This window comes from Anomalospiza imberbis, chromosome 1 (assembly GCF_031753505.1).
Source record: "Anomalospiza imberbis isolate Cuckoo-Finch-1a 21T00152 chromosome 1, ASM3175350v1, whole genome shotgun sequence".
Lineage (NCBI taxonomy): Eukaryota > Metazoa > Chordata > Aves > Passeriformes > Viduidae > Anomalospiza > Anomalospiza imberbis.
Genome location: NC_089681.1, coordinates 74,598,244 through 74,730,863, shown reverse-complemented (window position 1 = coordinate 74,730,863; position 132,620 = coordinate 74,598,244). Strand labels below are relative to the sequence as shown.

At 40.7% G+C, this 132,620-nt stretch overlaps 1 protein-coding gene and 2 long non-coding RNA genes across 3 annotated transcripts; 2 read left to right on the top strand and 1 right to left on the bottom strand.

The window, feature by feature from the left end:
* Window positions 1-24,546: 24,546 nt before the first annotated feature.
* Window positions 24,547-124,225, top strand: ANKH (ANKH inorganic pyrophosphate transport regulator). Its single transcript, XM_068197007.1, has 13 exons — window positions 24,547-25,083; window positions 80,165-80,381; window positions 88,750-88,868; window positions 89,971-90,054; window positions 92,478-92,648; window positions 93,242-93,376; window positions 96,365-96,457; window positions 99,959-100,054; window positions 117,565-117,694; window positions 118,336-118,459; window positions 119,049-119,148; window positions 121,429-123,047; window positions 123,095-124,225. Exons 1-12 carry the CDS (start codon window positions 24,988-24,990, stop codon window positions 121,543-121,545), a joined length of 1,482 nt encoding a protein of 493 aa, XP_068053108.1. The 5' UTR covers window positions 24,547-24,987; the 3' UTR covers window positions 121,546-123,047; window positions 123,095-124,225.
* LOC137477756 (uncharacterized) lies at window positions 38,668-46,109 on the bottom strand. Its single transcript, XR_011001175.1, has 2 exons — window positions 44,796-46,109; window positions 38,668-38,731 (listed from the first exon to the last, which is right to left on the bottom strand). It is a non-coding gene; the product is annotated as an uncharacterized lncRNA (long non-coding RNA).
* Window positions 124,226-126,462: 2,237 nt separating the features above from the next.
* LOC137477812 (uncharacterized) lies at window positions 126,463-131,124 on the top strand. Its single transcript, XR_011001192.1, has 2 exons — window positions 126,463-126,601; window positions 126,666-131,124. It is a non-coding gene; the product is annotated as an uncharacterized lncRNA (long non-coding RNA).
* Window positions 131,125-132,620: the final 1,496 nt, after the last annotated feature.

Here is a 132,620-nt window from a genome sequence, read left to right as displayed (position 1 = left end):
GAGTGCACTAACACACCATAAATAGCTGTGACCAGCCCCAGCTGAGGCCACTCCACACCCTTGAACCCAGGAGGTCTATTCACACTCAGCCCTGGGCCTTCCCTCCTTGCCTGGACCACGATAGAGGAGTGCTGCTCTCCACGGCCATGGCTGGCCACTGAAGATCCTTAATTTAGGCTCTGCCCCACAGACTGTTTTCCTGGCTCAACCTAAGCCTAGTCTTATTGCTGCATTCCTGCTGGGTGATCACTGGACCTAATCCTAACCCTGACCTATGGATTGACTTCCAGGCTTGACCTCCCACCTTCCTATGGCCGTGATACTGTATGATGATCCGAACTCTTGGTATTACTTGGTCACCACCTCCAGATCCATCCTGCTTGGCTCTTGTGGGTACTGGAGAGTGGGCTGGGACTAGTGAGGCCCTTGTCCTGCTACTCCAGGGATCACCCTTGACTTCCATCTCCCCATCCCTTAGGGAACAGCCCTGATCTCAACACAGTTTGTATGCACAACCCAGTTCGATTAGTAAGTGCAAAGCTTACTTTCAGAAAGACAATCAAAAGATGATTTGCTGCCAGAATACTCTCTTTTGGGAGAGCAAAATACAGGGGCTGAGAGTCCTTTGCCTGCCCTGTTTCTTTAAGTTCAGCATTTCCTTGGTTCATCACATATCTAATCTTTGTGTGTATTAGACATGCTTGGCTTAATTATTTGAAGACAACAACCATCAGAAATACAAAGTAAAATGAACTTCAGAAGCTCATGACACCAAAAGTCACACTCATTCATGTGGAGTTCAGTGCCCAACCTCTGGTTTAGTCACAGACAGTATTACCTATAGTGCAATAAAGGCAACTTACTGTAGCTTACCCGGTGCACCTTTGGCTGACCCATTCCTGGATTAAAACCTTTCTGTCCTGCACCAGGATTAAAACAAATTCTTGCTAACCACTCCATTGGGAAAGAAAGTCAATGGATGAGAATTACCTAGAATTTAACTTTATTTGGAGAAGCTGAAGAAAAGTAATAGGTATTCAGTTGTTTTTAGATGAAATTGTGGCACTGGCTGCTTTTCACTTCTGTTGTCGTAAAAGTGCATAACAAATTAGGGAGAGACATCTCCCCCACAAGGGAAGAGGACAGCAGCACCAAAATGGAAATAAATAAAATTCATATGCAATTAATAGTTTTTATCACTTTAAAGTAGATATAATCAACAATTTATTTCAAAACACCAAAGGGAGACTTTTACAGAGTTCAGGGATCATTTGTTACAACCAGAAATAAGATTTTCATATGTCAGATCATCAGTCACTGTCCTACTAGTACAACCACCAGGAGAGCTTGACTTGTACAAATGACCATATGCGAGATTTATATAGGGAACATTTATCTGCCAACTATAATATTTTGCTAAAATAAGGAAAATTTATTTGTACATTTAGAGCTATAATAGATTCCTGAAAAAGAAAAGAATTTTAATTTTTTGGAAGTATGTTTCAGGCTGCATTTAAGAAGCAGGCTGATTTGAGGTGCAGTGACATTAGGGGAACTCAAAATAATTTTTTTAATTGTTCCTAAGATCAGACTGTTGGACTTTATAGTGGGCCTTGGTAAACAATTTAAGAAAGTGTTGGCCACTGCTTGCATGAGAGTTGGATAAATGATTTATTGTTCACTACAATACAAAGGTCCTCCTTTTATGGGAAACAAACAAACAAAAAACCCCAACCAACCCGAAAACATCTACCCAGATGAAGTATGCAAACATAGCTCTTTTTCATTACATACTCTAAACTATTCCACAAGATTACAAGGATTCATTTGAAAAAAAAAAGCTATATGCAGCAAATCTACATACCAAACTAACTAATTATTAATTTTTGGATAAAGATACTTCATTTTAAAATAATGCAGATTGCTTTGCAAATTTTTTAGATCTGTAATTTCTATTTCCTTTTCTCTCAGATTATGAAGTTTATTACAGAAATAAAAAATATTGGTTTTATTATAATATCTTCCTGCACTAGTTTAAACTTCATTACACAATATGATGAAGTCACAGTCCTGTTTTCCAAAAGAAGGCAGGAAAGACCTGACCACAGCAGAAAGAATTTTGGGATGTAGGGGGCACAGAGGAAACATTATAAATCCCTTAAATACTGCAAGAAAAACAGGGGTAGTGAAGTACATGTTGAGTGAAAGAAACGAGGCTTCTGTTTACTGATGAAGGAGAGAGTAATCTTCTTTTTTTCATGTAATCTGTCAAGTAAGAAATGTTTGATTTGGGCAAAAGCCCGCAGTAGAAGAAAAAAGAGTGCTACTGATCAGTATCAAATCACATTACATGTAGACCTAGACTAAACTTAGAATGAGACTTCTTGTACAAAAATACATGAAAAAAAGGGACTATATGTATCTAAACATTAAAACATTGATGTTTTGTTCATCACACTACCAAAAGAACTTAAAGTGATTAAACTGCAAGAAGCACATCTTTGGGACACACTTCTTAATCCACCTTATCTCTACAATAAACCTGGAGCTCTTGTTCAGACTCTGTTTGGATGCCTGTAAGTTTTCTGTCTCCTTCTGTTCTGCTATCACTTAATTCTATTTTTTTCATACTGCTGCAATATGAGAAATTCTTGACTTGACTACAGCATTTTATAGATTCTAAACAGGGACAAATTTCATGTGATACTGCAAGGCAAACAGCTGTGCTGTGTAGCTAGTAATTTAGCCAGCATGTCTCTATAACCAGCCTCTTTCCTCAGTTATCAAAAGACAAGCTACATCTTCATTATTGAGTTCTTCCTTGACCTGCATATTTTTGCAGTTTAGATTGTCTCAAAATCAATTCTATAATTCCTAACAAGTGGGAGGAACCTTTCTTCCCAATTTATCAAGAAAAAAAAAAACCTCTCCTTTTTAAAAATCATACCCAGTTCTTTCCAGGAAGATATGAGGTCTGCTGCGATGGGATTACAGTCACAGGGGTCAAAAGAATGCACAATCACTGAGAAATCCAGGCAGAATACAAGCCTTTGTACTAGCCATAATGTATGCATTCAGAGCAGACCACTTAACTGTAAAGCTCGTATCTTCCCAAAGATTTTATCTGTACTATGTACAGTGAACCTTTCACAGACACACCCAGTGATTCTACTTGTTCCCTGGAATAAGAATGATGAGGAGTCAGAAGATGCAGCTGCAGGGAAAATCACGCTGAGGTTGAGTGATCTTCCTTTGGGCAACTGGATATTGGTGCTGAAAAAGAAAATTATATGTCCATCTCTGACACAGCCCCCATGGGATGTGGGACATTCATGCAAGACAGAAATTTCAAGAGTGCTAATTCCAGACACTCACAGGACACCCATGAATCTGGCTTAAAAACTCTCAACATACAGAGCTGTAAATGAAGCTGTGGAGAGGGAGGCATGCTTTGAACGTGTCATATAGTATACATGGGCTTTTGACACTCAGATTTTAAAGGCTTTTCAGATCAGATATTTCAAGTTACCAAAGAGCTTTGACTTTAATTTCTCTGTGTTTTGATTATCACCTCTAAAGTCAAGGCAATGCCCTTTACACAATTAATGGAAGTATCTATGAGAGTTAATTTTCATGGAACACTCTACAAAGTACACAAAAGAAATGTTCACAAAAATCCTGCCAGCAGTTGTGGCACACTCTGTTTTGAATGGGGTCTAGCATTATGGTAAGAGAATTTCTGGCAGCTTTGCAACAGCTTCCCGTGAGTCCTGAGTCACCCAGACACACCTCAACATCTCAACCCTTCTATCTGCTCATGGCCACTGGGGGACACAGCTGTCTCTCTCTCCTTGCCCCACCATGCCAGCTCCTCACTCAGGCCCCATTAGGAGGGAGGAGAAGAGCTTGCAAAGTCTTTCAGGACACTCAGATACCTTACAGGGTTATTATTTCACCTGTTACAAGGTTATTTTAATTTGTCTGGCTATTGAAGAACTTCTTGCTTCAATGAGGAAATTTATATTTTTTGAGGGGACTTACTGCCATCTTTCTGTGTAAAAAGTGATTTACTGTGGACATTATTCATCAATGTATATGAAACAAGTACTGATTTGGTTGATAATACAGGATAAATATATCCTCTTTTCATGGCTGCATCAGACACAGCAGTATTAAGCCACTCTGGGATCACAGCAGTCTTGGGAGGGCTGATTCTCAGTTTTGCCTCAGAATGAAAAATAGGATATGATGATCTAAATAAAGATTGCATCAATGCCCACAATCAAGGAACCAAACGAAGATTGTTGACAGGATGGAAAAAGACTGTCTGAACAATCCCCACACCTCTATTCCTGCCCCAATGACCTCACTTACTGTAACGTTTCAAAAAGTTTAACTGCCACAGGCTTTCACACACACACACCCCAAAAAATAATCACAGGAGTCAGAGGAAGCAAAAGTTACAAATAATGGATTATACTGGATGTCTTCACTTGTTCATCAGAGGCTCAAGACTATGAAGCTTCTTTTACTGATAAATTCCTCTTTTGATACATGGTACACAGTTTGTTTAAATATAAAGCACTACATTTTCAATAGGACTTAAAGTCATGCTAGGCTGTCACAGATTTCCCTGCCAGTGCTTTCCCCAGATGGGAGCTCTCAAAGAAGCAGAAGTCTCATTTCTCTTTTTCAGAGCTTGTGTGCCATTAGACCAACCAGAGAGCCACTCCTCAGTGTCAGGCCTATGGCCAGGATACATCACAGAAAGAACTCAGTCACTGCAAACATGCTCTGGGTGAATATCTTCCCACAGAATAAAAGTCTGGCCCATAAATATAGTAGAAGAATTTATGTAGCAAAGCTCCAGATTCAATCATCTCAGTCTCCCCTACAAGTAAGAAGCCCACTCCCTTTTGACAGATATCGCCAGCTTTGAGGACTCTCATTGAGTTAAAAACCAAAAACTAACCCCATCCAAGTAGAATCACAGGTAAAAACTTTCTCTAGAGAGTAGTGCCTTTTTAGATAGAGTTATTATAAAATTTTAAGTGCAGTTGCAAATGCAACACACCAAAATTCTCAAAGCAAAAAAACAACATTAAAAAAAGAATTGTTGCATATTTCTAGAGTACAAAGAGCCCAGTGTATTATGTTTTCACAGACTTTATGTGTATTAGTGTTAAAATTTTCCCTTCATACAGGAGATTCCAGTCCCACAGTCTTACCACTGCTGTTTGAACGGAAGCCCCAGTCTTACTCAGCATGAGCTGTTTGGTTTTGTTCAGAGGAATAAACCTAATAGGATAACATGCTCCTTGTAGACACTGGTGACACTACTGAATGTAAACATCTGGATTTATTTTATATTTTCAATAAAATTGCATGCTTTCTTTCTGATTCATTAGACAGTAAAATTAAAAAAAAAAAACCAGAGTTCCAAATTTAAGCAGCTTTTTCTGTATTTTTAGAAGTATTTTATTATGAAATATATATACTTTGTCTCTCTTCCCTCCCTACCAACTATTTTCTTGTATTTATAATTTCTACAACGAGCACAGCCAAAATCAAATAACTTTTTTATAATTTTAAAGGAATATTGCACTGACAGGTTTTAAGCCTGAATGTCGTTGTTTTTAAAGCCACTGGAAGGGTTCTGTTCATTAAGATGTGTGAGTCACATGCTGCAAATCAGCGGGGGTGGGGGGATGTCTGTAAGTCTCTTTCTTCCCCTTATACAAATAGGGTTTCAGTGCAGGCTAATGTAAAGCAGAGAGAATAAGCTGTTAAAGGCTTAAGTCACTCTATACCATATAACTTGGGGTCAGATACGGACGAGCCAGACAACAATATGCAAGAAAGAAATTATAGAACTATAGAATTAATTGTGGACTGGTTGTGGAAGCAAACTCTAAATGGTGGTACTTTCTGCCATGCCAGGTGACATGTTAGGTTTATATTTAAGGTACTTATCCACCTGCAAGACGACCAAGAACAGCAGCCTAAAAGCCAGCCTAGAATCAATCCTATTTCTAGCATTACTTGCAAAAGCAGCTATTTTGCAAAATTCAGCACCCACAGGTACTCTGCTGTCCAGAAATCTCCACAAGGCCTAAGGGCAATGTTTCTGGAGAATGTTTGCAGAGCACTCAAGCACACTGTTCCCTATGTCTTGGGTAACATGAGCCTTTTGATTTGATCGAGTTACTTCTCTTACAGATGGAGACATTTATAATTTGTTATTGTTATTGTTAAAACAACTGAGGTTTTGAAGGCAGGAAAAACCCTTATGGAATGAGGTTTCTGAAACATGACCAAGCCAAAGCCACCAAAAATAAGTCCGGCCTGACTGCAAAACAAAACTCTTAGTCTGTCTCAGTCCATTCCCTGTGCTGCAGTTACGCTTCCGGCAATATGAACTCACCTTGTCACTTAAATCACAAGAGGGAAAACAATCTAGACACCCCCAGGTCAGTAGTTGAACCCCAAGTAATTTGCTGAACAGTCTGGAAAACATTAGGAGAATAAGGTTTTATTCTCATTGTATTCCTATTAAAAACAAATATACAGAGAAGGTAGCATTTGGGAAAATAATCTAAACAGCACAGACTACACAAACATGCAGTGACTTCAGCCACAGGACTCAAGGTTTATGCCAGCAGAGGTGGGGGACAACATGAGACCAGCTGACACTCTCCAAACATTTTCAGGGAGCCAGAATGTGAGAGATATTGCTGAGATGGCCATGCAAAACTTAGTGAAGGTTCAGATTATTGTGGTTTCCTTCAAAGAGTTAACAGCAAACTTTCCTAAGTAACTAATGGTTTGAAGTTCATCAACAACTAATCAAACGGTGTAGTACAAAAATAATCACACAGCAGACTTCATAGTGGCACCTGAAAGGCACGCCAGAGACTGTCTCAAAACACTGTCCCCTTTTTCCCTTACATCAAAACCACACAAAACAGCAATTATAAGGAAACTATGATAAAGAGAAAAGGAAGAGATCTTTGAGTCTTTCTCTGAAGGATCCCACACAGGATATTTACTTGGCCAGATGATGACTATGGAGAGAGAATTCCAGATGTGTGGGTCTCAGCTAGGAAAACCTTCCTCTTGCCTACACACCCACACATATCCACTTTATGTGACTCTTAAGCAAGCTTTGGAATGAAAAAATAAGAATTATGGGTGAAATATTTGACATGAACATACACTCTTGGCTTACACAAGCCTCTTGATGGATTCTCAAGAGTAAATATGTACCATGCAATTTTCCTTGAATAGAAGGAAATGCCAGACACTTACACAGTGATCAAGCTACCACTGAACCTCTCTGCCTCGACTAAAGAGAGCTGGATATTTGAGACTTGTAGAAGAGGTTTGGTTGTCAGGTTTCGAGCTGTGTGCTAGTAACCATTAAGAACTCCACATTTATCTTGCAGATCTTAGCTGATATAATGTCTTTTTTTCTCATTCCAAACATTGGGAACAACTGAAGGAGTCTTATATGAGGACTTCTTGATGGCTGTTTCATACTGGGTATACCAGTGTTGACTGTGACTCTCTCATACCATGCATGAATACCAAACCATCATTTCAGGCTTCCTCCATTATTCTTCAAGTTAGGAACTTTGTTTGAACCTAAGAAATTAACCAGAAGATAAGTAGGACTAAGGAATTACAATTTCTATACTAATAAGAGAAAAATAAATATCGTCATGCCTCTCAGAGCTGAAAAAATCTATTTGTGTTCAAAGTATTACCAGACCATGTGAGGCATACAGTTATGGAAGAGACATGACACGACTGCAGCGGTTTTTACTCTGTATTGAGCTTAAATATCCTGTGAACCTAGTGGCCTTTCAGTTGAAAACACTCTGTTTATTCTTTTTGGTCTGAGAAGCCAGCATTCACAGCAGTTCACAGCAAGTCATACGACCTTCAGGAGAATGAAGAGCTGATATTTGCACTTCATCATCATAAGTCAGGAAGGATGACTCCACTTCCCGATTGCCAAATTTACCCAAAAACTGACTGTGAAAAACAGAATTTCCAGGAGCTCAGGTCTTCCCGAAAATTTATCACAATGGAAAAACAAAGTAGTTTACCCTTTTCCACACCCACACTCCAAAGGCAAATAATATTCTACATACTGATCACAGAGCTCTGCCAGCTGGTCAAGCCATTCTATTGTTCTACTCTGGATTGCTTTCCTTGCTGGGTTTTAGTCTTGGAGAAAATTCATCACTGAAAAAAAAACATGAAAAAAATTTTCTTTCACTTATGTTCAGAGAACATATATGCATAGGCCAATAGGAAATTTAGACCCATGATGATAGTTTAACACAACACCTTCTCAGACGGCAAGCTTAGAAAAGATGAGTCCATGTTCCACGGTCCCCTCATTAGTCCCCTTATATAATATTCCCTTCATCGCTATAGTAAATTATGGAGCAATTTGGTATAGAGCATGCATCTATAGGCATTGGAGTATCTAAGTATCACATAGACTTGATAGGATGCATGGCATTCCTAAATACTTTTAATTGAATGCACAAAAAGAAAAAAAAATCACTTCCTCTGGTAGAAAATAATCAATTTAAAACATATTCTTTGATTTTTCAGCTTGAATCCTCCAATATGTGAAGGTTGGTGTCTTTGGGAGTTCCTGTTTCTGGCCACTATGGGACAGAAAGTGAAGCATGCATGTTTCGTGCTTGCATGTTTAATCCACAATAAGATTTCTACAAATAAGATTTCTACAAATGTATGCATCTTGTAATAGCCACATATCAATCCAGATTCTGTCCCTAGTTACAAGGCTGAAGCTTCCTGAAGCTTGACTAAGCCATCCCTCAATTCCAACTAAATAAACAGCTAATTAAAGCCATATGTTGATGAGTGACAGATCTGTAAAGGAAGACTTTCGAAAAAAAATAAAATTAGTGGATAAATAAATGCTCAATTTCACTGAGAAAGCATTCACTAATTGCAAGCTGTTGACTCAGTATTTTAGTACTGCAGAGCAATGGCATGTGGAGATAACAATCATAACCAAGGAAATTGACCTAAGATGCTTTTTTTTTTTTTTTCTCTTAAATACTGAAACTACAAAACAAAATTTGCAGCTTGTTTTGGTAAAGCCCCATTACTTTTTACTGATTGATGATCTTCATGACAGTTACCTCACTGTCCTGGAAAGACAGGAGCACACCATCTTAAAGTGTTCTGAAATTTACTGGTATAGAAGCAAAGCTTGTCAAGATGGTACCATCAGTCACCTAGATTTTAACCCCTGCCTGTTTGTTTCCTTTCTAAAGAATGCAGTTAGGCAACTACGCAAGGACTTCCTGTTTTCAAATTACTATTTGCACAGTCTGATGGAAATGTAATGATGGGTCTGTGCTTCTGGTAATCGTGGTTTACCCTGTCACAGTAGTTTTGCAAGGGATGAAGGTGGTGGGGGGTAAGTGGGGAGGATGTGGCCACTCCATTAAAAAACAAAGCAGTGCAAAGCTGCCCACCTTACTGATGATGCTTCTCAGAATAAGTGACAAGCTGCTGAGATTCACCATAGAGCCCAGTTTATTTCTCTTATGGAACTGGTAGATATTCAGTGCCATCTTCACCCTCTCCCCAGCCAATAATTCCCCCATGTACAGTAAGATTTGCTCATCAAGAACAGAAATAAAAATAAAGTCCAGATTTTGAATGTAAGTGTAATGCCCCACTGCAAACAGAAAGGTGTGACTGCATCCTTGATGATTAACGTGGCTGGATTCCCTTATCTTTAGATAATCATCAGGGTGAAGCACGAACTCCAAAAAGGTGACTCAGCCACATTTTGGAACTGCCTGCCTATCTCCTTCCACCATTTTAGGAGGGGGGTAGAACAATTTTCATCTGAAGACGTGTCTCTCATTTTGGAGGGCAGAAACTGATCTACCACACTGACGCCACAGCCAGGCCGTGTCTAGGTTCTCGTCCCAATTATCGCTTTTGAATGAGAATGCCAGTGACACATGAGATACTTTGGCATAGATGCCTTCCAGAACAGTACTGTCTAAAAAAGCCTCACCTCAATAATGTTGAAGTCTTCTGCCCAGAACATTTGAGTAATCCTGAGAGAGCTCAGGACTCAACTTTCAACGAGTCCTCTTATTCTGTTAGTAAGGCATTTATTAGTGTAGCTGTTTCCTGCCTCCGGAACAAAGGGACAAAAAGTAAAGCATACAAGAAACCCTAAAATCTATTAGCATTTGACATTAACTGCATCAAAATTATGCTATTTTGTCAAGGAATAACCTCTCAGCCTTGCAGCATCAGAGCCTTTTTTGGCAGCACACATAAAATTCAGGTTTCACAATGGTAAAATGGCACATCTGATTTTAGCTGCAGATAAAAGCATAATACAATTCTTCAACAATTCAGCTGCTGCTGATTATTAGTATAAGCTTTTATTATTAGTATAAGCTTTCAGACTGCTAAAGAAAATGAACCTGTTATCCTGTCTCTGTAGATTTGTACTATCTCCTCCATCTAAAAAGATATTTCTAAATATACTAAAAAAATATATATAGTTGCTGAGAGACAAACAACATACAGTGCAATCTTACAATGCTACAATTGTGTTTATAATTACTGCCATATATTTTCATTGTTGTTAAGTGTTTCAATGAATGTTTGGGGCAGAAAGTAAAAAATCACCCTGTTTCATTGGTGAGGATTTTTGTATAGATAGACATTATCTATCTGTCTCATTCCCTGAGCTGATAGGGTCCCCATCTCTAGAAAGATGGTCTAAAGTGTCGTGAATATGCAGATGTTTCTGCTGAAATCCTTGCCAAGCATTTTGGCAGCTATGAAATAAATGCTCAGTGTGTAATTTTTGATGGAAACCATATCTGACAGATGATGACCATCTTAACTTCATTCTCTGACACTGCTTTAGCCCAAATGTTTTTATATAATTTCTCAGAATAAGAGATAAACACTCTGAAGAACAGAACATCACAAGCAATACATGAAACAATGGTCATTCTTCTAATGACTACAGTTCAGAGGTTTCCATGCATTCATGTCTTCACTACAAGAGCAGGAGACATTACTAAGTGAAGACAGCAGACATACTCCTAAAATTTGCCAGCTTGGTCAAAATATCCAGAAGCTTTAAATAGCATTTATATTGTCAACACCAACCAATAAAGTAAAATCAAATATTTAGTCTTCATATTTGCTTTCCAAGAGCTCATTTTCACATTTTCATAAAATCCATTAGCTACAGTACAAACGATCATTTTTGGAGCACTTTTCAGTACCAGCAGGATGTCATCATAGAGGTAAATTGCAAAATAAAAATGTAACTAATTAACTTTGACAGTGCATTTATTTGATGAAGTATCATCTTGCACACCATAGAATCAGTTACAAGCACCTGCTGCCAGACTGAAGAAATCACTGTTAATCTGCTTAACTGTGAGGTTCCTTTAGCTTCCAGACTCCTTCTGATGCAGACTCATGGGATCCCAGCAGTGGTATACCCATGCCTAAAGCATGCAGGCAGCAAAACCTTACTTCTTTCCATGGTAAAACAGCAAATGGATGTATTGATTAAGAAGAACTGTTCCTGCTTAGAACGTGGAAGTGTAAACAAGATGGATTAATAGTGATTTGCAAAGGATTAAAAATGGGAATCACATTTAGATCTCTATTCAGTTAATATTTACAAAGCATGTTCAGTAGTAACTAGCAAATCTTGGATATTTACCTTTGATAAAGCAGTATCAAGGGGAGAGCCCAGTGCTGGGGCCCCTTCTGAACGTTTGGCTCCCTGAGGCTTAGGGCCAATGTGGGCTGTCCATCACTAATGAATGCATTTACATTTAACACTGCACCTGGAAGAATTAATATTTTTGCTTATCTCAAGATGGGAAATAAATTAATTACTCTCAGCAGATGCTGCCTGGCAACAAGGGATCTGCCAAACTAGAATCAGGTGCTCAAAGAAGGCACAGGCAAACTAACATCCTCCCAAGTCAAATAAGAAACCTAAAATGCTGCTGCTGCAAAAAATGCTGCTGTTGTTTGTCCACAAAGTGCAGCCAGTGGACAAACACTATGACTGAGTGGCTGAAGCTCCATGCATGCAGGATGGCCTCGGGCTGAAGTAAAACCGTAAATTCTGTGTGTGCAGCTGCACTTATCCACCCACACCGAATTTAGCTGCTTCCATCCCTTTGCTGTGTATCTGAGGTTGCAGTGCTCCTATCTGCATGAAGCCCTAGATGGGTATTGTACCCTCTTTCCCAAATCACGTATCTGTTTGCTTTGGAAAGACAAGCCTGTCCTGGGCAATGGTGGGCAACCGAACCAATGGACCCTCTTTGTACAGGACAAAACATTTATAGACCTCACTTGGAACAAGTTTCCAGTGACTCATAAATTTCGGGGGCCACTTTTGTGACTGTGAAGAACTTCCATTATCAGAAACTAGAGAGAACACCCTCCCCTTGGTGGAGCATCTCTGTGTCCTATCCCCTGGACTCCACTATCTTTAAACAAAAGGTTTTGCTGGCTTTACTGCAAAAGTGCCCAAAAATGCAGTGCTTTCTGACATTTTGCTGGCAACAACTAGATGGAAGAAAAATTTGGAACAGCTTCAGCACTTGAAGGACAACTCCAGGTCAAATGACCCCATGGCAGTTTTAACAGCCCATGGTGTTTTCTGCATGAATGAACAGTTCGTGGACTACAAATGACCACACTTCCCATGTTCACCCATGTCCTGGCAAGATTACCATCTCTGCTCCAGACAGCCACAGGAGGTCAAGCTTCCAGTCATAGCCAGGGATGCAACCAAAATTGGAAGATTACCACCAAGAACAGCTATCACAGAATTTCCCATATGCTGTGTTTGCAAACTGAACTAAAAATGTGTTTCTTCTTGAACAAAGGAAGCTTGTCGTAGACATGAGACAAACTTGATAATTAAAACAGAAGTTAATTTTAAGATATTTTGTTCCTGGTTATGCAGTAAAAACATTGACAAAACAATCAAGGTAACAGCTGATCAGGGCAGAACAAAATCTTAATGTTAACAAAGCAAAAGCATCCCTCGGGGGAAATTAGCAAACATATTCATTTATATTTTTTTTATTAAACAACCAAACAGAAAAACAGTTTAACGTGGTTTATCTGTACTATTGCTTATATACCAGATGTACACAAAGACATTTATTTCAATACATAAGTAAAAATAAAACCAAAATATTCTGGGTTTTGTTTGTTCATGCCTTCGTTCCAGAGGTGCCCAGATGTTTATGAGGAATAATGAAATGCTAGGAAGAAGTATCAAGCTTTGTTCAGTAAATTTTGATAGGACTGGAAGCATCAGACCTATTGAAAAATACAAAATTCATACAGAGCATTAATAAATACTTTAATGAAATCTGGCACTCCTGAATGACCTAACCAGTTCTGTATTCACATCTGGAAAAAGTAGAAATCTAATGGAAGAGTTTGATATATATTAGTAAATATTTCTATACTCAAAATAAAACCAAGAATTTGCAGTCATTTAATAGAGAACTGGTTATCAGCTTCAGTTTGCTCTTGAAAAGGAAATAAGGAAATGTTAAAACACTTTTTTTTTTTTATGCTAAAGTACTGCTTAATAGAGTAGCAAAAGAGAGATCAATCTCAGAAGAATGATCTGATTGGTGTGATAAGCAGGATTATAAGAGGCAAAATACTGGGAAATAAAATCTCAACCCCATCTCCTCAGGGCAGCTGTACACCTGTATCTCCAGTTACCCCAGTGATAACATGCTGTGTACATAGAGGCCTCAGGGTCAATCATTTAAAAAGCAAATAAAATAATAAAAGTAAATGTCAAGCTCTTTTATCAAGCAGCAAGTCTGCTTGAGGATCACATATACACACACAAATACCAAAGTTTCATAATTATGGATTTCCCTCTCTATAGCTAATCTAGCCTATACAGATCATCAGCCAAGATCTGAAAGCACATTTTGGGAATCCGATCACTATGAGCAAGTGATCAGCTCCAAATTTAATGTTACACATAACTACTTCTCCTCAACCTCGAAGTTCAGCACAAAGCTTCCAGAGGGATTTTTCTGTCACCTTCTCAAACATAGTAAGGAACTGCCTGTTTCACAGTGCTGAACTCACTTGCCCAGTTTAGTCCATATTTACATGCCAACGAGGAAGACGCAAAACCCAGCAAAAGTATGCAAAAAAGCACCAGAAGGAACACTTGCTCAGCTAATCCTTCCACAGAAGCCACCAGCAGTGGAACATGAACACTCAGTGACGGAGAAATCCCACAGCACTGCATTTCTTTCCTCTCCCCTTGCGAATTCTCACACAGAGAGACAACTGTAGCATGGTAACTATTAAGTGAGCACCTGAAATGTCACATGCATTGCACCATAAAATAAGATTAAAAGAGTTATTTTTCTATACTAAAACTTGTAAGTATAAAAACGGAGGTACCCCCCAGCGGGAGCAAGCAGCAATTGCTGGCTTACTGGTGACAGGTCTTAGTTTGTCACAGAGACTTGCAGGCAGCACAGTGATGTGTTTGCTCTCACGCTACAAAAGCAATTATTTTTGCAAAAACTAATCACTTTACATTCTGGAGCTATATAAATAATTAAGAGTCAACTAAATTTGCCAAAATATATAAGCACAACGCTCTACAAAATTAAAGACTCTGCACTCTGCAAGAAGTTTCAGCTCAGAGCACATACTGAAACCTCATCATTTTGTCCAAAGGATTTCTGAACCCTGAGGAGCTCAACTCAGAGCTGGAAGATCAAATGGCAGGAACCTGGGGTTGGAAAATTACTTCATGGTACTTGTAACACCTTCCACTATCAAAGCTCTGAGTTAAAAGAAATTGTTTAGGCAGTTGACATGCAGTGAATCAAAGAATGCTTAAATTTTACAGGGAGATTCATCCTCAGGCAAATAGCATTGATTCTGACTTTGTATTCCCAGGGCTTCGTGTCAGTCAAACAATGTTCATGGGTTTGTTTTCTTCTATATGCCTTTTATCTGCACTAAAAGCTCATAGGAATCCATTACACCTTTATGAAAACATAATTTGAATTTTTCCAAGGCTTTTGCATAAGTTAGTAAGCAGGCACAAAATATCTAATAAAAATGGGAGGAAAAAAGACACTTTAAATTTTTTTTCAGTTTATTGAACAACAAAATTTTTCAGGCTCATTTGTTACAGGTCATATTTAGCTGATTAAGTGTTTCGTGAGCACAGGAGGCAGTCTGATACTCTGCTGTTTGCCAGTTCATCCATTTGTCCTTGCCTGACATTCTTTAAGGTATCTGACCACCTTCAACTATTTTTTGCTAGAGGAGAAAAAGCCTTGGAAAATTTTCTGAGTTCTTCAGGGATTAGCAGTTAGGCATTTGGGAGTTGTAAGAGCACACAATAAACCAAATTTTATTTTCTGGGCATTCAAAAATGACAGCTTCCTGCTTGAAAGAAAACCAGACTTTACTGGTAAAACACAAACTTGGAAAAACCTGAAAAAATAGCAGCAGAAGAGACTGACATCCTTCAGAATATACTGCTAAAAGTCCTGATCCAGTCTGCTACTGTCTACAGTGAGTAGATACAAAAGGATTCCTTCTTCATCCTGGGGAAGACCAGACTCAGTGGATATCAGGTGAGTGGGAAGTAAATATGTTGCCTTTGATGGATATTTGCTTTTGAGGGTTGCACTTTCTAATCCATCTGGGAAGAGAGACCTTCATACGATTCAGGCACTAGACCATGGTGCCTGTGACATCTGCTACCTGCATGGATCAACATCTGTCCTTGCTAACCACATTCACTACTGGCTGCTTGTTGCAGCTACGGCTTCAGTGCCAAACAGGTCTCTCACTGAGAGATTGAGGACAGATACCATCCTCACAGAATCTGTGTGCCTCTTTCTATCTTTAGCAAACAAGGAAAAAACCATCACACCACCAACAAATATAACATTCTAAACTGCAGACTACAGCGAGTGCCACAGCATCCTTCAGCAAACTTAAATCTGTTCTTCTCAGCAGGGCTGATCTTAAACAGCAAGGTACCAAGGCACTGCCCACCATCAGTGCAATCCTGACCCACTGCAGATGCTTTCACATATTCTTGGACTGATGCCCACAAATTACTGTTTTCCCCTACGTCCCCATGAGATGCTGCTGCTTCCCCACTCTACCAGGTTTCAGGCCTTTAACCTCATCACCTACTCAGGTGCAGCTCCCAGACCCTGAGAGGCAATGCCGTTACATCCAGCAAAGGCAAGATCCTTTGGGGAAAATAAATTCTTTACCCTGGTGTCATGCCATAAATTCACAGCAGAAGAAACAAAGCACTGCATCACTGGTTTTACCATTGACCTCCACCCGTACAAGTAGGAGACGAGGTTATTGTTGTCATTGTCACTGACCAAACAAGCCCTGCTCCAATTGTGAGGCTCGTTTTGATGTCCCCACTCTCCCTCACCACCACTTCCAGCAGATCCTCATTCCCTTGCACCCAGCGCACAGCGATGGCTTTCTGTGCAGCTCTCTGGTGTCGCTGAGATGTCTGTGCTGTTGGGATGCATCTGGGCAGCTTGATCCAGCAACCAAGCTTCAAGGGAGGAGCATTCCCAGCTTCTTTCCATAACAACAAAGGTTTCCCAAACACACCAAGCCCACCCTGTCACAGGTGGTTTCTTTACTACCTCCTTTCACATGCTCTTCCCTCCAGTCCACAGCATGGCTGCTGCATGGAGGATGGAGAAGGCATTTTTGCTAGAAAGGAAAACATCATGATCAACTGCGGAATACATTGGTGGGTCTGGAACTTGTCTACACCAAATTCCTTGTGGTTCATGAAAACTGAGACAACACACTTGTTACTTTTAGCAAGAAATCCATTCAGCATACAATTTTACTTTCAGTAGTAAATGAGAAAATAAATTCTGTTTTACTCCATTGAATATGACACATCTTTTTTGCAATTTAGGGTAATAACATGTTAATCTGAATTTTCATAGGCAGAAAAGACTCTGCTACAGTGTCTTTTCTAAGTGTGCTAAGATAAGCCTCTATTTTTAGGCTTATCTTAGCACAATGGGGTTCAGCTAATAGAGAGTCTCATTCCACCCACATGAAAGAAACAGTTCTTTGACTTTATCCAGATACAAATACACCTGGTTTAGATGGTAAGTTGGAGTCTGAAGGGCTTAACAAACTCATTTCACTGCACCCAAAAAAACAGGCAAACAATTGAAAAGTTTGATAAACTAACTCAAAATATTTAGTTTTCATTGTCCTAGGAAGAATGTGAATCTTATTAATGAATTATCCAGAATGGAAGGTAGAGCGATTTTGAGAGAATCCTGCCTAAGATATTTCACGTCCACATGCAAATTGCAGCCAGTGCTGTGCCTAGGTTATTTTGTCTCTTCATAATACTGTTTTGAAACTACAGAAAAAATTGACAGCTTATTGTTAGAATAAGGGAAAATGCCAATAGCTATGTCATTCATCATCCTTCATGAAATAAAAGATTTCTACACTCCTTTAACATGTTTTCAGGTGCTCTCATAGCAGACTTGAAAGGAAGTGCAAAAAAGTACTTGAACATTATATAAATCTCAAACTCATTTTTATATCATAGATTCAAAGAATCACAGAATAGTTTGAGTTGGAAGAGACCTTTAAAGGTCACCTAGTCTAGCCCCCCTGCAATAAGCAGGGACATCTCCAACACGAAATGCTAAGAGCGCCATCAGGCCTAACCATGACTATAGGGAAAGGGTGATATCCACCACCTCTCTGGGCAATCTGCTCCAGTGTTTCATCACCCTCATTGTAAAAACAATTTATTCCTTATTTCTAATCTAAATTGACCTTTTGTAGTTTAAAACTATTACCCCTTGTCCTATCGCATTTGATAAAGACAAAATATATCACTGGAGAACTTCTGCTGAAAGGTATACTCAGGAGATACTGGCTTTAGGCATGCATATACAATAGCATTTTCAGCCTTTCAAGCGCTAATAAATAATGCTTATGCATTTGCATATTACTGAATTCTCACAAATACATTGCTAACTCATTACTTTACTACAGGCTCTGTATAGGCTATTTCATGGTTTTCTGTGGTAACACAGAAGTCATGTTTGGCAAGACACATATTCAAGATGGACTGAGGCCCTTCTAAATAAAACTGGAGAGGGGGAAATATTGCAAGCTTATAAGTGCATATTTCTGAAACATTTAAACATATTCTCAACCATTAATCTAACAACTGAGCTCTACACAAAAGGACATTGAATACAAGAGTTTACAATGCAAAATCACCATCTCCTCCCACAAGTTTTAGTTAAATGGCATTCAATTGCATCAATAATCTCTAAACAGCTCAAGTCCAGTATTGATTACTGTTTTCATAAAACACAAAGCCATAAAGGTTGACCTTTGCAACAGGATGCTGTTGGTGGCATTGTGTGTTATTAAATTTCATATACAACATAGCAAGTGAAACTACACATAGACGTTTTAGTGAGAATCAAATAGGCTGCAAAAAGTACATCCTAATGCTCAAAGCAAAGATGCCAAATCTAAATTTAAAAATGGATTCTGAATTCCAGGCAAATCCACATAAATACATTTTAATTTATTAACTAGAAATAAGTTCTAGAAAATATTTTAAATTATTACTTGCATTTTTTTCAAAATGTTTGAATGCCCAAGTTATAACCATTAAATAAACTGTAATTTAGAAATTAGGCAAGGTAAAAACCTACACAAAACACACTAAAGATTTAAGATAAAGTATTTAATTTCTTCCATGCTGAGAAAATGCAGCATTTGTACACATTTGCTTTGACAAGGAGAAAGTTTCTCTCCCTCTGATCATGAAGCAATGCTGCAGCCTCAGCCTGATGTGAGGGATGCAATTCCCTCTGTAGAATGCAAAGTTTATAAGCATTCCAGTCCCTCAGGATCCCAGATACCATGCTACAAGCCCTTGAGAGACAGAAATCTTTAACTCAGGCAACACCTGGTCCAGTTAGCCTTCTGCAAGGCCATATTTACATTAATACCACTCCCACACTGCGGAATGAGCTGTTTGGATCAGTCAGCTAAGAAACGGCACAGCATTGTTTCCTTAATGAGCAGGGCTGCAGCTGGGCATCCCTGCGCATCCCCACGGGCAGCTCCAGCCCAGCTGCTCCCACCAGCTCTGGTGTGTCAGAGCTGCTGCAGATCACGTGCCCCAGGTTGCATCAGAAAAAGATACAGTTTTGGACTCAGAACACAAGCCCAAAGAACAAAGAACACTAATAAGGCCAGTGCCACAAGTGATGCATACAGCTGGGATTACCCCGGGCTGTGAGCCTGAGTGAGGCATGGAACAGACGCCGTTGCAAAGATGGGGGATACAGAGCCAACACTCACCAGAGCCCGGTGGCAGAAGGCATGTCCTGGACGAGTCCCCCTCTGCAGGCGACCAGAGGCAGCACTTTGAGTCTCATCCAAAAAATAAGTCAGGCACTACTGAGAAAGCCAGGTCTTCTTGTGCCATTGAAACCCAACAGCATTTTTATCTTGGTCTACATAGAACTAATAGGAAGCTTCTTCTGCTTCATCAGCTGGGAAACAATTTTGCCTGAAGCTGCCGCCAGGGCGCTTGTGCCAGCCAAAAAAGAAAGACATGGGTTTCCTGCAGGGGCACTGTCCTTATCATCTAACTTGACAAGCCAGCTGCGTCCAGAGCAGACTGGTCTCAGGGAAGTGGCATAGATTAGTTGTAAAGACCATTTTTATTCTTCACACAGAAATGCAGCTAAATCAGAACTGTATTAGTCAGACACTTGTCTGACTGACAACCCAATTCCTTTGGCTGTTTTCTGATCTTTCAGTTCAACCATACCAATTCACAGAATGAAATCTACATAAATATTCTTTTCCTGCAGCATTTCTGCAGTCTTTCCAGTCGTGAACTGCAACAGCCTAGAAGCCATGGCCAAGCACACAACCCAAGAACCTAGTGCCCCTTGATCCTAAGGCTGATGCACAAGGAGTGAGACAAGGAGAGTTCCACTAACCCTGTGAGGTAAAGGCCTTCTGCACAGTGATTGTAGTGATTCAGGTTTCACTGAGACCTGGTAAGAGAAAGTGTTGTGCCTCTAGCTCTCCTTTGTCCTGTCCTTTGCAGGAAATGAGACACTAGAAACAGGCTTTCTGCAGAACTCAGGTCCAGGGAAAGAAGGGGATCTTCAGTTGGGTCCTGAAGATACCTTACAACTGTGTGTCTGGTCAGAACTCCAGAAAAATTAGTGTGCAGAATAATTTCTTTGGTTTTATTCCTCAGCACTAAACGGGAAAGAGTATTTCTCCATTTCATGCACAAGACTCGCATTCTGAGCATTCCTTCGATAACATTCAGTCATAGTTTGACAACATTTTAAAATGACATAAAATTTAAATTTTAAATATATTATTGTTTTAACTACTGTGGTGTAAAGAGCTGAAAATATGCATCAGACTCAGTTCCAACTTAAAAGTTAAATTTGCAAGAGGCAGCTGTTGCTGGGGGAGGAATAACTCAGGACAGAAGCAGAATATGACTGCGGAGATGTCCTTTCACTTTATCTGACAACAGATAGGAAAAGATGGTCATCATTTGCTCTCTCCGAGCCCAAGGCCATTCAGGGACCAGAATCACTGGCCATTCTTTAGGCTGGGAAATCCAGCTTATCTCTCCTCTTATGGGATGACTGGCTGACAAATTTTATTATTTGCTGGTTTGAGTTTCTTACACAATGAGTGATTTTAAATCACCAGATCATAATAAAAAAATCCTATGTAGAAGAAAAGGTTTGAAAGAAACCCAGTAGCTCCAAAAAGCAGGGGTGACAGCTAAACAGCCAACTAGAGATAGAAAGCCCAAGCATAGTGATTTAAAAAAGACCTGTTTTCTCTAGCAGGTAGCCTCAACAAGGAAAAAAGAGGCATGGTTCTGAAGCAAGGCAATACTACAGCAGGGTCCTTTCAAGACTCCCACCATGTATTTGTGGTAAGGGGCCTCCTTTAAGCTCAGGACAGCACTGGGACTCTAACACATTAAAGCCCAAGTGCTGATCTGCATGTTGGATTTCTGACTATGTGAGTTAATGTAATGTGCACTGTCCTGATTAATTCTGCTACTGGGGACACCTTCAGGCTTTGCCCCCATTGCTTAAGCAGCAATTACATTTCACTATCAGGACAAGGGAGTTTTGTGATACCTTTCATCATTTATACACTGTAATACATTGCAGCACTGTACTCATATGGACTTCTCCAGTGAGATGGCTCCATTTGAGATATTCCCAGACCAGATGATTTTTCTGTAAAAAGCAGTGAGATTATGGCTAATTATTTCCTGCTGTCCTCTCTGTCTTTTTTATTCCATTAAACAAACAGACAGTGTTTGGTATATGAGTAAGAAATGTAGTGTAACAGAAAATATGTTAGAAAGGAAATGATTACTAATCACTGCATTTTGCCCAATACAGCTAAAACGACCTATTTCCTCAGCTCATCAGCTGAGCAAACTACTGACTTCAAGATGTGAGAAACCATCCTTGTTCTTTGGTTGCAAACACAATTTCGTTTCTGTAATGAATTCAAGGAGCAATATGACCTGGGCTGAAAGAGAAGCACACAAAAACTACAGTCAGCCCAGAAAAAGAAGACATGAATAGGAAGCAGAAAGACAAACCTAAAACACTGTCTAACAATTTATTAAATAGGTTTAATGATTTTAAAATGTGGAACTCAAGAAAGCATCACTTAGGTTAACACTTGCCCAGGACATTCCAGTACATGTGAGGAGGTAAAATGTAAAACTGCTCTTAAAATAAAACTGTACTGCTTCAAGCAGCAGGAAGATAAAAAGTTAACCACAGCCCTCAAGTGACCGATCAGATGGAAATGAATTAAAGATGTAAGGGACATGATTCAATATCAGGTGGAATTAAAAAGTATCAACTACCTTATGAACACATAAAAAAACCCCAAACGGATATACTTCTCTTATACTACATTAAACCACTTGGGTTTCTCAGTATTTCCAGGACTGAACATGACTTTGGGACAAATAATCACTATGTATTCTTTATAGTTTGCACTGTAAGACACACAGTGTCCAAATATTTTGATTCAAAAAGCTTTAATTTTGGGGTGGCTTGTTTTTGCCAGGAATTAGAGGAGGTAGTACTCAAACATCAGCTCATCTGGAATTTTCAAATGGCAAGTTAAAATCATATATTTACAAGTGGCTTTGGGGATTCCCTTTTACTTTTCTCTGACTCAAAAACAGCACTAAAGGTTTCTTTCCCTTAAATAAAGAATCTCTCTAAACAGAAACAAAAGGCACACTTTGCAAAGAAAGCATTTTAAAATATCGAGTTAAAAAATATTCTTCCATAATATCATCTACAAGTTGTTCTCAGACCCATGGCAGGGAGGAATGAGCTCAATGACAATAATATCAAGTCCTGACAGGAAGAAATTAGTTACTGGCAATACAGTTATCTAAAACCATAACATTCTCAGGAAGAAAGAATTTAATATTCAATTAATGCTTCAATATATATGGAGCCTTGAGTTCAAAAGGCACAAGGCTTGCTTCAAAGAAAAGGACCTGCAACTTACACCTAAGTGTACATAAAGGCTATGCCTAAATTGGCAGGGAATTCAGCTCAGTGTAAGCAAACAAGTAAAACAAGGCAGCTGGTGTTTCCTGCAGGGGAATGCCTCTTAGAGATGTCTCTGCATCTCTAAGGCTTTCTCCTTCAAGTCCAGCTTTAGTCGAGTTAGCTGGAGGACGAATGTTCCCTCTCACTGGACACGGTTCAAAGACATCCAATGGATGAACCACTGGTCCATCTGGAGATGATTAGCTCTCCCTTAGGATGAGGAAGAGTTGGTGCTGTTAATCCAAAGGCACTCTTAGGCAAACAACTTCTGCTTCCCTCCTGTCAGTTCATGGTCCTCTCCTGTTTTTCTCTGCTTCACTCCAGGACACCATGCCTGTGGCATTGTAAGTGATCTACAGGATGAAGGCAGGTTTGCTCTCTTATAAGCCTTTGAGTTTGCTCCTCTGTGCTCACAACGATGGCTGCTCCAGCTCAAGGGTTGCTAGGTGAGACAAACTCCAGCTGTAGGAGGGAAAAATGTGCAGCACAACTGGGGCTGACTTTGCCAAAACACTTTAGGAGTCAGAGGCTCCTTTTCTCCAGCCCCACCCCACAGCCTGTCATCTGCCTACCAGGGATTTTCAGAGCTCCCCTCCTGTTGACTCTCCAAATATGTGGAATGGTGCTTGGCCACGGGAACATTTTAATAGAGTTGTCTTTGGGAGAGGGAGGCTTTGCAGCACTCCTCTGCTGGCCACTGGTCCTCTGAGGATCAAATACAGGTATCTGACTCCTCATAGGGTTCCCACCTTCCCAAAATATTTGCTAACTCTCCTTGATGGGGGCAAGGGGAAGATAACACCATAAAAATAAATGACCCAGTGAAACTCAATTACAACGAAACCTTGAAACCATCTTGCATATTTGAAAATGCTGAGAAACTTCTGCCAGTTGTTCAGAAGGGGTTTGCCTTCTCATCTTTCTCCCACCCTTAGACTGGCAAAACCTCATGGTTTGCCACGGCTTCGGCTCAGAAGGCAGCCGGTGCCCCTAGCCAGCGAGGGCCCCCCGGCAAGCTCCCTTGGGCCACAAGCACATTCCCTTGCCCAGAGCCCAGGCAGAGATCTTGAAAGATGAAGCACTCCCAAACGTTCAAGATTTATTAATTTATTTCAGGTTTTTGACCAGAAGAGCTGTAGATCAGACACCCTGGCTGACACCTCGTTCAGGACCCCCACCTTTCCTGCAGCTGCAGGAGTGCCCCTGCCCGAGGCCCGAAGCCCACGGCCAGGGAACGCCTCCTTTGCCCCCGGCTGCATGAGAAGGGCGGCGGGCGTGCGGATGGGGGGAAGCCCAGGGCGCCCATCGGGACCCGGCGGGGTGAAGGGGTGCGGACAGGTGCCGAGCCCGGCCCGGCTCCGCCACGGCCGCGGGCGGGGGGCGCAGCGCGGCCGCTTCGGCGTCGGGAGGAGCCGCTCGGTGCCGCTCTTTTCCCCGCCGCCGCCGCCGCCCGTCTGCGAGCGTGTGTCAAACCCACGTGCTCCGCCAGCCCGCGCAGCCCGGAGCGGCGTCCCGCGGCCGGGCCCCGCCGCCGACCCCGCACCGCCGCCGGCCCCGCACGGCCCCGCGCCCCTCCGCACGGCACCGCCGCCGGCGGCCGCGACGCAACGCGGCCTGCGCCGTCCCCGCAGCGGCGGCGGGGAGGAGGAGGAGAAGGAGGAGGAGGAGAAGGAGGGCGGTGTTTTCCTGCGCGGCGCCGCGGCCGTCGCCCCGCCGCCGGCGAGCGTCAGGCGAGGGGGGGCCCGGCCCGGCCCTTCCCGTGGCCCCCGCGCCCCGAGGATGGCAGCGCTGCCCGCACGAGTGGCTGGCGGCGGTGTCCCTCCTCTTTTTTTTTCCGGCAGCGGCGGCGGCGGCGGCAGCGGCGGCGGATCATTATTGTGTGGGAGGAGGGCGGCGGGGATGGACTTGATCTCTCGGGTCTCCTGCTAAGGCGGCAGCACAGCGCGCCCCGCCGCCCAGCCAGCGCCGCGCCGGGCAGGGAGGGACCGGACCAGCCCCCCGCCCGCTCCCCGGCTCTTTATTTTTAGGGGGCTCTGCTGCTTCTCTCCCTCTCCCTTATCTCCCCCCCACCCCCTCCCCGCCCGCACACACGCACAGGGACACGCACGCACCCTCCTCCGGTGCCCTTTCATCCTTCCCCCCGCCGTCCTCCCGCACTGTCTCCTGCCGCGGCAGATGCGCCGCGGGTCACCGCGCAGCTGGGACTATGGTGAAATTTCCAGCGCTCACTAACTACTGGCCCCTGATCCGGTTCCTGGTCCCTCTCGGCATCACCAACATCGCCATCGACTTCGGGGAGCAGGTAAGGCAGCGCCTCTCCGGGACCCTCTTCCTCCCGCCCGCCCTCTCGCAGCGCCGGGCTGGCGCGGTCGGTGCCTCTGCCGGGAAGGGACGGAGAGCCGAGCCGAGCCGAGCCGAGCGGGGACTGCGGCCCCTGCGCCGGCGGGGGCAGCAGACGGCCGGTGCCAGCTTGCCTGCCCCTGCGGCCGCCCGAGACCACGGGCTGCCCCGCACCCCCAGGAGATGCCCGGGGAAGGATGGCAGGGTTTGGATTGCTTTGGGGAATTTTTCCCCCTCGCGTTTCAGGATTATATAATCTGAAATTACATAATGCATTGGCCGGGGGCTGGCAGTGGTTTATCCCCGCGCTGACACGGCCGCTCAGGTGCAGCAGCCCCTAGCGCAGTGCAGCGCGGCTCGGCGGCGGCTGGAGCGGGGCTCGGGGCGGGCGGCCCGGCTGCCGCCACCCGCTGCCGAAGGGGAGCCGCGGCCCCCCTGCCCCGCGGCGCCGCCGCTGCCGCAGCGGTTCGGCCCCCGCCGCCGAGAGCCCCCGCCGCGGCATCGCGGGAGGAGCGCGGCATCCCGCGGGGAGCCGCTCCGCACCCGTCCGGGCAGGTGAACCTCCGGCTGCACCCCTGCCCCCGCCGGTGTTCTGTGCGCCTCGGCACTGCTGCAGTTCTGTAGCGGTCTTGGTGTCCTAAGGCTGTCCCCTGGCATGGGCACCGAAAAAATAGCCCGGTGTATCCGAACTCGCTGTCATCCTATCTCCCTGACATGCCGCCACCCCATTTCGTCCTCCCAATCCCCGCTTGCTGCGTTTGCACTGAGAACCTGTTCAGGGCTTGACGTACCCGCTCCCCTGCCCGAGCTAGTGCTCGTTTGCCACTGCACTGAGGCGTGGGAGAACCTCTGCTCTCACGTTTTAGTATTTATGACAATCCAGGCCCAGTCTTGTGTTAGGCTGAACTGTATGGGACCTGTCATTACATTTTTAGTAGAATGATATACACTACTACTTACTTGCAAGTGTTAAGCTGAGCAGCCACACCTGAGTATTGCACCCCAAATAGATTTATTCTTGTCCTAAGTCGCTCAGTTTGGCTAAGAAGAATAGACACTTGCTCCTGTGCTTCTTGAACAAAGATACCAGAAAATTAGTAAGTACTTTCAAGCATTTGTAAAGAAGAAAGTGAAAGGAAAAATACTACAGTGGGGAAAAAATAGCTAACATTAATCACATGTTTGTCATGGCTGTGTCAATTGCATTTTGATTCCTAGTCCTTTAAATAAACCATGATAATAAAAAATACAATTCCATCCTTATCTAACAACTATGTGCTTTGTTACTAAACCACTCTTCTTTAAAACATACCGGGGGGGAGAGAGGGAAGGGAAATCTAAATATAGAAATGACAAAGGAAAAGGAGATTTAAATGCTAATAACTATGCCATGTTAATAACATACAGTAGAAGTTAAATTGAAAGCAGTGCACTCAGCAAACTGAGTATGACAGGTGCATTCATACAGTTTGCTACGTACAAGGTCAGCTCAATTTAAGGTAAATGTCAGCCTATAAAAAAAAAAACATCCCCATGGCTTCAGTGTGCTCTGAAGCAGGATTTCAAAAATTTGCAAGTGATTTTATAAGTGAGGGTCCTTTTGTCTGGCTGTGTACCAGTGACACAGGAGGGATGTTAATCTGTGAATGATACATGTAAACACTTTAACAACTTTGACAGTGTTAGGGACAAAAATATCTTAGAAAATGTGTTTTGTTTGATAGCCAAGACATAGGATTGGCTTTTCAGGAGTGTTGGGTTTATCCCTTGTCTCAGATGGCTGGCTGGGGAGACATTTAATTGAAAGGGGAGAAATCCAGCCTGCTAGAACTCTAGCTTCTTTCAGGAGCAGAAACTGGAAAGATAGTTTTTTTACCAGCCTTACCTACAAGGAAATCAGGAAGCTGAAGCAGGGACAAAGCTATTCCACATCTGAAAGGTTTCTCTTACAGACAAAAGGACAGTGATTTTACTTTCATCTATGTAATACATGAAGTTACTTTTTGCACTTGTATGACGTTACTGTTGGACTTGGGAGACTGAAAGTACATTGACTTGCTGAGCCAGTCACCTTTCTGTTTTACATTTAAAAAAAATGCAATAATTTTAACGTGAGGGATGAATGGAAGTAACATAGAAAAATGGGTGTGCCAACAGATAGCTCTGCAAAGGCTGCAGTACCACCTCCTTTGAATGTATACTGCAGATAACACAGATTTCTAAGAATGATAAGGGAAGGAAAATTTGCATGAAGGAATATTACTTGTTCTGTACAATACTGTAAAAGAGACAGGAGAACTGCAGATCAGAAGTAAGACATGACTGTAAAAAAATTAGGGAGAGAATGGAGCTTGCCTGACCAGGGAAGAAGAGATGTGTAAGAAATGCTGTAAGTCATAAACTCTTTTGATGTATGGTATTCATACATTGCTCCCTCAAGTGGGGAGAGTATTTGGAAGAAGAGCATTCAAAGCACAGCCTTCTTAACAAAACCTTATGCTATTAGATACCTCAGATTGAAAAGTGAGAAACAAATAGAATCACCTCTTTTTTTTTCCTATTACCTTGAGAGGCTTTTCTGGGTGTTGAGTAGTTGTAGTCAATAGCAAACATTACTAGAAAATTACCAGATCCCTGGTATGCAGCTGCCTCTAGGTTTCTTGCTGGGTTAAGGGAAATTTACAGTAAGGCTAAAGATTGTTTGCAGAACATAGGTTAAGGCTGTCACCATTGCCCCATATAAGATGCTTGGTATGGCAAGTCTGTTTAGTTTAGAGGAAGTAAAAAGTGCTGGCGCAGTGCTTAAGAACTAATAAGCTCATCTCCTGAAGTCACTTCCAGAACCGCTACAGCCAGTGAAGAGCCTCCTGTTGACCCTGGACTCTAATCCAACAATGCCTTAGGACAAGACTATATTGTAGTTACTCCAATCTAGTGAGCTGACCTTATTTCTTCACCTCAAAAGTCTCTCACACAAATACCTAACTTTTTTTCCTCTACTTAAAAAGATAGTCCTGATGCATGACCAGGTAAATTACCAGAATATTAGAGAGATAAACCATTTCTAACTTACTTTCTTGATTTCCTTCTGCAACCCATTTCCAGTTTATTTACAGTGCTACTTGGCTTTTATGAAATTAAATACTACATACCTTTATTCTTAAAAGTATGACCTTCAGGAAAAGACTTCCAAATATTTTGGCTAAATATTCCTTCTCCACTCAAATCTGTGTCTCTGTGTGTTCATGTGCACGCATCTATATATATTGTTTTCTCCAGGTATAAGCATGCCCACACAAATATGTACAACCGAGCATTTTCATCCCAAGAGTTTAACACCACCAGAAGAGAGATAGTCTCTTTTATTCTGCCATTGAAAGGAGTTTTCAACTCTCAACATCTTACCCCGCAATTCACAATGATTACTATTGTTGTATGTAGAGCTCCGTCATCGGAAAGCAAAGTTTGCATTAAAAGTTCTGGCTCCCTTGAAAAATGTTGTATGTACTTGCTTAGAAATAAATAAATAAATGCCTTCAATGTGATGGAGAGCAACACAACCTCAAACAACTCAACCAGCAAATAACAGCATTGCTACTCCGTGGGCTCAAAAATCCATCACCACCCACATCAGTTTTCCTTTTAACACAGTTCCAGAGCTGCTGACATATATTCTGGTGGCCTGACTTGTAACATAAATGTGCATTTGCATCAGCATTTTTACAAAGGGGGAAAGCTGAGGTGTGCATGAATTCACTAACTTTGTCAGAAGCGTGGATTCAACCCTAGGCAGCACTAAATACAGTTTGCAAGCGTGGCTGGTAACTCTCTGATGCTCATGGGGTGGCAAAGGCCAGGCAGAGAGCAGTATTTCAATCTCAAGGCATGTTTGCAGTAGTCTCTTAATTATCAATGGGAACACTAGGAGAGTTTTTTTGTTTGGAGGTTTTTTTTTTAACTTTGTAGCTATCATGTAGCCAGCCCCTGCATCATTAGTTTGTCCCTGTCAGTAGCTGTTGGCCGGGCAGTTTAGGTGCCAACATAACTTATGTATGCATCCACAGTGTTCAGTGGCTTGTGGGTCCTTGGAAATTAAAACCAAGCAAGCACAGCCCTGCTGCCTCTTTCTCCAAAGGGCACTCAAGTGCTCTGGTCCCTGCAGAGAACTTACCATACATTGCCCATGTGGTAGTGTTTGAGATCCAACAGACGAGCCATAAAGGAAATGCTAAGTGTTTTGGATTCCAAATTATTTTGCAGTAATTGCTCATTTCTTCTTGTATTTGATTGTGTTTTTTGGATTTTTTTTTTTACTTAAAAAGAGAAAGTAGCCAGAAAAGGAGAACAAGTCATGAATAATGTATCAAAAAGAATTAGTGAGCTTATTGTCTGCCCACGCCATTTGCAAACTTGGTAGGGGGTTAAACATTTTGATTAATGCCTTATGAAGCTTGGTTTTGGGGTAAGCATTATTGTCTGGACATTCAAAACAAGTAATGGGCGAGTTCACATTCCCAGCTGTTCATCAGGAATTTGTGCCAAGTTGTGTAACCTTTCCATGGCACAGTTTCCCTGCCTTTGAAGTGTGCCTAGACACCTATCTGTATGTAGATGTAATGAAAATTCATGTGTCAGAAGCACTCTGAGATGAAAGGTGCTGTATGAGTGCAAAGTACTCCTGTTATTGATGTTCTAAGAGGTCAGGGACTTGTTTAAATTGTGTAGGACTTTAATACCATATAAACAAGAAAGTTAACAGTGTCCTATAATTGGTGTACAACATGACTGTATGTTATTACCACAACCACATTACTAATAGGGTAGGCTGACGGAAATGTCCTATTTATTTTAAATGAATGTGAACTACACAGCTTTTTAAATTAAATTTAGATTAAATTATGTTGAAGAAGGCAACATATACAGAGTATACTATCAACAGAAATTTTTTGTTGTTATTATTTTCCATGGCATTATTTTGAAGTAGTTTCTCTTGCAGAATTCACAAGCCAAATGGTCAGGGAAATAGCTAGGAATGACCACTGAAGTATATCTAACTTTCCTGTTTACAGTGAGTAAACCTAAGTGAGACCGTCTATGAAGGATTAAAAAACAAACCACTCTCACCTGAAACAGTAACTTTCAGGATCTCTGCCTCAGTGCTGTCTCTAGAGACTTTTTTGTAAGCAGTGCAGCTTTGCTTCCCTATGCATGCCAGCCTGAGCCCTCCAACCCTGGCTCCTAAATGGTCATCTGCCAAACTCTGGGGGTTTTCACACTAGTGCTAGATGGGTTCTAGACCATGTGGACAGCTCTTGAGAGTGCCCAAGAGATTAATTAGGCTTATGTGTCAGTGTTAGTGCAGCGGGCATTACGCACCAGGCATTGCATTCACCACTCACGCAGAGCACTTGCTGGTATTTCGCAGCAAGCAGTGCATGCTGAGATCTGGGAAGAAGTCAAAGATCTCATAAAACATTTGCAGATAAAAGCCAAATCTCAACAAAGCGCTAATGTTCTTAAAGGTGACAAAGGCTTAACTTCTGGCAGGTAAACCAATATCTATTTGCATTTTATAGCGCACAAGGTACAAAATAAACAGGTTATGAAGAGCACTGGGGCTATCACCACTGGAGATTTCACATGGTACTAGAAATTATGAGAATGAACCTGCACTACTAATGAGGTGTCCATTCCCTGCAGTGCTCTATGTTGTCATACTGTAAATACATAATCTTGAGCTAGGACCTATTTTGCTTAATTTGTCAGTACCTTCCCCTTTTTTATCCTGCTCTCTCTTTCCTTCACAAAACCATCCAGTTCCCTGCCTCCCACCTCCCATGGCTGTGTCAGCTTGGCTCTAACGACTTCTCTGGACTTTCTTATGCTTCACTGTTAAGAACAGGCAGGTTTTGTCGTTGATGATAACCATTAAGCATGTCTGAAGGCATTTGCTATCTACAGAGCTGTAGATAGAGCTTATTTCCAGGACAGGTTGGAAGGGGGTGCTGCGGGGGTGGGGAACAACAACTCCATGCAGCACCAACCAGCTACTTTTTAGTGAAGTAATTTAATTAATCTCAAAACTGTAAGTTCAGATGATATTTGCCCACCAGGTTGCTGGAAAATAAAACTTTGAGGTCTATGAGGTGGAAGTTATTCTCCCTACCAGACGTCTAACTCATACAGTGGGACACAAGGAACATTTACAACTTTGCCAGGCAGTCCCATTTCCCAGTCTCTAAGCTGGATGGCCCTCACTGGAGATACTCCACTCATAATATCATTTGATATCCACCAATAAAGGTGCATGGGGTAACCAAATACTTCTCATGCTTATTTCAGAGATAGGGAAATTGGCTTCTCCTCCCTATGCCAGTGAAAATCTAGAAGACTAAGACAGCATCAGGAATTGAAATCAGGAGTTGAAAATAACCCACGTCTAATTTTAAAACATGGGCTCAAAACTGAAATTTTGAAAGGGGTTTGAACCACTGTATTCTACATCGTGTTGAGAAATCCCTGAAGTAAAACTTTTGGATGTGAAGTGGACTGACCATTTGCTTTGTTTTGGGGCTTTTCTTGTTTATTTCTTTTCGCTGCCTTTTTCCAAAACCAAGAAAGCTGATTTCTATTCACATTTGCTTTGGTCTGAACTGATTTTTTTTTAATCATTGCTCATTTTGCTGCTGCCTGAAGAAGTTGGTTGTGTACAAAGGCTTATATGATATGGCCAATCTTATGACTAAAGATAAAGTGTCTTTTTATATTGAAAGAAGGCATACACTCAAGGCTCTAGCTCTGAAAGTGCAGATTCTATCTGTTCCTATCTTGATCCTAGACATTTCTCCTTGTGAGTTTCGTCAGTTCTAAAATTGTGATGTATTTCACAAGGCTGTTACAAAGTATATTCCTTCATATTTGTAAAACATGGATGTAAGTTGTTGTATAAATAGAAAATTTAAATATATCTGCCAGCTCATGCAGAAAACTCCATGCATAAAACTGAGCAATTTCAAACAGATTTTGCTTTTCAGCTACTTTGAGAAATCTGTGATGTTTTTAAATAACAGATATTACTGCTGAGCTCAATTCCAGTTTAAATTACATATCAGAACATGCGTTTCTTTAAAAAAATATGGGTAATTTTTAACTATCTTATATTTTAACAAGCTAATTCAATCAGCCATTGCTACCTCATGCTCTTTGTACTTGGAAACCTATGGATTTTGGGGTGAGGGAAACAGGAATGTTAATAAGCAATTAGATCATCAGATTGCCCTTCTTTCTGCTTGTTTGATTTTCTACTGATATGATATTGCTCTAGCTATGGCTTTAGACACTACCACTCTCTTTTCAGATAACCATTAGATAGAGAATTAAAAAAGAACCACCATAAGAGATGTAAATGGCCTGTGCACTTTGGTGTCCAAAACAGCAAAGCTCTGCAGTTTTCCCATGTTCTGCCTCCTTTATGGTATCACCTCTCTTTCAGATTTTCCACAGGATGTCACTACCTTGCTGTAGAGTTTTTCTACATGTGTACTTTTTCTTGATGAGTTCCCTCTCAATGTAATGCAAAATAAAAGAGCCTGTGTAAAACATTAACTAAGAATAATTCCAGGTGTAAATATGCATTTTGTTCCAAAGAGGGCTGAAGTAGAGCACTGTTACTTGCAATAGCACAATTGATTTCCACAGGCTTTGCAAGAGCATTCTAAAAAAAGACAAAGGAAAAATACTGGAGAGTAAGGAGCAGTTTGTTGAAAAATAAGTGCCACAAGGGAGTGAAATCTCAAGTGCCATTTTAATTATTTTCCCAAAGATGATGCAAAAAATTCACTGTTCCTGTTTTGGCTGGAGTGTTACTGTTGGGGAAAGGGTGGTCACTATTGCCCAACACATCCAGTTTGCTTTACTGATGTAGTGGTTCAGCAAGACTTCAGCTTTTAGTGTGGAAAGTGAATAAACTGCAAGACACTACTTATTATCAAATGTTTTGCTTCACATAGTATTTCTGCATTGTTAAGGCAGTTTTTTTCAACCCTTTTCAATTTTTACAGCCCAGAAAATTTTCAGTGGAGTGCAGAGAAAATTCACATGCATAGGAGCTGGAGAGCATACATGGTTTTATATTTCTTCATTACCTGTTTCCAACTCTTTGTAAACATTCCCTAAGGTACAGGGTTTTGTGAGGCTGAAAGCTCACTGAACCAAAACATATGCCAGTCTGTTTGCTGACAAATACTTTTGAAAGGCTTTTGGCTGGGAGATGGTCTGTCTTCTGGCCTTCTTAACTGTGTTTTGCACTTAAATTAGTGAATGAAGTCAGATGCAGAGTGAACCTGAACTTTAATGTGCTGGCATGATTATCGCCTGTACTGGCTGAAGAATGCAGTGGTATGTGTCAGCCAGGACTGATTTTTTTCCGTCATCAAGTCAGATGTGCAGCTTGTGTAGTTATAAGGGGTGCAACCACATCACCCAATGTTCTTCCCTTGTTTTTTTAAAGATGAGGTTTGACATCTACTTTCCTCAAAATGCAGGGTTTATGTCTAGATTTTATTGGGCTCTTTTTCCTGTTCACTTCCTAGTTACCCCTCCTTCCTTCTGCTGCATACCAGTGACCAATATCTTATTTTTGTAACCTCTGTGTTAGTATACAGTAACTGCTGTTTCTGTAGCTGTGGATAGTTAAGGTGAGGTAGCTTCTGATCCACCCCTGGCATCTTCACTCCTCAAGACAAAGGCTTTCCTTGTCACGACATACCAATATGCTTCTAGAATTTGGCAGCCTTTGATCTCAAATCTGCTGTCCTGCAGATGGAAGACAGACACTTGAACAAGTCCATCATTGCCATTTCCTCTGTCAGCATCTTACCAATTAAAAAACCTTTAGGCCATTTGAAAAGAAAATGAATTGGTGGCAGCATCTTGGAGTGGGAAGACACTTCACATTTTTGGTTCTGTTGAGAGGGGAAAAAATGTCAGTTACACAAGAGGAAAGATTATAGAAGTGAAGCATTTATAGCTTGGACGGAAGAGGGAGTTTGATAACCATCTGCAGTTGTATGAACTGTGGTGTGGTCATGAAGGAGAGGAAAGGGGAAATGAGGTTGGCTAGGTCACTGCTGTGGAGAAGAATGTGGGTAGGAGTGGTGAGAAAGACTGGGGTGGTAAACACAGTTTAAATGGAAAAGATTTTCAGATGATTTTCCAATTAAAAAGCAGAAGATTTTCCCTCTCACACTTTACTTCCTTCTAAAATGTGGCACAAAGAGTCCTGACCTTCGGACAGAATTAGGTGGTGGTGGTAGTGGTGTTTTACATAGGCTCAAATCCAGTGAGTTGCCAAAAAAAAGTGTTGTGATCATGGTAAAGTGATCACATGATGGATCAAACCTGAAGACCACATTTTCAGAGCTGGAGAACCACATCCTCCTCAAAGGCATTCAGTGCACTCTAGAAGGACACTGTAATTATGAGCTCTTACTAAGGTGAAGTGTAAAAAACCTGCAACTCAGAGGTGAGGAATTTCCTTTATTAATAATCAGTGGTCATGATACAGTTTTCTCACAGCACCCTGTTTTTCACATGCTGCCTCCCAGATTCAATACTCAGAGAGCACTTGCTGGGGGGAGAAGCCAGAGCTACCTAGCTAGTGGAAGTATTGACTGTGAATCCTTGTCTTGTTCCTTTTAGAAGCATTCACTGGAGGCAGCATGCCCTTTGCTACCCGAGTGAGCAATACACTGTGTTACGGTCTCCCTGGCAGAGCTGAGGGGAAAAAATACAAACAAAATGAGCTTACCAAAATGCAGGAACCTTTCCAGTGTGAGAGAAGTAGAGTGTTGAGATGTCCTCAGTGTGGAAGTAAGGGAGATCTTAACTCTGCTTTTTAGCTGGAGGCTTGCTGAGTTTTTTTAAAGGCATAAGCTGTTGTGAGACAAGTCTTTGCAAGCACAGGGGAGATTTCAGTCCTGTGGTCCCATATGGTGTATGCCCACAGTCCTGTGCCCTTTCTTGACATTTCTCACTTACCCTTTCTTACTGCCTTTCCAATTCAGTTCTTTGGGTCCTTTGCTTGGTTGTCCCATGGGTGCTGGAATGTATTAGTCACACAGAGATCTCTGTGGCTTTGTTACCAGACTGGAGCTGCAGTGCAGCACCTCTTCCTGATTGCTACCAGGGAGCCCATTCATTTTGCCCTCACCCTGCTACTGGCTTGGGTAATTTATTCTGTCAGTCCATTCCCCTTCCTCCTCCACTGTGGCATTTTGGAGATGACTTTGAACATTAGAATTATTTGCAACCCACTCAGCCCAAGAGGCCAGCTAAGAAGATGAGTTCAAACCAGCCACCAACTCTCCCCAACAGAAGTGAAAATGCCAGGTGATGTACTTGACATCTCTGGTCATTCTTCTCTGCACTTCACATAACAAGTAGTAATGTGGGCCTCCAAATTTAGTGTGACAGCACTGTCAGCTTCCCCTGTAGTTATGTTGGGTCATAACGATTTTGGAATCTTAAGCATTCACTTTAAAAGAGAAGGAAAATCCAAACCACACAACATTTTTCAGCACATCAAAACACCAAAGGCACTCATCCACTGAAAGCTTTTTTTTGACACAGGTAAACACATTTTTTCACATGCTTCTTTAAGACACACATTCATATGTATGTGGTGTGTTGTGAGCAGGAGACTGCCTTTTTAGGAGAATTAGACACCTAGTGGTGCTGAAGTACTGTCTTGATTACTACTGATTTATATGCAAGACTAAATAAATGGTCAAGGAAATAAGGAGATGGGCTATAACTGCTCATGTACCTCTTTTGTTGCTTATAGTTGGAGCCATCTCTGGTTACATGTTGCATGTGCAAATGCTGTTTTGTTTTTGAATCCATGCTTTTGTACATGGATTTTATCTTTTCAAAATGTGATCTTGAGAGCAGTCCTGACCACTGCACCACTGTTCTTTATATACTTATGGGCAGTTGTTTTGCTTCAGAGTGTTTTATTTCAAAGCATGAAAGCATGACGACCTTTTGGCATTCAGAGTCTTGTTCTTATATGAGCTTTCTGAGATTCAGTCAACGGTCTACTGGTTAGGACATGCTCCAGTATTGTAACAGTCTTGAGAAGAGCTTTCATCAGCAGTGCCTTCTGGATTTAATATATAAGTAGTGTGGGTTTTCTCTGTTAATACTGTGCAGAGGCCAATGTTTCTCTCTTTAAGCAAATTCACGATAAATCACAGCAGGTATCTTGCTTGACATTTTCTTATCCTAGGCTTGACCTGTTGGTGAGCTTTGAGTTGCTGTCCAGAAAAGGCCAGTGTCATTGTGGGCTAGCTTTTCCAAATCACAGCATGCCGTTCTTGTCAGCTGCAAGCTCCTACCACTTTGTGGGTGGTTGCATCACTGAGGAGAAAATAGCTAACGAAGGCACAATCATTGCCTCGGGACTTTGCCAGGGAAACCTCATGTGAAGTTACATATTTGTGACTTTGGGCTCCAAGGGTTTGGTCATGCTTGCAGTAATCTGTAGATGTGGGGTCTGTTGTATTCTGTGTGCATCCATAGATTTAAAAGGGGAAATGAGTGGTAAGAAAGAGGGGTTCAGATCAAGTTGTCTGAAAGGAAAAGGCCTGACATCCTTGGCTTTAGAAATACCACCACATCCCAGAAGTCCTGGGTCACGAAAGCTTTTCACTGCACTAGAAGGGCTGAAGTGCTCCAGTCAAAGCGACTGCAGGGCCATAATTTCATCACTAATAATCTTGCTGAATAACAAAGTAGAAACTTTTTCCTCTGTCATTCTGCTGAAAGTTCAAAGTAGACAAAGGAGGCATGCCAGTGCAAGTTTAGCTTAATGACAAGGCCGTCAGGTTCTGTACTGAGACCAGTATTGAGAAGAATGTTAAATCAATACTTGTCCTGCTGGTGATAAAGGATAACCTGTGCTTAACTGTAGAAAAAAATAGAGGAAAAAATATGGCTCACTAATATCCTTGACCTTTTTTCAAGAACAGAGAACAGTAGCAGCTCATTAAACCATTAGATATGAATACAGTCTCTTGAGAACTCTGAGTATGGAGTGCTATGACAAGAAATAAGCAAATTGGCTGGACAGGGAAGTGTTTCTGTCTGTAGCCAGAAGAACAAAGAATACTTGAGTTTGTTGTTTTGGGTTTTTCACTCTTAACACACTTATAGCATTAGGGAACCTTAAGCACTGTTCTGCTTTTCTGTTGACACAGCATAGGGTGAGGGATGCACAGAGAAGTTGGAACAATTACAAGAAAGGATTAGTAGCTTATTTGCAAGAGGTTAGTATTGCAACTTTTGGGAGTTGGTTTCAAAAGCAACTGCAAGCATGAGTGTCTCTTGTTTGCTTTCCTTGAAGAATAGTGCCTCTATAGTCTCTTGACATTTAGAATGAAATACCTCTACGTTTTCCTTCTTTCTGTTTCGGCCAGATAAGATTCTGTAACCTCAAATCTTCTGTGTATATCCCTTTGTTTTGCAATTCCTTTGTGAAAGAAAGAAAACAACTACTGAGAAAGAGAGAAACAGGATATAAAAATAGGGAGCTGCCCTCAATTCAATTCTTTTTTTGTCTTCCATGAATCCCTGTGTGGCAGTGCAGTGATGCAGCACCATAACCAACAGTCTGGCATCTGCAGCCTGCCAAGCTGAACCCTGAAGGATTAAGCATCATCAAACTCATCTTTTACTGTCTGGTTTTGGCGCTTTGTTTATACATATTTATTTAAGACAGGGGAAGTTTTGGTTTCAGCTATTGGCTGGGGCCTCCTGTGCGCTGCTCTAGTTGGTGGCCCTGGACAGCTCCTGTCCCTTCACCTTGTCATCCTGCCTCCTATTTACTACCCTTTTTTTAGTCCACAGTAGTCTGTAAGCTTCAAATACCTGCTTCTCTTCTGTCTCCTCTGCTTTTCCTTTCCTGTGCCTGTCCACAGGCTGCCTCCAAGGCACATCCCATTGCTGTGTGCAGACAAGCAGCCCACGGTAAACACAGCAGCAAGGTGCCCACTGCCTGCCCCCAACAGATTCCTTCCTTGCAAACAAGATGCCTGGTTCACCAAAAGAAATGCTTAATTAGAAATCTTTGTGTTTTTGGCCTTTAAATGTAGTCCTCACTTCAGCTGATGTACAGGTATTTATCTCATATGAGACAGCCAGAATTTAAATGAAGAATGTAAGCTTCGCAAAGCTGCAAGACTTTTACCTAGCAAAGGGTCCGTGCTTGCTTCTTCTTCCTTCAGTTGTGCACTTCTGGTACCAGGCATGCTACCCAGCTGTATGTGTTCCTCCTTTCACATCCCACCATGTCAGAGCCAGCTCCAGGTCAGTCTGGTTCAGATACTTTTTCTCTAGGACTGGCATGGCACAGTGCTGGCGAGGCATGGCTGTGACTACTTCACCACTTGTCCTATGGCTCCGTCTCGTCCTCACCCAGGTGGCCTGTTTTGAATTCCTGCTCAGCATGATGCCATGTCGGAGAAGCAGTGAAATTTTTGTCCCTGCATGCTGATGTCTGATGGCACATGATAAATGCCTGGTGTCCTCATTGGTGGCTTTTTTCAAAGAACCTACAAACCAAGGTCAGAGAGATTATTCTCACTAAGTCTTAAAGCAAATTTCTGGATCAGACAAGAATAACATTGCCTGCATTCCCCACATGCCTGTTCATCTGCTGTTAGGTCTCATGGCTGTGGTTAGGTCTCATTGCTCCTGAAAAGAGGAATGTTTTCTTACCTGCATAGCCAGAGATAAAGCTCTTGGAGTGCTGAGACAATCTAATCTCAACTAATCTCTAATCCCCTTTTGGATCAGAGAGCACTTCTGCTCTTTGGTGTATTCTTTCAAAGACAGTCCTTTGAGGAAACCTGGGAGAAGCATGTCAAGCTCAGTCAGTTATACATGGGCATGAATAAAAGGTGCAGAGAGATTCAGGTGTTGTGAAGGTGATTGCTGTAGTCTTCAGAGAGAAACGTCCCCATTATGAACCTGTGCATCCCTTGAGGTACTTTGATGTTCATGACCATTTTTAACATTATAAATATTTTTAAATGCTATATATAATTTGTCTTCAGACATTTTCAGGTCATAACTAAGCTACTAGGCTTGTTCCAAATTAGGGATGGATGGCATGAATAGCACAGTGTGAGTCAGACCCATCACATGTTCCAAATAAAACTTGTGCTGAGCCAACATTGATCTTAAGACTCTTTTTGAAAATATCCCTACCTTACGGGATATTGCTGATAGTGTTTCTACAGAGGTTAATAATGAAGAAAAATATAAAGCAGAAGCATGGAGGACAACTGTATGATGGGAGGACTCAAAACATGCAACTAGGAGAAAGTATTCTGAATAAAAAGGTTAGTGAAATAACAGCTTCAGCAGCATATAGGTTTTGGCTTGCCTAGCACTCTTAAAAGTTTCAATTGCAAACCTCTAATGTTAATGAAGCAGAGTTGTCTCCTAATGAATACAGATGGATGTTTCCCTACCTAGGCATTGCAAACTGCCTGAAGTATAACCACAAAGGGCTCCTGTTTTTGGGGGAGGGAAAGAGGAGTTATGAGGGTAACATAAAGATCAGAAGATAGAAGGTCTTGGAGGATTTATCTGATGACCTGTCCCCCAGTACAGGTAATGCATGCTCTAAGTGAGATTTCACCTGGGATACTTTGCACAGTTATGGCCATACATACTTAAGGCAGGTCAGTTCAAACTTGTTCAAAAGATTAGGCAAAAGAAACCCCAGCTATTAATTTCTCCTTTTTTTTTTCATCATCTTATCTGTGAAGGTGAAATGGAAAGGTTTTGGTTTCTGTAACCCAGCAAAGAAAGGTAGAGCATTATTAAGGTGTCTGTGAGGGAGATGGGATCATGTTTTCTGATGGGAAGATGGTAGCCTACCTCAAACAAGAGGAAATTGAGTAGCTACATATGACCGTGAACAGACAATGAGTGCTTTTAAACTGGAAATGAGGAAGGCTCCCAGATACCAGAAGAATGAGACTCTGGAAAGAGCAGGGTCAGGAAAGCTGACCAGCTTGTATTTAAGATTGAATTAATGAAAGTCATGCTATTGCAGGTGTGCCTGGAGCACCACAAAGGATTGACCACACCCCTGCAAGTAGTTTCCATTCCCTTTGTGAAGGGAAGGTAGTAAAAACTTCTTAATCTGAATATGCTGTGGTGCTGTGGTTCTAAAATACTTCTTTTTCAATATTTCTACCTTCTTTAAAACAGGTCATTGCTCACTTGAGACCTTCACAAACCCTGTTCTCTCATAGGAATGATTCCCAAAAATGGAAGGTGTCCCCTCATCCAGAGCCACAGAGGCAGGGGGGCTGCTTCTGTGGGGCTGACATTGCTGCTGCTCTGCTGCTGCTGCTGGCAAACAAGCAGAGCTCTGTTCATTTTCTGCTCCAGCAGAACGAGCAGAGGGCGGGGAATGGGACAGAAGAAGGATGAGCTCAGGGATGGAGGTTGCTCAACAGAATGAGAAAAACAATGAGAGAAGACAATGTATATTCCGTTTCATAACGAAATTAATTCAATTATACATGTTAAACAAAATTTGGAAGGGTTTGCTAATGCCCTTTTATTGTTCTTCACGGGGACAGCTTATCTGCATGCATTTTTTCTGTTTTGCATGCTAATGATAAATCAAAGCTGATCATCTTGTCATTGCCATTGACTGTGACTTAGGAAAATCTAAAAATATAAAATACCTTCAGTTCTTCTCATTGTTTATGTCTTTTCCCAGCATTCCAAATAGCAAACTGCTGTTGTGATATGAAAATCATTTTAAAGACTGAAGGCTGTACTGAGAGCACTGCAAGAGACATGCTTGTCTTCTGTTGGCCACTTTGGAAGTCTCAGTCTGTATATTTCTATCCATTTAAACTTATGTTGTTTTGATCCTTCTGAAAGCAAAGCAACCATTATTGCAGTAATGAAAAAAAAATGTATTACAAGTTTTACAAGACACAGTACTTTTAAAAATGTGGCATTTTGGAAGTGTGGGCATTAAATTTGTTGGCCTCTGCATGATTGGTCTACCAAGAAGATGTATTGGTGTTGCTCTAGTAAGTTAAAAATGTGATTTTAAAATGTTTTTGTACTGTCACTAGAACAATGCATGATATAAGAAGAGCAAATGCTGAAACACGAGAGTCTTAATTCTGTGTCTGAGAGATTCTGCATTTCTATTTGGGTGAGTTGAGGCTGAGGGAAGAGGGACTTTCATTTTGCTTGGGGGCTTTAGGATTCTTTTTGGTTTCACTACATACATGCGAGTGTTTGAACACTGATAAAGCACAGTCCAGTTACTCTGCTGACAGCAAATGGAAGCAAAAGGCCCAGCCATGAGGTGTGTCCTGCCTGCTCTTACCTGTGGCCATCATCTGGCCTTAGTCCTTCTTCAGCCTTGCTGAGGAGGGATAGCCAGGGAGAGGGGTAAGCAAAAGGTTTATCTCACTCTTTCACTGCTGTATGTGCAAAGAGGTGAATCCTCCCACCTTTATAAAAGCTGTTGACTTTTTTTTTTTTTAATCAGGGCAATGTTCATTTTTCCACAAATAAAGTGGCAGATCTGTTTACTTTATACTTACATTCTAGGCTCAGGAAGGTTGAAATCTCACTGCAGCATAGCTGTTCCCTTTTCATCTCTATGATCACTTCTCATTGCTAGACTAATGCATGGGAAAAGGGATGCAGATTTGGTATTTCCCTAAATATCTTCACTCCTTGAAAAATCATGATGATCCCTGCAAACATAGAAGGTAGCAATGCCCTTAGAAAGTAAAAAAAACCTAATTTTCTTTCTTCCCCAGTCTTTTTAAAAGACTGGTCTTTTTCATTCACTCTTGGTAGTGAATTAGGAATTTGCTGTATCATTGTTAACTAAGAGGAATAAAGTCTGGAAATAGAAATGGCTGCAGCCTGTGCAGATAGATGTCAGCTGTTGCTCAATGTCATTATGAAACTGTGAAGTCATCAGAAATAGTCCCCACAGGGAATATGAATATTGGGCACAATGCTGGGTTTCCAAACTGAAAATAGAGAGAGAAAAACCTGGGTTAAAAAAAAAAAAAAAAGAAGTATCGCATGACATAAAAGCAGCTCCAGTTCTTTTTGGCTCACTGGAAGTTTTTGCTGTCTGTAACGTATGATACTCACAGAAAAGATACATGAAGATCCATGACCAATAAATGCACTCTTAATCCAAGATGGCCTGTAGAGTTTCCCTATGCTTAGTGGGAACTTTGTCCACATTAACTTTGAAGCCATGCAAAAACATGTCCCTTGAAAGTGAACAGGAGGAGGAGATTTAGGAAAGGATAACTTATCTTGTTAATGACACCAAGGAATAAGCCACTCAAGAGAAATCAAATAGCTTCAGCAGTAAAGGTCCCGTAAGCACTGTCAAGGATGAAAAGGAAAGCCTTTAAGAAAAAGAGGCAATAAATTTGCTTTCCAACTCCTTTATCACACATTATATAAAAAAGCCTGAGGGAACAAGATCTTAAAATTGGAAAGAGTCTTAATGGCCCAAAACTCAGCCCAGACATTGGAACAAAAGCTATAGTCATCACATTTCTTTGCTTTCTGGACAAAGATCTTATTATGTAAAAAGCAGAATAAAAGTCAAGAGCCTGGGATATGCCAGTAAGCAAACCTCCCTTTAATCAGACAGTAAAAAAACAGCCTGTTAACCCATCAGAACAATGTGGGTTTGAGATGAAGATCCACCAGTTTTTCACCTACAGGAAATGACACCATCTGTGCCCTTTGGAGTTTCTTTTGCAACATCAAACCCAAAGATTCCACAACTTCCATCAGAAGTTATTGCTGTTGTAAAAGTGAGGTGTATCTGCTTATTCATATAACATGATTCAGCTTCTTTTGCTTCCAGTAATGTTGAAATCAGTGCTGAGTGCTTGTTCTATAGTAGTAGTGATGTTTCAGAAGAAAAAGAAAACAACAGTGAAGTTAGTAGTTTAAATACTTGTTACTGTATTACTGCCTCAACAATATTTCTGTATCACTTGTTTGCCATGGACAGAGAAGTCAGCAATGCAGGAGAAGGCAGCTGGCACTCATCATTGACACAAGAGGAGACAGTGTGTGAAAAAAGTATTTTTACTTACAAACTCATATCAGATAATCCTAATGTAAAGCTGTAGGATGTCAGTTGTAGAAAGCAGCAGCCAAATCTCACAGATTGTCATGAAACTTAACAAAATAAGGCAAGGAATAATCTTTTCTTGTAATGGTCCAATAGCTGGTCTTTTTTTTAACTGAAGGGTACTTCTGTGAAGAAATCATTGGTGTTGTTATAGCAAGATGCAGAGCTCCCAGGAGAGATGAGGAAACCACTGCATTTGCCTTCACTGGATACCCAAGGAGTGCTGTCTTTGATGCATCCATTGGACGTAACTTTTGCCCACTGGCAGAAGTCTACTGCTGGGAAGAACAAACTGAGACCTGAACAAGCAAAAAGACAATTTTCACTATATGGAAGTGTGAGATGTTTTCTGTGAATAAAGCTCAGATCAAGCTGATCCCTCATAACATTAATCCTATGAAAATAAAATTTAAGGTAGTGTTTCAGGCAAGCTTCTGTTTGAAACTAAATTGAGAACTACTGTCCGTGAATAGTTCTATTTTCTACAATTTTCTCTGGTGACAAATGTTTATGTTACCTGCAGAAGAATAACAATACATATAGCTGACTATATCCATTCTTAAAATTAAAGGAGGAGGACTAGTTAAGGCCATGAAACAGGCTGCTCTGAAGCTACAGCTACATTTTATCTTCCTGTTTTAAAAATACATAAAGAACCAATGTTTCAATATTGTATTGTTTCAATTGTATTTATTAAACTAATAGCAGGAACAGAAAAAAAAAAAAAAAACATTAGTCTAGCCAAATCCATTAACAGGTAATGAGCAAGCCTCAAACAGCTCAAAATTGTGGAGGCTATACAAGAGCTATAGGGAGCAAGCAGCATCATTTGTAGTAGTATGTTTTGGAAAATATTAGAGAAAAGAAGTTACAGGTTATAAGATTATATTATCTCCAACTAAAAAAAAAACACAAAAAAAACAAAAACCCACAAATGGTTTACTTTATTTATCTACATTTCAATAGGTTTTTACTTCAGCCTTTTACTATAGAATTTCAGTATCTCATAAGTAGCATACATGCAGACTCAGGGTTACCAGAGCAAAGCTTAAGATATAAATATAAGTGTGCTTATCCAGTGAAATGGAATTTTTCATTGTAATATCTATAATATCTTGCTGCCTTTTCATTATAATATCTTACTTACTACCTGACCAGAGAATTTAGACTTGAAGAAAGGACAGTTTCTGTGTTTCAAACAAGCAAATAACAAAGAAGTTCAGTTACAGCATTCTGTGTTTTAACACCATGTTTCATTCTAGATCACCTACACTGTAGTTACTTAGTATTCTGAACACACAGCATATTCTCTTTAAAATGAACCACAGAAAGTACTGTTTTCTTCTAATGTTCTTTCTAGTTTTCATGACACTGCCACTGTAATTCCATATTTGCAGTTACAGCAATAGTCAAAAAAGATTGTTTCCTCCAGAAACCCAAAGACCCACCTTTTCAATGGAGCTCATTGCTTCTAAAGTGTGTGCTTTGCCTGCTAGCAAACATCCGCCTCCAATTTCTATGCAGATGCTCTTGATCACATGTATCTGAGTCATGTTTCTTCTGGAAACTTAGGCAATGAATTCTCCAAATGTCGAGCCGACCTGATGTACTGAATGGCCACTTATTTGCTGCTTCCTGTGCTGGGGTACAGCTAATGGCAGCAATGCCGCTGTGTTCTCAGCTTAGTTGTCAGCAGTGGGGTTGTTCATAGCACGATGGGCAATAGCATTTAAGATGAAAAGTGATAAAAATATGTTTTTCAGAAAACCTCGCAATCTTAAAGAAATTCTTTTTCTTCCACCAAAACACCTCCCCATCCCTTTTCCAGGTCTCAACCCTTCTTACTCAATCAGCACCCAGTTTATTCCCTTCCGCAGCCAGGATCCACTGGGGATTATTTACAGTGCTGACACTTTTGCTCTCACGTGGGTCCTGAAGCTATCTCTGGCAACTTCAGCACAAGAGTGCAGCTAAGCTTGGCAGAACTGCACTGCTGAACTGGGGAGCAGTGACAAACGAGAGGACTTAGTGACACCACAGTCCCCTGCAGCTACTTCCTTTTAGAAAAAAGCTCACTAGTGTTAAAGCCAATTTTTTCTTAAGTAATTGATTTACTTCTGAAGTCATCAGCTGAAGAAGTAAAAGTTAGGGATAGAAGTCCTGTAAACAAATAATATGATAATTATAATCCACTGCTGAATGTTTGTCCCAGTTAAGAACTCTGTGTTCAGATTTTTCTTCACTGTTTGTAAATGTACACATTTCACCTGCCCTATCTAATAGGTGCAGTTCTGTGATGCAAGTCACTTGCTCAGTTATTTCCTCCCTGTTCAATGAATAGTTATCCAATCTAATAATAAATGTGCATTAGTCTGTAAATACTATGTTTGGGCTGCAGGCCCATGTTAGGTAGAAGCAAATTCAGCCAACCATTGTGTATGTGTGATAAAATGAAATCTGTGCATTGATTTTTCCCCTGCTTTGAACTCTAGGCCGTCTTGTATTTCTGGCTGCTGCTAGAACAATGAGGCTGTATGAGGCTGTATCTGACAACAGAAGTGGACTTTAAAAGGCAAAATATAAATATTTGGAATGTGCCCAGGGAGATGAGTCCCACATCTTGCTTTTTGCAACAACAGTCAGTCCTGCTTTTCACTGAAAATTTGCCAAAATTCAAGGTAGTGTTTTTGAACTGAAGAAACAAAGCAAATGAGAAAATGTGCCACCTTAAAAACAGATCTCCTATTGTGAATGCAGCAGTTCAGCAGCAGGGACTTGATCCTGGGTGTTCTGTGGTGTCAGAGGTAGTGGAGGCTCCTGCACGACTGAGCTCTGGAGATCCCTGCAGATGTGTTGCACCAGACCTGGTACAGTGAGGTAGCTCACTCTGAAGCTGTCATCCTGCACCTGCTCATACTTTTGAAGGGCTCATTCAGATAAAAAAGAAAAACTCAAAGTAACACATGAAGTTAAAATCCCTCCTTTTCCCCGCACACCAAAAGGAAAGCAGGGTTTGCCCAGCCTGAGGCCAACTGTGGCTGGTGTTGCGCCATTGCTGGTTCTGTGCTTTCCTCACGGCGAGTGTGGGTGCCAGCTGCTGTGGTCTCACCTGCTGCTGGCTGGGGACAGCGCAACTTGTGAGCTGCACCGAGGAGCAGTGTAAGCTCTGTGTAAGCACCTTTAATGTCCACCAGTCTCCCATTTTGTTTGTAAGCCCAGTCTCTCCTTCTGCTATCTAAATTGCCTCCACATTCCACATTTGGCTGCAGTTGCAAGCAGTGATGTTGCAAGGGTGTCCATAGAAGATTACTAAACCTTAATGACCCTTGGTTATCTGGAAGAACTTATCTTGCCAGCTGTTTTCAAGAGAAGAAGAGATGCAGAAGGCAAAGCTAGGTCAGTGAAGGTCCCTGAATACTTTAAAGGCCCCCAAATTCCTTGGCAAACAGTGATCAAAAGGCAAAATTTCCAAAGCTGGGAAAGGCAAACAGTATTTTTTGTTTTGCCTAATTCTGTTCATTTCTTGTGCAACTGTAACAGAAACTTCTGCAAAATCTCTGCACTGTATCTCAGTCATATCTGCTCCTGCGTTTACACACCACCAAATGCACACAAAATGGAAAGTGTAGTGCTCGAACAAATGAGGATGGTTGTCTGTGTGTAGGTAAAGGCAGGCATGTAGGATTGGACAGGGATAGCAATTGCTCTGACTAGACACTTGGACCACAAGATTCTGCTTCCTTATATATATTAACAGACTGAATTTTTGTGGGCAAGAAATACATCTTGGGGCTGCTGGAGGGAAGGAAAAAGGCCCATCCCTAAACCTACCTCAGGCCAAGGGAAAATAAAGAACTACAGGTCCATATACAAACTCAGTTTTCTGGCAGGCATAAAACTTTGAAAACTTCGCAAGTCTATATCATCATCTAATAGAAAAATGATACACAAAAGTTCACTGGGCACACAGGAACTCTAGGGTAGCAGCAAGCAGATCCAAATTTGAAAGCCTGTTTATTCATTTTTTCTCTTTCACATGTTGGTGTTATCAGTGATGACTGCAGAGTCAGATTTTAGGTTGGTATTTATTAATATGTAAACCTACATGTTCAAATAAGTCATTCTCAACAGTTAAGTAATCACTAGCATGGCATGATTTGTGCAATGTTAACATCACTTAAGGATGATGTGCTGTACTCCCTCTTGTGAAGCTTTGTTTCAGGAGGTAGAGACATTGAGTATTTCTTTCATTTTACCTAAGTTCTTATTCCATCTTGGCTTAACCTGATTTACATAAGACCCTGGTTTGTGTTTGTCTGTTTGGACAACCTACAGCTAAATTAGTGTCTGTCAGGCAAGGTTATGTGATGTTACATATTGCCTTAGGGCTCAGAAGGCTCCATAACTCCATAGCATAAACTGAAGAGTTGTGGCTCCAAGAATCTGGAGGCTTTCTCACTTGATTGATAAGTGTTTTGATTCTCTCCTCAGAGCCACCAGCATGTTTGATACCACTAGGTATCTCCATTCAAGTGAAGAAAAACACTTGAAATCTTAGAAATATAATAATATTAAGCTACAACCTTTGCCAATGAAGTCTAATCAAATAAATTATGTGAAATTTCTACCTTTAACTCCCAAGTATCATAAATACTTCTAACAGGATAACAAAATCCATCAAGTCCATGACTTTTTCCACACCATGCAAGAACCATAAACTTCAGAAATAGTTTAGGTTTATCTTCTATTAATTTAAAAATAGAAAGCAAAAAGGCTTTCTATGTGCTTGAGTGGTGTCTTACTAGTAGTCTGCAAAGTAATCATGGTCAGTGTCAGTGACCATGGTCCTGGTACGATGCATATGAGCAGATCCTTGTAGTGCTCTACTGACTTCAAAGCAGCTTTGTGTATGCCTCAGGAAATTATTTCACGGTCAGACTTGAAAAACTTGGTAGCAATCAAGTGTTGAATGTGGCTCAGAGGTAAAATAGTAAAAAGCACTGAGCATAGTGTAGGGATCCAGTCTCAGGTGAGCACTTTGTTGTGTCACAGCCTGGAAAGCCAAAATGCATACTTTTTCCAGCGTGATCTGGCATGAGTTTTATTGAAATAATCTTTCTTCCTTTTCTGTGCAGTCCTTTCCACAATACTTCCTACTCATATGTGCTTCTCTGCTCTTTCCTTCAGTACCTTCACCTGACTCTCTCCCATTTTCCTGATGACCACTGTATATCAACTATTTAACAAGCTGCTGGCCTGACAGTGCTCTGAACTGCTCATTTGCAAGAGCTGATTTGTCTAATGTCTTCAATTCATTAATAATCTCTCCACTGACATCAGTTTCCTTTCAGTGCAATTAATTTCATCTACAGTGAATACTGCCTGGCAAAGCTTGAAGTCTTAACTCTTCTCTTGCATTCTTTTTTCCTTGAGTCTGTATTGCACTTCACTGCTCTTTACTGCATACCCTATCTCTTGATAGTCTCCTTCACAACTTTTGTTTATTCATTTTCTGCTTTATCATAACCATCTGTTATCTTGGACTCCTCTTTTAACATCTTCCTTTGTAATCATACCTGTTGCACAGGCTTTCTTATTCATACTGCCTGATGACTGTGCTTCTGATCTCTCAGCCTGCTACAGAAGAAACCCAGCATCTGCTCATGCAAATCTGTGCCAATGCTGTGTTCATTATTCCCTCCAAACCACAAAATTTTTCCTCGAAACAAATATTGTCAAAAGAGAAATGAGACCAAGTGGGACAGTTGGTAGAAACGCATCCAAATGAACATACATTATTTTGCAGTGTATCCCATATCTCATTCAAATACCTCTTGGCATATGCAAAAGCTGCCCAGGACACGTGGCTCTGCTACCTTGCCTTCTGCCAGCTGCCTGCCTCTGAAGCCCGCTGGCTGCTCTCCTGGCCCTAGCAACAGTATTTGTGTTGACATTGCAGTGGCAGTGCCTGGTAACAGGATCCGCTATTTACACGGACTGCAGGACATGACTCCTGCCCTGGCCCTGCTCTCCGACTAGGGTCTTTTGCTCCATACACTGAACCTCTGCAATTGTTTAGATGAAGCATACAAAGAGTTGAAACCTTGATGAAAACAGAGTGGGCGGCTGTTGATTCGTAATTTTTAAAATTAATACTATTCCCAAGTTTCTTTTTGTCAGTTAAAAAAAACATTCTCTCTGCTGGATCTGGATAGAATTCATGGGAATAATCAGCAATTAAAAGCAGATTACAATTACTAATTCACTGCAGCATTCCTGGAACATACTGTTTCCATTCCTGGATTGTTCCATTGGCATTTAAATTATTAAAGCTGCGTGTTAACAAGTCATACATTCTCCCTGGAGGACCTGAAACATTCTGACATTTCTATTAATGAAAATGTGTCAAAAAGTATTTTTTAAAAAAGTTTTCATGAAGTGCCATAGGAACATGCAACCGTGTTAATAGGCAGCCACACGTCCACTCAATTCAAGAAAAGATTAGCAACCTTAAAATAAAGCTTATTGGTGTGCTTCTGAGAGCATTTTTTATTTCTTCATTCAGAGATATATGTGTTTATGCAGGCTTCTCAGGTCAAAATAAGTTCTCTTGAGTTACTATTTTTAAGGAGTTCTTAAGATTAGTGCTTGATTTAGTACGAATTCTTTATAGCATTGCTCTGCAATGTGTTTTTCCCATCTTGCTCTTTAACCCCCATATCAGTGACTTGGTTTGGATGAAAACTGATTACAATGTCCATTTTTCTGGTGTTCTGTCTCAGCCTGCTTCCTTCCCTCCTCCGCACAGGCGGGGTTGTTGTGCTTGGCCACCTCTTGCAGGGGCTTGAGAGGCACAGAGGGCCAGGATCTCCCCCCAGTTCCATGCCTGTGGTGCTGGGGAAGGCAGCTCCCTGTAGCCACAGTATCATGGAGGCATGAGTGCCGTGCATGCTGCTTCTTACTTTTTCCACCTGAATTTAGGTTTATGGGGATTACTTTTTCTGCAAATGTGGAAGCCACTCCAGAAGAAACCAAACAAGTTCACTCAGTGATAGAGGACCTGGTGCAGTGTCAATTGGAGCCAAATAAATGTTTCCATTGACCTAAGAGGAGGCTGGATGTGGGGATGAGGAGGAGGAGGTGTGCCAGAGAGGCTGATAGGCAGCTGCTGTGCCTGCGGCCAGCGAGGCCAGCCTTCTGCTGGGCAGCTTCCAGCATCTCCACCACCAGTGCTGGGGTTGTCAATCTACATTTTTAAGGAAAGAGCAATGATTGCAATGTTGCAATTTGCAAAAACAAAACTATTGTGCAAGACATGATATTTATTTTACTGTGAGATTTCTTGTCACACTCTGTTTTAATAGGGTGCACATCAAAACATAATCCATTGGTAAAGGCCTCTCTTTTGGGACAGAGACTTTGTGTGATGTCTCTTCTTCCCTCAGGACCTGGGTTGTTTTTAAGCTTACTCCTATCAGGTAGTTCCTTGCCCCGAACTTTCTGGACTATTTGTCCATGCAGCATTTTTAGTATGTGTGCCTGTTGTTCTTCCTATGGGAAATTGCTCAAGGTTTTATCCTGTGAGCTGAGGGGAGAGATGAGCAGAAGTAGTGATGAACAGTTTGGTGGGATGGTTTCTCCTGTTGAATGACAAAACACTTTGAGGTGAGAAGCCAACTCTGTAGGAGAAACCAAAACAAGCTTGGTGCTCCTGCTTGCTGATGGAGAACAACCCACCATGCCTGGGTTCAGCAGTGCAAGGAGAAGGAGGAGTTTGGGAAAGTAATAAATACCCTGACCTGGCATCATCTGAGGCTGTCTGCTGCTGCTGCTGCTGAGAGTCCATAGCAGCTGGGTGCTTCATCCTTGGGAGAGTTTTTGGGAAAAAATTTCTCTCCTAGTTGCACTGAGGAAAACCAGTAACTGGAGTGTCAGCCTGACTATACACTACAAAACCAGATCAATTAGTTTGATTTGTTTAATGTCAATTTATTAATTTCTATATGCATTTTATTATTTGGTAGAAATTCTTTTATTTGCCCACTCAAAAGGTATCTGAAAGCTTAGAGATATAAGAGTGTGACTCGATGGCATTTTTAGCAAAGCAAATTAACCCTGCAGATGCTGAATGATACGGGCTTGTTATTTTTCTTGTCAGCATTGTTTTCAAACAGATAATAGTTCCAGATATAGTTTTCTTCTTTTAAATACCTTGACAGAAAACAGATTACTTCCCATAAATTTAACTGCATGTTTTGTGTATAGGACTCTTATCTCAAAGCACTCTAACTATTCTCTAACTATTTTCGGAGGTATAGTAGTATTTCAAATGGTCAGAATAAGGAGTAAATTTGTGTTACCAACACCAGATCATCCAGTGTCTTGCTAGTTGTCCATCAGTGTCCACTTGGATGTCTATCTAGTCTAGCAACTCCTTTGGATAGCTGTTGCTGACAGACTTTTGTGGAATGACTTGTCCACTATGGAGGTATTGTCTGTCTTCAGCAGTGAAACTGCAGTGGACCTGGCAGATCACATGCTCCCATATTGACCAGGAGGATCATCCTATTTGTTTAAAAGCTCTTATACTGCTTAGTAAAAGTTTCCTTTTATTCAGTAAAATAATTTAAAAATTCAATATTTAGATTTGATCAACTACAGTTTTGCTAAACCTGTGTTATGCAGAGGTGTGCACAGATCTCCTTTTTTTTGTTGACTGCACTCAATTCCTCCTGTCTTTCCTCATGATGGTGCCATATTCCTCCAGCCAGGGTGAAAAGCCTCCAGTCATTCTCTGAAAATATATATAGCAATTGGGTATCTAAATCCACACAGTGAAGGTCAGCATGGGGCGTTCTTTATTTCTATGCTACTACTGCATTTCCCGTGATGTGGCTTCTACATACTTAAATTCTCACATTGCAAAGACGCCGGTACAATGGAGGTCACTTAAGTCCACAGCCAGACAAGAAGCAGGACCCATTTCCTTCTACTTCAGACCACATCCTTAAGAGCTCCCAGCCATGTTTTGTCTCTGTTAAACATCCTTTGGCAAGGTACTGTCATTTTCTTTTTAATAGTGTTTGCTTCTTACCACTGACAACAGAATGTGGGCATGCCTACATGTCTCTGTCTGTTACACCCATATTGGCTGTGGCCTCTAATTGAGACTTAGGTTTTTTCAGCAGTGAAAAAGCCACAGACCCCTTACCCTATTAAAACAGTATTTAAATTAAAGAGAAGCAAATGTCACTTTCTGGTGGAGATCAGCCCTTAAATACAGAGCTCTTCTTTTGCACATGGGGCCTAATTGGTTTATATGATGGTTCCCCCTGGGATATTTGCCCCCCCCCACCCCGGGCCACATCGTGCTAAAGGGTTCAGTTGTGACAGCATGCTAGTGTGACCATCTCTCTGCCTTTCATATAACATTTTGCTTCTAAGCTGTTGTGATGTACTCAGAAGTGGTTCAGCTTGGCTGAAAGGTGCAGCTCTGTCCTCCAGGACAGCTGTGTCACGGTTGTTGGGATTTTTTTTTTTCTCATTTGTCAGAAACCAGTAATGAGGCTTAGTTACCCAACAGCCATGATCTGTCTGCACAGAAATGCCAGACCAAGGAGAATTAATTCTTATCCCCACAGTTGTCAAAGGATATTCAGGCTAAGCTAAGATGTAACATAATCAATTACATCAGTAGCTATTTTTAGGTAGAGCTACCTTTACATGTAAACTACAGTCTGAGAAGCTTGCATGGAAAGTTGTTTTTTTCCATTATAATTTGTATTTGTGCTGCTGGTGCAGGCAAATCAATTCTGGCTCCTGGTTTTCTTTTATCTGTTTCTTTCTTTCTGCTATGTCACTGCCCTCAGTTTTTCAGACAATGTGCCAAACTAGAAATTAATCCAGTGTCAGGAGAGCAGTAAGAATTACCAACAAGAAAGATTAAAGCAAGATACAGTTTGTAAATACTGGTAGCAAAGGAAGGAAATTCACTTTTTCTTCCACTTCAATCTAGCAAGTCTCTTGGGTGAATTATTCATGCGATTTCCACCCCTGGCTGTATTTAAAAAGGTGTAGCAACAGCACAGCCTTGCCTGAGAGTCATTTTATTCCTACAGCCTTTCACACACACTCCAAGGGATGGCTTCTTAGGAATGACCTTTTTTTAATCTTGTGGCCTCCTTTCATGCAGCTCAATCCCTACAACTGCAACACAAATCCAATAGAATAACCACCATAATGAATGTGGCTCAATTTCTCATGTTACTGCTGTGTATCTGCTCCTTTTGCTTCCCCCCCACACCCCACCTTCCCCCAGAAGGAAAGCAAAGAATAAAGACCAGCTGAGGAGACTCTCATCACTTCATGTCATTTTTCTAATTAGCCCTTAGGATTCTTCCAGGAGTCTCCAGGGGCTGAGCCTAATCAAAGGCTGGAGATACTGTCAGGAAGCAGTGTGTTCATTCAGAGAGTGTGCTTTCCTCCTGACACAGCTTGTACTTCCTTTCAAGTTCTTTTAAGAATCCTTTTAATTCCCTTATTGCTCTTTTAACCTCCTTGTTTTCCTGCTACTATCAAGGAGCAAAGGAATAGGAAGTCTCAGCAGTTTCTTCACATATCACAGTACCGAGTGAGAAAAACTGAAAAGTAATAGGACTTAGAAAGAATATCCTTCTTCAGTCCAAGGATGAAGCATCTGATTATTCAGCCTTTTAAGCAAGCTGCAAAATGACAAGCCAAATTACCTTCAGGTTCCATATATTTATATTAAAGCTGTATCTTTTGAAGTGTGTGTGTTCAGTGTAATGCCAGTGGTATGCTAAAGTTAGGTTAGTAAGATTAGGGCTCTGAAATTGTCTGTAGAGTTATTTTGCAAATATCTTTTGTGCATAGAAGTCATCTCAAATCACACTTCAGATACCAGTACATATCCTCTAATATATATGGTGATGTATGTCATTCTTGTCCCAGTACTATAACTTAGTGTGACTTTTTAATTGTGATATGAAGAAGAAAGATTTAATGGCAATTTTGAATAAGATTTTATTTAAGAAAGACCATTACTAAAATGGAGCTTTGTCCTACAAAACCAATCTGGGTCATTTCTCAGCATGCACTGAAGCCGAAAAACGATGGACTTGTCAGTCAGGGAGCACAATCACTTCGAAAGCAAACACGACTTACCAAACTTCATCAGGAAAGAGTGATGCTCCTAAGTGTCTAAGTAGAGGTACTCAGTTTGGTCAAGAACCACTCAAAGATAATCCTCATGCCAGTTCAGTCATGAAATTGGGAAAAAATCTCTCAATTTTTTAAAATAAAGTAAAAACTTCAGGATTACAAACTAAAAAAAAAAAAAGGTAAGCTGAACATCATGAGTTCCTTTTGTTATTAGAGGCTGGGCATCCATTTCCCCATTTCCCCATCTAGTATCTTCTTTACAAGCAATTTTCCTACTTTGTTTTCCATCCTGCTTGTTTTATTTGCGCTTTGCGCCTTGTCAAGGACAAAGTATAGGAGCAGAAAACGTTTTAATAGCAATCAGCAGTCCTCTCTGACTTCCTATTTTTGTAGTACTCTCTGTTTCCTGAATTTAGGAGGACTAATGAACATCGGAAGAAAAGAGGTGGCAACATGTGCTACAGCTCTCTGCAGAAAATTGAGTTGATTTTGCCACAGAAGAGTGTGTTTAGGTAATCTTTACCTAGAGGCTGCCACGTTTTTATCATCATGATCCTTTTGCAATGACTGGCTGGCATTATTTACTTATTTATTAAATTATTTTTGTTGTTTCGCATTCTTTGAAAGCCAGCAGCCCATAGGAAGTACATGACATGTTTCCTCTTCATAAGACAGTCACAGGCTCTTCTGCAGTAGGAGCCAAGTTTCCTTCAGCAACAGTAGCAGTTCAGTTCCACATTTTCCCCTCAGTTTTCTGCATCACAAATTTGCGTGCTGAGGTTTCTTTCTCCCTGGCTTTAACCTCACTCCCATCTTCACCCATCATTTCTGGTAGTGTCTAAGAGGCTTTGATATTTAGTTGGTGCCAGTTCCCTGTTTTGTACTGCAGTTCCCTGCAAAACAGTTCCCTGTTTTGTTAACCTGCTGCAGACACCTCCTTTAGGGTATCAGCTTGATATGATACAGTCTTTATGTTGCCGAAAGAGGGATTTGGTGTTGCTACAGTTGCAGATTTAAACATGAGAATTCCCAAGAAATTATGACTTTATTATTATCTAGCCCTGTTGTGCTTTTTCTTAAGGAATATGCACTATATGCTTTTAGACTTTCACTGGATAAACATGAATCACCAAAGCCACATATGCTTTCAATACAGCTGAAAGTTGTTGACAGTATTTTTTTTAATCAAAAAAGGGCCCAAACCCAAATTTTGGCAGGCTCAGCAAGAGAGTTGTTTAAATCACCATTTTGGGGCATCCTGCCATCTTTCTCAGTGTATGCTGCCTTCCTGTTTATGCCCTTAAATCCCCCAGAACCACTGGTGGGGGGGAGGGGGAATTATGCATAATTTGAAGCCAGCCTATGGAGAAATATGTAAGATTGAAAGTAATTCTATGGTAAATACAGATGTTCTGTTTAAAAATAAATAATTTCTCTCAGCAATGCCTTTTCGGCTTGCTGAGCTTCCAGAGAGCGTTAAGGGCTATGATAAGTTGGCATTGCTGCTGCGGTATCGTAGCAACTCCAACAAATCAAGGCTGCACCCTCAAACAATGAATCATTCATTTAGAAACTATATCTTCTCTTTCCCTTACTTGTGAAAGATTTATTCCTTTCAGGAGGAAAATTTATATCCACCATACAGATGTAGGCTGCACAATACCTCGTGGAGCGTGTACAATAGCTTTGGAAGGATTGCTCAGGGCATTGCCTTCTGCCAAGGCAGTCATTTTAAAGAAGTCTGAAAAAGGCAGCAGTGGTAGCTGTTTGGATAGCTGCCACTCTCCAAAGCTGCTTGCCTTCAACCTCTGCATTTTACCTGTCTTGCTGAAGGGAATTAACATCATGTCATTATATCTTTGGGTTTAGCTGCTTTTAGTAAGGTAAGTGAATCACCTAGTGAGCCAGCAGCTGAAAGTAATGATACTGCCAAGTTAGTTACTAATGATCTGCCTCTAACAAGCATCTAAGCTATAAGCAAGGGGAAAAAAAGTAATTATTTTCTTACTACAAAATCCAAGCTGAGCACATTGCTAAGAAACGCATCAAAAGAGTCGGCTTAAAACACACTAAGTCAGATATCCTAAACTCTGCTAGACAGCTTTGAAATCTAAAATGTCTGAGAACCACTGTATGAAGCCATCTGACTGAGAAGGCTGTGAAGAAGAAACGTGCCCTTCCAGGTCTGTGTCCAGTTGCTGAATTAAGAACAGCATTAGAGCACAGGCTTTCTTTTTCCTTTGATGTGCCGATTGAAAGAGAGGACTTGGCTTAGAACACGTGAGCCAGTTTAGTTAAATACGAATACAGAAGTGAAATGCCTTTGCACAGTAAGAAGATCTAAAATTATTCTATCTGTGGCCTTAAGCCCTTCAGAGAAGTAGTATAGTGAAGTTATTTGATTAAATTAATAGATACAGGCATATGCCATACTTAGGCTTGTTGGCAACAAATTAAACAATTAAAAAATTTCTAGGGTATCCAGTGTAATCACATTTTATTATAATTGTCATGCTAATTCTTGAATATTAATTCAGGTTTTTCAGAGGTGACAAACCTCCAGATTCAGAAACTGAAAACATGTGCTTCAAAGGGTTAAATAAATACAAACCTTTTTTTTTTTTAAGCTAATAAACAAATGTTTTTAGAACAGATATAGATTTTTTTTCCTTATTGCTCCAGGAATTCTAAGGCACTAGGGCTGCTGTGTTGCCTTTTTTTTTTCTTTAACTGGTGCATGGCAAGTTTTTCAATCCTCAGTGAAGGATTTGAAAGATAACGTGAGAGAAAACTTGGCAAAAACATTTCTTCTAAGTATGGCTGACATTGTCAATAAAGAAGTCCTCATTTCCCCTTTCTCTGCCTCCATTGTTTTTTTCAGAGCTGTGCAGGAAAACAATGATGAGTGAATAAATGGGTACTTTCATTGGCAAGTACTTTCTTTTCTTGTTTGGACACAGACTGCCTGATAATTCAATTTAAGTACTTTACATGGAAGATTTTGACACCTACATGTGGTGGTTTTGGCTGGGATAGAGCTAAATTTCTTCATAGGAACTGGTATGAGGGCATGTTGGATTTGTGCTGAAAACAGTGTTGATAATTCAAGGAAGATTTAGTTATTGCTGACCAGTGCTTGCCCAGAGTTAAGGCCTGTTCTACTCCTTACCCCACCAGCCAGGAGTCTAGGGGTGCACAAGAAGTTGGGAGGAGACACAGTCAGGGCAGCTGACCCCAGCTGACACAAGGGATATTCCAGACCAAATGCCATCATGCTTGGCATACAAAGGTCTGAGGAAAGAAGAAGAGGGGACATTTGGAGTGATGTCATCTGTCTTCCCAAGTTACCTTTATGCATGATAGAGCCAGCCCTCAATTCCTGGGGATGGCTGAACACCTCCCTGCCTTTGGAAGAAGGTGAATGAATTGATTGTTCTGCTTTCCTTGTGTGTGTGCCTTTTGCTTTTGCAAATAAATTGTTATCTCAGCCCCTGAGTTCTCTCCCTTTACCCTTCCCATTCTCTCCCCTGTCACAGTGGGAGGGTAGAGTGATCCATTGGCTGGGTGGCCTGGACTCAGCTGATGGTCTGGGGTCAAACCACAAGCACTGCTCCGTCACAGTGTGCAAACTTTAAACACAGCAACTATTTGTGCTTTGTTTTAACCATGAAGCAGTGGAGAAATAAAATTACCTCAGTCATTCACTGCTGTCTTACGGAAGCATCAGGTTATCTGTTGCACGTCACTGTAGAAAAGGATAGTAGACAAGTGAAAGATAAGCCCTTTTGAAAAAGTTCATGCTGATACCTTTCAAAGCTATAATGTCCCACTTAGTTTGGGTTTTTTGGTTTTTTTTTGCGTGAGGGCTTTTTGTTCCTATTTCAAGATGAAGGAACTTATATATGCTGAAAAATTCATGCTTGGGGTTGAACATACTTTAAATGTAGCACTTGAAAAGGACTTCTGATGCACACAAAACTATAAAGATATAACCCTGGTTATAGGATCATCACCCAAATGTCAGTAGTGTATTACAGCCCTTAGTTTATTTTCTCTCTTTCTACTATCAGAAAAGACTGGAAACAGTATTTTTGGTTGTCATAATGTCCTAATTAAAACTAAATATGTGCAGTACTGCTAGGCAAATATAGAGGAGGCACTCTCTATGCTGAAAGGTCTAGTCCTTGAGGAACAAGGAGATTAGAAGAAAACATTTCTGCAGTATTTGCAAGTAAGTGCGGTCTGACTTCCAGTTCCTTGGAGTTACATGGTGTATGTGCACTATTTTCTGTTCACCATCTGGAAGAAAGTTACTGTCTTTCTAGGGAACTGCTTGTATCCTCACACTTTTTTGGCAAATAAACAAGAGAGGTTTGAGAGGTTAACCTCTAGCAGAAAGGTTTGTAAAGGTAGGACTGTTCACTACAGAAGGAGGCAAACCACTTCATTTTCCATTTCAAATCAGCTCAAATTGTTTAGTTGAATTTCAGCCTTATTTAAATAGAACTTCAGAGTAGTGGTTTTAATCACCACTGTCTGGTTTGGCTCCCAAATTCAAAAGTGTTGTTAAAATCCATGAGGGAATTGTGAGTGTTTTCTTACATGTGGATGGATTTTATTTTTCTAAATTAACGCCATCCTTTATCTCTTGGCCTCTAGTACAATACAGTGCCATCCCTGAACAAAAGACAAGAAGCACTGAACTTCTCTAGCCAAAGGCGAAAGCAGATGGTTCCCTCTGTGGAACCCATGTGACTGCTTAGAACATTATATTGTCTTCACCCAGAAGGAGTGAATACTCCTTTCTCTCTATCAGATATCTTCTAAAGCTGTTTATGTTTTATGTCTCTGGGGAGTAGAATGGTAGGTTTTCATTCATCATCTGCCAAATTGGCTGTATCAGAATTTCAGGTCTGGCATTTGAAGTCATGACTGCCCTCGTGCCCATGAAAAACTGAGGACACTTTGATAGATTAAATGAAATCTTAGTCTTGATGACCTTTTCCTTGTTAGAAGAGATTGTTTTTTTGGACTATGGCCTCTGGCCTTCAAGTGTAGTATCAGATTTTTCCACTTGTGTGCTGTGAGTACTTAGTCATTGGGAAATTCACTGCCAGACAAATCATTGCTCTGCCTTTCCTGTTGTCACTTTTTAGTACCGTTCTTTGAACTATTCATGTGCTGGTGAGTTTTTCAGCAGAAAATACAGGGGAATAAAATTCATGATTCCTCAGTGAACTGTTTACCACATATATTTCTTCTAAAGACTGAAAAAATGGAGAAGATAGACTCAGTTTTTAATTACTCCAAAGAGGTCCAATTTACTTCTCCTTCCTCCAGACATTTACAGGATGTTTATCCTCACTTTAGTAGTCATTCAATCTCAGACATGCAGATGAACACCACTCCCAGAGGGGCAAAGTGAATAAACTTTGGTTCATTGACTGGTCTGTGGTAGGAAGAGCAAAAAATTGTAAGAAACCTTTCCACCTAAGTCTATTTGGCAAGAAAGAAAAAGGAAAAAAATACATGAGTTGCTATCTTCAGGAATTCAAACCTTCCTGTCCTGAAGTATATTAAATTTAGAAAACATATTAGTGTACCACAAAACCCACAGGACAGATTTCAATTGACTCCACCTAGATTTTGGTGGCAAAACATCCTGGCCACATAAACCAGTGGAGCATTTTGTATGGAAATGTTGGCTTCAGTAGTTATTACTCACAAGTCAAAACAGAAAGATTTATTCCATTTTCCATTTCAGTTTTCCTCCATCTTATAACCTCATGAGGAGCACTTCCTTCTTTTCAGATTATCCAGATGTGAATACCTATAGAAAGTAGAAGGCAGTGAAGAATTCTTCCTGAAGATTCTTCCTGCTGCATTTTTCACACAGAAGATTGTTGGAAAAGAACTCTAGAGTCAGAGAGGATGCTTGGGATTCACCTCTAAAGCATCTGCAGCTGCTGTGGAAAACAAATGCAGCCACTGTTATGATCAGGTATTTTGGCTAAGTTTGTTCCAGTAAAAGTAACACTTTAGAGCAGGTAAATGCATTGGAAGGGACTGTGGTCTAATGTGGTGAGGCTCTGTAGCCCTGGAAGATCAAAAAGTGTAATGCAAACAAAAGAAAGTCAAGCAAAACTGAGTAATGAAAACACAAAGGGGGTGGTGTTACATCAAAGAAGTCTTTCTTTCCAGTGGACTGAGGTAATAAACTAATTAGGATCTTGTTCATTCCTAACCTATTTTTTGAGCAAGGCTCAAACTATGTGGAGGCACTGCAGCTGGCTCCTACACTTAGCTGGTGTAGGAGGTCTCGTGCCTTTCCCTGTCTTTCTGAGGTTTAAGCAGGTGAAGAAGAACACAGATCCTGTCACATGCTCTTAACAAAGCAGTCTTCAGACTCTGCACCCTTACAAGCCTAAGCACCTTATTAAATGCAAAGTTCTCAAGATAGCACACATTAAAAAAAAAAAACAAACAAAAAAGTCTTTAATCAAATTTGTCATTATCTGAACTTGCAGTGCACATACAGTTATCTTCATTGTATCTTTTAATATATATTCATCTGTTCTCTTTGCACATGTAGTCAAGTAAGACAGTGATACTGATAAAATATTGGTTTAACTGATGCTAAAGGAGATACCTTGGGCATGGCTAATAAAAGGTGAAGGCAGCATGACTAAAAGAAAAAAAAATATCTGTAAGCATAACAATATTGCATGGTTCTGGCTGGTGCAATGTAAGTGTACAGAGAAAGAAGAGCTGGGTGCTGTGGTGCTTGAGAGCACAGGAAAGTAGGGGTAATACGGTTGTGACCGATCCCTCCCTTACAGGCTTTTGTGAATTACTATACCATTTGCCCTGTTATTTGTTAGAGAAAGGGGACATGGGGAGGCAAAGAGGAAGCTGTAACCATAATGTGGGGTGAAAGAACCAGGTCTATAAAAAAAACTCCCAACAACCAAATCCAAAATGTGCCCTTACATAACAGAGCTGTTGCACACATGTACCAGGCTTTCAACTGAAGCATACTGCCTCAGATACTGGCCCAGCTGTTTGGTGTTAGAAAACAGCTGGAGACCCAAGGGAAAACGCCTCTGAGATGTGACCTGGAGGACTTAAGCCAGAGCCCTCTGCTGAGGTTGTCCTTTGGAGCATCCCCTGCAAACGGAGGTGAAGCCTCCTTGTTTGAAATCTGGTGTTGTACTGAAATAGGGGGGGAAATGGGACAAGCAATCCAAGTGACATTAGTACTTGTGATAATAATTTAAAAATAAGATGTAGGCACTTCTTTGTTTTCCAGGCTGTTTCCCTACCTACAAGTGCACAAGATGCATATATTGCTGAAAGGGATCATGCCACATATATGTTTGCCCTTGTTACCTTTGGAAGGGAAGCGGTTTTCTGTTTCAGTTGTTAGAGACCCATCTTCTAAACTTCAGCCAGATTGTATGCAAGCCCTGCTTATACCCACTTGTTCTAAGGCCAGCACTGTCTTCTGAATTAAGTGACACTTCTTCCCTGTTTTTTCCATCATGGTTATGTTGAAACAGAGCAGCTTCTCAGCCTTCCCTTTGCTATGGAAAACAACCTCTTCTGGTTTCCACTCACTTGATCAGGTTTCTCTGTACCCCTGGATCAACTTAGTAACCTTCCACTGAATTGGGGATGCTCTGAAAGCCTCCTTGATCCTGTGGAGAAGGAAATATTTCTCAGTATCTACCAGAAATGCCTCACCAGTTCTCCAAATGCATTTGCCTTTTTCCATGTCTGCATCACCCTGCCGGTCAGTCATTTGGCAGTGTGTTCGTACACCTAGTCCAACTGACAAGTTCCTGGCTCGTGCCAGAAATTCTTGTTATTAGTCTCCAGAATTTGGCTTGGCATTTTCCACTTTTTATTACACAAGTCTCAAAGCTAGCTGTGCCTGTGGTGCTTACTAGATTTGCATCCTTAGTATATATAATCTCCATATTCTCAGTGTTTGTGATGTGGTGAATGAAAATTAATGAAAATGCTAAAGAATATCAGCTTGATCTTCAACGCCCTACCAGGAAATTCCTTTGAGGCCTGTGCATCTTCTCTCAGAATTGCTGATTGCATTTTTCTTTGAGCCAGCCCTGTAAGCATTTCAGAGGTCCTCTTCTAATCCATGTAATTATTCAGTCTGATGAATCCTCTCCTATGTGATACCATATCAGATGCTGTTACCTAATCAGATTGTACAAACACCAGCATGACAAATTAATTAAACCCTCTGCAATTTCATGCACTGCTTCTTTCAAAGGTTTGCAGTGTAGACTGCCTAGCTATTGTCTGGATGCTGCATAGAGCTTACTGAATATGGCTTCAGTCCTCAGCTTTGTTTGTGTTCACTGTTGTTGCATTTGCTGAAAATACAGTGGGAAGTATTCTTTTGATTTTGGGATAATGTTTATTCCAGTTTGAATCATTTCAAGTATTAATAGAAGGAGGAGAATATTCTACTTCATTGCCTGTTTTCTAAAGTGTTCATCATTACTTTCTCTCCTATGTAAGCACTGCTTGAAGATTTCCTCTCTTCTTTTTTGTTTTGTTTTCCTGCTGCAGTATGCAAGTTTGGTTGTTTACTTGATGAGGGCAAAGTACATAATGTGGTCAGAATGCACTGGAGTAGCAGTGCCAGCAGTACTCCCACAGACCCGTGCAAAGGCGTCTGCAGCAGACTGGGATTTTTGTGAGCTGAAACCAACAGTCTTGCTTCCCACTGACTTGGTAGCATTCCACCATGAGATCCACCATCTCCTTGAAAATAAAATGTGTGTGTACAGCCAAATAGGCTTATCTAAAGAACATTTGCAATAGGCTTGCAGCTTTGTTTCTTCCAGGTGACTTCACAATCTCCTCTGTGGCTAATACTCTTGGAGGAGATGCGCAAGTAGAGATGTGTGTCCTAAAGGAAAACAGAATATCTCTTCTTGCTATGACCTGGATTTGAATTTCCTCTTTCAAAATCTATTTATTCCAAACTACTTTGTCCTGACGAGAAAACCTTGATCTATGGCATGATGGAGTGCTGGCGCTGAAACAACCAATAAGTGTGTGATAATAACATCAGGTTATTTAGGAGCAGGAGGTTTTGGTATTTTGTTCAAGGTCCACTGTTGGCTTGCTTTGCAGTGTATTAGTTTGCTGTAGGCAGACAAATCAGCCTGAAATTGGAAAGTTGGAAGGGCCCTGGGTAAGGGCTTCCAGGGTCACAGGGACAGTGGGTCACTCAGCAGCCTCTGCACAGCCCCTCACTGTAGCTGTGGCACTTTGGCTTGCTTCATATATTGCACAGTCATACAGTAGCAAACCTTTTTGAACTCATGGGTGCTTTAAAGTACTTCACTTGTCCCAGTCTCTGGAGAAGAACAGTAATCCTTGTCTGAACTAATATTTTAAAAATTAAATAAACAAGCAGATAAAATAAATGTAATTTATACAATTCTTCCATCATAGCACAATGTAAACTGTGAAATACTGCAAATAAACATTGCCCTGGAATGTAAACTTGCATGGAAAGTTACAGCACATTTGTGCCCTCAAATATCCAACATAGGATAGAAAGCAAAGAGTATTAGTTGACTGAAACTTCAAGAGTGTTTCACCTAACAGCTGTAAGAGAAACATGTCCAAATTGTACAAAACAAGACTTGCGACTTCTGTCATGACCACAGGTAGCAGGGTCGAGGGTTGTTAGCACCCTTTAAAAGATGCTATCTTTGGAATAGTAAAAGCAATACTAAATTCAACAAAGCCAAGCTTAGTTGCACAAGTTCATGTAGAACTGTACCATTCCTTCTTTCCATTGCTGGTATAATTCCACCTGTTTAATTTTGTGAAGGTGCTAAAAAAGAGAGGAGGAATCTTGACAGTCGCTGCATCCTTCCATGTCTTCCGGTAATACACCTGGAAGAGCAGAAGCTCTCAGAGAAAGCTATTCCTCAAGGAAAAAGCACTCTCTGATTTGCACTGATTTCAGAGTCTACTGGATCAGGTCCTGCCACCTGCACATAATAGCACTTTAAATACATTTACTTACCATTCGTGAAACATGAGTTTTGAAACAGCTTATATTAACACAGTACTGGTTGAAGCCCCATCTTAAAAGGGCCCGTGACTCTTTAAAACTTTCAACCAGAAAAATACAATGGCCCTTTTCAGAGGCTTTTCTATTTATTTTGTACTTTATAGCCCTTGCTTCTTTCCCAGAGATGTTGGCAGCTGTTCTGATGCTGGCTGCAAGAGTGCTTTCCCAGTGCAGGCAGTAGGGATGGGCCTGGCTGAGTAACTGCCCTATTGCTTCCCTTTCCCAAGAAATTAATGCTGACTGCTGCAGTAGGTCAGCAGGCTGGAGTGTACCCTCCTGTGCCCTCAGCTCCACTGCCAGTTTCGATTAAAGGCCGTCCCTCCCTGGTTAGGAGGGGCTGTGTGTCACTGATGTGCCTTGTGCAGGGCTGGGACCTGGTGTAGGCTGGGTGCTCGCACTGCGAGTCTCGTGACACAAGCATGAGGAGAGTGCCACTTCATCCTGCCACAGCTGGCTGGGGTTTAGCAGAAAATGTTGGGTTTTACTGCTGTTGACAGTACGTCCATTAGTGCTGTAAATCTTTGCCCAGAGTCTGAGAGCCAAGGGGGAACACAGTTGTGCTGGCCCAAACTGGGGCTCAAGAGTTGATCCCCAAATTGAAGGTGAAATAAATGCCATGACCGAAAGAGTTTCAAACAATTCTTCTTTGTCCTATGTTGTTTGGGTTTCAAGATAAGCGTGCAACAGAGCTTCAGAGTAGAATTGCCTTTTAATTTTACAGTGCCTATAATTCAAGGCTCTTTGGTTACAAATCCCACCAGTTTCAAGGAAAAAAAGGCTTAATCCACTAGATACCACTGTGACAAGCATCTGCTCCCTCAAAGGCATCTTTATTAAAATGAATCAAGATAGTCTCCTGGGGGCAAGACATCACGAAAGCTCTGTAATAAAAAGGAATACCTTATTTTCCTTAAAGACTTCTGATCAACAGCCACAGATGTATTACAGACCGCAAAAAAAAAAAAAATCATAGAATTTGATTATGTAGTTGAGTGGGCTGGTCTTCTGTTTGAAGTGAAATAAGTCATATAGCTAACAAAATTAATTAAATTCTTCACCCAGATTTGAGCTGTATTTGTTGAAGAGATTGTTGAGCTACAGAATTATTGCATCTCAGTTCCTACTATAAAATAAGGTTTTTGGCACTCTTGCCTGGAGTTGAGAAATCAGTCACACTGTTGCTTAAATTTGCAGTAATGGCAACAGTTCTGCTCAAATGTAACATCAACAAAGGATTTTCTCCAATATCAAACACTTATAAAAGGAAGTGGAAACAAAAAGTTAGGACTTCTAAAAAGAGAGCGCAGTAGTAGTAAGGGAGTTGCCTAACAGTGAAATGTACACAAAGAGATACAATAATCGCCTCTACTTCTAAGTTTATGAAAATACAGTCCTTATATTTAAGGCAATTTGGTCTTACCCCTTGGCAGAGTGGGAGGCAATTTGCTGGGCTTTTTAAGCCAGTTAGCTATCTGTGATGAGACCCAACATGTGAGGATAACTGGTTCTGGCTCAATGGTAGACAGGGACTGTGTACAGACCTGCCCCATGCCTGAGAGAGAACTCCCAGGGATGCATCCGAAGATGGAGAAGGCAAGAGGGAGAAAGTGTTAAACTCTAAAGCATCTGACAGTGGGCAGCACTGAGAAGCTGTTTTCTGTGATGGCATTTACTGCTCTTTATAAAGTGCATGATGACCTAAAGAAGGCTGAAGTTGCTGTTAGATCAACCCACCAGGAATAAACCCATTGGGGTTTTTAAGTTACCCACCAGCAACAGGCAGAGAGATACATTTTCCTCGGGATTGGGCCCCAGAGCTCGCTGGGGTTAGGAGTCCTGCCCTACGTTGTCATCATGGTAGAGTCACCAATTTCAGAGAATTCACTGCCTGCAGTAAATCTGGGGTGATCTGAAAGGCTCTTTTTTGGGTCATCTGACCCCCAAGTTAGACTACTCAAGAGAGATGTCATGACACCTGCATTCACTTTACTCTTGTCACAGTCATGGTTTTGTCTCTTTGGACCAAAGAGTTCCAAATAATGAGTTTAGAAAATATGTATGCTATACCTGGCATAGAAAACTGTGCTTTTACAGTTGTAGTAGGCTGATTTTGAAGATCCACCCCTTTAGGATCACAATTGCCAGATTACAGTCCTTTGGAGGATCATCCCACAATACTTCTACAGCTCTTAAACTGTAGATCCTAAGCTAGATAATTTCTTGAATTCCAGCAGACTACAACCTTGTTTAAGCTCCAGTTATAAGTTTTCCTCTGGGACCTATGACTAGTATGGGCAAGTTTCTTCTAGGCTGCTGAACAAACATAATAGATTATCAGCAAGAACATGACCAAAGGGAGTAGCAATCCAAACCATCATGTGGCATTATCGCAAAGAAATTTTCATTTTCCTTGCAAGCATACCTTCCAGTTTTTGTTGTAAGACACAACCAGCACTGGCTGCTTCAAAATAGTTCAGATGCTAGCTCCCAGTATGACTCTGCAAGGTCTGTTTGAGGACCTCATTTCCCTGATGTCAGAAAAAAATTATTTGTCAAGATCAGCATGGGCTGATTTGTTCCCGACCTGGACCTGTAGATATGGTAGTCTTAGTGCCTTCCTGGCACTTAGCTTCCAGAAGTGCTCCACCAGTGGCTGTGCATATCTTATTTTCAACTTTTCTACCATACAAGTAGAAAAAGCAGAGTTCTGTTGGGATTGCTGTTTGATGTTGGCTTAATTCACGAGTCTGCTGTGTTTGAATTCTGGTATTACGCAGTACCCCTACAAGAGCTTCAGGATTACATTTACCCCTAGGGTGTATGCCACTGCCATGCAAGTTGGTGGCCTTAGTATCATCACATTTCAGAGGCTGTTTTGGGAGCACTTAATGCTTTTGCCCAACTGCCCTGCAGGCCTTGACTAAGCAAGCCCAACAGCCATATTTTGCCCTTCGGTATTCAAGATTCAGCAAAGGATAATTATAACCTGTTTTTCTTGTAGATAGAGAAATGTAGTGAAGTGTTCACTCAGGTTACAAGCTGTGCTATGCTATCAAAGCCAGCCAGCATAATTTTTCAACCCCCATAATGGCAATAGTGTGACAGCTCTCTCTCCCTGCCTAAGAATCTTGGCAGGATGCCCATCTGAAGCCAATTTTGTATTTTGCATTGGAGCAATTCAGAGATTTATAGCTGTTCTGAATTAATGTTTTACATCCTCTGTACTTCCCTGCTCATCAGCAAGAGAACAAAAAGCCTCACATATGGAGAAGATAGAGAAGAGATTGCATCTCATTTGACTTTGTGGAAATAGAGGGGTAAATTACTCAGAAAGTAGAACAAGGCTGGTCTGGGGTCCAGGGAGACTGTAATGGGAGGCTGTTCTCCTGATGAAACCTCAGAACAGTGTAGAGTAGTGCTGTGAGAGTGGTAGATAGTCTATCTTCACTGCATTTCTTACCACTTTTGAAATCTCTGAGTAAAGACACCCATTATTTAAAACCAGTGACTCAGATAAAGAAGCTACATAGGGAAAATTACCTGTTGCACTATGGTGTACCAAGATCAGTTTCACTTAAGCTTTGAGAATTCCTCAGTGTTTTTTTCTGAACTTAAAAATACTTAATAATGTTTTGTACTCGTGCCTGTATAAAACAAATGAAACTTAGTAAGTTTTGCATGTGCAATTCAAGTTGAGGAGTTAAAGGGAGCAGGGTGGTGCAAAAATGTTCATTGCAATTGAAAGAATCACTTTTAGCAAGGAGGGATCACTGCATCAGAAATACAAGAATGAGAAAGGATGTCAGCAAAGAAAATTTTAAGCTTGGAGTTAAGTTTGGTGGCTAAGAGAGCATTGAGTTTGTCAGGGGTGTCATGGTGGCAAATATTCTGCTGCTGAAGAAGTCTGTAGAAATGCTGTTAGCAAACCCAGTTTAAGAATTATTGGGGCAACATTAGCAGCTCCTTAGTGGAGGAAGCCATCCATAGTATGTCTGGTCACCTCTTTAGCTGGAAGATGTTGTGGTTTTGGGGTTTTTTTTTGGTTGGTTGGTTTTTTTAATTTTTTTTAAATTTGTGTTTTGTGTACCCAGGGGGGGACACCTTTGAAATTAGATTAAGCATCAAACTATAACACGCAATTGGGATGTTATCAAGAACACTCACAAATTGACTTGTGACTGTGCTTCTGATTAAGACTCACCCTTGCTGGACACATAGAAATCAAAGTCACAAGACTTGCTACAACTCCATGGATGCTTCCAAGGCTCTCTTTCTCTGTGGAGAAAACTGCCTAGGTACTGCTTAAGGAATTCTGAGTAGAAGCACTAGCCAGGGATTTGCTGAAGGTCTTAGGCAAGTAATTATTGCCAGGCATTTAAAGATTACTCCAGTGGACCCCTGTCTCTGTGGTCTGTGTGTCCCAGTATATTCAGAAAGAATATTTTTTTGATTGCCTCTATAAACTTACGTGGTACCAAGAGGTACAGAGGAAAAGTTTGAAGCATTGATACATTTTCCACGTCTCCCCTTTTTCACTGAATCCAGTAAGGACAGAGCATATCTAGCTTGATTGCATTTCAGATGAACTGTTATTTCACCTTATTTCCATTCTCACAGAAAGCCATTTTATTCTAAGAGTAGCAATTTGGCTCCCAGGTACCATGAGATAATATAAACAGCAGTAATCAGGTTCTCCCATGGCATCCCACTCTTCTAGGTCAGAAGGGTATTTCAGCCTCGCTAGTGTAGAAATATTACTGTGCTTCCACTTGTGAAAGACAGGGTGTTTCAAAAAGATTGCATGATTTCTAGAGAAACTTGTTTGCTACTTGTGCTCCATATAGCCACCGTCTGGAAAAACCCATGTGCAATAATTTCATTGTGGGTTGACTTGTTGACTTTGTGTCATTGACTACTGAGAGAACCAGCCGAGCTATTTTTAAAAGGAAATGTTAGCCAATCCTGTCAACAACACCTGCAGGAACCAGGCAAGGAGTCCAAGGTTCTCCAAACTTAGGCTGAGGACCGAGAAGGCTATATTTTCTGAGGGAAAATTTTACTTTGGGGAAAGACTACATCTTCTCCTTCCTCTACCCCACATCTTTACCATCTGCTTTCCATTTATTTTCAACAGATACATTAGGTTAAATTCTAGAGGCCAAATTACTGATTTAGTGGGACTTTCACTTTCTGCAGATACTGAAGTATTGGAAAGTTCTTTAAGAACTGGAAATACTTTAAATTGTGTTTTGTACTGGCTTTAGAGAAATGAAACCACAGCCACTATCCACAATTTGTTTTCAAGTCCACTGAGTAACTTTAATCTCATCCTAATAAAGCTGCTACAAAGAATAAGAATGGAACAGAAAAATAAAACAGATACAAATGAAAGGTTTTCCTTCTGTTGTTGTGGACTTTACTTATGATGGGTGTTTCCAGCAGAGGAAACACCAAGTTTGTGTTTAGGCTGGTGATCTGGGTGCCCTCTATTTGTCACTTCTAAGCAATTAAGACATGAGCTATTCTGGCAGCTCTTCCCTTGCAGTCACAGGCACTCACACCTAACAAACTCAGCTTTGTGTAGCCAAAACTGTGCTTTGCCCAGCCAACAGCGTGCTGGAGGGAGCAGCTGCCTAATGACAGCCCTTAACCAGCCATGCTCCCTGCTCCCGACACAACAGCTGAGGAAAATATCAGACCTCAAATATGTTCTGCTTGGCTGAGGATAGGCAAAACCCTGGAACATAAGTAACAAATCCCTGCTGGGCCACATGGGTAGATAAATGCTTCAAGAGTAAGCTAATGGACAGCAGATAATTGTATGGTGCACTGAGTACATGTAAAGGTGGGGCTGTACTACGTGTTTGGGGACAGCTGGTCAAGCTCCAACTTCCAAAGTCAGGCACAGAAGCCTTGTTTGATGGTTATGTGTATTTTTTGTAATCACAGTAGCTTTGACGTGTATTTTATGTTCAGGGGGTTTTGACATACTGCGGTACTTAGGCTTCTTCCTAAGCCCAGTCATTGGACAAGTCAAGAATTTTTTATGCATTTACTCAGCAGGCTCCTTACCTCTCCTGTCTGCAGTGAAAGAGAGAACATTTACTCATGCTGAATGAACAAAACCTGCAGACTTGCTTTTGTTTGCTTTAGCCTTTCATCATGTGCAAGAAATGTTAATTAAATAGCAGAAGCTCATTTGCTTTACATATTTTGCCTAGCTCCACAGATAGCAGAGGAGTTGCAGTTTGTGAGGTACACTTACTTTGGTCTGCTGCTGGCTACTGATGAATTTGAACCACATTAGGGGAGGGAGGGAGCAAAGAGCAGATAACAAAAGATAGCTCCCCCTAATTCTCACACTTTTGACTTCTGAGTAACAAATTTGTTCTTCTTCTTTACACGAAACCCCAAAATATGTGTTTGCATGACCATACTCCAGTGAAGCAGCCCACCTCTCCCAGCTGACTACCAGTTCTGGCAAAATCAGTCATTTGAAACAACAGCAGCAGTAGGCTAATCTCTAAAGCAGTCATGAATTGGTAGGATAGTACATGTGGTGATAATAAAAGGTTTTGCTGTAGTATTGATGGCCTGGAATTTGATTGTTGCCTTTCACATGGTTTGCTGGGTGTAATTAATAAATCCCTTAAAATCCATGCAGACAGGGAATTGAGAGGCTATGTCAATTATTTGTCTTCCATGTAGGAGGACATGGGCTCTGAATCATTAATCAAGAGTGGAAAGCGTATAGAAATAAGAAAAATTAAACAATAAAAGTAAATTTTGCTGATGTTGTCGCTAGGGTCCTTTCTGAAAGAGGCAAAATAGAAGAATCAATCACTTCACAATTCCTGAGAGAAAGACTTCATAGTAGGGTACTGCAGCTTCAGTCTGTGGAAAGAGAAATACTTTGCCCTTTGCTTTGAGCAAACATAGGTAGTGTTCTTGTCTCCTGGTTCCTTAAGGACTGGAACCTGTGTGGTCTCAGCTGTGTGTTAATGCTTGACCTTCATTGCTCTAAGCTTGATGCCCAGGACAACACAGCAGGGTTGAAATATAGGCAAAATTTCTGTGCAGTTAATGTAGTTAACAAGTTGTACTGAACCTTTGCAACTCATATTTTGCAGGTGCTTGGCCAAGTTTTGGTCTGGTTTAAAGGCATTTTTGATAGCTTCTGCCAAATTTCAGAAATTTTCACCAAATGCTTTGTGCATCAAGATTTTTTTGTAATATGAAAGATTTAAGGAAAATGTTTTAAAAAATCTGCAAAGCCAGGGACAAACCTCACTAATTTTCCATAATCCTTCATCTGGCAAAAGTACTTTTGCAGATATGTTGAAGTGTTTGCTTGGATTTTTTTTTTTTCCTATTTGAGTATTTTTTTAAGGGGAAAAATGGATTTGCACTACATACAGGATCTTGTATTTGTGTGTGTCAGGTAACCTTATGTGAAAAAATATGACTTAAAAAAGCTGCTTATGTGAAAACATGTGAAAGCAGAGGCCTGGCTTCATATACAGAGCATTAATGTAGAAATACAAAAGAAACAAACACAACATCTAAGTTACTGAAAAATACTGAACAGAAGGGGTGAAAATTAGAAGACAAGTGGAGCTAAATATATTCTTGCTATGAGGTAAAAACATAGGTGATTTAATGTGTAGGACAAGATCTTTGGTGAAAATGAGGAGAAGTGGTCCTGAATGACAAAACAAAAGATCTTTCAGGGAAAGAAAGGAACACGTGGGAAGTGGAGTTAGGCTGATGCTAGCAAACTTTAATGTGCAAGGGAGGCAGATGTGGACCTTCAGATGCCAGTTGTGGTGACATGTTAAAGTTCAGGATGAGAGTGGCCTCTCCGGTGGGTGTCTAGGGAAGGTGTGGGGTCTCCACAACATCTCCCAGATGTTCAGCCTGAGGCAGTGCTCTAAGCTGGCCCCTAGGGCTCCTTCCAACCTGAAGCCATCTGTACACTTTGGAGCCTAGTGAGGTGTAATCATGGAGAAAGTGGCACTCTCCATTTCAGGATGAGAGAGCCATAAGCAGTACTGTAGTACTTCAGCAGAGACTGAGTTAGTGCTAATAAAAAGGCAATATGCCAGAGTTGTGAGAGACTGACAGGTGCGGGACCTGTGTGGATTAGATTTGCCGTGTGCATACAAACAAGTCTTATAACAATCCTTGCAGAGATTTAATTTATAAACATGAGAAAAAATTATTTTATGAAATGTGCAACTGATAGTAAATCAGCTTACTTTTTACTTTGGGGATATAATGTGTAGAAGAGAACAGAGCCTATTTCTGTGGGGAATTAAAAACAAAAGAAGGAGCGCTGCTGTAGATACTGTATTGCTTGTGATTAGGGCAAATATTCTTTGTGTGTAGATACAATATGCGTTTGTATCCTCCCCAGGGTTTTATAGCATTTAAAAGTAATCAAAATGGAATTTGGTGAAGAAATGATACCTGTTCCACTGGGCATTCTGAAGAGACAGGGAGACAACCTTCTCCTAATTTTCTATGTCTCAATTTGTGTCTCTATTTTATTTTTCTGTACTCCTAGACTTAGAAACAGCTTTTGAGAAGAGAATGAGTCTTTGGCATGAAGAAGATCTGAAGACAAATAACCTCAGCCCAGACTTTGCCATGCTTATGCAACATAATCCCAAATGCTTCTCACCTTTGCAGATTAGCTCCAGGGAGACCTGAAAGAAAAGCTTACACACTGCTTCGGGAACAAAGCATTCCCTTGCATGTTTCCCCTTGAATACATTCTGGACAATTGATTAGCATCAGTCAGAGGATGCCAGGAAAGTCACAATGCAGAGGAATATCTCTGACGTTGCTTTTGTTCTGGTCCCCTAGAAGCGCTGCTTGGCCTAGAAAAGGCCAGGAAAAGTTAAAACTTATGTTCTCACCTGAGGAGTCATGTTTCTCTGCAGACATCAGTGGAAATGGCAGTGGTTTAGGTCTCCTTCATGCTGGTGTCAGGCATCCCTGTTCTACACAAGGGTGTGTGTCCTGAAGGGCTTCCCACAGTCATGGCTCATAGCTCTCTTGGCTTCGGGATCAGTGCTCTCCACATCCCACAGGGAGGCAACCATCTGCAGCGGCTGATTCACCTCTCCAAGATTGTTCCCTGTCATGTGTATTCTGGAACTTTGTCAAATGTAATTTGAAATGAGCCACTTTTTGGCTTCACTGAGTCTGGTTTCTTTCCTGTGGTCCTGCACCACTATCATCTGTGTCTTCTGTATTATTCTCTGCCTCATTGTGCTGTAACCTGCTTTTCATGAACCTACACACTGGCAATAGCTGCCCTAGGGCAGTGTGCTGTAGCTGCTCCTCCAGCTCCCAGAGATGTTCTCCTCTGCCTTAATTTTTGCACTGGGAAGGATTTTCCATTTTCACTGATGTGAGTGTTGCCACTGCTGCTCTAGTTATTCCTGTATCTCCTGGCTGTGCCTGTTTAAAGCTACAGTTCCCTGATGCATCCCAGGTCAAGTGAGAGCTGCAAGTGCTCTAGAACTATGTTATTTTGGATTTTAGGTATTTATTTAAACTTTTCCCAGGACACACGGCATGGACATTGGGCAGCAAATGGCTAATGTCAACAAGTAAAACTGATCCTCATCATGGTCACAAGCATTTCTGTTAGAGTGAGAACCTTGCAAAGATGTTCATTCTTGCTTTTCTTTGTTGCTCAGGAAGGTGAATGGGGAAAAAGTTGAAACCAATGGCATTCTAGTTTCCATTGCAACCAATGGCATTCTGGTTTTCATGGCTTGATTTTTGTTTCACACAGCTTTCTTGTTCTAGGCCATATTCTCATTGCTTAAGCAGGCAGAGTAAATTGGATTGATGGGTTTTTGTACACTAATTTTTTTAAAATATAAAATGTGACACTTGCCCTGCATTATGAATTAAAAAGCAGAAGAATTTCAGCTCTCATTTTCAGGTCAGTCCTAACGCTCTTCCAAGGACATCCTCTCCAGAGACAGGCCACATACCACAGGGATGTTGAGGCATTCCTGTCTCAGGACAGGCATTTTGTCTTCCCTCAGGTGGTGTTCAGAGCTCTGGTCTCTTGCTGAGGAATGGGATCGTTTCTCTGGGTTGAACCAATGTCAGCACTTAGAGCACTGTGGACTGGGGTGACTGGCTGTTCTCCCGCAGTCAGCTTTAGCAGGGAGAGCAGCAGGAAAGTGAAGTATTTTAATAGTGGGCTAATAGGAATTGACCTCAGATGGCATTTCAGACATCTGACACATGAGCTACAACAGATGCTACCCAAAATTACAGATACTGAATTAGGGTAAAAGCACTGCAGAACAAAACAAAACAAGCATCAACTCCCCCCAAAAAGACCCAAAAGAATAAATGCTCCTCAGTCATAATTTTCAAGATACAAGGTCTGACTCCCTCTACCCTTGCAGGGCTCTCTTCATACAGTATGTCTGGGCAATCTTCTTGAGCCCGAATAAATGTGTGTGTGTTATTTTCCCCCAGTTTTCTCTCACTTCTATACCTGTGTCTGTGGAAGTCTTACACAGACCTGTGTCAGAGGTAAAAAACTGCCTGTTTATCTCAGATTGTCTATGGGGGCTCCTGTGTTTATGAGAAACGCATCCAGAAGCAGAGATGCAGCTGCAATAGTGCTCAGTTAACACCTACACAGTGATCCAATTATGCCATGCTTTCAGAGCATCAGGTCTGTCAGGTGTCCGTCCTTCTGGCAGCACAGCTTCTGCAGTGGTGACGGGGGAAGGCAGAACAGCCAGAGCCAGCTGGTACATTTGATGCAGAAGATTTCAATGTGACAGGATTTAGTAAATGAAAACTCAGCCAAGAGTCATCAGCAGAGAGATTATTTGACACAGGAGATAGACTGTCCCCTATACCAGCTTGCTCTTTAACTGGATACTTTGGTTCTCTTCCGTTTTCTTAGGGAATACCATGTAGGAAGAAATATTTGTGCAGGGAAGGGTAACACATTAAAATGTTTGCTGAACCAAACATTTATTTGGCCAAAATACTGCCAAATTGAGCAGGTTTTTGATGTCACCTGTAAGTAGATAACTAACCTGAACAGACTTGAAAACATCTCAGGCAGAATCCCAATTTCAAACAAGCCACAGGAACATGCCAGCTTCCAGTATGTTGCAGCCTGCTTTTCTGGAATAAGCAAAATTGAGCATTGATAAAAATTACATTTCTTGGATTTTACATCCTCCTGTTTAAAACACATGCACTCAGGTTAAGTATTGACTGCACAATAAGTATTTAACTTCAAAAGAAGTAGAGAATGTTGCATAGTTAGATACAGACTAGTGAAATGTAGGTAGTGTGTAGGTAATAATCGGTTTTAAAAGCAGAAGAAAACTCATACAATAGATGTTGCTTTCCTGGTGGATTTTTTAAAAAAAATATACTTTTAAACCAATACAAAGTAAAATATCCAGTAGTCTCTGGGAAAGGAGGATCATGTGAATAATGGTCAAATTCTATCGAGCCAGCTTTAGAGACAGCCTTTGAATTTTTGGCAATAGAGGTGTGTAGCCCGAGATTGGAACCAACCCTTTTCTGCCAACATTAGTGAATAGTGCTAAAAGTTCATGCAAAATAGGACAAGTTAGACCTTTGACATTTTTCTCACAACTGTTGCTTTTCAATTCACTGCCTTGGCATGCAAACGTTTTTTGGATTCATCCATTATGCATGTCCTAGAAATTTGATAAAGGTCTTATGGGTTCCTTCTAAGAGGCTAAAGCCAGCTGCAGTACCCAATTGTAAAGATGTGGTTACTAGCTTCCAGTGTTGTTAAGTGTATTTGATATTCCTCTGACTTAAATCTTTTGGATGGGAATTTAAAAATGCTGGTCCTCTCTGATTTTTAGTGAACATTAAGGGCAGCACACAATTATTCATTAAAAAAAGGTTTAGTAGTCCTCTAGCAAAGATTTCATCTTTCTAGTGCTAACAAATGTGTTACAGAAGACAATGCATAGAAGTAACTGTGTATCTTGTTGCCTGCCTTTTTGAGAAGTATTTTAGGACTATGACTTACTTCAGCTAACCTGTCCATGTGTCTACAAGACTGTGCTCATTCTAGAAGTGTTCTGTGGGCTTTTTTTCTGTTATTTCTAGAAGAAGGGTCAGCAATATCTATGGCTTTGTTTTAATCACATTTGATGAATTGCACTTTACTATGACATTTTCACCTGGTACTGTATTAGATTAATGGTTCATTAAGAACTCAGGTGAAGGTGATGTCATCAACATCTGTCTGCCAGCATCTGGATTGCCTAGTTATCCGATCAAATAGGATAGGAATAAGCCAGTTCGAAGTAGGATGACACCTGAAATGTGTACGATCAAGATAACATGCTGTGTTAAATATTGTCATTAGTATTATTGCTATCTAGTTCTGTGTGACTTCACTGACAAGCCACACAAGTCTTTGTAGAGATATGCTTTCTTGTGATACAGATACTACTGATGAGCTTTCCTTATTGATTTCTGTTCACACAAAAAGGGTTCAAAATAGAGTCATATTAAAAAATGGAGGCCTTTCCCTGGTTTATATTGCCTTCCTTTATGACAGACTTAATTGGAAGTCTAATAGGAAATTAAACTGGAAGATTGCCAGCTGCATGGCTGGTGTGCCATCAAAGATCAAGTGTCTGTGTCTTTCATACTGCACACCAAAGCAGCTTTGTCAGTTATCTGGGATTTCTTGTGAATTTTAGAATATCAAACATGACATCAACAGCTTCAGCAGCAAAAATATTTGGAAATACATAGGGTAAAAAAGCTATGCAAGTTTCATAGGGAGATTGCAAACTGAGGATGAAGAGTTTTATATTGACATCTTAAAGTGAAAAAGGAAGAGGTTACAGAAGCTAAACTATCCCTAAATACAGCCCTGTTGACTGTTCATTTCCTAAGGATGTTTCCAAAGAAGCATTTAGAAGGATTGCTTTTTCAGGGCTAGCCTCTAGAGTATTTCATCATGTCAGCCACACGTTCCACAGGAGTAAAATTAACAGCAACATATCTCTTACAGAAGTCCCTTTTGGATTTTGCCAGTTTACCTTACCTGGTACACAGGGTGTCTCCAGGGAAGATTACTCAGAAGCTATCTACTTGGCTGTCACTTGTTCATTTAAAAGAGATCAGTAAAACCAGAGAGCAAGAGAAAGAGGAGTGCTTAAGTCTTTCTGTCTGTCCTACTTAGATGGAAAAACTTAGTTACCCCGGGGCCAGAGTCATATGGAGCTGTTTTCACTGGCATGAGGTCTGTGCTAGGCAAAGATTTCTCTCTGCAGAGGGATCATAGTGCCATGCCTTTTGACAAAAAGTTATTTCTTAAAGCCATGTTTATTCCATGACCTTGTCAAAAGGGGATTACCATCCTCCACATACTCTGGTATTCTGTAGTTGTACAAAGCAGGAAGGAAGCACTTGTGCTTTTGAAACTGCTGAAAATAATTCAGCTGTTTACATGTGATGAGAAGTTTTTAAACTAGCCTGCCTGACATAGGCTAGCTGTTTCTCTTTAAATTGAAGCTACCAGAAATATTTCATTCTTGACAGAAGAAAAAAGAAGGGAAGAGCTGTGATCAAGGAATCTTTTATTTGGCATAATTTAAGGCTATTTGTCTATTACTGGCAACAGCAATTAGGAGATTAGGCATCTTTTTAGCAAGTTTAAATTAGAAGGTTGTAACTCTGTATACACCTTGAAACTGATTACTTCACCTGATTACTTCAACTAATTACATCACAAGTATCATCACAAAAGACAATTACACTTGACTATTCATTTCAGAGGCCACAGTCTTTCACAAACTGTTTGAATACACTTTTGTGCACACACTAGTGCTCTTGGCATCAGCAGATTTAATATAATTTGAACTGATATCAGTGCAATAGATGGAATTATCTATATCCCAGGAAAAGGTACACATAGCAGCTGCAGTTATTCCATATCTAACACATGGTGTTTTCAGGAAGGAACAAACTGGAGCAAAACAGATGAAAACATCTTGACCTTCAGGCAATCAGGTCAGAGCACATTAAAAGAGAGATTTGGCAGTCATCAAATGTGGAGAATTTGTTATTTCCTACAGCTTTTTGCTCTGTTGACAATGCAGCTTTAGTTTCAAAAATTAAGACTGACTTATAGAAAGAATGGAAAAGAACAGTAGGAAAAGGCTCATTTCTACTTCAGGGACGCAGGTTCTTTTCAAGTCAATAGGAGTTTCTTGCTTGTATGATCTTTGGAAGGACAAATAAAATCAAATAACTGCAATAAAAAGCTTATGCTTACATTTGAAATGGAAGGACTTCACCACAATTACCTGATGATACTCTAGCTGGTTTTTGAGTCAGATAAAGGAGTATTTGAACTGTGTAAGTGTCAGTGAGGTTTGGGTGGTGGCTTGGCGAGATGCTTCTGGTTGGCCTCACTGCCATGGCCCTGTCAACACACATCAGCTGTAACCCATAGGAACTAAACACTTGTTAAAACAAATCATATTTCTTCCTTCATGCTTTTTGAATGTAATATTGTTTTAACAGTTTGCTGGGTGTACCAGATGATTGATGCTGTCACATTGCAGATAAGATTTATCATTCTGTCATTTGTATTCAATACTGTAGAAGCATTTTGGTTCAAACTGGAACCTGAAGGAATGTTACACATCTTTTTTACAGCTCACCTTAGTTATAAAAATAATCCACCTAATTCTCAGTGTTTAATTGGCAGATATTTCCCAAATACAGACCTAGAATAAATTAGTAAGTTAATTGTTCCTGAATATGTCTTGAAAGATATGTGCTGTTCTTTTTAAATTTCCTACAAGGGGATATAAATTAATATGGTATCAAATATAAACACAAAAACTTGTATATACACAAGTATGTATATGTCAACTACATGAAAGGAGATCAGTTATGTTTAATCATGTGCATATTTGGCCTCATTAAACAATGAAAGTCATAGACTAATATCAGGTATTTGCAACAAGTACATGGAATGTTGTGAAAAGCTTGTTACACTGAAAAAATTTTATAGCCCCTCAACTTTGAGTGTATGTCAGGGCTTTTGCCTGTAAAGATGAGTTGCAAGGATTATACTCTGATGAAATCATAGCTGAAACCTCAGAGCAATATTTCAGTGGTTTTGTATTATCCATGACTATTAGCAGGTCATAAAATTACCCTAAACAGGAAAGAGACTGACTTCTGGTATGGCAGAAGTCCCATTATATACTTCAAAAGTAATTACTTACCTTATCTTTGAGTCTACTTGAGTTGAATTTAGTCTATATTGAATTATTTTGCCTGTGCCACAGTTACTGCTGCTGAATCCAGAGAAATAAAGTCCAGCTTGGGGTGAAAACAATGACAGCTAAACTTGCTTGTTCCTTCAGAAACCAGATGCAGGAGATTGTGTTTGGTACCCTTTCCACATGCGCTACATCATTTGCTCTTTCTGTGTTTCAACAGGCATTGAACAGGGGCATTGCTGCTGTCAAGGAAGATGCTGTGGAAATGTTGGCCAGCTATGGGCTGGCATACTCCCTGATGAAGTTCTTCACGGGTCCGATGAGCGACTTCAAAAATGTAGGTCTGGTGTTTGTGAACAGCAAGAGAGACAGGACCAAAGCAGTTTTGTGCATGGTTGTGGCTGGCGCTGTAGCTGCTGTATTTCATACTTTAATAGGTAAGGTCACTTCACATCTAGTTAATATGACTTTTTATTTGTTTCCCTCACCCATTCTTCAAACTGCTTAAGCTGTAAGCTTAAGATTTAATTTGTAAGTACAATAGGAGATTCAGAAGAGATGAGCTCTCTTGGGCTGGTATCTTGCCCATCCATGCAATTTTTATTGCTTTTTAAACAGGCTGTTAAGGAGCAGATTCCAAGCACAGTCTCTCCTGCCTGGAAACAAAACATGCTACTGATCTCTTTCAATCAGGTGTGTGAGCAAAACTTTGACGAGGTTGACAGGTTGCCTGAAGCTGGTAGCTCAGTGTTACTGTTAGGTAGTAATGTTCAGCTAGCAGTATCTGCTGGGTTGGTTTGGCAGGACTTCAAGGTGTGCTTGGTAGGGCTGTTTGTCAGTTCTTGGTGGCATTGTTGGTGTACTCCTTCTGTACCTATTCCTTTGCTACTTATCTCACAGTACAAAACTCTCAGCAGGCAGGAGCCAGCACCCTCATTGAACTATCAGGTAGTATTCTCTAGTGCTGCCAGGCATCATCCAGTTCTGTTGAATAATTAATCTGTGAGGAAGAGGTTAGTTAGAGCAATTTATACCAAACTGAGACCAACTCCCTGAGTGTACTCTGAAACAAAGAAAATACACAAGCAGACACAAAGTGAACATTAAAAAAGGCAGCCGCTGGATTTGCCAGTTTTTAAGGGCCTACAAAAATGGGATATCGGCTCAAGCATCAGCCACAGCAATAAAAGCCATTTAAATTGGAAGACTTTTAACTTCATCCTCTCCAAGAACTCTGCAAGATTCTCTGCACCTTCTGGCTCATTCTACGGAGCTGAAACCTCTGGACATAGCAACGAGGAACAGGAGATTCTGGAGGAAGAAGCAGAGAATGCACTGCATTGAGCAGGTAAAATCCTAAAAAGCTGAGAGTTGTAAGGGGTGGGAAGAAGGAGGTAATTGTGACAGCCTATGGAGGCATGTGTTGGTTGACAGGCATTGGATTGGATCAGCACCAGTAGGGTGTCATTCCATCACAGAAAAATGGGAAATGCAAGTGTAATGACAACATCCTGAATTGCTGTGAAATCTCAGAGTGGCCTCGAAGGGAGGCAGCATTCATTATCAGGCTGTTTGTATCTCAAGAGCAACATGTGCTGCAGTTCATCATGAATGGAATGGAATGGAATGGAATGGAATGGAATAGAATAGAATAGAATAGAATAGAATAGAATAGAATAGAATAGGATTATTCCAGTTCCTGCCAGAGTAGGTACAAAATCCATCTGGTAAATACAAATGCCCCCAGCTCTTAGCCTTTAACTGGCTGCCAGTTGTATTCACCAGCTCTATGTGCCTCCCAAGCACTGCAGTTTGTTTTGACCATCATATCTCTTATTCCACCACTGGTATGCAAGCCCTGTGCTATTTAGCTTTGCTCCATGTTACAGTCATTAAAAATGCTTACAGTTATGGCTCACTAGCCAGGGCAACTGTGTGCCAAGGATTAGATATTGCTAATTTTATAAGCTGAATCCATGGATTCACGTTAATATAATTCACTGATTTTGAATGGTCACTTCTTAAACATGTTTACATTTGAAACTGTTTTATTGAGTCAGTGTTATAAATTTTGGCCCATTTGTACATTTGGCTCTCATATTTCTTTGCTTAGCATGTTTCTTTATCCCCCAGGGCTTCTCTTCTAGTTGCTCACTTGATTTTCTGCCAGTGCTGGTCAAAGTTTTTGCCTTTGCCAGCTGGATAAAAAGTTATTTTCTAGTCATACAGTATTTTATTAAGCTAGAATAGATTTTAAGAAAGTTTGAAGTGCAACTATCAGATTTCCAGGTGAAAGACATAACTGGATTTTCCATGTGGGATGTCTTATTGAAAGGAGGTGTTTGGAAGAATGGCTGGAAAACCTGTCAGCTAAGTTTCTTGCCTTTGCCTGGAAGTAGAGCTCTGCTGAGTTCAGAACCTCTGAAATGCACTCTGCAGACACTGGGAAAAAAAGGAGACTGTGCTTACCATGCTTTAAAGTCCAGAATTAAAGGGCTGAACACAATCTTTCAGCTTTTTATGGTGACAGACTGCAAAATATTTTTTGGTATTTTAACTTGTCTATGCCTGAAAATATGCAAAGGCCACAGCAGAGACTGGCAGAGCGCCTGAGGGAATGGATTTAGTCAGATTCTAGCACCAATTGCCTGGGTGATGTTGCCAAATTTTATGTTCCAAGTTTCCTTTGAACCTGTTTCAAGTCCTGATTATTTTGCTCTGACCCACAGATACACAGCCTGCCTAGCAGGAAGAAGAGAAGGAGTCCAGTGACAGGTGGCCTCCTAGGACCTGCAAGTGCTCCCCAGCAGCTGCAAGGTTACCACAGGCTATCTACAAGAGACACGGGTCACTGGTGCTTGCTGGATGAAAAAGAGAAACAAATAACACTTAGGGGACTGAATTTTTTTCCACATGCCATAAATTTAGGGCTAAGGAAGATGACATGTCTATCTGCTATGGACTGTCAAAGCCCAGGAAGAAACAGAAAACAAAAAGCCCAATGAAATAAGGAGTACCAGAAGGAAAAACACAAGTGGTGGTAGAAACACAGTGACCACAATGAATCACCACATTTCCAACTGTGATAGAGACTATTTGCAGTCTACACACACAGCTCCTCACAAACAGTGGCATCTACTCATGGAAAATACCAAACCAGACCGTTTCACCCACCTGACTCATGCTTCATTGCTTCAGCACCAGCTTCCCACGGCTGCTTCCCACTGGGGCTCCCACAGTCCTGTGTGCCAGTGACTGGCTGAGCTGAACCACTTGAACTCACAGCTGCAAGCTCTGGGTCCCTCAGTCATCCTTATGAAGGTCTGCAAAGTCCTCACCAGCAGCTCCTGTCACTCCCCTGTACAGGTAGCAGTAACAACTGAGAACCAAGTTGGCCAAAGGGATTCAAAGCCATGTTCTCATCCTACTTCCAACGCTGCTGTAAACCTTGTCAGTACAGTATTCCTGGATTGGCTGTTTCAGGTGTGATCTGGAATATAGTATTGTGCCTTCCTTCCCCTGGGCTACTTTGAGGGCAGCTACTGCCACCAGTTAGTCTCCTGGTGGGAAGATCACTATGGAGCCAGGGTCTAAAGTGTCCTGTTATTTCAGAGATTGGCTTTTTGGTGGCTGTAAGAGAAGGGATTCAACATGCTTAGCCTGTCTCTGCATATTTTTGACATCTTACTAAATTGCCAGCTTGACAGAGGAGAAAAGTAATGTATATAACATTATGCTAACATAATGCATTTCTTAGTGTTGCTGGTAAGCCCTCTGTACTAAATGAATCTTTTAACATCAGGGTCATGAAGAACATGCACATTTTCTTTGGCAATAAAACAGCATTGTTCAACTTTTTACTAGTTTACTGAGAAATAGTATACTGAGAAAGTTTATTTCCTTTTGAATAATTCTCAGTAGTTCCAGAAATGACAGGGCAGCAGTTACTTTGAGGAAATATCCTCTTTGCTTTTTGCTATCTCTGATTAAAAATGACACGATGGATCATTGTCATCACCAGGAGAAAAAGGTTGGAACTTTAGTAACCAGTAAACTTAAGTGTAGGTTAACTTTTGCAGTAATCTATAGCAGACTGGATGGCCAAGACTTGTGAGTGATTTGTTTTGTACCCGTTTATTGCTGTCAGGCTGCTGAGCTCGGGCCATAGATTGCACAGGGGAAAACTTCAGCAGTTCCTAGCAATTCCACTGATACTTTGGAGCTTCCCGCATGCATGAGCATTGCATGTACATTAAAAATTTCCAAAGGAATTGAGACATAGTTGTAATCCCACCAGTTCCAGTGTAACACTACTGGAATTTTCCAGAGACTAGGAATTACAGAGTGTGTTGTGGCAAACTGAGGTATTTTTTTTAGTCAGTCTTGTTCTGACAAGATCACTATTCTGGGGTATACTAAACATTTTGCCCTGGAAAAAAGGGACGGAATCAGAATCTAATCTGCGCTTGCTGCTTTCCCCATGCCCCTCCTCTCTAAATAAAAATAAAATGTAATTAATTAAAAATTTGTCCTACTTCAACATGGTCATTGCTAAAGCAGTAACATGCTTCCCTGGCTGCCCCAACCCTTCTCCCACAACAGAGGCAGTTTCTTTTCAACAAGGTACTCAGGACAAAGGAAGAAAGCCTATGACCAAAGCACTTTTGGATAGTAGTGATTGTGTCTCAGTTAAAACAGGATAATTTTGAGACTTACAAAATGTTGGTTTATATGAAGGTATTTCAGATACTAAAAGTCATTCATAGATTTGGGGAAATCAACTAATGCAATTTTGGAGCTAGACCCGAACACAGAAAAATATGATTGCAGTAATCAGTCTTCGCTGAGATGCTCTTAAGCTGTTTTGGTTTTATTTTATTCATGTATTACTATAATAATCAAAGAAGAAAAATCTCAACACCTTAAAAACTCATCTGAGCTTTCACATGGGGAAAACAGAGGCTTTCTCTTCTGTTTTAAATTCAAGCTAACCAATGACATAAAAAAATCTATATACCCTGTGGCATCTCCAAATGAAGATTTGCTATTGTATTTTTACATTGGCATTTTCCTATCTGCTCAAATCACTTAGTTGAACAAATTAGCTCAGTGCATTAAGCATGGTGCTGATAACACCAAAGTTGTGTGTTTGGTCTCTGTACATGCCATTCACTTAAGAGTTGGACTTTTTGGTCTTCGTGTGTCTGTTTCAACTCAGAATATTCTGTGATTGAGAAACTGATGAGCATCAGTTTTGGCCATGTGAACCATCTTTCTGACAAGCAGCAGAATAGATTTGTTACTTCTCAAGTCTCCAAGTTCATTTTTAAAACTGGCAGCAAAGTATCTAAATGAAATGTGTCTAGAAAGAACACAATTTAACCCAAAGTTATGTTTTGGATTTTTTTCTTCCGGTAAAGCTATTTTTGACACATGTAGCTCCATGTCTGGAAGTGAATGGTGTCACTTCCTCTTAGAGTTTTTTCTTTGTGATTTAAGTATGATATGCTCAGTAGCAGTCGGCTCCAAAATAACTACAGTACAGGTATTTGTCTGAGATTGCTGGCATCATTAAGAGTGTGTTGTTTTAAGGATATCTGAAGTTTGTGTGGTAGTAATTGGCTTGCTAGAGAAATTGGTATAGGGACCAGGAGATCCAATTAGGTGTTCAGTGTCATTTCTTGACCTTCTGGGTCTTAAAACTCAATTGGAAAAAGAAAAACAAAAGCAAGAATACCTGCTTAGCTTTTGTAGCAAATCTGATCCTTAGACATAGCAAAACAAATGAGGTATTAGAGAGGAGCAAACAGGCAGCTTGTCTTGGACGTGGACTTCTCTGTTTTAGTTGAAATTATGCAAGAAGTGGGAAGCGCCATCTGCTTTAGATTCATGTAATACTCTCTTGCTATGTTGTCTGTGTTATTAATTTTGTACCATTCTTCATAATTTGTAAGGTTGGCCAAGGTTAAGTTCTAATTGCATCAGCAATTGCTTGATTCACAGCTCAGTGACACATGCCTGTATGTTTGTCCGTGAATCTCAGCTTGCTAAATCCTTCTTTGTGAGGACAGAAACATTCATGGACATCAGCAAAAGTGATTGTGTGCTTTCACTGACATATTAAATAGTTGACTATTTTCAAAATAATGTTATAAGTTTAGCCATTACGAATTTAAAACCAAAATCACATTAAAAAGTGCAGTTAAACTTTTTATGATCATGAGAGAAAAACAATTTTTTCAAGCTTAGAGAGTTCAGTGCTGATATCCCTAGAAATCTTAAAAATGTGGTGCTATGAGTTATAGTGGTATAAGGGCCTTGAGAGTGCCCTGCCAATAAACTATTACTCTTTTCTTAAAAGTGAGAGTAGTTCAGCCTCTGACCCTCTGATTCTGTGAAATTTTCTGTAATAGTAAACTTCAGGTTAAAAAAAAACCAATACAATGGCCTTTAGAGATGAAAAAGTTACATATTACTCACATTCTAAACACTTTAAAAGTCTAATTTAAAACAGATGAAGGATAGGGAGAGCAGGGAAGGGTGACTTCTGCAGCATGCTGTGCTGCTAGCACTGCACTGCTGGAGGTGGCCCCTCCACAGAAGCAGGTTCCTCAGCATGTGGGCTACGATTCTCAGTCCTTATGTGGAGGATAAGGTGGTGTGTTTCCTGCATTGGTTTTTAAGTTTTTGTGCAGAAGTGTAAAGCACACTCAATGGAACCTAAGAGAAAGTTCAATCAATCTGACCTTCCTACATGGCTTGCCTCACAGAGCTTCCAGATCTCTTCCCTTCATTGAAATAAGTTGATTCGGAAGCATTCATGTATTGCCCTTCCATAAAAGAAGCTTTCCACAAGGACTTACCACACAAAAAAAGCCCTTAGCAGCAGAGAGTTTTCAAAACACCAAGTGAAGATTGGCACATGGCTATTTATGCAAAAATATAAAGAGGCTGTGCTTGCTATTTGATTGAACTGCAACAGGCACCTGAACATTTAAGGGACTAAACTGCCTTCTTGGAACTGAAGAAAAGTTGGAGTCCTGGTTTAAAATTCTTCCCCAACCCTCTTCAAAAGGAAACAAGGCTGGGAGTGCCTCAGGAAGATAGCTAAACAACTTGGGATTTACTGAGTGGATTTGGAGGCTGTGAGTCTAACAGTCATAGTTCAGGTGAAAGACATATAGATAGGGACCAGCATAGGGAATGGGGGAGTTTTTAACATTTTTAGCATCTTTTGGGTAGTCCTGGTTATCTGGAATGAGGCTTGTGCTTGTTCACAGTGGTGTCATACCACCTTCTTTTATTTTACTATCTTGTTTACACTGTCTTATTTGGACTCAAATAGTCTTCAGTTCTGTTAATCATTTAACTGCTGTATCTCTAAGTCATCACAAAATAATGACAACTTAAAGTCCTCTTTAATTGCTTCCAAATATTGTTTGCGAGCTATGAAAGGCAATTTTAGGCTAAGAGGATTGAATCTGATGACTGATGTTAGCATTTTTCAATCCAGTTATGAGACCTACATGCATGAAAAGGATCTCTCCTGAAATACCCTATATGAAGATTTGCACAAAGATAATAGGGTTGTTATAAATGGAAAATTAGATAGATGTTCACATTTGAAATAGTTAACTTAGAAAATACACAAGTAAGACAGAACTGAAATAAGGTTCCCCAGACATAAATAATTCTGCCACTACTTGCCTTGGGGGAGATTGGCCTTACAGCCTAATAATTCTTTTAACAGCTATTGCAAGTGTATAGAGGAAATCAAGTAATGATGTGTAGGTGTAGAACATAGATTTTAAGAAGTTAAAACTGATTTGGATTATTTACCTCTGTACATTATATTTGTTTCCATAGTCCAGACTCCAGTCACAACCTTTGTTATTCTTGGTTATTGTGAGAATTCTGAGGTTTTTAAAACAGCTGGATAACATGGGTACAAACAGAACTGTAAGCAGCTCTGCAGAGAGCTGTGTGGGGACTTCCCATGTCTGTGCACCCTTCAACCCAACACTTTGTGAAGAGAGGCCTGGAAAGAGAGAGTTGTCCAACACTAAAAGTTGTCTTGGGTTGAAACAGGACAGTGAAGAACATGCTGGCAATCAGAAGTGGGAATGCCCTGATTTCCAGAGGTGCCCTATTCTGACCTGTGGCTCTGGAGATGCTGGCTCTAGATAAGGAAGGAACCTAAGGCAGGTCGAGGCTGCCCAGGGACTGCACAGCAAAGCACAGTGTCCTGACAGGTCCTGGCAGAGATGGTCATTAGGCAGAGTAAGGGAGAGACATAATGAGTGTGATTTGTTGCATGCCATCACAAATCACAGTATCCTTTTAGAGCTTTGGGCAGGTTTACAGGTAATGTCATGAGAATGCAGTGATAATAGATGGTTTCAGCATTTATAAGGCACTATATCCCATGAAATACACAATGCCTGGTGAAAAAGCTTAAAAGCTTTTCTAACAAAGAGCCTTGATTTAATGAAGGAACAGTAGATTTTCTGGAGTACCAGTGTGTTCATTTAGCAAACAGATGTGGCACTTACTATACTCATCTCCCAGTCCAGCCATTTGTTATCACGCCTCTGCCAAAGGTTACTTTAAAAAGAACCATGAGACCACTTCTTAGTCATAAACAGCAGCTGGTGAGGCTGCAATATCTGAAGCCCTTGCAGCTGTTTGCTAAGTGGATGTGTGTCTGAGCTCCAAGGCATTACAGTCTTTCAGGTACTTCTGAATATCTCACCCAAGAGTCCATATGCAACCTTTGTTTTTCATTCTTATCTTGTTTCTCTACAGCATATAGTGATTTGGGGTATTACATTATAAATAAGCTGCACCATGTGGATGAATCAGTGGGAAGTAAAACTCGGAGGGCCTTCCTTTATCTTGCTGCCTTCCCTTTTATGGATGCCATGGTGAGTGCCTGATTCAGAACTGAAATTTAGTTTTAATGTTATCTTTTTGTGACCTTACTTCACAAATTTTGTTACCTGATGGGAAACTGAAGTATGCAGAAGATGCGTCCTTTGCAAGCAGTAATTCTGTGTATACCTAGACTCATCTCCTGCTATATGGAGAAAGCATCTGAGTGGACTTTAAACATCCAGAGATTGTGACAAATGTCAAAAACCTCAGCTGCCTTGTCAGAGTTACAGTATACGCATGTTGGAAGGCACTGGTCATCTTGTGATCAGCTGCACTGCTTGTCTGTATGTGACCTCCTTCTGATTTGTGGTGAAAGATTTGGATTTGCCATGCATTCCCAGACCTGCAGAGCTCACAAGGAGTAAAATCAATAATTTCTCAAAACGAATTTGTCAAAAAGATATTTCTTACCATCAGTTTTTGCAAGCACAGCTAACTTCAGTATATCTCAAATGCTTGGGCAAGAGAGCCACACATGGGGAGAGCTGCTGCTTCCCAGATCACCAGGCTCATTGCCTGTGGCCTGCACAACATGAAAATGTGGCAGCTCTCCTTTATGCCCCTAGCTGTATGTAAAATTGGTAAAGGAGAACCTTCTCATGCTAATGCCTCCACCACTTTCTCATCACTTTGTCTGCTTGAAACAGTCGCTGACAATAAAAAGAAGTTGGATCATAAAAAAGAAGTTGGTTTTATTTTCCAGAGAGGACTCAATATAACTCAGTGGGTCAATGAATATTACACTTCAGAGGTGCATCCAGCGGATGAATGATTATTTATTAGATTATTTACTATGATAATTCATCCTGTGCAGCATCCGATTTATGAAGGGCTGCTTTCTTACTGGATGTGCTCAGAAATTTCTCTACAGTCTGTAAATTTATCCCTATTCTCCCTGCCAGCCTGGCAATGAGGAACTCAATACAGCAGTACTTTCTCTGCATTAATGGCTTAATGTTTGCCCAGGCTCACACCAGGTAGTGTTGCAGGTTGTTTGGGTACAATGTAACAACCAGAAAACAGCATTCTTGGACCTCAAATCATTCACAATATCATAATCACTTCCCAAACTTTTCCCTGTCCTTTTTTCAGGCATGGACCCATGCTGGGATTCTGCTGAAACACAAGTACAGTTTCCTAGTGGGATGTGCCTCCATCTCAGATGTCATAGCTCAGGTAAAGGCTCCTCATAGAAGTCACTGTTTCCACTGTGTTAGGGACCAGATGCTTTCCTAAACAGAAACTCTCCAGTATAGAGAGTCTCTCTGTGCCTTCTCTCTCTTCCATAAGCAAGACACCAGAGGAAGTAACCTTGTGTGCTGCCCTCTGACTGTTCATCATGTGAAGCCTATTTGCTGGCAGTTGTGGTTTAGGACAGTCTCACTTGATTGGATCAAGTCAGTTCCCAGGGCTGCTTGGCTTAGGGTCACGTCCTGAAGCACTTCCACAGCCCTGTTTCATAGTGGCTGAGAAACAAGTTCTGTATGTACACGTGTACATTTGGGGAAAAGAAAGGCCAGGCAAAGAGACCACAGGCTGCCACCAGTCCTGAGGCTGAGAGAGTGCTTTGAAATAGATCTTTGTCTGCGTGTACATTCTCCCCAGCACTTTGCACAGTTCCAGTGAAATCCTGAGCTGGAGGTGAAGGCATGATTCTCCAGCTGACCTGTCAGTTTTGCATGTGATGTCTAATCCAAGGAAATGCAGTGTAAACCACCTTCTGAGTACTTCTTACTGTTCCAAAAGGTGAAGGCTCAGAAGTGTTCCAGAAGGGGTCTGTAGTGATAACCCCTGGGTGATTCAGAGAAGACAAAATGGTTTTTGAACTTCCAAAAGAGAGGTGTTAACTATCCTATTGCTTTGTATTAGGCACACTGAAAAAACAACATTCATACACACTGTGTTGCAGCATTTAAGAACCAATATACAGCCCTCACTTGAAAACCTATAAAATATTAGTAAATGAAGAGTAACAGCAACTGTAAACAGTTGCTGTACTGCCCGATTACCAGCTGTATGGTGTAATGACTGGATAAGAAAGAGGATAAAACAGTACGACATCGAAGGAAATTTGAAGTCAATGGCATTCAATTCAATTTTCCATAGCATTTTCCTTCCTCTAAACCATAAGGAAATATAAGGAAACATAAGGAAACATAAGGAATGGTTCAGTCCGTTGCTACTCTGTATTTGTCAGGTCTGCCCAACTACAGTAGTGCACTAAATCCCCAGAGATAATACCAATTACTGCAAATGACCTTAACCCTCAGGGTCTGCTCTTGTTTCAATGTGACCTACAAAGTTTCCTGACCCTGGGTGCGTGTCAGGTCATGCACAGCTAAATACAGAAACAAATTCTTATTTTGGCCATGCCCTTTCCACAGGGGTTGGTGAGTGGGGTGCCAGGGTTGTGAAGAATAAGACACCTGTCATCTTCTCTCAACAGAATACTACACAGAGCAAGAGCAAATCCAGAGCACAAAAAGTTGTGGCTGTCATAGCCCAGAACTCTACACCTACATATCCACCCTACACAGGGAGTAGGGGCACAGGCAGTAGCCACTTTTTCTTGAGTAGCTTCATGTGCTCACTCTTTGTGGCTGACTTTGCTTCTATTTACTGAAAAGTAATGTTTCTGCATGTTTGAAAACCCTCATAAGCACTGTGGCCTGCCTCAGGAACATTTGCAGAGCATGGTTTTTATTAACTACTTCTACAGCTCTAGCAATGAAGGAGAGAACCTGCACCTGAGCAACGTGTATTTTACTTCTTGTAACTCACTTGAATACCAGCATGTCCTGGCAGGATTGTCTTGGTTCTGCTCTTCACAGCTCCATACACAGTTGGCTTTTCAGTTGTGCCCCCCATCCAGAGTCATTTGGAATTTAACAGGCATTTCATCCACTCTATACTTAACAAAGAGAATAATATCATATTAATCAGTTCCTTTACATTTTACGGATTGAGCATTTATTCTTTAAGAGGCTGAATTATGAACTGTTCATTATCCTGAAAGTTTCCATTTAATTTACATTAATGTGGCGCTCAGCTGAAAAACAAATAATGAAATAGTGAAATTTCACTTGAAAAAGTTGAAAATTAGGTTGACATAAGACTTCCTATTCCTAAATGTTGAAGTGAATATTTTTTAAATCTGTCTTTTTAATTGCCGCTACCCCCCCAACTCTGCCCAAAAAAAAAAAAAAAAAAAAAAAAAGTAGGGCTTAGATGCTGACCCTAGAAGCATGTCTCCAGCCTCAGTGTGTATCAGAATAGCACATTCTCCTGGGAAGGGTGACTCTCAGCCACATGCTTGCTGTGAGACCTTGCCAGACTTTCATGCCAGCCTTCTCCTATTTATGGGTTCTACTCTGACACCTGCCCAACCTTCAAGTCCTGTTTCACAGAGTATGAAGTTAACTCTTGTTCTTTTCATGTACATGACCAAATACTGGGGGATCCTGACTAAAGTTTCTATAGATACTCTAGCCATGCAAGTTGTTTCAGATTGACTTAGTAGGAATCAGACAGGAGATGATACATTGGCCCTGGAGAAGCACACAGACAAGTTGTTAATCATCTGTTTGTTTTCTCTGCAGGTTGTTTTTGTAGCCATTTTACTTCACAGTCATTTGGAGTGCAGGGAGCCTCTCTTGATCCCAATCTTGTCCTTATACATGGGAGCACTTGTCCGATGTACCACGCTCTGCCTCGGATATTACAGGAACATACATGATGTTATTCCTGACAGAAGTGGGCCTGAAATGGGGGTATGTCTTCATGCTTGTGTTTTTTTTAACTTAATAATTTTATTTGGGTTTTTTTGTGTTATAATACTGCATTAAACCACTGTGCATGGAAGGGCCATGGGAAGGGCCTTCCCTCTGTCCTGTGGGAAAAGACATTTTCAGTTAAAGAGGCATGGTAGAAATTATTCCAGCAGCAGCACGTGACACAATGCCTTCTATGGTAAGGATGTGTCTGCTAAGGACCTCTGTACCGAGCTGTAAGACAGCACAGCATGAACTATATGAACACCTTAGTTCACATGGAAGAAGATATCAAAATTTCTCTTTTTCTTCAAATGTCATATTGTTTTTCATGTAGCTTTGTCTGGTAGTCAGAACAAATTATGCAGATAGATACCTTATGCATTATTTATTGAGATCCATGACACATCTTCTTTTGAATCAGTACTGCTCTTGAGTGAAAATATTTTAGGCTCCTCATATTGAAAATTATTGAAATGAATGTACCAAAGTGACAATGGATGGGAAAAGCAGAAAACCTTTCTCTGTGCTTTTGGTCCTGTGCTGCATGTTTTTTTCCAAGCACACTTCATTTTTTTCACCCTGTGTTGCAGGGAGAAGCTACAATAAGGAAGATGCTGAGTTTCTGGTGGCCTTTGGCATTAATTTTGGCAACTCAGCGAATAAGTAGGCCCATTGTCAACCTTTTTGTCTCCCGGGACCTAGGTGGTAGTTCTGCAGCCACAGAGGTAAGAAAGGCAGTGCTCTCCATTACTGCAAATTATCATTTCCATGGCATTATCTCTGTGCTTCTCTCCTCAGCCAAGCTGACAAGAAAAAACTGTCTTAAGTACATTTCTGTTTAGTGCTCTTTTTATGCTTGCAAAGAAGATTGCTTGGACTCTCACCATGAGCCCTTCTGCCAGGTCTACTGGGACCTCACCCTCAACCAGACTAGTAGAATTTTTTCACTGAACAGTGCCTGCATCCCAGATTTTCATGCTCTTCACATAGGTACTTATATTCTGGAGTATTTAGATCCCAGAAATTTTAGAACAGTTGACAGTAGCCCTATGTCCTACTCCTTCCTGTCATGTATATTTTATGGCTGTGCAAACTGAAATGAAACTACTGTTAGCAGTCAGTGCATCACACAGAGAACAGTGTAGAGACATAAAAAAGCATATATTAAAAAAAGATCTGCCTCCTGGTTGGGATATGAAATGCACCTTATTTCTCTTGAGGAATTTCAGATCACTCCAGTAAATCTCCTAGAGCTGGTGGGAGACAGATTTCTGATTGTGATGCAGAGCCTTTACCCATGCTCACCACAAGCTGACCCATTCTCTAAGAAGTCTGGGGGGCTTCTACTGCCAGTTTCATAAGAGGATGTCTAGATGCATATAGCCATAGGATAAACAAAGCTGTAAGATACTAAACTAAGAGCAAAGTTTAAAGAACTGCTATTAATTTGTCATACACAATACAGTGTATTTCACTCGCTCAGGAGGTGGCAGAGACTGCAAATAAACAGCTGTGAGAAAAGAACTTAGGAAATTTAACACATTTACATATGTGATTCAGGGATGAATCTGTGTGTTAACAGTGGTATCCATACAAGGGAAGCCAGAGGTTAGCAAAGATAAGTTTTGCATTTCTTAGTGACTTTCAATTTTAGATGCATCACATTTCATGGCTAGCCAGTTCCAGTTTGTTGCTATTAGGATGACTCCAAATACATGTCACAGCTGGGGATTTACTGGCAGTTTTACACTAATAGGAATGGTCACATCCCAACTTTCTCTGATTTCTGAAATAATTGCCTTTGCAAAGGGAGGTGCTGACAACACTGATTGCATCAGTGTCTGGAGCATCTGTATCCACAGGACTTTTACAGGTCCCCTATTTAATAGTAGCAGCAGCTTTCACTGTAGGCAGGGAGTCCCTGTGAAGGACTAGGCTGTAACATGTTCCTGAGGACCACAAATCCACTTGCACTGTCCAGCTCCCTTTGCTTCTGTTTGGACTGCCAGCACAGTTGTGGTGATTGGGCTACCCCTTTGGGGATGGCTTTCATAGGGGCCTTTCTCATCTGTCAAACACAGGTGCTAGACATTTAGGAAAACTTTCATGCATGTATGTTGGAATAACACTAATTGAGGAAAAATGCTGGAAAAAAATCACTGCTAAAAACTTAATACTTTCATCCAAGCAGAATCTAGCATCCACAGTATAGTAGTGGAATAGTTTTTCCTTGAACAGGTACTGTGTCTTTGGAGTCTTTTTGGATTTAACAATGAAAATAAGGAAAATAGTTTTTATATTCCTTACTCAATTTAACCTAGTTAGGTTTCATACAGATGGAAATTCTGATGAAAATACAGTAATGGGAGGGTGTGCAATTAAAAAGGGCACTATCTTAAAATTCCAATTTGTTTTATTTGAACCAATTACTTTTTCAAGGTACATTAAACATTATTAACGCTATTATTAGCAGGGAAAGATCTATACCACAATCTTCCTCTCATGTTCCACTCTCTTTTTAAACAGCACAGGGAACAAATTAGCTTGATACATGGTTCTGTGTTTGTACCAAGCAAAGTTTGTACCAAGTAAAGGCAGCAGTTACATTTATAATGGGAAAATGGGCTCAGATAATCAAGAAAAGGTATTTTGAAAGTTTGGGAGTGAAACAGAAATAGCAGTAGTTTAAAAAGTTCTTTCTTAACACTACCATTGCCAAATGTAAAATGAATCAAAATGTGTGGATTGTAACAGATCTGGACCTGCAGAATAAAAGGCACCCAAGTGCTTTGATTTCTAGAGTTAAGGGAGTCAGGCAGTTCTCAGTACAGATGCATACTTCAGCTCTGAGGACTAGAAAATTTGGAGTGACAGTAGATTTACAAGTAGCCACAGGAAGAGCTCATAAACACCCCTCCTAAATGAAGGACATGTATTTGGACTTTTTCTTCAGCAGCCAGAAAAATCACCAAAATATTTCATACATTAATAGGAGGAGGAGCTTATGTCTTTGATAAACCTCTTGGACTGTACTTATGAGAGAGTAAAAGGGCAGTGAATTGTTAAAATTTCAGGCAGTGAATTGTTTCTTATAATAAAAATGTTCACCTGGAATTATTTTTGTCTGGTGCTCATTGATTTGCACCAAAGTGGGAAGAGGTAGATTTTTTTGGTCTCGTAAGTGCCTCCTGTCTCCAAGCAGTCAGATTGATGTCCAAACTCAGACAGCCACTGAGATCCACTGATTTATAGTCTGTCTTATTTGAAGCTGTTTTATTTATGGATAACCAAGTAAAATGTATATATTGAAATTATGCGGTATGGTCCAAAATTACTGTGAGCTGCAAGGCATTCTGCTGCGCAGGTATCTGTAGGTAAAATAACTCAGGAGCAATATGGGAGGAAGGTGTTGGGCTGGTATGGGGTGCACCACAGCTCAAGTTAACTACTAACTCAGAGTATCAAGAGTGATGGTGAAATGACAAAGCTGACTTAGGTAACTTCATGGCACAAAAAAATTTCTTAAGCTTAAAATGCCAGGCCAAATGACTGCCATTTTGATGGTCTTCCTGAAACAAAAAGCTTCCAGTCCCTCGTCTCGTTTTGCATTGTGTCAAGGTCAATGTGGTGATACTGGTGGGCAATAGCACCCTATGTTAGTTTCACCATTGTGTTTGAAGATTTGAAGTTCACGTTTCTCTGTCTATTCATAGGCAGTGGCGATTTTGACAGCGACATATCCAGTAGGACACATGCCCTATGGTTGGCTGACAGAGATCAGAGCTGTATACCCTGCTTTTGACAAGGTGAGTGTCCTTGTTAGGGCTGTCATAAATACCTTTTGTGGGGTTTTGCATGTGTGGTCCTCCTAGTTCTCTCTGTTTGTTGTTCCACTGATAGGTTTTCTTAAAATCTAGTTAAAATTAATTGGCTTTTGGTGGCTTCAAGCTGTTGTCCAATTTATGATTTTAACCTTAGCTCTCTGTTACAAGGTATTAAGCTGCCTTATGGATAGATAGGTGCTGTATTTTTAGGGATTAAAAAAAGTCCTTGCTATGAGGTAGCTACTTAGGTAATGAAGTGATTTCTCATGAAGTATCATCACTGAATGAGCAAGCTCACGTCTCCGCTCTGGATTTTGTGGTATCTCTCAAGTGGGTTTGGGTTCATTTGCTTATGTTAATATTTAGCAAAGGGTGTTTCATAGACTGACACTAATACAGATAACAGACATTCTTTCAGTAGTACTGACTTAGCTGACCAAGGCTATGAAGATTTTTGTTGGTAAATCGTGTAATTATGTAAGAATGCAAGGACTGCTCCTGGAACTGAGCACAGAGCAAAAATTGATTTTGTTTAGTCTCTTTTTTGCTCTGATTTATGACTGGTACTCACTAGTCCATATGTTATCAAAGAACAGTCCTGTCCTGTGACTCTGGAATTCAAATGCCAGATCCTCTCCTTCCCTTTATTTACCAATTAGTAACTGAACTTTCTGGTTCCAAATACTCATGAAATATGTTTGTTTTCTCTGGAGTGTATTTAACTGGAGCAAGCCCTGTTTAATGTCATCCACTATATTTCCAAGGAGAATTTAAAACCAACACATAGTCAAATCAATCATAACTTCCTAACCTGCCTGTGTACAACTAAATTGACCTGTCAGATAACGTACCACACGTAGGCTTTCTCAGAGACCATGCTGCTGAAAAGGAAGTGCAGATGCAAACCCAGTGAATTGCAAGATAAAAATAGTTTGGGACAGGAAACTCAGGAGCTGCTAACCTCATTTGATGCAAGCCACAATCAAATGCACTACTGTCAAGCAGTAGTAACAGCAATTAAGACTCCTAAATTCAGGTCTCATTTCGCTGCTGAAAGATACACTGACAACTGCAGTGGTGACAGGATTAAACCATGATTTTTCCATTTGTTTATTTCAGGTAGATGGCTTCTCACAGGGCTCTTGTGGGATAATGTTGGGAAGAAAATGCTAGGCTAAGGCACAGATGGGTACAGTTTTTCTAACTGCTGGAAAAGTACTCATGGGAATTTTAGTTCCATGTTTGAAGAGCAATTTGTAATAAAATGTACAAAATGAGGTAGCAGTAGTATAAAGTGTATCTCATCCTGGCAACCATATGCCTTCACTGTACTTTTTAGATAATAAATACCAAACCTGAAACCCACAGTGGGTTTTTGGAGATTGCTGTGAGAATTGCTTTTCCCTCGGTCATGCATTACCTTCTGTCACTGTGCCTTCCAAAAGCTTTGTTTGCTTAACATAAGTCTTTCTCAGAAGAGTCCAGATAGGAACACAGTTTTATTTCTGGATCCTGTAAGGTGTCCATTGTGATTTTCAGATGCCAAAACAGTATATTGCACGCAAACTCCCATTTTCTTTTGTCAGTTATTCAGGAGGCTGGCAATGCTGATGGCCATCAGAAACACACTGATTGATGGGATTTGAGATGCCCCTCTTCAGTGGTTCTACTGGAGAAGTCAGATTCTTGTCTTCACAAGGGAAACCATTGTCTCTCTTCACATTTGTAAGAGAGATGCAGGGTCCTACTTCAGTCTTTAATGAGACTTTGTGTCCAAAGCAACCCCATGACCTAACAGTTACATTCAGGTTAAGGGTTACTACTAACTTTTTGGAAGAGAGCAGGCATGTGCTAGTTCTGTGCTCTGTAAGCTATTTAATATGGTGATAATGCCATTGCTCTTAATGGACCCTGCCACCTGACTCAGTGCAACACCAATTGTGAGATCTGTGAATGCTATTTATCTGATGACTAGATGGGAATTATTTTTGCTCTATAGTGTTTTGTTCTGAGAGTGTAATGTGGAAAAGTTATGACCAAAGAGTATGTGGTCAAGAGCTGGAGCAAAGGGCAGAGTATGGCAAGGGCAGGGATAGCAGCAGGGAGGTAGGAACAAATAAGAAAACTTCTTCTTAGCAACCCTTTTGGATGGCTTGATTTGGGTGTGCTTTATTTCCTCTCTGTTATTTTAGGTTTGTTAGAAAGTTGAGCCATGCAGCAAAAAGTTCATTTATACAGTGGTGAGTGATGTAAGCAAAGCTTATCCTCACATCTGTGAAAACTAACAGCAAAGCAAAGTATTTCTTCAGAAACACAATTAGTAGTAAGAGATGCATGAAAAAAATGTTTATAGGGAGTTTTCATAACCTGTTCCCAAAAAGGTCAGACAGAGTGGCTTCCTGCTTTAGGGGTGCCTACATCTTCAAGCACCCAAACTTCCAAGCAGGTATTTAGGCAGGAACGTGGGGCTATCTAGGTGCAATTGCTGCACTGATCAGAACAAAGGCCTTAAATTGCAAAATTCCATCAAGCACTGAATGTGTGTGGAATAATGTATGGTTCACAGTGCCCCACTCCCCAGTTGTATCTGCAATAGTTACATTTCTCCTACAAGTAACTCCAGTAGAGAAGGCTGACTCTGTGGCAGGTACTGCTATTCTAGCCAAGTTACATCTAGGATGTATAATTGTACATGTCATGGTACAGGTTTTATCAACAGGTTCACCCATGGCAAATGCAATAGATGACCTAACAGACTCTTGCTTAAGGGCTCCAAATGGTAACCTGCTTTGATATCCCATCCTCTTCTTTCACAGACCATTTAGTTTGGTTTTATGTGTTCCCCAAAGGCAATTTTAAATCTTCAGCTTCATTTGCTATATTAGACATATGGAAGAAGGCTTTTGTTGTCTTAAATAAAACTTTGCTGCCATGTGAGTAACAGAGCCGATGTTCAAGGTGGAACATCTAATAGTCCTAATTATGTTCTGTTCATTAAACTGCATTAATGGATCCAGCTGTTCCAGAAGCTTTGTTTATATTACCTGCTTGTCTAATTAGATCAGTAAGGATGCTTGCATTGGTGATTTGGTACCAATTTGTGGTAAAAGGGAATCAAATCCAGTTTTTTCCTGTGAAAACATGCTACAAACATTGAAATAAGGTTAAAAAAATAATGTGATGTTTTCTTAGAAGGAGCTACCAACCTTTTTCAAAGCTGAATTTGTTAAATAGGACTTATTCTTTGGAAAAGTAGGGAGATTACTCAGCCCTCAGTGACTGTAGCAGCAGTTGCAGTCAGTTTAAGCAGAAAATGTTCTGTAATGGTACAAAGTACTCAGAAAGCTCTAGGTTATAAAGCAAACAAGCCAAGTCAGACACGGACAGGCACAGACAGTCAGGTCCAGCACATGACCCTGGTGCTGGCAGCTCCCGGTAGTCTGGAGCCAGGCTAATGCTCGCTATCTCTTTCTCTTGCCCTAGAATAACCCCAGCAATAAACTGGTGAACACCAACAGCACCGTCACAGCGACACATATCAAGAAGTTCACTTTTGTTTGCATGGCGCTGTCCTTAACGGTAAGAAACCTTTGTTCAACTCAGTGGTTTTCATCTCAACCAGAAAATTGTCTCCTCTACCTAATGCTAAAAGCACTAGCAGTTTAAGAAAGGTGAGTTGTCTTGTGAAGCTGTGTTGCTTTTATCTGGAGAAGGGAATGTGATCATAGTATTGGAGTGACAAGAAAATCAGCTGTCATTATTTCAGGCTAGATATCTAAAATCAGGCTAGATATCTATCATTTTATTTTCACTACTTTTCATTTCAAATCAGCCTCCCATGCAAAAAGATATCAGAGATCTGCTTTTCTTTTCATCTATTTTTGTTTCTTTTTTCAAATGAACAAAACTTCAGGTAACCAATGTGTCAAGAATGCAAAAGAATGCATTTGTGTCACATGCAGTGGGATGGCAGCCTGTCCCTGAGCATTTTTCATTTACTGTGAATGGTGAGAAAGGCAGCACCGGTTGACCCTGCAGTAGCTGCTGCCTGCTGCCTCTCCTGGCACTGGGTTTTCATGTGAGGGTACTTTGATGCACATTTGTTCTGTTTGCTCTCAAAATTAACTAAAAAGGGCAATATTGGAGATGGTACTTACACTGACTAAAGGATCTAAATCTGTGTTCATGCTGAGAAGCATTTCATGGGGATGATTTTCAGGGAGAAATTTTGCTGAGTCTGCCATATTTCAAGATGACCAATTTGCACACATAAATACAGTGCATTTTCCCCAAGAACACTGTTTCTGCAGTCTTCTTAGCAACAAACAGGCAGTTGTGGAAGAAAACTGCAGCTGGTGGGAATCATAGCAAATAATGGAGCAGATGACCAGGGTAAATCCAATGTCTGTTTCTATTAAGGATGGATTTATATTAGTGCTTAGGGTCAGGACATCATCTATACACAGTACCTGCACTAGAAGGACAAAAGAAAAGGAGAACCTAGAAAATAAGTTTTTCATAGAAGTCCTTCATTATGCTAGAAAAGTACTTGGGAAATGTGGCAATTGTTTTAGGATACAATGCTCAAAGTCCTACAGTTGAATCTACTCATACCCCAGACAGGTTCCCTGTTTACCCTCAGCATTGCGTACTTTCCATGGGGTACCTGGCTGCTTTGGAACTCTCTTCTCCCTGCATTTACAAATTTACTACTGAGTATGGGAGCACTGACAGAATTTCTCTCTCCCCTTCATTTTAGTGTAGAACCTCTATGTCTGAGTTGCAAATGACTTATGCATGAAGAGAAACTATGTCAAAGAAAATGTTACAGCACACAAGCCAGAAGTATTTTTAACCATCTCCACCCCACCCGAGAATGTGGGATACAGAACTCTGTGTTATTTGACAATGGAAAATTAAGCAGTTCAATCCATCCACAGCTGAATTATATATCTTCTGCTCTTTGTCTCCTATACTTTTTCCCTAAACAGCTAGAACTGGCCACCATCAAAGACAGAATTGTATGAACCAATATGGCATCTCCTCTGTCTTTTAATTTCCTTAAGCTTGACCTTTTTTCATGTGGCTTAGAGACCAACAGCTCTTGCTCCATCTTGTATTTGCTACAGCAAGAAACAGCCGTATGCCTCCACTGAATTGGCCATTGTCTGGAGACTTTCCATGAGACCCTAGCTCTCGTTATCTACCATCACATGCCTTGAGGTTTTCTTTTGTGTCCTGTCCCAGACCAAAGTTATGTTCTCTACAGCTGGAGCTTCCCTCAAAGTCTGTCAGTGTTGTTACAGATCCACAAAGGGGAAAGCTTTCCTTGTTCTAAGTTGTTCTGAGAATACTACGTCAATCTCAGAGTTTTCTCTGAACTGACTGTATTCTTAATCCCCCATGATATTTATCAGGTTACTCTGGTTCTGATAGATTATGAGCTTTTCATATTACCATCACTATCTTCTGCAGAGAAATTTTTAATCATCTCAATTAGCTTTTGTTTTGTGACTTTCTAGGATTTTGTACGCAAAAGTTCTCATTTTACTTTCAAGGGCAATTCTTTCATGAGATCATCATGAGAGATCTGCTCACAATGAAATTCCAGAAACACTTTTGAGGTCCATAGCTTTTCCTGTCCCATTTCTATTTTTGCCTGCTAGTGACAGATTCTTAGGATTGCCTGTCAACAGACAGAGCAGAAAAATAGACACGAGCTCTAAAGATTCAGTTGTATTCAAAGGCATGAGCCTGCAAATGCTTCAGCAGACAAACTCAGCAGATGTTGGGATGACTCATGCTAATGTGTGACACAGGCTCTAAGGAAGGAGACTTCAAATTTGCCTCTGTTGTGGCCAGGTGAACTCCCATGGCCATTGGTGATAGCTGTGTTTTTATTCAGGGGCTCTACTTCAACAAATGGCAGTCGGACTAGTCACGTCACAGTTGGTACAATCTTGTTCTTTCAGGTCAGAGGGAAGGGCTCCCAGACTGATAAGAGAAAACAAATCCAGTACTTAGACATATCATGTAAAGGCATTTTACAGTGGATGATCTGTAGATGGATTCCAGAAGATTCCACCCAAAAAAAAAAAAAAAAAAAAAACAGTGAAGCTTTAAGTACAAGCAGCAGCCATGCAGGGAAGTACCTTCCCAATGAAAAACCTTGGGAAACTTTCAATTATCAAAGACATACTATTTCAGTAGAACTGGGAGAAAAATGTCCCACCTCCTTCCACAGACCAGTCATGCCTGTACAAGAAGTACTGCAATCCTACTACTGCAACAGAAACACTTTGTCCCTGTAGTTGGTAGTGACAGTATTAGGTCAGAGTAGAAAAAAAGGCATAGTTTTGTTAAGAAACATAACGTCATGGTTTGTTTAAATCCTCACGGGATCTGAAAGCCTTTCCAGGCTAACTTTGCAACATGCACAAGTGTTCTGTCAAGGATGATCATAAGTACTGCCTCATGGCTTTGAAGCTGCTACTAATGCTAGGGTATTAAAGCTGCTCCTTCAAAAAATGGGAATTAGTTGTATTGCTCAGTGAAAAATGCATAGACAAGCTGTTTTATTTAAAGGCTTTAAGTAGAAGCCATTAAACTCCTGATAGGTAAGACAGCTGTTGTGATTAGTCACATGGATGTTGTTTTTGTTGTAAGTGGGGATTCCTTCAAAAGCCATGTTTTGTGACTGTTCAACTGAATGTAAAATTTGTGTAGCAGAGGCAAGGAACTCAGCTGTAGAATTTTTTCCATACAAATAAAGGACCATTCTAATTTTAAAAAGTAAGTAATGCTTGGTAGTTTACATGCAGTTTAAAGGGTGTCCATAATGCTGTTTGCCATTATCTGTTACTTCACTGCCATTAGGCACTTTGGGAAAAATGCTTCTTTCCATATGTAAGTAGAGATACTGCTCCAAATGCCAACACTGCTGCCATTGCAGATGAGGCTGTTGAAGAACTAAACATTTTGGTTCAGTGCTGTTTAGTTGGCCCTGCAGATCAGCCCTGAGGTTGCTGCACAGATGTAAACTAAGGGAAGACACAGACTCAAGAGAAAAGTGGTACATCTGTAGCCCATATCCCTTTGGTTGGGGATGTGTCAACCTCAGTACACTGAGGAAGTCCCAAAATAATTTGTCTGGGTTCTAATTTACTGCATTTCTCCACTGCAGCAAAGGTTTGCTCTGTCAGGGGAGAGCACTGCCTCACATATGAGCTGTGCATAGAGGGGCAGGTTCTGTGAGGAGCAAGCTACTCAAAGGAACCCTGCCATACACAGGGGAGTAATAGCAAACAGGCTGTGCTTTAGCAAGGGGTTTTCTTAGAACCGTGGTAGCGTCTCTGAGCTTGGATACCACAGTGCAAAATTCAGGGATTTTTTCAAGGCAGCCTGTGATGGGCGCACAGATACTGCCAAATTACCTTTCCCCCTCCCTCGTTCTTTTTCTTTCTTTTTTTTTTTTCCCCCAATCTTCTCTTCATTTCCCAGCTGAGCTCTTTTTTAAGTCTTCTGTGATGACACAGAAGTTGCAGTCAGTTAAGATCCTTTTCTGTGGCTAATGTTAGCTGCTGGCAGCCACGTCATTAGTGTTTGGTCATCTGCCTCTGAACTGCAAGGCTTTGCAGGCTGATTTCACGTCACTTGTTAGTGCTGCTGTACAAAAGTAAGAGAGGCAGCCTCGTCTGCGTGGCCACAGCCGTGCCCTCACCCGTGTCTGCGTGTGAGGCCGCGTGCCCTGAGCTGAGAGGCAGCCATTGATTGTGCAGGCAGCACTGGGAAAGCGGGACAGTCAGCTCACTCAGGGGGCTGGCAATAGTAACATTCACATCTCAGAATCATGCTGGAAGGCAAGTCATGTCTTAGTTAATGCAAGGTCTGAGCACCCTCTTTTTAGTAGCTACCGCTGAGGTAAAAGCATGGCCAGCACCAGCTCAGTGTGGCGGGCAGCAGATCACTGCATGGGGAACATACAGGGAGCTGGTCAGAGAAAGCAGCTTCTCAGAGAGCACTGTGAAAGTGCTCTAGCTCACTGTCACTGAAAGTGACCCTGGATAGTCTGCACTTACTTGCTCATTTACAGCAGGAAGGAATCAATTCTTACAGCAGTAGTTCAAGAACTGTGCAATTTAGTTCAGCTTTCTCTTCCAGCAGCCTCAGCTGGGACAGGCCACAGTGTTTTTTGGGATACGGTTCCAAATACCAGCTCCTGTTGCTGCATGGTTCACGTTAGCTGAAGTGTTAGCAAGGCACGTGGCCAATTATCTTCATATTCTCTAGTGTTCTGTGGATTACATCAGGTTTTCCCTTCCCAATAAGACAGGCTCAAGGTGCCAGGGTGACATGCTATGTGCACCACATCGTGTTCATCCATCTGTCTCCAAACTAATGTATAGCAGGAGAGCTGCACAGTTCCTCAAAGTTTTAACATGTGTTCTATTAGAAACAGCTTGAAGCTCTTTCCAGGTATTTGAAATGAATTTCAATCCTGCTTTGATTTTTTTAAAAATGAACATATGGTTATGGACAATTGGGGAAGGTAGCAGTTTTCATGAATAAACAGACTGATTAAGGGGAGAAGCTAATTGTATAGAATGCTGTTTTATATTTAATTAGCAAACACTGCTTAAGAAACAAAATCCAGATGTTCAGTTTTGGCCTGTGATTTTTTCATTCCTTTCTATTCCAAAAGAATAATGATAAAAGAGTGGAGAGAAAGTGTTCACATTTACACTCGTATGCATATGATTTATGCAAGATTTATAAATTTCATATTTACTTGTTACAAACATACTTATGAAAATTTTAAATCTCTTAAAAAATTAAATTAAAAGAACCATCACCATGAAGTTTCAATGAAAGTGAAGGTTCAGGCACTTAAGCTGAACAGATTCATGTGCATTGTGTTGTGGTAACCAAATTCAAATTCCAGGTCACCTGCATTAGATTTAAATCTCAGTGAAAGATTTAATGTAATGTACTCAGGAGCAGACAGCTGGTCAGTTTACTGGCTTATATGCTTAACCCTGAGAGTTGAGTGTGTGTGTGTGAATACATGTCAAAATGTCACCTACTTTACAGTCAGGGTTGGTTTATTGACTCCTCAATTATGTTGTTCATAATTGAGGAGTCTAATAACTTTGAAATGTTTCTAATACTAGTAAAATTATTTTCTATTTTATTTGTTAGGAAATCTCTTAGATTCTATAAATAAAAAGCAATTTTTTTTTTTGTAAATAGAGTGTAGTATTTAGATTCATTACTTGTTCTTTTGACAGAGGATTAAAAAGTACTGATTTCTAAGGACTCCTGCTGATGAGCAACTGTAGTTTGAGGAGTTACTACTGGCAAGTTTGTTTGTTTCATTTGCTGGTAGTTATCAGTCCCTTAGGAAGAGCAGCACACAGACTTTTTGTCAGCTCTCCAGTGATTATAACTTGTAGCACAGCAGCATAAACTACCATCACTTGGTAATTATATTAATCTCATAGATTAATGTATAATTTATGTACCTGATAAGCATGTCATCATACTCACTATCATTCTAAGTGAGGGATGATTATATTATGTATTATATTATATTATATTATATTATATTATATTATATCCGTCAGAAGGTTTAAGCTGCAGCATTTAACCTGCTTGCTTGTGTATATTTTATTTACCCCTGACCATGGGCAAAAAAGAGGGACAGATGCTGGGAACCATAGACTTGTGAGATTCAATAGAGGGACCCCATCTCTATCTGAAAACAGCAGAGTGAGGTCCAGAGTCACACAGTTTCTCTTGCTGGATCCCTGTGACAGGATCAGTTTCGGTCTGAAGAGGGGAGGAGGAAAGTCTTTTTTCCATTTGACAGCAGTTTACTGCAAGCCATCCCATAACTTTCCTAATTCTCAGTCATCATCTGCTTGGTTATGTTCTGAAATTAATCATCAAGCACCTAGGAGATGAGAAAGCCCTGATCAAGAGCAAGGAAGCCAGTGTAACAGAGAAAATTCCCTATATGAAAAAATGAGAAGTGCAGAAGACGAGACTCAGTAGTTGCTGCTTCCTGCTTAATTCTGTCAGAGCTAAAGTCAAACACTGTCGAAGAGCAACAGCTATGTTGCTCACCCAGGCTGAAAATCCTTGTCTGTTTAAAAGACAACTTGAGATGCCTGAGCTTTAGCTCTCTGCTTTGGATTTGGTTATGCCAGATTAGGAACTGCCAAGTAGGTACTGGCTGCTGACTCTTCTGTGCGGTTGATCAGCAAGGCTCCACCAGCCAGTGACGTGTAGCACTGGCAGATAATATTGAAGTCAGAATGAATAAAGGGAGAATATTCATACCAACTCAGTGTATTATTGCAATAGCATTGCCTTATTGACTTATTCCCTGATGCTGTGCAAACACTCTATACTCAATAGTTGTTCAATTTCCAGTTGAACTCAGCAAATCATATTTCCCAGCCTTAAGTCTGGCAGCTGATTTTTCCCATGAGGGACACCTAAGACTGTACAGTTTTCATAGGCCCATTTGCTCTCAAATATTCAGTCTGTAGTGTAATAAATATGCCATTTCATATCCCTTTCTGCACTTACAAATAAGTTCATTTTCCACCTGATAAACTATACTGTGTGAAGCTCTTACATGCATTATTAGAGTGATGTATTTGATGTTTTCAACTATGCAGTCTGCTAAATAATGAGACATAAAGCAACTCTTGACAGAAGTTAAAGGAGAAAAGGTAAAGAACTCATTGCATCTCTGCAGCAAGCCTGACTGCTGGCCTACTAGGTACCCTTAGTTAGCACTCAGGATAACATGATTTAGGCTTGCATGTTGAAAAATGGCAAGGAACATGTTTCCATTTCACTGAAATCTTTTGAAGGTAGAAGAAGAGTATCCATAGCATGAAATAACTGCATGACAGATCCCTGCAGTGCACAGCTCCCACTGAGTCCAGGAGTCCCATGGTCTTCAGCCACCATGAATGCACGTCCTGAGCTGCAGTAACTAGAGAAGTATCACTTTGCTTTCTTTCCAACTTTGGAGGTGAGATACCTGGAAGGCCAAGAGACAGAAAATTGCATTCAGGGCCTGACCCGAGATTAATTTTTAGATGCCTTAGGCAGCTTCACTGTAGCCAGAGGGTATGCCACAGGAGTGTTTTAGAGTTTGCCACAAGCAGAACATGTGAACATGTTTTCACAAAAATGTGGATAGTGTTTTTCTCCTTTCTGAAAGAAAATAAGGTCAGTTACCATTACTACTGTGAAATCAGTATTAGACTGTCAGGTAGCAAGAAAATGTAGAAATACTTGAATTTATCCCCTCATCTTCATGCATTTGAGCAAACAGGGGAGAAGGGTTGTGTGGGCATATTCGATTAAGTTTGGTAAAGATCAGCCTAGAGAGGAACAAAGTGATTTGCAGTTCTGACCCATGCAAGAAACTGTTGGGGCTTTTACTCCATTATTCCTCTTACACTCTCACAAGCCCTTTAGCCAAGTACCTGCGGCCTCATCCCCATGCTTTCAAGTGATTCAGTTCCTTGGCATTTCAGATACTGAACATCTTCCCTGCAAATGGGGAATGCAATGTGGTGTCCAGTTAGAAACCTCATTAATCTGTTCTGTCTTGAGGATTCAGCTACTGTAAACATTTCTGCCTTACCAGATGAAACAGCTGTGCCACACCATGAAAAAAAGGATCATGATGATTTTTTTCATGTGAACAAGGAAACCTGTGGATTTATCAGTGTTCATGTGCTCAAACTAAAACATTGCACAAACTAAGTTACTTTGTAGAAATCACAAATTTTAATTCTGGAGCAGAAAGTTTCTGATGGCAATAATGCTTTTCAGATTCTGTAATGCTTGTGTTTTGACAAAGCACAAGTGTTTTTGGCACTATGTTTTGCGGTGTTGTAGTTCCAGAAGGTCAGTTACCAACCACTGCACTAGAATTTATAAATGGACGGTTATGTAAGAGACAACATTCTTAAAGTGGCTTGTGTTACTGCATTAACTAGGGTGGGCCTTTGCTGTCTTTTAAGTTGACCAAGGTTATATAATTTTTTTTGGGGGGGAGGGTGTTTTATTTTTTAGGAAGTCTGACTGCAGATTTTTAGAGTTTTAATAATAATTTTTTTTGCTGCATCCTACAATGTCAAACTGCAGATTAATACTGCCAATCCTCACTCCTCTTCCACATAAATTACAGCAGTAAAATTTTATAGTATATTGTCCAGTTCATCTAGGTTAAAGCAGTGGTGGATCCTCCCCTGTCTAAGGTCATGCTTACAACTCTCCTGAACTGGAAATTTTCCTGAATATCTCCTTTTCTGCTTGTGAGAATAATCAATTACCCCTGAAGACCTCAGAGTAGCTACTGTGGTGTATCTCCATTCCTGGTATTTGTTGCTTACTTTCAGGAATACTTTTTTATAACAAAGAAGAGCTTAGTCATGGCTAGCAACTCTTTAAGAAACAGTACAAACCATACTCTTCTCAGAACTGAAGTCCTGTATAGCTTTATTTAGCCTCCTCTGTAGCCCTTACTCCTGAGTTTAAAGATAAATGAAAGAAAATGGGACTAGCTGAGTTGGTCAGAGTGCTAACAATGCCAAGGTTGTGGGATCAATCCCTGCATGGGTCATTCACTTAAGCCCTGGACTCAGTGATCCTTGTGGGCCCCTGCCAACTAAAAATATAGTGTGATTCTATGAAATGTATTTAGGAATTATATTTTGCTGCCACCATATCTACCTGTGACATTTAGTGTCAGAAGCTGAAGCCATTGCAGAGGCTACTGGATTTGTGTTCATTTTTTCTTAGCTTCTATTGGCTGTCTTTGTTTACATCTCTGCATTGCTTTATTATCAAAGGTTACAACCTGGCTTTACTAAAGTCATGGCAAATTTGGACTGAGAGACAGTAAAATCCACAGGAATACATGTCACAACAAGAATCTGGTCATTCTCAGGGGACACAACCCCAACTGCTGACCACGCCAATATTTGAAATTCCCTGGGTGGCAGAGTTCAGTGTCCTTATCTCTTGTGAGTATACAAAGAAAGAATATAAAAAGCACAGACAACTCTCCAAACTCCTCCAACTCTCTCAAATCTTATTTCACCAATGGTCTCATTACAGCCTTATTCTATTAAAAAGATCTCACAAGTCTTATCAAGAATATCCATACTTTAAAAAAAACAGCATTAACTTTTAAGACTTAATCTGTTTTATTTTGACTTTACTTTTGTAGACCATATGAAGGTCAAGGACAGCTTTTAGAGTAATAAAAACTCATCTACTCATCCAGTGGAGCAATTTATTTTGACTTTGATTTTGCCCATCTCTTAACTCCAAGACTGTTTTTTTTTAATCTTCAGGCTGCTGGCACAAAAAATAACAATTGGAAAATGGCATATTGGCAAAGAATAACAATTGGAAAATGGCATATTGGCAGATAGTTGCTCAAGAAGCTTTTCACCTTTTCAAGGTCAGGTTTAGTTCCCATTTCAGTAAAAATTGTTTCAGACATGAATGGAAGCATTCCTGCCTGCACAGGAAGATGCTGGACCACCACAGGCAGACTTTATGAAATCCTCCCAAGGGCCTTCTCCTATCCATGGTACTGCATTGAGCCTTTGTCCTGGAACAAAGGTTTTTTGTTTGCTCCAGTGAGGTGGAGATTAATGTCTCCTTCATGATTGTTCAGGTTTCACACAAAGGGTCTGTTCTGTATGAGTGGCTGGAGCAGGCAGAAAAGACAGCATCAAAAATTGTCCCTGCAGCAATGTTCCGGCTCAAACTCCAAGCTCACAGTAGGAAGAGCAAGCAAGGGGAGCAGAAAACTTGTGACAGAAGAAAGTTACTAAGTTGGGAGATGGACGGTTTTCAAAAAGAGACTAGAAAGCTGACATTTTTTGTTTATTTAGGCTTTTTAGAAGTGAAGTAAAATATTCTTCCTTCTGTAAAAAAATTAAGCGGCATAATTAATTGGGAAGATACAATGACTACCTTAAACAATTTAGTGACCCCACCCAGCCTGGAAAATACCACTTAAGTACTTTCAGCAGCAGCTGGGGAGAAAGCAGATGTGGCATTGTGTTAATGCTATGAGAGCATCATCTATTTCTAAAGAACGTAGTGCTCTTGTCACTCTGGAAAGCTGGAGGAGGTAGGGAGAAATTTAGATATCTATAAACCAATTATTTCAGGAGGAGATACAAAGTTAGAGGGTGTTCCCATAAGCAGTCTCTGGTTCTGCTGCCACTTGACAAATTTTATGAAGGCTGACTGCAGCTTTACACCCCCTGCACAGAACACAAAGTGCAGAGAAATCTATACTGACTTGCATGCGCCTGAGGGATCATCATTGTCAGAGAATGTCCTTGTGATTCAAGTCATCAGCATTATCATAAATCAGTTTCAGATGTGACTGTGGTCTGACATTTTTACTGCTCACAGTTCCATTTTGGTTCATGGGACCCTACAATTTTTCAGGCTGGAAAGGCCTCAGGAGTTCATCAGGTCCAGCCCTTGTGCAGAGCAGTGTCTGATGTGAAGTCAGAACAAGTTCCCTGGGGCTTTGGACAGTCTGTTCCTGAAAACTTTACATTTCCCACACAAGAAAAGGACCCAATTTCTGACCTCTTCTGAGTTACATGACACATGAACACACATCATAAGGTATCTCAACAGAGCATCAGACTGCAGCAACCTTGACCCTGAGATCTGCTCAGTTGCCTAGAGCTTGGTGCTGATAACAGTAAGGTTGTGGGATCAATCCCTGTGTGGGCCATTCACTGAAGAGTTGGACTTGATAATCCTTGTGGGTCCCTTACAAGTCAGAACATTCTGTGGTCTGTCACTTAACACCTCAGAGTCTCAAACAATTTGGGATGATGAATTTAGGTTGTTTGCTGTGTATCAAAAATTCCTCAAAACTGCAGGTGTGTGACTGCTGTCTGAGAGGAAATACAGCAAAGATAGCACGAGTCTGCAGGCTTGTTCTGGCAAGGACCAGGTTATGGTATGCAGCAAGATTCTGTAGCAAGGCAGTGATGCTGGCCTCTAGTTTGTATGAAACCCGGTAATTCTGCCACAGATTCCAAAGAACTTTATGATTGTTTATAGAACTGTGCTTCAAAAAAATGAAAGAAAGCAAAACAGCAACAAACCTAACTGAAAAAAATACCCATAAGTCTTTAAAGACAGCAAGGTTTTTACATTATTATTTTTTATGGTAAATTAGATACAATTTCTCTTCAACAGGTAATAATGCCTTTGTGATAAAACCTAGACTTTATGATTTCTTGGCCCACAATAAAACACAAAAGCCCTTCTTTGTCTAAATCAATGAGTAGCTGCATCACCTTCCTTCATAAGAACCCTGTTGAATTCTTCCTGTATTTTTCAACTAGCTGAGAGGTACGTGAGGAGAGCTACCTCACTACCTTCTACGTGAAGGTAGCTTCAGGAGGTATTAGGACTTTGTATTCTGTGCCACACCTCTATTCAACACGGAAGCACACCTCAAGGGGAATCTGAAAAGGGGGGTAACTATTAACTTTTCTGTTGCTTCAGTACTAGTAAGTAGTTAACAGTTACAAACTGTCGTTATTTTTACTCTTCACAGAAAACAGAAGTGCAGTTTCTTTTAACAATAAGTTGCTAGAGTAAGATTTTGAGTGAAAAGCTCCAGTACTATGTAGTCATATAGAGAACTAAATTTTCAAGGTCAATGAAGCTATGGATTTGAAATAGCTATAAAAATCCTATTTAGCACTAACAAATTAAACTACTTTTTTTTCCAACATCTTACAAAGTAGATTATTGAACAGAGAAGAGAAATCCAGCATTTGAACACAGATGCTAGTTAGAACAAGATATTATCTTGACTTCAAAAATATATCTGTGAAATCAGCTCATCTTGTGCAATAAAAGCTCTGAAAGGAGACACAATTATGGAAGTTCTGTTTGTGTCAGAAAGAGGGAGACCATGGAGACATTTGGTAAATCAGGAGATCCAACCTCATAAGACTCAGGCTACTTTTTGATTTGTTTGTTGCGCAGCTCAAAAGGCTAAATCATGTGATTTATATTCCTCCATAGTAGTAAAAGTTCTAAACTTAGCTGATACTATCCCAAAGACCTGAGGTGCAATTCAAAGCTGAGATGTGTAATAATTTTCAAAGTAAGTTTCCTCTGTCCTCATTGGGCACCATGTAGCATAAATGGTAATAGGAAATTAATAATGCATGGGTTAAATTAAGCTACAATCCTCAATACATATATAGAACAATATCTTTAGGGTAAAACACTTCACTTAGACAGCCAGCCATACTTCTGCAAATATATCAGGTTCAAGAAATGATATGAAACATCTGCTGAGAGGTTTTTTGCAGGAGAAAAATTGGAACTGCATTTCATCACAGAATAACCTTTACCAGGTTAACCATCTTCCACAATAAAATCTGTTATTCCAGACTCATTCTAGGTTGGCATATGTCTAACCTATTTTTAAAAACATCCATTTTGGATTCCTTAATTTCTTTCTGAGGAACATAGAGCCATACCTTGTCTCTGTCATCTGCCAGTGTTTCTTCTTACTGAAGACTGCACGAAGTCTAGAAAAGTTGTACTGTTGTTCATAGTTCACTGGGATACTATTTTGTGCTTTATATTTATCAATGAATGTCTCAAAAAATAGGTAGTTTTCTACAAGTGCTGAAAAGCAAATCAGTCTGGCACCCTGCAGATTACTATGCACATGACAATAGCCTTTGCTAGCATAATGTATTATAATGCATTATGTAGTGAGTCTCTGAGGTTTAGTAATCCCCGTCAGCAACCAAAATAAATGGAAATAGTTTCCAGGAGATGCAAGGCCTTTGAAAAGACGGTTATTTTTCAAGAATTAGAAGCATTCAGACTCACACTTGCAGCCTTTGAGACAAAATCTCATGAACAATCTTTCATCACAATCATTTATGAAAGTCAAATGCTATAACTGTACTTAAGAGAATAAAGAGAAATTGAACTGAACACGAGCAGTTCTGTACTTTGCCTATTGAAAAAAAAAAGATATGGTGCATTCTCTTAGGCTTGGTGACAGCAGAAGATTTTAATTTTGACTTTTGAATATGCTTAGACATGGAATTTGTTAGCTGAAGATAGCCAGGTTCTACATAAAAATAGGCACACCTCTTTGAGGAGGTGTCTAAGCCACAATTTTTACTTTTAATGCACAACTGTATTGAAAAAATCACTAATATTAGATAACAGAGCATAACCTGTATGGGATGAAGGTGCACCAGGACTACTGAACTCTCCTGAAGCCATAACTCCCATGCAGACTGAAAAAGGCATCTCTTACACTACACTTGCCCTGCTTTTTATGCCCTTCCCTTTGGCATCTCCCAGTGACCTTTAGCAGGGAGATAGTACTAATCTAGCTGGAGCTTTGATCTGAGATAGTACAACTGCACTAGTTTCCTTATGCAGTTGTGAGTTGTTGACATATTTAGTAAAGATTTTCAAATTTTACTTGTGTAGAACAATTAAAGGCTCAATACCAAAACCCCAAACCCTTCAGATCAATTGAAATTACTAAAACATCTTCAGAAATGCTTACATAACTGGTGTTGATACTATAATTGATAATAAATACTACTGTCATTATGCAGAACTGCTTATTCTCAGTAGCATTCCACTCTGCAATTAACACCTTCATTTCTTCCTGTATTTTTAAAGCACTCATTGCTGGTCAGTTGAAGTTCCAGTTAAATGAGCTAAGTATTTAACAAAACGATCCTTTAATATCATGCTGCACTCATACCAACAGCAAATCAAATAAGCTCTGTTGTTAGAATTCTACAAGAAAAATCCTTACTCCCAAAACATTGAAATGCTTTGGCCTCAGCAGAGTTGCCAGGTACAACACTCAACAGCCAACTGCAATTTCAGCCTGAAAGCTGCAGTGCCGCTCTGCATGCACATTGCTTGTCTGTGCTGAAGCTTTCACTGTTTAGTCTTCATCTCTTGATTAGATTAAATGAAGGTATAGCTGTAACCCTAACCAAGCCATTTATTCTATATTTAACCTTGAAGACGTGCATAGAAATACAAGTGGGGGGAGAAAACAGTGTTAAATCAGGAGAAAGATACGAAACATCCTATTGGTAAATCTACTTCCTAAAATCTTTCCTGATTGGAGTCACAGGAAGTTAGCACTGCTTATTCCAGTAGAGCCAATCTCTAATTGTCTGTGCCATGTTTTCCTGGACTACCGTTACCATCTTCTCCAGTCTTCTGTCAGGCATCATCTTTTACCAAGGTAATGACAAACATCCTAAAGACCACTCAGAATCAGAAAAAGCTGACTTAATCCTATTTTCAGAATACACCATCTGTAACAAAATCAGCAGCTGAAATAACCTTCCTGCTTTGCACGTTTAGTGTTATTCTTTGCCTGAAGTAGGGCTTGGGATTTTTCCACTACATTTTGTCTTTGAAACAGTAAAGTTGCAAGCACTCTAGGATTTAAATTGCAGAGGGCTTGAATGATGCAAAGCATCAATTTATTTTCCTGAGGCTTTGTTCCCACTGGGCATTTACAATATCATCTCATAAGATGATGGAGAGGACGCTTTTAGCAAAAGGAAACTAGTTATCAGTATTGCAACCAAAAAGATGGAAGGATGCTGAGAAAAAAATAGAAGGTCCTTCTGCTGCCATGCCTCACCTCCTCAAACTGCTTATTCTTGAGCCTAGCAGTCTTTACCCACCAGCTGCTCTATAAATGCTCTTTGAAGCCATTTACCAGCACAACTCTCTGCTGATCAGGGGTGGGGAAGACTGCAGTTTGCAACAGCTGAGGAGAATGACCACACACCACCTGGGTGTGAGTCACTCTCCCTGACTGGCAAACTGACCTTACTCCGGTGGGAGCAGGGCAGAGATTGACTCTGTTCTTACTAGGGCCAGAAGAAAACCTTTAGAGAGCAGAATTGAGTACAATACCTCTGGTCACTCATTTGCTTGCCTGTCTAACTGTATTCAATACTTCCAAGAGGCTGTTGAAGAGGGAAAGACTGCTCTGCTTGCCTTTTGCTGGCAGTGGGCAGGCCCTGCTGTTAGCATACACGTATGGAATCTGGCAGCAGCAGCAACTATACTGCTCATTAGGACACTAAATGCCATTGTGCAGTGCAAGCAGTGTAAAGGTCCTTGCTTTCATGAAAACAGCAAATTATAAATTAAGAGCGGGTATCTTTGTATCTTACTTTATTTATTGGGCTTTGAAGAAAGATTGACAAAATATTCCCTGTATGACTGCTTTCCAGGTCATTTGCAGTGAGTACAAGTGACTGCAGTCTGCCTAAGGGTGTCTCTAGCAACGAAAGAATTCACTCTGTTGTTGTACAGTTACTTTTTAATAACTGAATTCTCAACCACACAACCCCCTCTGCTCTAGATTGTCCCCTCTGCTTCAGTCATACCCTGTACAAGTAGATTGGCACAAGAAGTGCTCAGTTCTTTTGTCTTCTGCTTTTACCTTCCTCCACTTACTGTTCTCTGTAGAGGTGATGGAGATACACCGCAAGATGGCATGTCAAGTAAAACATGCAATTGTAACCAAAAAATAGTAGTTCCTACCCTAAGAAGTGGAGAAGAAAACTGAAGATGGACCCTTATGCAGGAATGTGAAATGGTTTGTTCACCACACAGAGGGTCAGAACATGGGACCTCTCACAGGCCACTCCATGACAGGCCTTGGGAAGCTTCTGCAGTCTGGGTGCTTGGAGGCTAAACAGAAAGGACAATTTCTGACACCCTACCAAAGAATGAGAATAAAATCCCAGCTGTCTTAGATGTGGTAGGACTTCAGAGACTAGTTTGAAGAGTCATCTGAACATGTAGGGGTGTGACAACTGGATTAAAAGACAAGAGCTAGCTGCTATGATACTAGGTGGTAGCCTAAATTATAACAGAGTGTTTATAGAGTCTTACAGACTCTATTGTACAGCCACTGTGACTAATTTACAGGATACAAGAGGTACTCTCTGGTACTCCTGACAGGAGGAGTGCTAGAGCATTTAAGGTCCCCAGTTTTGCACCAGTCAGCTCACTTCCTTAATAGTCACTTTATAATAAATAACAATATAACAATAACAAGAATAATTGTTACAAGAATATTGTTACAAGAATAACAATAAGAATTAATTTTTAAAATCACAAAATCAAATAAAATAACAAAGTCGTTATACCTGAAAGTACGCTTTCTTACAGGGAGAGTCCTGTAAGGACTGTCAGGACTGTTCTTCAGTGAGTGCTTTGAACTGAAGCCAGACCTGCAGCTGCCAACAGCCCTGTCATCTCAGATGGAAGCCTCAGGACTGACCAAAAAATTAAACAGCATGTACTACCTCTGTACCAATTGGCATGAATTTTTCATGGAATTCTTCCTTTCCTTTATGGACTAAACAGCACACATTTTAATGACAATAACAAGACTTAGTGGATTTGTAGCCTGAGAGCACCACGTCTGCAAGACTGTGCTGAACACCTTTGCCTTGCTATCAGGCTAATTGCATACCAACAGTACTCTTTTCAGCAGCAAATTTAAGCTCCTAGTCTTAGATTCAGGTCAGATCTCTAGATCTTGGAGGACTTCAAATCTTTAGTTACTAAAAAATTTGATAATCTGTTTAGGAGTACAAGTGTTTTAACCAGATCAAGTTCTGTAAAAATCTGGAGGTTTATGTTTGAATAACAATAGACCATTCAAGTACAACCACTTGTAGAAACCATAGAAATTCTTTCTCTATGCATCACACTTGGTATGTGAGGAAAAATCAAAAGTAGAAATTGCTTCTGAATTTAAGGTATCTCTCTCATCTACACGTGTAATTGAATGCAAGCTAAATATAAATATAAATATAAATATAAATATATAGTATGTATATTTACCATTAGTAGAGTTATCTACTCATAAGTAAACAAATATTTTAGTCCAGGAGGGCCTACCTTTTCTTGTGCTTCCCTTCTGAAAGATAAAGATTTTTAAATTTTGTTCTTTCTAGCTCTGTTTTGTGATGTTTTGGACGCCAAACGTGTCAGAGAAGATTTTAGTTGACATAATTGGAGTAGACTTCGCTTTCGCAGAGCTCTGTGTTGTTCCTTTGCGGATCTTCTCCTTTTTTCCACTTCCAGGTAAAAAAATAAAAGGAAAATAAAAGTTCTGTAACCTTGGTGGCTTCTTTGGAGCATAAGCATTATATAATAAAAGTTAATACTTCTATCAAAGAGAAAGACAAGCTGGACAACAATAATCACAATGTTTCAGATTTCTAGCTCTGTAATTAAATGCAACATCTTTTAGTGTTTTCTGCTTATATGACAAGACAGTTTCATAATAAAGGTAAACTACAAATACAATAATAAGTACATGTAGATACCCTTTTTGTGCCTGTTACACCATGTGCCACACAGGAGCCAGATGGAAAATTTTCCTTGGTAGAACTTCTCTTAAAGGAAGGGGATAGTTTAGGAGTTTTTTAATGAAGAAAACAGAATGGACTGACTCATACATTGGTTTTAAGAGAACACCTCTTGGGAACAAGTGCTGTCCATAACTGATTTTTTTTTGGTTCTTCATTTTCCCAAATCAGTATATTAGAGCAATTTGTACATAAGATCTACTTCCCTTTTAGTAGGGTGCAAAGTTAGCAGCAGTAAGTTTTGCAGTGGTTATTTCTGAGCAGTGCTCTCTGCATGGAAAAGCTGCATTTGAGATGACTGACTTTTTTTTTTTTTACAATTCCTGCCTCCTTTTCTCCCCTGTTTATGAACAGTGACTGTCAGAGCACACTTGACTGGTTGGCTGATGACTCTGAAGAAGACATTTGTGTTGGCACCCAGTTCAGTGCTGCGGATTATCGTCCTCATCACCAGTCTCATCGTGCTGCCTTACTTAGGGTAAATCATTATTCCTCACAGAACCCCTGGATGTGCTTTCCTCTTCATTCCTCTTCCCTGTCACTTGATAGCTGAATTGCATACCTCGGAACATTTTCTCCAAATATTAACCATGATACAAAGCCTAAATAGTGTCACTATCTGGAAAAGAAACATTTACAAATTTACAAGTGTGACTGCTCTAGACAGGCACAATAGTGATGTCCCTTTGGAAAGAATACGCAAATGTCAAAGAGGCAAAAACGTGTCCTAAGGGGAATTTATTTCCATGTTATTAAACTCACTGTTAAGAAAGCTAATGGAACAATGTCTTGTTTATAAGTTTAATAATCTATTCTACAGCACTTTGTACAAGACTTTAAATTCTTAGTCCATAATTTGATTCAGTGTGCTTCTTTCACTAAACAGTGTAGCCATTAAAAACAAACAAGTCCTTTAAAATACCAGTTATTCTCTTAGTCAGTGTGTTGTGTCTTTGAAGAAAATATTTCTATTGTCATCAGATTGGTTATATGTGCCAGTAAAAATGTAATTATGAATCATGCATTCTCACACAACAATGACTGCTTTCTTTCTATGCCTCCAACAGAGTTCATGGAGCCACTCTTGGAGTAGGATCCCTTCTCGCTGGTTTTGTAGGAGAATCCACCATGGTTGCAATAGCAGCCTGTTACGTCTATAGGAAACAGGTAAGAATTAGTCTCTGTGGGATCTGATGAAAGCAGGTGATGAATGTAGTGGATTTTAGTTCAGATTAAGCTACACTTTAGCAATGTAACTCCCCAGAATCCTCACTTTGGTTTGCTTCCCTGTCAAATCTCAGGAGTGTGCAACTTGGAAAGTCTTTTGGTTGAAATAAAACCAAAGGGTGCCCTCCAGCTGTTAATGGGCATCTAGGCCATGGGACATGCTGGTCTGCAGTCAGAGAGCCTCTTGCTCCTCAAAAAAACACGTGTATCACGGATATCCTGTCCTTACCACCAGAAGTTTTGCACTGTATATTTGCTGCTGCAGTGCAACTTAACATCTTTATGTAGGCATAGGAACTACTCATCCAAGCTTACAATATGTGTATCTATATGAATATAGAATCATAGAATCACAGGATCACAGAATGATAGAATGGTTTGGGTTGGAAGAAGCCTTAAAGAAGCCTTAGAGTTCCAAGTTCTTTCCCATGGAAGGTGTTATGTAGTGTTACATAGTGTATACATTTAAATCTGTATGTATACACTATGTAGTACATATATCTCTGTATATATGTTTTATTTCTTTATAAAACCAGCTCTGTTGAAAATCGACAAGAAGTACAGGTGCTTATGGTTTTTTGCTATCCAGAGGAGTGGCTTAAAACAAGACATACTCCTGCAGCAGTTGACAGTAAGGGCTTATAAATAATTAAACAGGTGCTTTTTTACATACTTTTAACACTACAATCCTGCATGTGTGGAGTAGTGGTGAAACATGGATTTTGAAGAAGATTCCACTAAATTAGGTCAAACACAGGATAAATATTGGCTAGGTGACTGGGTATATTGCAGTACCTGCATGTTGTTCCCTTTCAGTTATGGCACCATGTAGGGCACTAGGTCCAGCTCCAAACAGAACCAGCAAGGTGTGTACATCATTCTGTAGTACAGAAGGACTCTGTGGATGGGAATAGAAAATATAATCTGTGCAGTGACTTTTGTTTTTAATTAGACTTCTTACAAGTGGAAATACCCACTACTTCTATTTTTGAAAAAAAAAACAAAAAAACAAACTACAGAAGCTGGAATATCTAAAAGCCTTATATTGGAACAACCTAAAATCAGTTTTGATATGTGTTGACAGTGCAGGCCATGGCAAGAGATCAAAGTGTACAAGGTTCATAAGACAACAGAAGAATCATAATGTCTGTCATGATTAATTTGTCATGTTTGCCTTGAGAACCAAAGAGTAAAACTTTAAGACACTGAAATGGCTTATCTTGACCTTTCGTTTCACAACATCCTCATTGCTAGTTTGTTACCATAGTAGCTCACAGAGTCTTTCTGGCCAGGGACATAGTGCTTAATTTTTCTCAGTGGTAAGTGCAGGTAGTAGGAGTAATAACTAATTTATTCTTTATTCAGTGTGACAATGGCAGAGCCAACCAGTAGCTCTATTACACCAGGTTATTCTGACCTGCAGTTGGAGAGATGCAGATCAAATATTGTATAGACACCTCTGAAATTCTGAAACTCTGATATACCCATCTCAGCTGAATCAATAATACCTGTTATTTTGTCAGCTGTATTATTGTTTTCAGTAAGACTAGTCAGCCTGCTGAGAAATGGGTAATAAAGAACAGATGCTTCAACTTGTTTTTTAGGGGCCTGAACTCTTCTTAGCTTTACTAATCCAGGACATCCTGGATGAATCATAGGACTCTTGAATGACCTCCTGCTCCTGCTGGCCAAAAATACTCTAATATTATTTTGCTTTGGTGAGGCAAGAGATTGCAGTGGATCAGCAACACTAAGAAAAGCCAGAATGCTCACATCTTGTAAAATTCCCGAAGTTTGACATTTGGGAAATTAGGTTGCCACCTCGCCTCCCTCCCCAGAGAAGATTTTCTTCTCTCACTTTATGGTTTCCTTGCTTTTGTAAAATAAAAAGTCTGTGATGTAAAAGATTCCAGATTTCCAGATGCTCTCTTCTCTCCAGTCTTGCTGAAGCCTGTTTTGGATGTTGCTTAGCATAAGAAATGCCTGACTGCATTTATGTTAGAAAGGAGAAAGCTGAGCCCCAGAAAGGCTATGGAAATCTTCTAAAATAAGCCAAGTCATTAGTGGCAAGCCACAAATATGACACAAATATTCTAGTTTTTTAATAACATACTCTAAACAAACCATATTGTCACCTCACTTCTCCCAGTGTCCAAAGTTGATGGGAGTGTGTTCATGCACAACTTACTGATAGGTTTCTGAATGCTTGTTTCAATCTAGAAAAAGAAGAGGAATGAGAATGAGACAGCTGCAGAAGGTGAAGACTCTGCAATGACCGACATGCCTCACACAGAGGAAATGACAGACATCGTAGAAATGAGAGAAGAGAATGAATAATAAATGGGATGCAATTGTTCTCTGCAGGGACGATTGGAGTGACGCTTCAGCATCTTGTCGTCTCTCATACTTTTTTGTTTGTTCGTTTTTATTTTTGTAATAAAGAGGCCTTGATTTAAAAGGTTTCAGATAAATTCTCTAGCATACTGAGTATGCTCTCACTGATGAGGGACCTAAAAAGAGGTCTTTGCTTTTTTTTTTTTTTTCCCCAATTGATTTTTTTTTCTCACTCCATGCAAGCGTAAAAGATACAATTGCATCACTGTAGAGTCTTCCTTACTTATGCATCCACCTTCTCTGGACAATCTGCATTTGTCAACCAAAGCCCTGCTCCTGTGCGCCTGTGTGTGTGCGGACCTGCGCTCGCACGCTCGCACACGCACACTGCCACGTGCCACTGGCTCAATGCTACTGCCATAACCCCACTCCCTGCCCTCTCTCCTTTTCCTTCCTTTTCTTTATGAGAAATGGAAAAGAAGTTTGGAATACAGAGCTTTATTTTACTTGCTTGAAAATGACTTTGCTACATAAACTAATATACTATGGTGAACTATATCTTTTTGTTTGGCCTCATCACCAGAGCTTATACTGCACAGGGTACAAGACAGGGAGGAACGTGGGAGTCTCCCCATAAAAAGTGGAGAAAAACAGGTTCCTCTCTCATGTTGAAAGTGTGTGGATGTGTATATACACACACAGGTACATGAACAGAGACATACATATATATATATATATATTTATATATATATGCATATGATAAAATACACACAGGACAAGAACTCTGTTTAGCTTTCATTCCATCAGAAAGATAGTAATCTTTTGAAAAATATAAGCATTTAATTCCGAATTTTCTTGAATCATTAATTCCTACCTTACATATAATTTTCTTTAGGAAAAAAATCATGCACTTTCCTCTTGTGAAGAGGGTGATGGCAACTGATAGACTTTGACTGTATTTGAATAAAACAAAAATAAATATTGACAAGCTTTACCAAAGTTCTTGTCCACTGACCTAACTTTAATTTTTAAAGGTTGATTTCTTCTCTATAATTATTTCTGGTGCCTCTGTATTAAAAAAGAATAAGATCAGATAACATATGCAGGATACCATGCTAGATAACATTACTTACACATAGTTCCATTAAATTTTTTATATAGAGATGTACACATACTCACGTGGGTGTGCATGTGTATATATACTTCTATACACATGCACACACACACACAAATGTATGTTTTACTATAATGTATTTACCTATGCAGTAGATCAAAATCCATGTGGTGAAGCTCAAGTACTGATGATCCTCCAAGATGAAAATTAGGGATTTTGATGATCTGTCGGCTCTCAAGGCAGCGTTGTGTGGGAGCCAAGAGCCGTTCACATCAGCCCTGCGGAGTTGTGCTTGTGGCTGGAGTGCACCTTAAATAACAGCATGAGGGCGGGTGGGAGACTCAGGTTGGGTGGAAATGAAGGCTGTCTAAGAGGTGAGGGAAGCAGGGAGGTTTTGGGTGTCACCGATGCTGCTGTGGCAGCAGTTTGTGCAGGGAGGTTTTGGGTGTCACCGATGCTGCTGTGGCAGCAGTTTGTGTTTCTGTGCTCTTCTGTGTTTGGCTGCGGGGCAGCGCTTGTTACCGGTCTGTAGTAGCTTGGGTCCTTTCAGATTTAATCATGTCAGAGTCTGGAAACCATTATCCTCCATCCTATATCCATAAATCAGTTAATTTAAACCTTATTTAGTAAAAGTATATTTTTCTAAGTTGTGGAAATTATTATTTAATTGTGGACAAATTCTGTTTCTAGATTTATTTGCCAGGTAGTCCCAGCAGTCAGAGAACTGATCAAAACTAAACATTACTTTAAATGTTTTATCAGTATATGTGTATGTAGACATACACATGTGTATAAATATATATATATATTGTATAATATGTACATTTATTTTAAACTACAATACGTTTCCTATTTTTCCAAGTTCAGCTAAAAATGTCTCTACAAAACTACTGAGTTGACTAGTAACCAGTTATGACCATCATGAAAGGCATTGTATCAATGAACTTTACATTTTATTGGAAAGATTTGTACCAATTTGTTACATATGCAAATACAATAAGAAAAAAATGTAGAAATTACTGTGTTAACTGACAGATTTGCTAAATCAGTTTACAGTTAATGAGCAGTGGTGCTAGGAGCGTAAGACTAAAACCAATAACCATGTTTGCTGTGTCACCACAGGGTAAATACTTTTTGGCAGTAGATTAAAATAAATTCTTTTTAAAAAACCCTCAGACAAATTAATGTGTGCAGGATGTAAACTGTACACGTTCATGAATACAGGTTCTCAAACAGTCATATGTATATAAGGTGTATATAGACAGTTACAGATCACAGTGGCCATTTGAGGTCTCCTCTATTCATGTAGTTTTGGTTTCTCCAGTACATTTGTCTCCAAGTCCACAAGATGCAGTTTTTCAGGAACTGTAGAGATGAAGCAGGAAAATATTTTTGTGTAATGTGTGTATTTCTTTTGGTACATGACTGAAATTCAAACAGCAGTACTTTTGAAGAATTTTGAGCCTTACCAGTGTAGGTTTCAATGTAATGATTGCACCAAAAAGTAAAAATCTGAAAACAAAGGATAACACTGAGGCTAGTACTTTAGATAAAAGATAAACAAATATTTTTTAAAAAGTAATTATTGGTCATACAGAGCTAAACTTATGGCACTGTCAAAGATAAATTTTCAGTTGTGTGTGTAATACTTATTAGTCCTTTACTTTGCAAGATACTGAATCAGCATAGGAGAGGTGGGATTTGGGCAAGAATTGAAGCAGTGACGTAAGGACACATGCATTGCATTTCTTTCTGCTTCCTGCAGGTCATGTATTTCTTAGCATTTCTCTGCTGGATTAACAAAAAGCGATGATATTTCTGCAGGGAGTGGGTCCCAGCCAGCCCCTCGTGCTGGACCAGGTACTTGCTGCTGGACAGGCAGGGTGCTTAGCGAGGAGGGAGCTCTCCCTCTGTCCCTTGCAGACACAGGCCCTGCTCCTGGGAATGCTGGCAGGAGCTTCAGCAACCTGCTGAAACCTTGCTGCTGCCTGTTAGTGGCAAATGGAGTTGGGCTGGTGAAGCAGCCAGTGCGATGGGCTACAGGCTGGGAGTGGGCAGACACCCTCTGTGGCCAAAGCCCCGGTCAGAGCATCACTGATAGTGTTTCTATCAGGTAGATGCTGGCACATGCCCTGTCCTACACTTCTTCCTATCCAAAAGTACTTTCTTGAGTTTTAGTACAATGCTGTGTCTCTTTTGTGCTGTTGCTTATGAAATGGTTATCTATCTCTGTGGTAATTATTTTGCAATAGAAACCCATCCTGTTTCTGTGTCAGAGAGCTGGAGCATTGTCATCTCAGTGAATTCATGTGGAGACTTGGCCTTTCCAGACTGAATTACACAATCGAGGTTACAATAAAAAGAGAAAAAAAGTTGATCTGCATCTTACATCTTATATTGCAGAGCAGCTCACACAGAGGGAAATACGAGCAGGACGCCAACAAGCTGTGGATTAATGTTCCTCGGCTTTTAATAAGCACATAAAGTTGTGTTAATGTGTCTTGAGCTTTCCTTTTTCAGAATTAAAGAAAACATTGCAGGTTTTTTCCCCTCACTGCCCTAAGCAGGCTCTTACGCTCACCAGGCGTCACAGGACGTGATGGACAAAGCCCTGCGTCTCCCAGCCAGCGCCTGAAGCCTCGGGTGCAGCAGCGGCTTCCCAGGCGTGGGGCAGTCCCGCCGCCATCCCCCGGCACAGCCGTTCCAGACGGGAGGGCTTAGATCCCTGCTTGTTTAGATAGAGCCGCCCCAAGTGAGAGGACTGGGTAAGTAGCGGAGAAGTCTTTTTGTTTTCTACTCATTTTGCTGCTAAATATTTCCTTTGAGCAGGAGATTTATAGCTGGCTCTTGCTCGGTGTTTCACCGAATCCGCAGCCAGAGAGAAGCAGCCCCAGACGGAGGGTTGGCTGATGAACGCAGCTGATTCGGGGCAGGCCACGGCCCACGAACAGAAACCCTTTGAAGGCGGGAGCGCCTTCTTTTATGGGATGGCGCCGCGTGTTTCAAAAGAAGGCAGAAAGGAAGCTTTCAGGCCGGGCAGCCAGAGGCGTCGGGCATGGTTTTGTGCTGGGCTGCAAGGTGGCAAGGGGAACGGAGCATCCCGCAGTTTCAGCATCCCAGCCCCCCTGCTGGTCAAGTGCAGGACAGCGTAGGGCACGGCGAGCCGGCAGGATGGGCTCCGCCTCCCACCGAGGGCTGGTGCTTGTGGCATGGCTGGCAGAGGCTCGAGTGCGGCCGGCTGTTTCCTGGGGATAGTGGCAGTAACCCTTGGAAAGCCACGCACACGTGTATGGGTGTGTATAGGAGAGTGTCGTGCAGGCAGGTTTGTTACGACCTTCGAAAAGTTCCTTGGAACAAGGGTTCAAGTCTAAACATGATCTCAATACTAAGCCGTTTTTTAAAATTGCAGTTTAAGCAAATGGATAAAAGAAACAGCAGACCTTATGCCATTAAGCTAAAACATGATTTAGATTAGTGAGCTGGAATGGGAGAGAAAGAGGACACGTTGAAAATCTTATAGATATTGTATATCCCTCCTGAAGACAGCAGCATGGTGTGGAGATGAGGGAATCGAAGGGCAGAAAACACCATTTCCCTTTCAGCCGCCCTGGAGAGGGACTGAGGATGAGGAGCAGTGTGTCCATGTAACACCACTTCTGAGTATGTTGGTTTCCCAGTAGAGGAGCCTTCAGAGTGTGAAACATCTTTGAAGATGATTCAAGCAGAAATAAACCAGCATGCAGGTTTTGTAATATGCAGTAAGGAGGCACTTCATGTCTTCCAGTTTCTAACTGACAGGGCTGCATTGGGGAAATGTCACTTAAGTATTAATTAAGCATGACAAAATTATCACTATTTTGGTATCAAATTGGCAGTCCCAAATACCAGCTTAATAATAAAATGTTAGGATTCCCTTCCCCTATTCATGTTTGGCTTTCTACTAGAGTACAGCTTAATCATAAAATGTTAGGATTCCCTTCCCCTATTCATGTTTGGCTTTCTACTAGAGTACAGCAAACCATCTACTTTGAAGGGAGTAAGGTCCTGTGGAGAGGTTGCAGTGCAGAACAGGCTGTGGGGACTTGTGGCAGACTCCCAGGTAGAAAGAGGGGCTCTGAATTTGTTCTGTGCCCTGCAATATACTGTATAGCAGCCTGGCAGCATCGTGAACAAGGCAGAATCGTCAGCTTAGCAGCAAACTGTGTCCAAGCATGGTCACAAGCTGCAGCAGCCCTGCAGAGCAGAGGAAGGGCATGGGATGCAGCGTAGCCCTGGCTCCAAGCTCAGGTTCAGGCAGCTTGTGTGGATTTGCTTTGGAGAGCCAAGTTCAATTGTCAGTGCATAGATGCAATCCTCAGCAAAACCACTGCCAGACCTTTCAGTAATTGGCACCTTCTGAACAAAAAGGCCAAAGACAAAGTACGGGGACAGAGGGATCGAGCTTTAGGCTGGGCTTGGAGCACAGACTTGCACAGAAGGGCATTTTGGCTGCAGCTCCTGCAAATTAATTGTAGGTTTAGAGAATGAGCTTCAGTCTCAGCATTTCATAAGCATGACACCCAGTCCATCTGAGTAAAACAGAAGGATGGCAGTATAGTTGTAGGTGCTCTTTTGTCTGTAATCCCAAGGGGAAACTTTTTTTTAGTTTTACCAAACCTTGTCACTGCTCAAAACAATTTATTTGTTTTACCTCACTATTTTCTGTCATTCCGAGTTCAGTGTCTTCAGATATTTCCTCATTTTCTTCTGAAAGTTACTGCTAGGCTTATTTTGTCTGTTGGCATATTGAAAAGGAAAATGTAATCGTCATGCTGACTGAATGTCAACTAATGCTGTGATTAAAAAGTAGCTTACAACAAAACTCTTCTTTGATGGACTGTTTTTTACTTCACATTTGCTAAGCTGAAAAGGAGAGTCAAGAAGCAGAAGGAATTGGGGGAGTCATTATCTAAAATCAAGAATTAAATGAGTTAATTCAAGTTAATTTCTTAACTCCAGCCACTTTGTGACTTTCTATTGAAAACCTTCACCCAGACTTTTCCAGCAAAGTTAGCAGTGCATTCCCAGAGCAGCACAGACTAGTTTGAGGCATGCAGGTTTTGTATATTTTACAACTGTATGTATAATGAGTTGAAAAGTCTGATTCACAGGGGTAATCCATTAAGTTTAAAATTCATCTGGACATGAGCAGCCTGGTCCTGTATCAAAGGTGTCCCTTCTTTGAATGGAGGGGGACTTAGAAAGAAAATTGCCTGCAATCCCCTTAAAACCTAAATTGTTCTCTGATTCAACCAGGAACCTAGAGAGGTCCATTCATCTTAAAGGACTTAAGATTGCTTGCCTTTTTTTAGGCTTTTAGTTCAGGATTGAGAGACAGTGCCTAATAGGGGCCCACAATGTAGATATATGAGCAAAAATGTTGAGCTGCACAGATTCTTTTACTGATGACAAAACTTTGGTATTGCAGAGCCAGCTTTACAGTACCCTCCCACCCTCTGGGAGCCCACAATGAGAGCAAAGCAAAAATAAGCTATTGTATCTGCTGATAAAGTATTTGAGTACTGTAGTGCACTTCTCCCATTAACTGTCTAAGAAAAACTGCCTGGAAACAGCAAGCAATTGCACTTACTACCTGCTCCTCCCACCTCTCTTCATGTGCATCATTCAGCATTTTAAAAAAGCTACCCTTTCTCATAACTTCCCTTCGTAATCAAGGTAATGCAAAGTAAATACTTAAATTTATGTAATAGAATGGCTTGGCCTATCTGTGAATGAGAGCTTAGAAATTCCCTCTTAGGAATGGATGTAAAAATTGGAACAGCAGCTTTATCCATAGTACATAAAAAAACCCACAACAGAAATGCAAAGAAAAAATTGCAGAACTGAAAAAAAAAATGAATTTAATTAACTTTTAAGGAGACTATTACCTGGGTGTCAAGTAAGGTGTATGTACACATGCAGAAAAGAGCAGAGCCTGGAACTAACGTTCCTTGCTCAATTTTGTAGTTTGCTCTCCAAAATAAATATAATTCTGCTTTTGTACCTATTATGATGAACAAAAAAATCCCTCCTAAGCTATAATGAAACAACTGGAAAGCTACAGGCAATAAATTAACTGGTTACTTAGATAACTGATTTTATCCACTAAGTTTGCAAGCACCACAAAACTGCAAAAGGAAAATCTTGAAAAAAGTTAAATACCTATGTTTGTAGATGACATTTCCTTGCTTATTACCATCAGCAAGTTTTTCACTTGGTTTAATAAAATTATTTGCAATATCTTTGTATATTTTAAAAAGCAAATGCACAGGATGCAAGGCTTAACCTGTGTTTCAAATGGCAGAAACAGCCCCGCTATCATAGAGGTAATCAAACCCAAATCATGTCAGGTTTTGATCTTTCAGAACATTGCTCTGTCTGCTCCCTTATTTTAGATAATTTAGGTTATTTTGTGGTGTTACTGCCTCTGCCTTAGTTTTGTGAAGCCAAACACCTATGGAGGGTTTGTGATAAGAGATTCAAGTTGGGATTGCAGGTAGTGTCAAAGCCCCCTGCACTGCTTGTGCTGTTTGAGAGGGCATTTTACCACCACAGGCCACAGAAATACAAAGTGGACTTGACTGTCTCTGGTGGAATAGCTGAAATGCATTTCATGGGGTTTGGGCAGCACAACTTAGCAGCAGTCCCTTTGAGAAAGACTTGTTTCCCCTACATGGGAAAGAAAGCTTCTGAGAATGCCTGGGGAGGAGCACATGTGAGTGCAGAGGACTGAGTGTGTGTTTGCAGACAGAGAGGGACAGATGGCTGCAAATGAATGAGCTGAAGCATCTTTTGAAAGCACCCTGTGCTGTGTTAACCTGCAAGGACCATACTGGTGGGCAAAGAGAGCAATAAGCCCTTCATTTTTCATCTTTAGTGAAAGCTTCTCTGGCATTTAAAGGTTACTGAGCATCTTAGTAGATCCTAGTTACTAGAGCAACACAAATTTTGTAGTGCTAAGGAGCACAACAGAGAGCAAACTTTGCTGCGCCTTTTGCAGTGGAGAAGCCAGTGTCACACAGCCTGCTCTCTCCATCTTTGCACGCTTGAGCAGGGCCAGGCACAAGGTCAGTCTAGAAGGAAACTACAAACGTTGAGCAAAACCTAAAGTACAGAGCAGCAGCCAAGAACTGTTTTGTCTTCACAGCAGGAAGTCATCATGGAGGAGAACCAAACCATGTAGTGGTAACTCCCAGGAAGTCTCAGTTCTGATGCAGTTTCTGAACAAAGATAGCATTGGCCACATCATGCAAGGTCGGACTGCACCATTTGTAACATGATACTACAAGCACAGAGGGTTCTCCAATCTCAGAGGGGTGCTATAACGATAACATTCACTAATGCTGATGAAAGATGCTTGGATACTACAGGGAACAGTGTCACAGAAATGCCTAAAAATATTGAATTCATATTTGCTTGTTCTAATTGTGCCTTTGGGTTCTCTAAAATTGACTTGTTTTTAGTTTTACAGAAATACCTTTATAATTGAGAGTGAGAAATAGTGTCTGGAAGCAGCATCCTAAAATAAAGGCAACACAAAATCTGAAGACTCTAACTCAGGAAAGAGGGGAAAGGAAGTTTGGGAGCCTCATGTTTTCCCAGCCTGGCCCTCTGACCATGGATTATTCTGCAGGACAACATCTTGTTCTGTTCTCAGCAGGCTAACAGTGCTGAAAGAGGCAAAAGCAGTAGCTAGCCACACTTTACCAAAGCTGCCCTGAGATTAAGGTCAATCAATACATTTCTGTAGAGAAAAGGCCCCATTTTTCAGTTTGTTCCTATAATTTGAAGGTAAATCTGAGAACTTGGCAAATGCATATTTCACCTGAGAGGTATCAGTGGATTTTCATTTCTTTCAGAATATCTTTCAGCATCAACATCAGATTCTTTCTTAGGATAAAGCTGTCTTTATGCAAAGCAGTGTGCCTAATAGCCATCCTCAACTACTAAACAAGTCAATTTTGCAAGGACTGTAGGTATCAAGCCAGAGCATTGTTTGGAACTACAGTACAGGGATCCTAGATTTTAAATGAAATGTTACCTCATGCATCATTTTCTATCATACGTGTAGAATTCCAGTTAGTTTATCTCAAAATAAATGTTGCTTTCTGTAATTTGTACACATGCTAAAGCTGCTGGTATGTTTTTTTAATGACTGTTCTGCTTTGCTTTAAACATGTGGGTTTTCTTTAAACAAAAATGAAGGTTAAAACTTTGTACATTTTTAAAATGACTGGTAAAGTCAGAAGTATAAAAGTATATGTTGCATTAAAATTGAGTGCTGTTTATGTATTTAACATAGATGTACCTTTTTGCATTGTTAAAAAGAACGATCCATGCTTTCTTTGAGGGGGATCTGTGCTCCAATATTGTCCAATAGCTTTCATATTCTAATTACTTTAATTAAAGTTCTAACAGTTTGCATATGATTCATGATTCTGATTTCTTCTGTTTTATTAAATCTGATAATCTGACATGGTCTAAAATGCTCTTCTCGTTTGGAACAAGCAAAATATACCTCCTGGTGAGAAATTAATCCAACACTCAAACTGTGTTTGAATTACGAGCATGATGCTGCCAACTGCAAGGTCTTAACTTGAAGTTAATGAAATCTAAACGTATCCATAAAATGATGCAAGGAAAGCTCTTTATTTCTACAATTCTACAAAGCCTCCAAGTGTTGTTGATATGGAAATACGATGGTCAGAATACTTTTTCCATACCAAATCAAATACTTTTATCATTCCTGTTAAACAGACATTTAGTATTTAAGCGTCATCAGGCCGAGGCAAACTGAAGTGTCAGGAGAAGATTAATCTATCTGGCAGGTCCCCAAAGCTGTTCTTATGAAGCTGCAAAAGCATTCTTAATCAAAAATATTTTTTTTTATTTTGATCACATTCCTTAAGTATTCCCAAATGACCAAATGTGAGCCACTCTGAGCCAGTGAGAAGACTGGCTTTTAGTGTTTTGACACTTGAGCAGCCACTGGTTTTAAAATGGTCTTGGAGAAGTACCATGGTAAGACTTTGCCCATGACCCCCTGGGATCCTGGTGCCTCAGGTCTCCTTACAGTGGCCCACAGCAGAGATCCAGCCTTGGAGTCTCCTGCACCGTGTCAGCCCCTCAGTTCCTGCCTATTTCTTCTTGTCTCCTCCCTTTGGGGCTCCATGACCACCCTCTCATGCCCCTGGCATCTGTGAAGGGCTGGGAACTACAGCTCTGTTTCTCCTGGACCTTGGTGCAGGGCTATCCAGGGGACATTCAGAGAACCCTGAACTGGCTCTCGCCATGTCCAGCTCCCCCATCCCACTCTCCAGCCATGGCTGCAGAGAGGATTGGCTTATGTCTAGTCACATTCCTGTCTGAGACCAGGAGGGCTGAGCAGAGCAGAGAACACAATCAGGGTATCTACACCAGCAAATGATCTGCCTCTGCCCCACTCCCAGGCACGGGCTCGCTGGCTGCTGGCACCTGCTGGCATGGCTGTCCCACGCAGAGAGTGGTCCCTGACCTTCCCGAGCTCTCCTTGCCCAGAGCACTGCCCTTGCACGAGGCCATGCTAAAAAAACAATAGGCAAAGAAAAGGGAGTTTGGATAGGGCTCAGAAAAAGATTCTGCCCTTGTGCCGCTCATGAGGCCAGACCCAGGGAGCCAACCTCCCATGGCTCGGAAGGCCAGAGCCTGTTTGGAAACAGCTTTGAGAATTGCTGCCACGCTGCTTGGCTTTGAGCAGACTGAGCAAGGGCAAACAGCGCAAACAGAGTCACATGGTGGCCAGCTAGACATTTCTCAAACTAAGCTTTCTCTTTCAGGGACTTTGTGGGCTTTATTCCACTCTTCCTAAGAAAGTAAGGGCCTGATCTGAAGCAGGGAAAAAGTAAGACATGCAGTATGAGGGCAAATAGCATTATTACTTCACCTT

What these genes read in the sequence shown, in the direction of transcription:
- ANKH (XM_068197007.1), top strand. Translation starts at nt 24,988, where the DNA reads ATGGTGAAATTTCCAGCGCTCACTAACTACTGGCCCCTGATCCGGTTC. An exon ending in TCCCTTTTATGGATGCCATG is followed by an intron (nt 88,869 to 89,970) that starts GTGAGTGCCTGA and finishes TCCTTTTTTCAG; the next exon opens with GCATGGACCCATGCTGGGAT. An exon ending in GCATGGCGCTGTCCTTAACG is followed by an intron (nt 100,055 to 117,564) that starts GTAAGAAACCTT and finishes TGTTCTTTCTAG; the next exon opens with CTCTGTTTTGTGATGTTTTG.